This window comes from Mauremys reevesii, linkage group 8 (genome assembly GCF_016161935.1).
Source record: "Mauremys reevesii isolate NIE-2019 linkage group 8, ASM1616193v1, whole genome shotgun sequence".
Lineage (NCBI taxonomy): Eukaryota > Metazoa > Chordata > Testudines > Geoemydidae > Mauremys > Mauremys reevesii.
Window position 1 is genome coordinate 1,867,056 of NC_052630.1, and position 123,145 is coordinate 1,990,200.

The 123,145-nt window shown below is 48.7% G+C and overlaps 2 protein-coding genes and 1 long non-coding RNA gene across 6 annotated transcripts; 1 reads left to right on the top strand and 2 right to left on the bottom strand.

Annotated features, from left to right (window-relative positions):
* The first annotated feature begins 26,914 nt into the window (after nt 1-26,914).
* Nucleotides 26,915-84,331, top strand: SCGB3A2 (secretoglobin family 3A member 2). Of its 4 annotated transcripts, none has more exons than XR_005583395.1 (4): nt 26,915-27,060; nt 27,683-27,774; nt 61,933-62,084; nt 63,671-63,885. XR_005583395.1 is itself a non-coding variant. In XM_039483432.1 (4 exons), exons 2-4 carry the CDS (start codon nt 60,663-60,665, stop codon nt 63,701-63,703), a joined length of 240 nt encoding a protein of 79 aa, XP_039339366.1. In that variant the 5' UTR covers nt 51,469-51,545; nt 60,602-60,662; the 3' UTR covers nt 63,704-63,885. The 4 variants fall into 4 exon arrangements, 1 of the variants encoding a protein (XP_039339366.1); XM_039483432.1 differs by lacking the exons at nt 26,915-27,060; nt 27,683-27,774 and adding exons at nt 51,469-51,545; nt 60,602-60,717; XR_005583397.1 differs by lacking the exons at nt 61,933-62,084; nt 63,671-63,885 and adding an exon at nt 84,216-84,331.
* LOC120369775 (pancreatic secretory trypsin inhibitor-like) lies at nt 43,533-49,225 on the bottom strand. Its single transcript, XM_039483431.1, has 4 exons — nt 49,054-49,225; nt 47,657-47,697; nt 46,629-46,738; nt 43,533-43,707 (listed from the first exon to the last, which is right to left on the bottom strand). Exons 1-4 carry the CDS (start codon nt 49,106-49,108, stop codon nt 43,662-43,664), a joined length of 252 nt encoding a protein of 83 aa, XP_039339365.1. The 5' UTR covers nt 49,109-49,225; the 3' UTR covers nt 43,533-43,661.
* Nucleotides 84,332-94,695: 10,364 nt separating the features above from the next.
* LOC120369777 lies at nt 94,696-99,682 on the bottom strand. Its single transcript, XR_005583398.1, has 3 exons — nt 99,355-99,682; nt 98,648-98,813; nt 94,696-94,847 (listed from the first exon to the last, which is right to left on the bottom strand). It is a non-coding gene; the product is annotated as an uncharacterized LOC120369777 (long non-coding RNA).
* Between the last annotated feature and the right edge of the window lie 23,463 nt (nt 99,683-123,145).

Sequence of the window (123,145 nt, forward strand, 5' to 3'; positions counted from 1 at the left end):
CACTATTTTATATAGGGTCTGATTTTCAGCATAGCCATAACTGGACTCTCTTGTGCTCACAATTTTGCAGACATAGGCCAGGTGTTTAGACATGTAAATTACTTAAATTGCACCTACCCATTGTATTGACTGCTCAGTGGGTTGATCCTGCAGGATGATAAAAGTACCAACAAAGGATAATTCATATTATTGCACAGTGAAATCCCTTCTCTAGCAAGTGGTTGGTTGGCTTGGTAGCAGCACTGGCTTAGGTGTGCAATGCTTCCTCTTTGATGACTGAGATTGGCAGAAGAAGTTGGCAGTTTTGGGTAGACCAGAAGATCCATCCATATCTGTGTTATTAGATGTAACCATTTCCCGTCTTACTCATCTCAACCACTCGTAACCTCCACAAGTGTCTCATTTTGCCCAAGGTGACTTTTTCTCTGCTGGATGCTTAGCATAACTTTGGCTGAAAAAGGTAAAAAGTTTAACACACACACACTCACACACTTGGACTGAGTAAGATGGGAATTAGTGCCCCAATTATAGGCATAAACACAGCAAAGGGATTGAGGAGCTAAGATTCCAGCCAAAAGGGGATAAAGAAATAAAGAAAGCAGAGAGAAAGAAAGCCTGTGCCCGTGGGAAAGCACAGCGAACTCAGCTGTCCCCGTGACGTGAGATTGGCAAAGGCATGCTTCTCAAAGTTTGAGAAGTCCAGGAAAAGTTCCTGCCAGCTGGGAGGAGAAGGGGGCCTGCTAACTGGAGTGTGATTGCCAGCAAGAGCAGTGTGGGTAGTTTGGTTGCAGTGAGAGCGGAACAGGAAGGTCCTGGTGTCCATTAAATTCACCCAGCAGGGCAATGGCAGAGTCAGGGACAGAACCCAGGTCCTTCTGACAGCCAGTCCAGTGGCCTCTGCATCTGAATGCATTGCCCATCGGCTTTGCTTAAGCTCTGCTGCGCACTTGAAATGTACTAAAAATAAGCTAGACAATCTGGGTGTGTTTGGAATGAGTTTACAGGACAAGAGTAAACAGTGAAAGAGCATCAGCAAACATCTCCATGAAGAGTTCTTCCCCTTAACACAGCTTTTGGGAAGCCTTCCTTCCCAGCCTGACCGTTATTTGGAAAGCTCGGGGCTCCTTTTCTCTAGTTCCCTAGATACAGCAGAATCCATAGGCTGCTTGCCAGAGGCTAACTTTGCCAGCTGCATAGCAGCAGGAGGATGCAGAAAAGTCCATGTGATCGACTCCTCTTTATTAGATGGGCTCTGATGCCTTGCCTCCATCTTTAAAAACATGTGATGCAACTGCAGACCATCAACCCCTTATTTATGGCACAGGGGCTAGGGGAGAGCTGAGATGTTAAAAACAAGAAAATAGCTGTGGTGAATTGGCTATAAATGGAAATGAGCACAGGAAAACCACCGATAAGGTTCAACTTGCTGAATGCACATGTAGGAAGGAAGGATTTGCTTTTGGCTGGATCTGGGGTGGGGAGCAGATCTTCTGACCTGCTCTGGGACTGGTGTGGCCTTACGTGCCCTCGGGTGCTAGCTCCGTTACCTCCTCTGTTAGCTGCTGAGCTTAGCTAATCAACATTGAGCCCTGCCCCAGAGCGGGGTCTGCCTTTTCCTCCCCCCAGAGTATTACGCAGGTCAGGTGGCTGCGTGCTATAATTGCTCATAATGTGGAAAATAGCCCAAAGCGACCATTAGAAGAGTCTGCATAATATGCTTTTCTCAATCCCATTAGACACAGGTCCCTGGAGGCATCCTCTGGGATGAGGCACCATCCGTCGTTAGGGGTGGTGGAGGTGGCAAGCATTGTTGCCAGGGGGTGCAGCTTCATCAGCGGTAGCAACTGTGGGAGCAGTCGTGCAGACACACTAACCACCGTCTCACGGAGACCAGCTGTGTGCAGGGTGAGGCTCGTCCCTCTGGCGCACGGTCTATCCTAGTGCTCCCATTGGCCTCTGATGGAGCCACATGGGCTCAAGAGCCGCAGAGGGGCATTTTAAGCAATACACAAGTGTCAACACAGCCTCCGTGACTGGAATACTGACGCAGACAGGGGGCCTGATCCTGTGCTCATGTCTCCGGCCACATGCCCACTGAGTTCAGAGCAGGACACGGCCCTTAGTTCTGCTATCATGTATAAACAAGAGATTAGGTAGAAGTCCCGAGTGCTCAGGGAAGGACAGAGAAGACGGGATGGTTATTCTGGACGAAGAGGGAGTGTTCTGAGGTCAAGTTGGTTTAATGCTTCGCACTTCACACCCAGATCTGAGTGAGGTTTTCTCAGGGGCTTAGCTGCAAAAGTCCCATTTACTGTCATGTGGTGAGATCTTGTTAACTTTGAGGGTGGCGACTGTGAAGAGATCAGTGCAGTAGAATAGCTCTGACATGCACGCTGGGGAAGCAGAAGGCTCAGGGGACCAGGAACTTGGTAAAGATCCTTCCCTGCCCACCTTGCTGGTTCAAAACTGACCCAGGGTTACAGCTGTGTAGTGACCGGTGTGAAACTAACTGCTGTCCTCAGTCCAAGTTCCAGCGGCTTGTCAGCTGGTTTAGCACTGACTGGAACCTGGAGACTGAACTCTACGGAGTCCGTGGTGGTGAGGGCTAAGACCCATTGGCAGGAGAACACTAGCCTGTACTTGTTCTGTGCACGGAAGGCCACATTCAGCCTGGCACAGAGGTCTATGAACCACACGTGCCTTGGTGGAGACATCTTCATGGAAGCTGGAATTTAAGTGGTCCATAGGTCTTGTGCTAGACTCTGCCCCGCGAGCAGCCTGGCACTTTTTAAGGGCATCCAAATATTCCTTTCAATAGAGCAGAGCTGGGAGGACGCTGGATCAACAAAGAGCATTTGCCAAGAAAAGGGAGAAGGAGCGTGTGACGCAGGAGGGGGCGGGTGGATTGACCTGGGAATGTTTGCATGGGGGATGGGAGAGCAGGGGGTGACTTTACTTGATGGATGGTACCTGAGCCTGTAACCTGAGAGGAGGGGGGTTGGGCCAGGTTACACCTTTGCCCGGGAAACTGGACAAAGGGAGAGGAGGAGCCAGGGGGAGGGGAGTGAGTCGGCTGGATGGGGTTTGTCAGTTCTGGGCTGGCTGGCTGGGAAGAGGCAGGAACCCCAAGCCAGGGGTCTAAGCTCCTTGCCCCCAGAGGGACCCGGCTGGGGAGGTCCTGGATGTACCTATGAGCCCTGTTTGGGACTGTGTCCTGTCGTCTAATAAACCTTCTGTGTTACTGGCTGGCTGAGAGTCAGGGCGAATCGCAGGAAGAGGGGTGCAGGGCCCTGACCCCCCCACACTCCGTGACAGAGAGGAGGGCTTCTTAGAGGGCCGCTGAATTGTCGCTTTCTGATGCAGGACATCACCGGAGTGATGTTCAATGGGGAGCTGGGATGCATTCCGCCCGTCTCCCAAATATGGAAGTAAAATCAGGCTGGCTGGCTTTGAAGACACAAAGATGAATGCAAAACTTCCTTAGCTTAATAAGACCAATGACAGGATTAGGAAGTTCTATGCAGAAAAACAACATCTGTAATCACATTGTCCAGGCTGAACAACGACAAGGCCAATTCATCTTCATGCTTCAAGGCATAAACCGATCACTGTCTGAGGTCAGCAAGAAATTCTCCCTCCGAGTACAGTGCCTCACTGTGAGGCACATTACAGGGGGGTTGTGTTTTTCCTCCCAGGCACCTGGGACTGGCTGCTGCTGCTAGAGGCAGGATATTAGACTAGATAAACTGTCTTCTCTGGTCTGGCAGTGACAACAAGATGTATTGTTTAAGCTATGAATATTGCATGCACCAGTTGAAAGACAGGAGCTGTTGCAGTCCAAATACTGAACATACGAGGAGAACTTAACAAAGAACCTCCCAACACCTGCCTCGCCTTGGAGCAGCAATTCTGGTCTAGACACTGTTCTGTTCTATCCCAGTTCTTGTACCACACCCATCATGGCAGTATCTGAGCACCTTCCAGTCGTGCATCAGGCAACAGGACTGCTAGCAGCTGTCACTGCACTGAATCTGACAAGTCTCAAAGCCACAGCAGCCAGTGTCAGCACTGAACATCCCTCAGTCCTTCCTTCTGTGACACTGCAGGGCTCTGAAAGCAGCAGGGGCCTTCAGCGATAGGAGAAGCAGTGGCATGTAAAGGCTTCTCATTCTTAACTGAACCTCCTTGTGTCTGTGGGGTTATCAGGCCCTTCAGGGTCTTTCAACATCACATTCAGCCCACATGCTGGTATATGTTTTGCAGGCACACACAATAAATGTACCCAGTATGCACCTCGAGGGATTGCATTTAAACAGCTAGTTCTTTGCAGAGCCCCCCGGGAGCAGAAGAGGGGGACCTAGTCATTGCCCTAAAGGTCAGGTCTTGCTGGTTTTCCGGTGTGGTGGGGAGTGGCTTATGCAGAACAGCACCTGCATCATGCTGGCTTCCAGCGTCCAGAGCGGGCTCTCCAGGGCTGGGGTTCGAAGTCTGGGATTGCACCACCCAAACTGGGAGGGGGGTGCTGCTGGCAGCTGTTTGTGATTCTAGGGCGGGTCAATAGCGTGACACCCTTCCTCTTTCAGATAGAAATAGCAGACTATGGGACAATGAAACCAACAGATCTGCATCGATTGACACCAGCTGAGCATCTGGCTCCGCTATTCTTAGGTGTAAACGATGGATGAGCATGTCCAACCACCCAAGGTCCTGGAGATCCAGGAAGTGACTAACTGGGCTGCACTTCAGACCCCCTTTAACTTCTTTCAAAAGCTTCTGTGTTGACCATTTGCACGATTTGTAACGTCTTCCAAACGAAACGGAAAGACCAAAAGGCTGTTTGGGAACGGCCATTGAGGGGTGACGGAAGTCTCACATGCTCACCCCCGCCCATGGATCCACACACACATACAAAACTCCCTCCCCACACGCAGACACGCTAAGCCACAGTCTTTTTATATTCCACCGCGCCCTTTCTGGTTCTGGTAAGTGTTGTGAACATGCTGTGACAGCAAACGGGAGCCTCATTAGAGACGCAGCATGTGCAAGTCATACTGTGAAGGTCCCCTGTAGCCTGGAATAGATCATATCTCAAGCCATTTACAACTTCAAGGCTTTGAGTCACAGGCTATTAAAAACACAAGAGTGATTTCACTGAAAAAGCCTGCTCGGGAGGGAAGACGTATAAGTGATTCAAATAGCGAGCAAATGAACACCTGGGGCCAGACAGCTTCTGGCTTTAATTTGATCAGGGGGCTGTTGTGAACTCAGATGTCAACTGAGAGGAGATTCTGCATCATATCACACAGGCCCCAAACGCTGCCAGGCTCAGTGGGATTAAAATGCATGTCCATTATTAGAGCTGGTTGAAATTTAGCGCTTGGAAACAGCTCAAATTGAAGGTTTCCATGGAAAAATGTCATTTTTGATAGAATTTTCTGATTTTCCATCAGGAAAATGGAAACCAACAAATTCATTTTGAATTGACACTTTGAAAGATGTTTGGTTGCAAACAAACTAGAAATGATCATTCGGAATGAACATTCTGACTCAAAACCTCAGCACGTTCCGTTGCAATCGAAAACGTCGGCATTTTTCAGTTTAAAATTTCCGGCTTGAAACTTTTTGTTTGGTGAAAGTTTTCGATATTTCAACTTTCTTTCCTCAACTCCAGATGAAAACAAATGTTGAAATATCAGAATTTCCTGTGGGGTGGAGACTGTTTTCCAAATAGCTCTAATCCATACAAGCCCTGAGCTATAAGCAGCTAAAAGAGTCTCTCCTTTCTGCAAAGAGACATTTAAAGGGTTAAATAGAGTTAGGTGCTAAAGGATATGTAAGCGGTTTGTTATAACAGACATTCCTTCCCACTGCTACCAGTCTGCCAGGTGTTATTTAGAGCTCTGCGGGAGAGCTGACATTTTAAGTCTGTCACACCAGCATGACTGAGATCAGAATTTGGTCCTTTGAACAAGAACAACAGCTGCAGTTAATGCACACTAGGAAATGACAAAGGTTATCAAACCCTCCTGCTTCCTGGCAGAAGCTGATCACCAGCCCCTGGGGGGAGAGGGAATTGGTGGAGTGTAGCTCTTCACCATTATATCTTCCCTCAAAGCATATGGGACTGGCTCCTGTGAACAGGACCCCAGAGCACTGGGCTATTCCGGTGCAGCTGTTCTTACAGACTTGGCCAGTCGGATGCTCTGCTCAGTTGTTGAGTTACCTCCCAACCTTCCCAGTTCTGGTGCTTCGGAGACTTTCAGGCCATTCATTAACACAAAGTGGCAGAAAAGCCTGTTCTGCTGATCTGTGATATAATCATTGTCTGTTTCCCTACTGCAGCCTAGAGTGGAAGGGAAGGAGCTGGCTCAGAGGCTGAGAAGCTTTGCAAAAGACCTAGTGATCTGGAGACCAACTCATGGCCCCATTGGATTCAATGGGTGTTATGCCAATGTGGAAGGGCTCTCCCAGCTTCCAGAGTTCCCAGAGATCACCACTGAGAGCAATAGTAAGGATTCAATTAACTTCTTTTTGTTGCATTTTAACTTTAAACACCGCTGCCTAGCTCAGCCCCAGAGGTGGCTGCATTTCAGTGATGGGTGCAGTGATTATTGAACACAGTTTGCCAAGTGCTGTAGGATCACTTCAGGAGGGAGGATTATGCTGCTACCAATGTAAGTTATGTTGTCATTGGGAAGATAACACACAGAGTAGCCAACAACATGTGAAGCTCTTAGCTTGAGTAAGCACTATGCAGTGTGAGTAAGGACTGAAGAACTAGGCTCAGAGATGTGTTTACTGATCTTAGCCCTGCAGAGCCAGAACAGCAGCTGCGGAATGGATGGGCTGGATACCTGAGTCACCAGTAAAGCTCTGAATCCAGGATGTGAGCGTTGGTGATGAGGTAAGAAACAGAGAGAACCACTGGGTTTTTCAGGCCCTGGGCTGAGCTGGCAGCTGGAAAAACCCAACAGAGACTGTGAAACTAAGCACGTCTCAGAAGTCAGTAAAAGCAAATGGCTGCAGAACACTCAGGTAATACTGCAGCATTTGCACAGAGCTTGCTAGCTAAGGGTCTCCTGATAGACATGAATTAAGCTTCACAACACCCTTGCAGTAAGTACCATCATCTCCCATTGTGCAGGTGCGGAAACTGAGGCAGAACTTGCCCCAGGTCACACACGCTAAGTCAGTAATGAAACTCAGACTAGAACCCAGGAGTTCTGTTTTCAGTCTCCCACACTAACCTCCGGACCCCAATCCTTCCAAAGCTTTCAAAAGGATGCCACATGGATGCAGTGTACCCCAGTATTCATACCCTTCTTGACCTCACCCCGAGAGCTACCCTGAGGATTGTCAAGAACGTACTACCCTGTATGCCAGGCCTGGTCTGTTCATTTGGTCAGTCTGACTCCTGCATGCCATGCATGCTTAAGCAACCCGCTTCTTGCTTTCGAGACCTGTTTCTGGACCGGCTCTTGTTTATGGAATGCCACCTGGGGGGCATGGAATCCTATTGATTCCTAAGTCACTGCTTTAGCCTGTAATAAGAACCTCCCTGACCGATGAACTGCCTCAGTGCACGGAAAGGAGCGATGGCTGGTTGTTCCTCTGTCTGCAGAGGCAGGATCCCTGAGAGCGTTTGCTCCGAAGTGCTTCCTTAATGGGATGGGCTCTCCTCTGTGACCCCACAGGGCGGGGGTCACCTGGGAGCTGGGCTGATGGCCAGTGCATAGGCCTTGAATTCTATTTCAGCCCTGAGTCGGGTACCGAGTCGCTGCACAGCACAGCTGGATGGGAGGTTTTTGCTATGGCACTCGCAGGACCATGGCACATAGTCGTCCCCTGGGAAAACAGCCATTCCCCTGCTCAGAGCAAATGGTGACCTGGGAGGGGAGGACAGCGCCTGCCTAGGGAAAAGGCTTGTGTCCTCTCCCAGCTGGCTGGAAGCCAGAAAAAACTCTGGGGGGTGTTAGCGAGTCTCCGGGTTACCTTGCTCCTGTTTTGTGCCCTGAGGAAAGGGAGTGAGTCTGAACTGGAGTGTGGGGCTTGATTTTCCCCATCACAGCCCCGGCTTACACAGCCTGTTTGTGAAGGCAGCCGAGGGGTGGAGCCCACCCACTCAAACTAGAGAGTTGGCTCAGTTCATGGGATGGGAAGTCACTGCGTGGGCTGTGAACCCAAGTGGTTAGACCACAAAGGAGGAGGCAGGGTGGGGAGAAAAGGCTGCACAGCTCAGTGGGGACCTGAAAGTGAAACAAGGCTTCTAGAAATGTGGTTGTGAGCTGCAGGCAGCCGTGGGGTGTGTGTGTGAACATGTGATTTCTTTCCCCTGGTGTGTTAGCCCAGCTACCTCTCTCTGATCCTCTTCCTGCTTCCGCTTTCTAACCACCCGACTTTTCTTTCTCATCCCCTCCCCTGAAAGCCCATTAAACGGAGCTGCAATTAGTACAGATGCATTTGTTTGCAAAATCCCAGGCCAAATGAAAAGTCACCCCCCCTACAAGCAAAGAGCAGCTCTAACAGCCTGTGCCCTGCAGTGAGTTTGCTGGGACCTTTGTGGGGTAGAGGCCCCACCCCTCTGTGCTCTCTTTTATAGGGGCTGCAGCTGCACACATGGGGCCAGTCACAGTAATCAAGTGTGCTGAGCAGGCCCAGGTCTCGTTATCTCTGGTGGGAGCTGGGGGTGCTGCTAAAAATCAGACAAATATATTCTGTGGGCTGCAGCATTTCAGGGTTAGACTTGGCTTCACCTCATTAGAAAGTAGATCTGATTACTGTGGTTCAGGAACAGATCTTAGTATATATCTAATCAGCAATGCTAGTGTGCAGGTCGGTGCATTCAGGGCGGCCTCTCCTGCAAGCAGGTGTCGGTAGTTAGAGCAGGTTGTAGAAGAGTTAATGTCACAACAGCTAGTAATTACTGCAACCATCCCCCTGCAGAGATACTATACATTGCCCTGAGCTGGCTAAAGATGTTCGGAGTTTGCCAAGTGCTTTAGTGCCGTTTGGCATCCCACTGTTGCTGCTGGCTGGAAAGTGAGATTGCCTCTGTCACATGGGACACAGTAGTTACTCGCTGTGACCCAGATCCATGCGGTCTCTGCATGTTTCCCACACACTAGTTACTTCTCAATTCTGCTCCTAAATGACAAAGGTTTCTTTTCAGTCCCACCCATGACCAGGGTCTGGCCCCAGGCACAGCAGTGACTTACCCTTTGCTCAATAGATTTTTAAGGAACCCGAATGTTTGATGACAATAATGCTCAGCTTTGCTAAAAGCAACCCCAGGCACTGAAGGCATGGAGGGCTTGGCTGCATATACTTCCTGAGCCATGCAAATGCAGTAAGCACCACTCAAGCAATGCCATGATGGAACTAGGGTGACCAGACAGCAAATGTGAGTGGGACAGGGAGTGGAGGGGGGGGGCAATAGGAGCCTATATAAGAAAAAGACCCAAAAATTGGGACTGTCCCTATAAAATCAGGACATCTGGTCACCCTAGATGGAACAGACCAACAGTCCTTCTTACGTAGCCCTCTGACAGCAGCCAAAGCCGACTGCTTCACAGGAAGCATACTATACCCTGAGGAGGGAAATCTCTTTGACCCCCGACCCATCCTTGCTGTGGTCATCTAAGTTGGTGCTGCACCAGTGCTGCCTGCGTAGGGCCCAAACCCTTGCCTTATGTTAGCACTCACCGGCGATTGCTGGGGAGTATTGCTCTGCACCCACGGGACTGCCAGGGATGGGTACAAGCCTGCCCATGGCTAACGCCCCCACCCAGCCTAAGGGGAGGAGCCACTAGACCCAGGCATCAGAAGAATTCAGGGGGAAACAAATGATAAAACAGGGGTGGGATTGAGGGTCACAGGGTCATAAGCAAGGAGCCAGAGAGTGACACTGAGCAGAGAACCCCGGGCAGAGCCCACTGCTCCTCAAAGGTGTCCAGGGAGCCAGTGAATGTGACCCAGAGGAAGTCTGCCCAGAGAGGTGACCTAACAGAGAATTGGAAATAAGCCCCACAGTTGTAGGGCATGTCCCCATCCAGCTTCCTCCTCCTGGCACATAGCTGCTGGAAGAAGCTGCCAACTAATATCCCTGGCGGGCCGGGGGACTGGGGTGGAATACAGCCTGGCCCACCGGTGCTCCTCACCCACCACTTGGTGTCAGGGCAGGACACGAGGGTGAGGAAGTGAAGAGTATGGAGCATGAGCACGTACAGCTGTTTCCTTCGCATGGTTCAGAGATGGACCAGCTGCAGGATGCACAGCCAGCCCGGGTGGCCGGGGGGGGGCTCACAGGGAAGAGGCCTGAGGGTGAGGTTGGAAGTTCATGGGTGAGGGGCGGCGGGAAGCACTGTCCGATAGGACCCACTTGAAGGGCCAAGAGGCGCGCAGTAAGGCTGCCTCCTGGAGTATGCACGGGGGACACGAGGGGTGGAGAGCCCCATGCACTGGCTGAGCACCAGGGGATCCACCCAGTCCAGGAGGTCTCCAATCCTGGTGTTACCAACCTCCGGCACACGGAGCGGGACTCCGTCACCTGCACACTGAGCTGGGGGTTGTGCAGCAGGGGCTCCGCGAGGAGGTCCTCCCCCTTGCTGGCCGCTATGGACCTGGTGCCGAGCCCAGTTTCCAGGTCCGGAGGAGGTCCTGGTAGAAGACCGGCAGCTTGGAGAGGTCTTGCAGGAGACCCCTGGGATGGAGGTGAAAGAGCTGCCGGTTGCATCAGAGCCCTCAGAGGAAGGCGTGCGCCAGCGCACTCCATGCCGGACTACCTGCCCCATCAAGGAGTCTCTGCCTGGAGGCAGAGCAGGTCCTGTCCTGCCTGCCCTCCTCCAGAGGGAAGTATTGCACAGTGTGAGAATCAGCCCCAGGAACTGGGTGAGCACTTCCTAGGGCTGATTTCATCAACGGTCTGGTCCCCGTTGTGGGCTGCCTTCCAGCCCCTCTGGGCTGCTCCTGTGACTGAAAACCAGCCAGATTTCCCCACCCCCAAATTCCCTTGCCGAGGGGGCTGGCAGAACAGCCCTGCAGTCTCCTCCCCCGCAATCCACGGAGTGAGGGTGTGCTGGGCAGCAGGAGGCAGAGGTTGTGGTCAGAGTGCCCTGCACCCCCGCGTTCTGGGCAGGGTTAACACCTTTGAAATGCAAGAAAACCAGCACCCCCACTCCAAGGGGGCAAGCCCATTGCAACCCCAACCACAAGGCAACTCCCCAGCCGTCACCTAGAGTCTCTAGAGAGAGAACATAGATAGATCAGACTGATACCATCGCACGTCTCCTCGCTCTCGGGTGACTCACGTGGTGCGGTGCGGTGCGGTGCGCACGCCTGCTGGTGGGCAGCCAGCTGCTGTGCTTTCAACAGGTTCGAGCTGTTATCGCTAAACCTGCGGAAGCGGGAACACTGCTGCATCTTTAGCTGGACACAGAAACATTGACCATTCGCTAGCCCCGTGTATTGGGATAAGAATGCGAGGCAGGATACACGCACCGGGCTGGCAATGGTAAACACCACGCAGAGCTCGGGCTGCAGCTGGGGCTCTCCCCTCCCCCATCCCAGGCCCTTCCTTACTGCTATTTCCAGTTTGACTTTGGGAAGGGGAAACGGGGGATTAATGAGGCTGTGGGAGATTGTCATGAGTCCAGCTGCAGAGTCACATTTGCTGGATCAGGCTGATCAGAGCACAGGGAGCACAGATTCCGCTCTCCCCCGTGGCGTTCTGCACGGGGAACAGGCCTGGGTTGAAGGTTTGGGGGGCAGAACAGGGTCGAAATGAAACCGAAACATTAAGCAGCTGTTTGCTATTGCTGCGAGGTCCCCGCTGCCCTGCCCCCTGGAATTCTGGGAATTAGCAACCCAGGGCAAGGAAGGCCCACCCAACCCAGCACCGGAGATGTGGCCCTGGGCCAATGCAAGACATGCCTGGAAAAGGGGGCTTGAAACGGGGGAATAGAGTTTTACAAATAACTGTTTGGTGACCAGGGCAACCCAATGGCAGTTCTCCAGCCTTTGCCCCGGAGGAGGACAAGCTAAAGTCTCCAATCCAGCCACTGGGAATAAAAGACAGGTCTGAGCTGCAGTTTGGGTCCGAATCCTGAGGGGAACTTTCATAGGGTTGGCAGGGTTAGGGGCAGCCCGTTCTGAAGAGGAGGCCGGTTGCAAAGCTGAGATGCAGATTGGGATTGAAGCTTCTGTATATTTGACTCAGGGGTGTTGAGTCAGACACTTCTCTCCTCTAAGCCTTCAGGCACCGTTCTCATAATGCATCTAAACAAACGCCACAGAGAGCAGCTCAGCCTCCCGCTGGGGAGCTAGAAAATATTGGGAGAGCCTCTTCACCTCCCACCATCCCAACTCAAGGGAAATACCAATTTGGTATTGTGGTATTTGGTGGTATTATATCCTGTGTATTGGGAGGGTGTGGGAGGGTCTCTCCCAATATTTTCTAGCCCCCCAGGAACGGGTTCTCACCCGCTGCCTGGAGTTCCCCGAGCCGCTATTCCCATGCCATTCGAAGACAGGCGGGCGGGTGCGGTGGGAAGGGTTATGTTCAGAACCAGAGATTCACGTTACTTGTTTAGAAGGGTCAAATGACCCGACCCAAAGCACCCAGCAGGCAAAGTGTCTTCTGGGTAGAGGTGGCCTGTTGGGAGCCACGTTCCTCCAAGTGTCCGTGAAGGAACAGGCGACACCAGCAGCAGCTCAGCAGACCCCCCCCATACCTGGAGACCTCGCTAGTCTCTGGAAGATTCCCAGTTTGTTTCGTGCAGCTCCTTGCAGTGTCTTGAGCAGAGAGGGGCGTTTTCCTTGCCAGGCCAGGGAAGAGCACACCCAGCCGGGGGGTAGGCCTCACGGGCAAGCCTGTGATAGCTCAGTGAAGATCAAGGCAGGCTGGGGGGGAACTTGTTTAGTGAACTTGCAAGAAGATAATAATTTAGCCCAGGCCTGAGGCTGCTGTATCTGGCTTGGCTGCATTCTCAGTCTCTGCAAATGGTTCTTGTCTCCAAGGGTTAAATAGACTGAGAGAGTCAGCAGGACGTGCACAGTGTCCTGCCCGAGTTGGGGCAAATCTAAACTTCCTGCTGGAGTGTAACCCACCAGGCCCAGGGGCCGACATCGGTTCACTTGAAAAATTCCCTTGAAATTTAAATAATTGCAAATAACAAACCAATTTGTTAAGATCCAAGAGTGTACGGGGGCGAAGGGTGAAATTCATCTTGTAACTTGTCCACCGGGAGTGGTTCGCCCAGCGCTAGGGCGAACGCTGAGAGGGTTTTGCGTGACGAAAAGCGGCATTCAGATGTTGGCTTGTTTCAGATCGTTAAAGATCTAATTGTGCGTGTCCTAGCCGCTGGGGTGTTAACGCCAGCACCTCGCCGGATCCTTCTGTCCTCCCCACTGTTGTAAAACGAAAAGGTTCAAAACACATGAGTCAGGCCCCAAAATATCATGTGAGTGGCTTAGAAATCAGGAGACAGCTGGGCCTGGAGCCTTTGGGGGTCACATTTTCAAGCTTTTCTCTGCAACCAGCGAGGCTAGAAACTTACTTTAAAAAAAATGGAAGCTGAGCTTTTCACACTCACATGGCAGCAGGAGCTGAGGCCTCCGGCTCTGTAAAACGAGAGAGATGGCTCGGAATCCACTAGCCTATGGAAGCTAATGCCCCTCTTCATCTTTGCCTTTCACCCCAAAGCTCCGGCTTCCGTTGATTTGTTGGCCCTAGATAGCAATATCAACGTTCATGGACCTGAAGGTCCTTGCACAGAGTTCAATGGAACTGAATATAGATGGAAAACAATAGTCCCGACATGGAAAGAAAGGCCCTTTCCAAAGCAAACACTGAGCGGGAACGTGCACAGGGCTTTCTGCACTCTGTGTGCGGCGGTTCGGTAACCTGTGCATGTGCTATCGGGAAGGTCAAAGTCAGAGATATTAACAGTCCCCAGCAGGTTTTGGTTTTGGCTTCCCTGTTTCTAGGACTTCTAGCCAAGTTTGTTCCTAGGAGGCTAGTGTGGTGTTTGGTCAGCGACACGTCACTGAGCGATGTACAATTGGCTTTCACCACTAGCTATCCGGCCTCAGCGATGCTCCTAGGAAAGGAATCATAAGTTTAAAGTTTTAACTGAATTATTAGCATGTTTACATGCCTAAACTGCGTAACCAAGCTCACTGCTGTAACCCTCAGAGCCTGCCTCACCTTCCCCCCATCTAATCCATCATGTCCCAAAGTGACTGTGAGCTCATTAGGGCGTGTGCTTGTGTGTCTGTCCACTCTGTAATGTGCTATCAACATCATCATCATCATCCTCTCTTGTGGCAGAAGGTTACACAGTCTATGCTCAGCTCCTCTGAAAGTTCTGCCTCCTGCCCTGACAGCTCTCCCCCTGTTGCTCGGCAGTACTTTCACTGTCCCATTGGAATGGAGCTGATGGAGATTGTGATCTTGGAGGGGAAGGTGTTTCGCAGGCAGCTCCCACCATTCCCACAAAAGGCTTTGAAAACCGGAACAAGCCTTGAGCTGCACTATGTACAGTGCAGAGCCTGTGCAGTGAGCAGAACACCCGGGTGAGGTGCCCCCAGCAACCTGGGCTGTGAAGAGGTGGGATGCTGCAGCTGATGGTGCGTGTTCAGTCCTAAAGATTATGCATCGTAGTTATCAAGAAACGGTTCAATTTCTCTAGGGCTCTGTGCACCTCTGTGTCATGTGAGAGCACGGCCTGGACAGCGAAAGGTGCTGGCGTGGCAGGAGGGGCAGGGGAGAGCAATTCATTGCCTGAGTCTTACGTAATTCTGATAGTTCGATGTTTCTGAAATGCGCAGCCTCCTGTGCCTCCTTTGCCTGATGCATCTCAAGTGATCTGCACGGCACAACCACCTTCTTCCCACTGTCAGGCTCCCTGCAGTGACTCAAGAGCATGAGGACCAACCTCAGGGCAGACTTAGGCACTAGGGCACGTACTCCAAATTGGTTGTGAGTTCTACGCTTGGATTTCCCTGCCAAGTATCGAGTGTAAACTCCTCAGGCACTAGAACAGCCTTCACATGGAGTCACGGACTGTCCCCGGGGGTGCTCCGCTCTGTCTTGCCATCCGGCTGAGCCTGCCTTTGTGATGGATGGTCCCTTACACCACAATCACAGCAATATTCAGGTTGAGCCTAGTCCCAAAGGACCAGACACTTACCCCAGGTCAGTCCTACCTTAGAGTTCATTCTAAAGATGCTTGTAGCCAAGCCTGTAATAAACTATATAAAGATTTATTAACTAGGACAAGGAACAAGAGAGTTATTTACAGGGTTAAAGCAGGTGACCATAGATACACAAATGAGTTATAATCTTAAGTTTCAAAATGTAATACAAACAAGATCTCTATGTCCTTTAGGGCTAAGCCAGGTTTAACAGCTGGGGACTTCTTGCTCGTGCCTCGTAACCCTTGCCCTCCATCGTTCGAGCAGCATAGAGACACAGTTCCTTTTGGTTAGGGGTTTTTAGTCTCCTCCCCCCACGTGCTCTGAGCTGCAAACTCAGCTGTTGGGAGGAATCCACTTGCATGTCTCCTCTTCACAGGGGGAAGGGCAAGACAGGAAGTATCTTTTGTCCTCTTTATTGTCCCACAGTCGTCCATCTGGTGTTGATGGACCTTCCCTGTTGGGTGGGACATAGCATCTTCTGTTGAAGATCAGCACTTTGCACTAGCTAGTGTCTTTCTCCCATCTGATGATTTACACAATCATAGAATATCAGGGTTAGAAGGGACCTCAGGAGGTCATCTAGTCCCACCCTCTCTCAAAGCAGGACCAATCCCCAGACACATGTTTGCCCAAGATCCCTAAATGGCCCCCTCAGGGATTGAGCTCACAACCCGGGGTTTAACAGGCCAATGCTCAAACCACTGAGCTATCCCTCCCCACTTGCAGAGGCTCACAACACAAATGCCCAAATGTTACCTTACAATATGGGACACAGCTGTTAAAAGTGAGATTAATGCAACTCAGAGGCATTCAGTAAAGTGTAAACACCAAACACATTCTTACAATCCTAATACCTATTTTCACAACACTAACGCACAGGTGAGCCAGCCTGATTCCCCCCAGCTGTGTATTTGTCAGTGTCATTTGAGACATGGGAAACTTGGCATAAGCTGGCACCTGGTCTCCCACCTCTCCAGTCCAGGTAACCTTGGATATTCTGTCTTTCCCAAGAGCTCGGGAGGTTTTGCAATGTGCCACCAGTCTAAGGTGCTAAGGCTTTGACGTCTGATTGCGTTATTTAGTTTTCTTCCAAGCTAATATTTGCTCTAGTCCTCTTGAAATGTGAACAAGACCAGACTTGTTAGCCTCCTGGAATTATCCCTGTGAATAAGGGTTGCAGAAATGGACTGAGGATTATCACCTCTCAGTTTCCATGAAGCACTGAATACTGAGCACAGGGAAATAGCTTTATACAATTACATGAGGTTCACAGTGCAACACTTGTCCACCTTCAAATCCCTCCTCAAAACTCTCCTTTGCCATGACGCCCATAAAAAACTTGGCAATACTCAGGCTGCTGGGTGTGTTGAGAGCACAATCGACGACACTGTTTCCTTGTATTCCTCTGCCTGTCTGTATCCAGCTGTTGGCTCTTTTCTCCTTCAAAAGGCGGGAGTGGACTGAGATGGGTGTGACGGGTTTCCCCCAGGGATGCCACCTGGAACTGGGGTACCACTGAGCCCCCCTGACCCACCAGCCTGGGCTCCCTTTACACTGTACTGCTGTGACAAGCTCACTCCAGGCTCCAGCACCCACACAGGCAGGGACACACCCAGGGGCAGTTACATGCAGACGCTGTGATCAGCCCTGCCTGGGAAGGCTCCAGCTAGGGAACTTTCCCAGCTACTCAAGCAGCCCCGCCCCCCCCGAGTGTAAACCCCAAATTATACTGTCCAGCGCTGCACAGGGAACTGCACAGCGCAAGCTCAGAACATTCGCGCCCTCCCTCAGTGTGGAGAGGACTATGCCCCAGCTTTCGGCCCTGCGTTCTGACTCTAACACACTGCTTTTAGACAAAGCACAAACAAGTTTATTAACTACAAAAATAGATGTTAAGTGATGATCAGGGACAGCAAACGGATCCAGCAGATTACCTAGCAAATAAACAAAAATGCAAACTAAGCTTAATATACTAAAGAGATGGGACCTGAACAGCAGATCCCCACCCTAAGGGATGATACCAGCAGGCTGCCAAGATGCACTTGCTCACAGCTTAGCATCCCAGGTGTTCCATCCACAGGCTAAACATCCCTTTAGCCGGGGTCCAGTCCTTCCCCCACTCCAGTCTTTGTTCCTCAGGGGTTTCCAGGAGGCTCCTTGGCTGGGGAGTCAGTGCAGAACCTAGATGATGTCACTCCCCTGCCTTATGTAGCTTTTGCATATGGCGGGAACAGGGGCCCCATTTCAGATTTTTTGGGGAAGGGGGGTAACTTTAATCCTGATTCCAGGGGCTACTTAGGCACCTGAAAACTCCAGGGTTTTTTTTTGCAGATAACATAAATGAGCTGGCAGGGCACTGTATCTAATTCCTATACAAAAAAAGAGGATTAAATAAATATTAGACCCACTTAGCTCTAATACTAACATGTTCTCACATCTTATGTCAAGTCACTTAAGGGACACTGGTTAGGCTTAAAATTGTAATGTCTGTTCTTTATTACTAACCCTGGAATGCAACAACTGTAAAAAACCTAGATGACTTTCTATCACTTCTTTGCAGTTCATCAAGCTTGGACTAGATCATTTAACATTGGAAACATCGCACTAGGGCAGCGTTTCCCAGACTGTGTTCCGTGGACACTGGTGTTCCCCAGGATGTGACTAGATGTTCCGTGAAACACGCTTGCACTTGATTTTTGTACTGCTTTATACGCGCTTTCCAGTTAGAAATCGTTAGTTCAAGTTATTTTAAATTTGTATTGTTGCTTTGTTTTATAAAATAAAATATATTTGAGCATAAATAACACAAGTTTTTACTTGAAAACCAAACGACTACACAATAATATTATAAGTGATCTGTAATAGGCTAAAAAGTGTTCTGTGGCCAAAAAAGTTTGGGAAACGCTGTACTAGGGCAACTAGGCCCCGTGAGTTTATACTGCACCTGCCTGGGGCTCTAGGGATGTCACCCCCCTGCAAGAACAGACGAGAAACTAACCTTAAACAGGAGTGAAATGGACACTTTCAAGTCACTTTCACAGTATTGCCAATCCCAAATGTTAAAAAATCATGAATAAGGTTCACCAAAAATCATGAGGTTGGCTTTAAAATCATGAGATTATGTAAAAATAATAGATTTGGGGTTCTTTTTATTTGCCTTCTGCTGTTCAAGCCTTTAGGGTGCACTGGGGTCACATTTTGAAGCTTTCTCCACAGCCAGGAGGGCTAGAAACTTCATTTCTCTTTAAGAATGAAGGCTGAAATCATCACAGATCCACTTGACTCCAGGAGCTGGGGCTTTAAGGAAAACAATTATTGCGAGACTCACGACAAAATCATGAGAGTTGGTAACACTGCTTTTACTTCTGTTTAAAGGCTAGTTCCTTTCCAGAAGGCTCTTAAACACAACACTACAGCGACTGAATTGCAGCTGTCACAGGAGAATATTTAAAACCAAACACCAAGAAAATTCAATATTTTAAAGTTGAGAAAAAAACTGAGACTTCTGAGGTACCTCAGGGCCACTGCAGGCAGGAAAGGAAAATAAACAGGCACAGGAGCTCTGGGCAGCTCTTCCTCTAGAAAGAAAGTTGGAGGATCACATCTTCTAGTCCTTAATCAAGTAAAACTTCTATTGCCATTAGTGCCTCCACTCATAGATATTAACATGTGCTGAATAACTATACACTTCAGACGTACAGATCTGAGCCATCTTATCCAGGGCTACACGTTTTATACACGTTGGCTCAGGGGCTACGTTTTCTGGCATATTCTGAACGGTGCTGAGTACACAGCTGGTGCCCAGTGACTAATACGAATCATGACAATAATCGTCGACTTTATGGACTCTGTGGATGCAGTTTCTGTTCTTTGTTCTGGAATTGGCCTGGATACAGCTGAAACCGTAAGAATTTGAGGCACAAAACACATCTGATATTTATATGACACTTTCTGATTCCTTCCTTTTTTCAAACTCAGAACAAAAAAGACAAAGCAAAATGGTTTTCAGTTAAAATGTAAAATTGCACAGCAGCCATTGATCTATAACCCAGCATGGGGCAGAACCTGCCACCCCGGGGGAGCTAAGTCATCTCCTCGCATCTGACTCTCATCCTCCAGCCTTCCTGACTGCTGGGCTGCTTTTCATGCTGTCAACCCTGACCTCAATCCCAACCTCCTGGGACCGTTCGCTGGAGTCTCAGAGAATTGCCTGGCCATCTTGGTTTTGCTCCCATCTATCAGAGTCCTCTTTTTTTGCAGCATGCAGCAGAGAGAGTGGCTGGTCTGCCGGATAGGGAGCTAACCCTGAAAGACCTGGGTTCTACTCCCCCCACAATGGACTTTCTGTATGACCTGAGGGCAGTGCCTTAGGGACAGAGTTTCAAAGGTTTTTAGGCGCCCAGAAATGCAGCTAGGTATCTAGGGGGGTTACAAAGCACCTAACCTTCTAGGCACTTTTGAAAATCCCACTAGGTGGCAAATACCTTTGAAAATCTGGCCTGTAGTCTGTGTGTGCCTCAGTGTCCCATCTGCTCTACCTCACCGAGGGGCTGGGAGGAGAAATAAGTTAGACCCTGTGAGGAGCTTAGATATTATGGTTATGGGACCACATAAGTACCACAGGGAGAGTGGGAACTTCTCTATACCACTGCTATCTCTGCCTTCTGGCCTCTTCTTTTCACCTGTGCCCCCAAATCTCCCCCTTTTCTGAACGTAACCTTGGCTCAGAGGGCTTGGCTGGATTTTCTCTGAGTCCTCTGTGTTCTCTCTAAAACAGCCCCTCCTCCCTCCACAGAGGGGTTTCTCTTTTAAAGGTTAAACTTCCATATCCTTAATTTAATCACCAGCACTTTCTTATCTTAATCAGCCTTCCTCTGTTTGTAAACAAAATACTGACTCTCTGTCCCGGGGCACCTCTTCCCTGCAGAACGTACATTTCACACTAATGCTGTGCGTAGTTAAGAGCATAGGCGCCGACTCTGTGGGTGCTTTGGGGCTGGAGCACCCACCGGCAGCCAAGCTCCCCTCACCCTTGCCCCACCTCCTCCTCCTCCCGAGTGCACTACATCCTCGCTCCTCTGCCTGCCTCCCAGTGCTTCCGACCCGGCCGCCACCGAACAGCTGTTTGGCAGCATTAGCATGGTCCAGGGTGGGGGGAGGATAGGAGTGGGAACGTGGTGAGAACTCAGGGGAGGAGGTGGGGAAGAGGCAGGGCCAGGGCGGGGATTTGGGGAAGGGGTTGGAATAGGGGCAGTGAGGGGGCGGAGTTGGGGCGGGGACTATGGGGAAGGGGTTGGAATGGGGCGGAGCCTCATGGAAGGGATGGAGTGGGGGCTGGGCCGATGTCAGAGGGGGGTCGAGCACCTACGGGACGGAGAGGAAGTCGGGGCCTATGGTTAAGAGCTTCACCTGGGAGCTTGTACACCTCCTGTATGAAACTTGGGGGGGAGGACTCCTGCCCCCTCTGCCCCCCTCAATTGGCACCCCTGGGCAGGAACCCTTTGTGGTTCACATACCCAGTCAGTGGAAAAATTCTGATATCCCCAGATGGAGTCCAGCACCAGGTGACCTGGTCACATGTCCCTGTAGCATCACAGCAGCCATTACTGGGAGGCTGTCTGTAGGGTCCTCAGGAAGGCTCCCCACGTGTGAGATAACCTTCGTCTGAGGCCTATTGGTTTCTCTAATGGCCTTTCCCCACCCAGCTTTTCAGAATGGAAGCATCTTGTCTAGCGGGCATTCCCCAGGTATACACACATTTGTAATACAGCTACATAGTCAATATTCCTAACTGCAGATACAAAAATGATACATGCGCACAAATAGGATGATCGTATTAAGTAACTCAAAACCTTTCCAATGATACCTCGAGTGGCCTATTTTGCATAAAATACTTCATGATTATGCCATACTCATATCATAATAATATCACTATAAAGAATATGGGGTGTAGTGTCACAAAGGGCTGGTCCATTGAGATTTAGAGGCACATCCCTTTGTTTGCTGGCAGTGTGGAGCCTAAATCTGGGCAGAAACGGGAGTTTCCATTTAATGAGAAATTCTGTGATTTCAGAATTTGTTTTCATTCTAGACTGGAACAAAATGACATTTCCAATTTGGAATGAAAACAAATTCTGAAATGTCCCCCAATACCAACTCTTGGGGGAAAAATCATTTTGGGTCAATCAAAATGCTTTGTTTTGATTTTGACTTTTAAAGTTTTTATATTCTATTCTAAGCTAGAACAGAATACAAAATAAATTTTGAAATGAAAAGTTGTTTCAAAATGAAAACGAGACAGAGCAGTTCAACATTATCACAATGCTTAGCTTCATTTTTTTTCAGTTTCATAGAAATTGACACGTTCCTGCTGAAAGTTTTGAGTTTGACACAATGGTATTTTTCAACAGAAAAGTCCCGCTGGAAAACTTTCGACCAGTTCTAGTGGAGTCCATCGATATTTGTGTACAAGATCGACCCAACATGCATCAGAAATTTGGGGACAGATGCTTTGAATCAACACAGTGCTACTGTCCCTTGGTAAAAAGACTCACTAAGTCCACAATCCTAACGAGATCTGCACATTACACAATTTTTATTTCATGGAATTTCACATGCATTTTTGCAGTTCCATGACCCCATTCCCCCTAAAATTTAAATGAAATTCTATTTTTTTCATTACAAATATAACATTTTTGCTTGGTTTTGCCACCTTTGTTCCCCGAATAGGCACCTTTTCATAGCTTCATGCTCACAAATGAGGCTATTTTGCTCACAGCTTGACATGGCATCACTGTGAAAATGTCCCTTTGGTGCTTAGAAGCTTGCACCTACTTTGGGAACATTTTCTTTGAAATTGACCCATTTTCAAATTTATTAATAAATGCAAAAAAACCACCACCAACAAAAAAAACCTTTGGATCTCAAGCAGTTTTGCATTTCAGCACAAATATTTGGTAGCTCTGTTTAAGAATACCATTCAGCCTGCCTCCAGAACTACTTCCTGTGGGGCCTAGGGAATTCCTGGGGAACTCTCATCCAAGTGAAAACCAGCTCAAGCTTGTGAAATCGCAAGCCCAGAAGTGTTCTGGGTTGCAAGGGCGGATCTAGACATTTCGCCACCCCAAGCACGGCGTCATGCCGCGGGGGGCGCTCTGCTGGTTGCTGGTCCCGCGGCTTCGGTGGACCTCCCACAGACGTGCCTGCGGAGGGTCCGCTGGTCCCACGGCTCCAAGCTCGAAGCCGCGGGACCAGCGGACCCTCTGCAGGCACGCCACCGAAGGCAGCCTGCCTGCCACCCTCCTGGCGACTGGCAGAGCGCCCCCCGTGGCATGCTGCCCCAAGCACGCGCTTGGCATGCTGGGGCCTGGAGCTGCCCCTGCTGGGTTGAAGGCTGCTTAACTTCTGGTTTCATTATTGCTCACATCACAGAATTTAGGCCCAAACCCAGTCAAAATGGGAAACTTTCTAAAATCAGTACGATGATGCCTCTGGTGCTTTGTGTGATGCTTGGAATAGCTTGGCATCTGGACGCAGAAGATAGAGACCGAAACCAATCAGGGGAAGCTGGCTGGATGAGTTCGAGCCAGTGCGTGCACATTATCATATTTAAAACCCTTTGGGCCCTCTCCTAGCCAGCTTCTATCACATCCCAACACATTCAAATGTTTTATTTTCACCCTTGCTTTCAGCAGGTCATGGTATCCGAAGTGGTGTCTGCGTGGCTTGGTGCCTGTCAAGACTGCCTGACTAGCTGCAGTAGAACCTAAGAATGGTCAGACTGGGTCAGACCTAGGGCTCATCTAGCTCAGTGTCCTGTCTGCCGACAGTGGCCAGTGCCAGGTACCCCAGAGGGAATGAACAGAACAGGAAATTATCAAGTGATCCATCCCCTGTCGCCCATTCCCAGCTTCTGGCAAACAGAGGCTCGGGACACCATCCCTGTACATCCTGGCTAATAGCTAACATCCTCCATGAACTTATCTAGTTCTTTTTTGAACCCCGTTATGGTCTTGGCCTTCACAATATCCTGTGGCAAGGAGTTCCACAGGTTGACGGTGCGTTGTGTGAAAAAATACTTTCTGTTGTTTGTTTTAAACCTGCTGCCTATTAATTTCATTTGGTGAAGTTTTATGAGGAGTAAATAACACTTCCTTATTTACTTTCTCCACACCAGTCATGATTTTACAGCTCTCAGTCATATCCCCCCGAATCATCTTTTCCAAGCTGAAAAGTCCCCGTCTTATTAACCTCTCCTCATATGGCAGCCGTTCCATACCTACCCCTAATCATTTTTGTTGCCCTTTTCTGAATCTTTTCTGATTCCAATATATCGTTTTTGAGGTGGGGCGACCACATCTGCACACAGTATTCAACTGGAACACAATGCTGTGCAATTGCTGTTAAACTGGGCACCTAAAGATGCTGCTCAGTGTATCGGCTCCAAGCCTAAACAGGTTTCCACTGTGTCTAATAACAGTTAGACGGCAGATGCTGTTGGTGTCACACCTCAAACTTGCACAACACAATTATCATTTTAAACAACCTTTCAGGAGGAATTTCTGCCAATATTGCAATGCCAAAAAGCTGGGCGCTCCAACTCATTAGTAGTAATTGATGAGACATTTGGAGAGAAATAGCGACGGGTATGGAACATGGCCATGAAACACCAGTAATTGAGATTTAAAAAACCCCAAAGACATCAAAGCAAGTAGCTGAGAGCTGGCTGGTCTGTTACCAAAGCATTGCTAACTGCCCATTTTGGGGAAGCTTTGATCTGCTTCCACAGCAAAGCACGCACTGCGTGGCCATCCAGCGTGAGACAATGGGGCTGTTTACCAATGGGACCTATTGCAGCTGGCAGATGCATCAAAGACAAGTGTCAAATATGGCCAGGGGGATGCCCTGACGGCAGCTGCAGCTGCTCAGAGCATATTCTTCTGCCGGGGTTTGCTGAGTTCACACTGTATTGTGCACGCCACGAAAGGGATATTTATCTGTCACCGTCTGCTCCAAGGAATGGAGCACTGCCAGTCAGCTCTCTCCACCTGCCTCAGAGCTTTGTAGCCGCACCAGCCCAGCATCAGTGGCAGGAAGAAAGGAATGAAGGATCAGCAGTGCCCCCCGCATTGCTGCCAGCGTCAAGGCAAGATGAGAACACCCCGTGGTCAGCAACAGGGGAAGCAACTGACAGAGCTAATAACATCATCTGGGGACCTGATCGCCAATTGTCCCCAGGAGCAGATCATCAACCAGTGCCGGTCCCGGACCTGACAAGGCCAGGGAAGTCTGAGACATCTGCACACTTCTTTTGCCATAGTCTTTTCAATAAACCCAGCCAGAAATGGGAGACTGGATGGATGGCAATAATTAGCCAGGCTGATTAGTAACGGTGATAAGTAACGTGTTTTCCAGGATAGTGGCTCGGGGTGTTCAGGGAAATTCCAGCCTCGCCCGCTGCCTGCTTTCCTGGCTGGGTGGTGAGATTGCATCTCCTGGAGGACAAGAGGACAGGACGGTTGCACAGGAAGGTCTTGACCCTGCAGGCAGCTCCACGCGGTCAGATCCTTATGGCCATGTGGGGCCCTGCTGAACTCAGCAGGAATCACTGCAAGTGCCAGGCCGCTCCTGGGTTGGATTTGATTGCAGGATGGAGTCAGTAGCTCAGCTGGAAGAAGAACCTAGGACACTCAGCCCTTGGAGTTAAGCACAAGACCAGGGGTTCTCCATTTTTTCCATACTCTGATCCCATGTTACAAGAGAAGAAACTTGGGGATCTTCTCCCATCTAGCTGTAGGGCAATCGCAACCCCTCTGAAATCTGTCTGTGACTCCTCTGAGGGGGTAACCCACGCACTAGACTATGCAAAGACTGTGAGAGGGGCTGTTGGGCATTGATAATACTGCCAGGGATTTCTCTTTCCTGATAACAAAGCATAGTTTTATTCTTTATCTGGTCAAAAAAAACCCTCCATGCTAGCTGGCCGGAAGAGGTGTATGTGGACTGGACCAATGGGTTTAAAAAGCCACCTGGAGATTTGCTGGAGTTTTCCTGTCAAAAGAGTTCTTCAGTGCCAGACCAACGGTTAACTGCTAGGCAGACATATTGCAGGGAGCCCAAAGATCTATAGGTGGCTGAGGAATTTAATGTAAACTTTCCCACTGACTCTTTAAATCCAATCAAATTTACCAAAACGAGCTGGCTCTCAGGTTGGTTTCTGGTGGATTTTCTAGAGAAGAGTTTAGTTTCGATTTGCTTCCGGGGCTTCGATCATCTCAGGCTAAATCTAACAAACATCAGTCAAATGCCTGAAAAAATAGCCCCAAACCACCCAGCTGAGGGCTTGGGGAATAGACTGCTGGACCTTTCATGTCTAAGCACCTGGTTCAAATCCAGTCCAAATGGCTGGAGGCCAGACGTTATTGGTAACTTTCAGCCGGGCAGAGCTCTTCTGTGGACACAGTTTGGAGTCTAGGGCGAGTTCCCTTTAGAGGAGAAGTCTCAGGATCACAGCAGCTTTGAGTCTTGGTGTGAACGACTGAGCTGGGGCTGCCGAGATGAGGTCTCTGTGGATCGGCCGCGGGATAACGGGAAGCTTCCGCTGCTGTTGTTGCTTATGCGACACCTGTTCTCTGGCTAAACAGACCCCCTCCTCCTGTTGCGTAGCACCTTGCACAAGCATGACACACACCGCAATGACATCCCAGCTGTGCACACCCCGGGGATCTTCCCCATTGCCAAGGGAACAGGGCTGGTCTTTATCACTGACGTGGGGTTAAAGGAAAAGAAACCAGACGTTTCGGTGTCATTGATTTTCCTTTGGGCGGTGGGGGAAATGTTCAGATGTGTTTTACCTTGGTTAAGTCAGGCTGTTGTCAATAAAACTCCAATTAAACAAGCCCTGTATTTTCAGTCTAGTTTTGGATGGCCTGGCAGCCTAACTGCACCCAGTCGCTCGCCTCGCACTCTGCCTGGTGAAAGATGATGGGCTGGTACTTGCGTTGTTGCTTTCTTTCCTCCTCATTTTTTTATCGCTTGAATTATTTATTCACACACGTCCTAAAAATATAGATTCCAAGGCCAGAAGGGACAATCGTGGTTGTCTTGTCTGACCTCCTGTGTAACACAGGCCAGAGATCAGCCCCCAAATAATTGCTAGAGCCGAGCTTTTAGAAAAAAACACCCAGTCTTGATTTAAAATGGTCAGTGATGGAGAATCTGCCCGAACCCTTGGTAGGTTGTTCCGATGGCTAATTACCCTCTGTGTTAAAAATGTACACCTTGTTTCCACTCTGACTTTGTCTAGCTTCAACTTAGAGCCATTGGCTCATGTTAGGCCTTTCTCTGCTGGATTGAAAAGCCCCATTACTGAAAATTTGTTCCCCTTGTTGATACTTAACAGATACATTGACGTGTAAGTGGTGTTATATCCCATATTAGTTGCTTGCACCCAGTTAGCCAAGTGACCCAGATCGCTCTGAATCGGTGACCTGTTCTCGGCATTATTTACCAGTCCCCCAATTTTTGTGTCATTTTCAAACTTTATCAGTGACGATTTTATGTTTTCTTCCAGGTCATTGAGAAAACTACGCAATAGCGCAGTGCCCAGAGTCAAACCCTGCGGGGCCCCCTGGAACCAGGCTGGGCAATGATGAGTCCCTGGTTACAGCTGCATTGTGGGATAGAATCAGAATGAAAGTAAGAATGTTGGGAAGTTAGATGGCAGAAGTTCTGTTGGCAGAAGAGAGCATCAGAAATGAGTCTCTAGCATCGTATCTGTATTACAGCCCAGCGCTGAATTAAGGCAGGAACAAAGCTCGCTCGGACGGCCAAATGTGCTGCAGAATAATTTATGCCTCTACTCAAGTATGTATCTCTGCCTTCAGTTGGTCTCATTTATATTTATGGGAGGAAGCCCGAGGGCCCTGTTTGTACAGAAAGCCGAGGAGCAATGGCACACACACGCTGCCTGCCATACACCATCCCTGGGAGCCAGTGCGTTAGTGCTATGACTCATTCTACCAAGGGCGACGGACCAGTGACTGCAGAGGGCATTGCTGGCAGACTGGGATTAGAACTCGGGGTCCCTGAGTGCTAGGCCTGTCCTTAGAGCACTGGGCCGCACGCCTCTCTCATACAATGGTCCCATTCACATTTTTAAATGGACGTTTAGGTTTTCAGGCCCATGTGGAAATTCTTACCATAAAGCAAGCAGGAGACGCAGACGCTTCCCACGACTCATCACTCTCTGGGGCTTACGTCTCCTTCTCTTCTGGGGAACATGAAGGCTGGTTGCTCATTTTGGCAAGGATGTGACTATTGTTATAGGCAAAACATCCACCATTAATCAGTGTTATCTGTCACTGTTAGGCCAGTAATAAACCATAATTAAAAGTCCCCCTGTAATACGATGGCTTTGACCCTCTGACCTGGGTGGAAGAAGGTGGGTTTTAGCCCATAAAAGCTGACGCCCAAATACATTTGTTAGTCTCTAAGGTGCCACAAGGACTCCTCGTTGTGTCTACATTTGAATGGCCGAGCAGCGTACACTTGCTTCCCGAGGAAGAAGCAGGACACTAGGTAATGGGCATTTGCAAGGGGAAACTTTCATTTAAAAAGGTCTAATGGGCTAGGAGTCTGATAAACCAGATCTCTAACCTCCAATTCTCCCCTTGGGGCAGCACAAGGATTCTGCAGCTCACAGTAAAACATCTGGGGAAGTTTAGATCTCCAGAGTCCATGGGGTAGATAATCCCAACCCCACAGGTCTACTGGGAACCAATTTCCAGTGACTTGGGTGAGGCTGGTAATTATCTGGTAAAATTAGCTGGAGGTAAAACCAGTTTTACCAAGAGTAGGTGATTGTTACAACACTCTTACCTGATCTGCACTTACTAATTAGAGACCCGTGCAGATCATGCACCTGGGTTAACGTTGCTGTTGGGATCTCAGTTTTTGCCACGTTGGGGTTTTTAACTTTGTGTAACGTGTAATCTTTAACCTGTGTCACCTTTTAACCTATGTGACCTTTATAACGGATAAAATGCAAATTGTTGCATTTAGTTACACACCTACACCTATATACATACTTGCATATACACACGCACACAGAGTTGCATTTAACTATAAATTATATAATTATACTTTTTATATAGAGACACATACATACACACATTATATATGTGTGTACGCGCACACACACACACAATTAAATACAACTTCTTTTAAATAGTTCGAGGCAAGATAATGATTGTAATTAGGCTGCCAGGCACTACAAAAATAGCCTCCGAAAACACAGAACTCATTTAATTAGAGATTAATTGGGAATGGATTGATTTAAGAAACTATAATAAAAAATCTGAAAATATCCCACACCCCATGATGAAAATCAATGGCCTGGAAACGTCTGTGTTCATTTCATTCTGCACACGTATAGAGAGAGGCTAGAGCCAGGACCGATTCTAAGGACTCAAAGCCGATGCTTGTTCTCCTTTCTCCAAGTGAGGGAGGCTGGAGAAGTTGCTTATTAATAAGCTTGTTCAAAGAATCAGGCTTCATTAAGAGCCAGCCTGCTTCTTCCTTCTTGAACTCAGGTCTTCCCGAATAGCAGGCTCATTCTCTAGGACAAAGTGTGGCAAACCAGATAAATAAATAAAAACAGCAGTTCACAGCTTCACAAAAGTTAAGAAGGCCAAAATCCCTTGTTCAATGAAAGCTCATTTGTTCCCCTAATCGCCTGCTGAGTGCAATGCTAATGCTAATCTATATGTGGCTGCCAGCCGAGGCCATAAGCTCCCCTTAGCGCCGAGTTCCCATAGAACCACATTCTTTGGGTGACCCTTAGCCCAGTGCACTGGCTCCACTTTGACTCACTCACAGGGTGATTATATGAGAAACTGTCGAATATTTACAAAGGGCTTAATTCCCACTTCAGCCCAGAAGCCCCATAATGGAACGGACACAGAGGAGGAATCCTTAAACAAACAGATACCCGGGGAAGCAGGGCTGGCTGAGAAATAAAGCCTGAGATTTATTACTGACCCAGTCCTGATGTCGATATTTCAGCCACGGGAAAAGCATTCTTGGCCAACAAACCCAAACCCGAGCAAACTGACTCTTAAATAACTCACCAAATGTTCTTTAAAAAGGGATTTGTTCTTGCTGCTCAGCAAGCAAGCGAATGCTCAGAAAATTCTTTGGGACATTGAAATTGTGGTGTCCAATCAGACCAGTCATCCTTCAAGGCCAACTGTGAGTGGCCTTGCCAGGAGCTTCCCAGGAATTCTGCAAGAGAACCATCGGCTCTGCTGGGCTGCCAGGAAATGAAGAGCAATTAAGGAGCATGAGGACACTACGGAGAAGCTGATTCTCATGTGATATTTTTTTGAGTAAAAACCATCAGGCATCCTCAGGGACTGAGGTCTCAACACAGGAGGTGCTGAACTGGACCAAACTGAGAACCTAGAGAATGCAAGAAATCACCCGCCCCCGATGCTGAACATGCAGGAGTTCTGCTACCAAAAAAACGCAACATCTCCCTAAAACTAGTGACTATCACGGAGGACTGGTGGGTGGCAAAGAGAGGAACTATCTTACCAAAAGGCTGTCGGGTTTTCCTGGGGATTTCAGACCTGTGAGCTGCACTTCAGTGCCAGGTATATTGGCTGAAATGATCATAAAAACATAGAAAGACCGGGATGATCATGATGGGGGAAAACCAGCTCCGCTTCTGTCAAGCAAAATAGGGCCTCTCTGCAGAAGTTATGGGAGAAAATAGAGCACAAAGGAGACTCAAATGACATCATTTATTTGCACTTTCAAGGTGCCTTTGACCAAGTGCCTCCCAAGAGGCTGGCCTAAGGCAAGGGCAGGGTGCAGGGTGACGTTCAGGCATGGATTAGAAGTGATCCAAGACAGAAAACAAGGAGTTGGCGTAAATAGTCAAATTCTCAGCATGGCAAAAAGCAGTCAGTGGGGGTCTCCTAAGCTTCCTGGCTAGGACCCAGTTCAGGGCAGCACTTGAGCGTATGATTGAAATTAAGCACATGCTCAAGTGAACTGAGGGCCTAGGACCACCGTGATTAATGCATTTCTCAGTGGTCGTGAAAAAGACCTGAGTAGGGAAGTCACAACAGCGGAGTGTCAGGTCTATTCTGTCCGGGTGCCTGTGCAGCCCGCCTCACCCTCCGAGCCGAGGGCACGGAAAAGCACTAACACGTAGTGGTCCCCAGTGTTTGGAACACCTTCCCCAGGCTCCGGGGCAGTTCAGAAGTGTACCTAACCCAGGTCTCCTGGTGAACGGCCATTTTCAAGCCCCTTGTAGCTTCGCCGGTCCACTTACACTTGTTAAGAAGCTACGCACATCTTCTCTTGATGGCCGAGGAGCTTCATGTTTCTTTTAAAGCATTTATTTCAACTCACTTTAAGATTCAAAACCGAAATTCCTGCCCCAGCCTTGGCATCCGCTGACGAGACATTTTTCACACTCTAGCTGAATGTTTGCAAGATGTTCCTCAACACAGTCGTTTGCAGAAGGAAGGAAATTTTTGCACCACATGCCATTTCCAGTTACATTTTTTCTCCTACCTTTCTGTGGGCAGCATTTCTCTGAAAGCACATCTACATAATAGAGCAGCTAGGGCTTGTGCCAAGAAATTAGCCATTTACAGGAATGCGCTTGCTCCAGCTATAGGCAATGCCTAATTAGGCATGTTGCAGGAACACAAGTTTGCAGAGATATTTTTAGTCTTTTGCCAGATGTTCTCCTTGTTTCGGTAGCTACATCTTGGCTTAAATGAAGCAGTTGTTGTTGGTTTGTGATGCTACATTGTTCCAAACTGATTTATAATTAATTTCTCATTCCCATCCGCCAGATAACTCTGAGATGGTTAGATCCAGAGCTGGCGGGAAAATGCACAAAGCGATTCACAAATATTTTGACAAATACACCCAGCAAAATTGCTTCAGCATGTCCTCTGGGCACAGTTATATTATTTGTTCAAAAGCATTTTTCTCCACTCTTTGCCAATTTGCAGATCAGAGGTTCAGGCCAAGATTTTCTAAAGCCACTAGCCATTTTGCATGCCTCAGGTTTAGCTACCCAGCACCAGCTACTTTAAAGCAGCCTGATTTTCAGAAGTGTTGAGCACCTGCCCTCGGAAAAGGAGTCCCCTTTGAGGTGTTTCCAGTTGGCCGCCCACAATCACGAGTCACTCTGGGAAATCTTGGGCTCAGTTTAGAAAACCAGCCCCGACATCCAAACAGTGATCAGAGCCTTTCCTTTCTCGGGCGCTTTGGGCTGAGAGCAGCAAGAGGGGAGACTCCTTCCCCACACTCATGTAGTCTTCTGCCTCTGGTCAGCCTGGCGAGCCAGCTGCACATCTAGCTTTCTACAATGTACCCCTCGTTGTGGCAGCAGAATTCCTTACACACTATGAAGGGGAACGCACCTCTCACTCGCTGTCCCCTGGGGGCAGGAATGTGTGTGTGGGTACATCTACACTGCAATAAAACACCCGTGGTACAGCCGTGGCTGGACTGGGTCAGCGGACTTGGGCTCGCGGGGCTAAATATCACAGGATAGACATTCGGGCTCAGGCTGCAGCCAGACTGTGAGACCCTCCCGCTCGCTGAGTGTGACACATGGCCAGAAAGGGCTATGCATCCTGCAGGATAAATGACCTGAATTCACCCTTTAGGGACTGTGGCAAATTGCTGGCACTATTTTCATGGGTCTCGCGCTTTATCGTCTTTGAGGGGGTTCAGGGCACCATTTCTTGCCCCTGCAGTGGAATATTAACTGCCCCACTAGTGTCCTAGAGGAGGGGAGTGGAGAGGGAGGGACCTGGGCCCGCCCTCTACTCCAGGTCCCAGCCCAGGGGCCCTGAGGATAGTGGTGAACCACTTGAACTGACCGTTCCTTCCCCTGGGCTACTTCCCTCTCCTGCCCTTCAGCTTGTGGGGGGGCTTCCTGCCCTCCCTCTGCACAAGCCAGGTGCCCCTACCTAGGGTCTAGGACTTCTTAGCCCACCGCAGCACTTCTCCAAACTGTCCTCTGCTTCCCTTCAAACTGTCCTCTGCTCCAACACCAATTCCTCTCTGCTCCAACTCCTTCAAACTGTCCTCTGCTCCAACACCAATTCCTCTCTGCTCCAACTCCTTCAAACTGTCCTCTGCTCCAACACCAATTCCTCTCTGCTCCAACTCCTTCAAACTGTCCTCTGCTCCAACACCAATTCCTCTCTGCTCCAACTCCTTCAAACTGTCCTCTGCTCCAACACCAATTCCTCTCCGCTCCATCTCCTTCAAACTGTCCTCTGCTCCAACACCAATTCCTCTCTGCTCCAACTCCTTCAAACTGTCCTCTGCTCCAACACCCTCTCTGCTCCAACTCCTTCAAACTGTCCTCTGCTCCAACACCAAACTCCTTCAAACTGTCCTCTGCTCCAACACCAATTCCTCTCCGCTCCATCTCCTTCAAACTGTCCTCTGCTCCAACACCAATTCCTCTCTGCTCCAACTCCTTCAAACTGTCCTCTGCTCCAACACCAATTCCTCTCTGCTCCAACTCCTTCAAACTGTCCTCTGCTCCAACACCAATTCCTCTCTGCTCCAACTCCTTCAAACTGTCCTCTGCTCCAACACCAATTCCTCTCTGCTCTAACTCCTTCAAACTGTCCTCTGCTCCAACACCAATTCCTCTCTGCTCCAACTCCTTCAAACTGTCCTCTGCTCCAACACCAATTCCTCTCTGCTCTAACTCCTTCAAACTGTCTGATTGAAGCAGGGATTTTTATCATGTGACTGGCTTCAGGTGCTCTAATTGGCTTCAGGTGCTCTAATTAATCTATAGCAAACTTTCTTTCCCTTACAGGGAATAAAGCTCCCTGCTAACCCTCTCCTGCTGCCCTCTGGCCATGCTGTATCACAGGACATATTGGTAGATAATGTTTGTAGTTTTGTGTGTTTACATATATATTGTTCGAGGTTAACAATGTAACCAAACAGTTCCTGTCTATGCTGTATTCTGTTAATTCAGAGATCAAAAGGACATCTTAACTTTTAAATGAACTGTAAATATAGTGCTCTCACTGTATTGATTTCTCTTTGATGTATATAGCAAATCACCTGTGAATGGTGGAAAACAGGCAATTGCCTTATTTTAATTTGTGTAGCTAATTACTGGTGATTGGGCTACTTCAAAGTCTCCATGATTGCCTGTTGTTCACCTAAAGAACTCTAAGCTGTCAAGAGAAGTCCTGGGGCTGTTTAAAAAACCCTTGGGTCCTGATCCTTTTTATCTCACATCTGCTTGAAGCTTTCTGCAGGGGAAGCTTAAGTTGTAAGACTGAGATCTCCAGTCCCACCTGGATCACCCTGGGTATGAACATTGGACTGAATCTATGGACTAATTCTAAGAACTCTTTGTAACTCCAAAGCTCCCCATCTCTACTGTGAATCTGATCTCAGAACTGTCCTCTTGGCTTTATGGAAAGTGATCTTTTAACCAATACTCACTCTCTTTTCTTTTTAAATAAATTTTAGTTTAGTTAATAGGAAGTGGCTGTAAGCGTGTATTTGGGTAGAATCTGAAATATTCAGTAACTTGGGAGGTAATGTGTCCGATACTTTGGGATTGGTAGAACTTTCTTCAGTGATGAATAAGATTTTCAGTAATCCTCATCATATCCGATTTGGGTCTCTGGGTGGAAGCCCGAGGCTGGGTTGCTTTAAGGGATCTGTGTTTTGGCTTCTGGGTAACCAGTGAGGTATTGTAGAAGCTGGTTTGTGCTGGCTTGGGAAATCTAAGTATTACAATATCCACCAGCTTTGGGGCTTGCCTGCCCCATTCTTTGCAGTTCAACCTAATTGAGTGACCTCACTGTGGGTCCCCTGGGACCCCGGTCAAACCGGGTGTCAGAGCCTGGGCTCCTGGCCAAGCCTGAACGTCTACATTGCAATTTTTAGCCCCACAGCCCGAGCCCCACGAGCTCAAGTCAGCTGACCCTGGATCTGCGATTCGCTGCCAAGGTTATTTTATTGCAGCACAGATGTGTCCTTATCTGCCCCCATCACTACAGTGCCCGAGCGCCTCCCATGGACTGATCCTCACGACAGTGTCATGACCCCCTGCTTACTGGAGAGACCAAGTGACCCCAGATCCACAGACTCCTGGCCTAATGCCTCAATGACAATACCGTTCTTCCCTGGCCGAGGGTGCAGGGCATGCGTTTCATTCGGCAGGTGTGGAGTTCCTGGGCAGCCTGATCCCTCCTGGACGTTAGTTCGACAGCCCCGAGCCAGCTGGTCAGAAAGTTCTGTGTCGCTTGCACTCATGACGCTCACGCCCGACGCTGACAGTTCCATTTATATAACTCTAAATATATGTATCCTGCGCCTACGTGCCTGGTTGGATTTCTTCTTTGGGCCAATGCCTGCACTGCCTCCTGGAGCTAGCAGGAAAATCCTGGACCTGCAACTCACAGCTAATTAACTGCTTCAGAAAGAGGCATTTTTTTTAAAATGGAGCTGGATCATGCTAGAGTAACCAAAGCCAGGACAGATGTGCATGTGCACCACTGCCTAGCCAGGGAAATAGGCTAGTTCCAGTTGCTTCTTGGAAGTGATCCAGAAGCAGGACATAAGGGCAGAACATGTCACCACCTACATTGGCCAAAAGTCGGGAAGCACTTGAAACTCTGCAACAAGAGGCAGGAACTGTACATTCCATCACGCCTGGCAGGGGGCAGTGAAATATTTCTTGGGTTAACTAGTTCCTGTGCATTTGAGACCAATGAGGAGAGGAGAGGAGAAGCAATTCACACCTAGATGATGGCTCAACCGGAGGAGCTTGCGGCAAACTAGCTGGTAGAAAAATGTTCCCCTCAGTGTGTTTACTGCCATCCCTCTCACAGGGCCTGATCCAAATGGGGCTCCTACTGGAGTCAATGGCAATCCTGTGGATTTCAGCAGACTCTGGGTCAGACCTTTATGCCGCCTAGCTTCCATTTGCAGCCCTAGTGCACGCACTGACCCAAACTAGAATGCACATGCTTCCCGAGGGACGAATGCTCTCTTCTCCCTTCCCCGGGCTGGATGGTGCTTTAGGACCCACAGCCATTAGCGCTGGCTGAGAGTGATGTCTATGTTCGGGAAGTGCCTCTTGTAAACACCGCACCTCTGCCCAGTGTGGCTTTGGGATGCGTTAGTTTAATTTAGCAACAAAGCTGGATCATTTCAGCAGCACCGTAGCCCCAGCCTGGGGATAGAGGGGCTATATTCTATCGTGCTATGGCTGGCATTAAAAGAGCTCTTAGCTAGCTGCCTTGGGTCAGCAGCCCCTCTCTGGGGTTTTATATTGTGTCTTTCAGGGATGTGCCTAATTCTCTATTTGTGCTCTATTTTTCAAAGCAAATACTTCAGCTCTCACTCTCTCTTAAATGTCTGCAATCCGGCTCCGCTGCTCAGCCTTACAATAACAAACCATGATACAGGAAAGGATATCCAATTGTCAACTTCCCAGGAGTTCTGATCAACGGGGCGGGAAGGAAATGGTGCTTTTCAGCATGAAAAGTACCTGTGGCTGCTAAATGCTGATCCCAGAATGCTCAGTGTCCATGGTAATGTACAAAGCAGAACGAATCCAGCTTTGTTTTCAGGCACCATGTTGCGCTTACAAGTGCTGGCACTTCCCCAGACTCTTGTTTTGTCTTGCACGTTGCATGAGTCTGACACGGGAGAGATGGACATAAAACACAGGCAGAAATGTTGGCAGAGCTGATTTTCTGTCTGCCATGATGTCAGAGCAGCGAGGATGCGCCAGCCTCCCAGAGAAGGTTATTTCGTTTTTGGGCAGAGAAATGGAGTTGACAAAGATCCCCCAAGCCTTCACTGGAATCGGCTACGAACACACTCCTGAGCAGAGACATTAGCAAGGGCCAAGGTGCAGCCTGGCTCTCACACCGCTTCAGACAGCAGCCCTGCCCCATTCCCCGCCCAGACGGTCATTCTGTTCAATTGCTCTCTGACGCTGTGTGCGATCCAGACCTCCAACCCTTCCACACTGTGTGCTAACACCAGCCTCTGAAAAACCCACACCCTTTCCAATGCAAGGGAGCCGTCGACATTGTTCACAGACTGCAGACAACGGGCCACATTCATTTCTCATGTAACCCAAGAGTTGGCCACAGATTTTCTGTCTCTCCAACGATATGGATGCAAACCGGACACAGTTATAGTGGTATAATGGGGCTTATGTTGTGATCGTTTATTTGTTTGTTTATTTATTTGTTTATTTGCCAGGGATGCGTTTTGCACAGGATGTTTTCATCAGTGGCTGGATGAAGTGGAACTATTTGCAAATGCTTCCAAGCCTGCGTTCTTGCATTTCAAAGGGATGGTGCCTGGGAGACAATGGGTGTTGTAGGCTGCCAGTCCTGGGAGTTAAGTGGGTATTTCCATCTAAGGGCGGAGGGAAATTTCCATTGATTTAGCTATGCCAGGGCAAACCCCTAATACAAACACGGGCTGTTCTGCTGTCACTTACCAGGGCAAAAAGAACAGGAGCCCTGGTGGCACCTTAGAGACTAACACATTTATTTGGGCAGAAGCTTTCGTGGCTAAGCCCACTTCATTGGCTGTAAGTCACCAGGGCAAGTTATTGTGCTCTCTAGGCTGGCTCTAAGCTGGGTTAGGTGATATAGTGGTTCAGTTGCTGGGAGTCTGTCTACACTAGCACGCCCGCTCTGGACAGTACAGCTGGGACTGGACATGTGATGGCAACCAGAGGAGGAGGAAAGAGAAAATGCCCGGTGTATACACTGCCTGAGCGGGAAATGTATTTCGCACCTTTGCTGTGTGAGTTTGGCTGGACTTGCTGGCCTCACTTTCTACCAATTTTAACTTCAGACAAGTGGTGTGAAGTCCACAAAGTGAAATTCACTAAAGACAAGTGCAAAGTACTCCACGTAGGAAGGAAAAATCCAGTGCTGAAAGGAAGCTGGGCGTTACAGTGGATCACAAATTGAATATGAGTTTACAGTGTGATGCTATTGTGGAAAAACCCGGGGTATATCGTTCCGGGGTGTAGTGAGAGGAGGGTCGTCTGTAAGCCCTGGAAGGTAATTGTTCTGTGCTACTTGGTGCCGGTGAGGCCTCAGCTGGAGTTCCGTTTCTTTGCCTGCTTTCTAAGCTGGTTTTTATTAGAGCTGTTCAGAAAATGGAATTGACGTTCTACAGGAAATGCCGATGGTACAGAACTTTCTGTCATTCTGAGTTAGATCGAGAAGCTGAGAGTTCACATTTTTCCATGAAACGAAAACTGAAAAAATTTCAGTGCATGACCATTGAAAAGCTTTGTTTCCATAAAGTAAAAACGTTTCCTTTTGATAATGTCAAAACATTGTGCAGTCATATGTATTATTTGTACTATCAGATCTAATATCATTTGAAATCGACAGCCTATACAAGCCTAAAGGAAACGAATCGAAATGAGAAAGTGGAAACTATCTGTTCAGACTTTCCTGTAGAAAATTTAATCAAAATCGATGTGGTCCCACAAAACAGATTTTGACAAAACTCCACTTTCCGTCACCATTTTGTTTTGGACCAGCCCTGGTCTCGATTTAGTCTCTTGCAGCGAAAGGAGGGATAACCAGGGGCGGCTCTAGGATTTCCGCCGCCTCAAGCAGGGCGGCACGCTGGGGTCTGGAGCCGGCCCTGGGGATAACTCACATGAAGCAGAGCATGGGCCCGGGGGCTGGTCTGGGACGGCTGCAGAAATGTCTGGGGAAGGGCTTGTTTAGTTTCAAAGTTGGAAAACTAGAACCTTGCGCCAAGTGAAATGGCTGACGTGGATACAGCCCAGCCTGATGCCGGATGCCGGCCCAGGAGACAGACAGTTGCTCACTGTGGGCCAGAGTCTTCAGTCCTTGCTCAGGCTGAGTAGCAGTGCTAGGCACCCTGCACCCACAGTCCCTGCCTTGAAGAACCTTTAGCACAGACGATGTCTGGGAGAGAAGGGCTCTGATCTCCCCGTTTCACAGACCAGGCACTGAGGGAGTAACCGAGTTGCCCGAGGTGCTGGTGGCAGAGCCAGATGAATCCCACAGTTACACCCCATGACAATCTGTCCCCTTGCGTTACGGTTCCTTCCTTCTGGACGACCCATGCAGGGCTCCTCCATCGAGCCTTCGCCCTGAGTCCAGCCCTGCTGTGCCCTCAAAGCCAGAATGGCAATGCAGGCGGCCCTGGGGAGACTGGACAGAGGCACATACTCCCCCTTGTCCCTGTGTAGCTGCTGCAGAGCGAGGAACTGTCCAGCCTGCCGCGAGAGCGAGGGCGGCCCTGTCTCTGCAGCTAGTGCCCACGTCACACTGTGCTCCCCCCGCCACAGGGCACTTGGTCTGACTGTGCTGGAATGAATGAGCCGTTTTCACCCTGATTGGTTAAAACAGTGTAATCTGCGAATGATTCACATTTCCATATAGCGCCTCTTACCCAGTCACTCCGCCCACCCCTGAAATGCAGCAGCTGTTTAACGGCCCACGCAGCGAAGGGGAGTTCTGCGGCCAGAGGAAACCACAGGGAGAATTCAGTGCAGCTGCCTGCTGGTGCATCCTAGTCCTGGCAGCAGCACTGCACAGCCAGGGCTCACCTACGGCGCAAAACTCCCCGCCCCGGTGCAGATTGTCACCCCCTGCAGACAGGGTGGCTCTCTCCCCTTGCCCCAGAGGAACAAAGGGGGTGCAAAGGGCAGGAGAGAGTCAGCGCCCATCTGGGACGACACAGCGGAGTGGCTGGCTTTTGTGGAGGTAGCAGACCTGCAGAGGGGAGGGAGGGGTCTCTGCAGCCCCTCGCGCCCACCCTGCAGGCCCTGGAGCCAGCTCCAGCAACTCTTTCCTCTGAGCAGGGGGCAACAGGGCAAGCTGCCTGCTGCTCCTTCATCTGGCTGGCTGCTGCAGCCCCTGGAGGGGTGGCCTGGCCTCCTCGAGTCAGCTCTGGCCTTTCCTCCCTCGCGACCCTGTGCCCTGGTTCCCTCAGAAGCCAGCATCCGGCAGGAGTGAATCTAGCCCATCCTTGGCACCCTGATTTCTGGGTGAGGGAGGAAGCGCTGCTGCAACGAACCTCTCGTTTGCAATGCTCACATTCAGCTCTTCTGCAATCTGAGCCCTTCTGATCCCAGAGCAGGGTGCTGGGGCAGGCTCTGCCTTTCTCTGAGCAAGTTCTTTTCCTGGCAGAGTCCTGAATGAGGCAATGCAGCCCAACCGAGAGACCTCTGCCTGTCAACTCCTCCACCGTGCTTAATTACATCTCCGCGCTGACAGGGGCGCCGCAGCCCCCTTTGCGGCTCTTATTTAGCTGACTGGCTGAACAATCCGAAACGCTGTGGGAGGGGAGCAGTGGCAGAGAGTGACGGCTGAACAGTGTTCCCTCTCGCACTTTGACAAGCTCTGTTTCCCCACCTAATTGAGTCAGTTAAAATGCATTCATAGCTCCCCTGGACAATCATTTTGGGAAGTGCTACCCTTGGAACACCAGATGAAAGGCTGCAGCTCCTCAGACAAAAACAGAAGCCATTTGCCACCTTCCTTGAAGTACAATTTTGTTCTTTCCCCCCATTTAGTGTGTCAGATTGCTGGTGACGTGAACAGCATTCGAGTGACTTGGAGCAACTAACTGATGGCTCAGAAAAGCAAACCTGGCTCCTAGCAGAGTGCAGACATGGAAGCAATTACTAATGAGTTCCTATGAAAGGCCCCGAACCAGGGAAAACATTAGAAAGGGCTCCCCTTTGTCTAGCTCAGGCAGCCGTGGCACAGATGTACTTCAGTTAAGGACTGGATCAATGTGTCATTCACAAGGCTGAATTAGAGATGAAGGAAGCTGGTTTCTGGGGTAATTCTCCGGTGAGTGAAATTCACCCCCGCGTGGAAGGCCACCTGCACACCCTGTAAGTCGTATGAAGAGCTCCAAACAGAGTTTACGGGACCAATGGACCACTTACACACCCTCATTGGGGCTTAATCCAGACTGAGGAGGTGCACAGGTCTAGTGCTGGCTCTGCACAGGGGTGAAATCAAAGGCTTGCTGTGTGTTCCATCTACACTGCAACTCCAGAGTGCCCCACTTACGTTGGCACTTACCTCTTTTCCCACACTACGTGAATGCAGCTGGGACCTCGCAGCCTGGGCTCAGCTGGGTTGTGCTGAGCAAGAATCCATCATTCGCAGTGGATTGAAACCCTGAGTAGACGTAGCGCTGAGCATGCCTTTACTCTCCAGGGACCTGATGTTTGCCACACTGGCTCAGCCCCTTCATAAACAGTCAAATACTCTGGTTAGAGGTGGGTGATGCTGTCTGGACAGGACATCTGCTGACCAATGTTTAGCATGCCAGAGGCGGCATCGGTTTGCATTCTAGAGGACCGCACAGATCTCTATAGGTGGGAGCCGTCTCGTGTTGGTGCAAAGCCTTAGGTCTGGTCGACACTAATTAGCTCAACCCAGCTATGTCGTGAAGGGGTGTGAAAATTCCACCCCCTTGAGTGATGTTGTTAAGCCAACTCCTGGTGTAGACCGGGGTAGGTCAATAGAAGAATTTTTCCATCTACCTGGCTGCCCTGTCTCGGGAGGTGGATTACGTGCGCTGATGGAGAACCCCTCCCATCGGCGTAGCTGGTGTCTACACAGAAGTGCTGTCGTGTTTCAGGTGTACAGAAGCCCTTAGACGCTGGTCAGCAGTGCAATGAAGCTGCAGAGCAGTGAACTGTGAGAGGCATGGCTGCCTTTCCCATCGACTTCCTCATCATGCCCTGGACTGCGGGACCTACGCACTCAAAACCTTTCTTATCGTGCAGTAAGAATAAAAACTGCAGCAAACTGAGGGCTTTTGAGTGTCTTGCTCCCTTAACAACACCCCATTAGACATATAATAACCCCTTTTAGCCAAGGCTCTCAAAGCAATTTACAAGCCCCACCATTAACGAGCCCCTGTGAGGCTGCTATTGTCCTTACATCCATGTTATCGATGAGCAAACAGAGGTTATGTGACTTTCCTGCAGTCACACAACGACTCCGTGGCAGATCTGGGAGAAGAACCCAGGAGCTGTCACCCCACCCCACACCCTCTGCACCATCTGGACGTGTTTTGAGTTTGTCTTCAGAGCTTTCGTTGGGGTTTCAGAACCATTCTCTGGAACCAGCATTTTCCAAGGGAAATGTAGTTAGGGACAGAAGGAAATGAGTGCTGGCAGCACTGAAGCACACACGGGCTACTCAAGGAACAGAAGGTTTGTTTTGCAGCTAACTCCTGCCCAGCATACAAATGAAAAGCTAGTCAGGGCTTACACTAAAAAGGCAGGAGCAGCTCAGACCTCAGCTTTCGCCAGCTCCCAGCACAGATCAAGCCCCAAAGGTAGCAAAGCTTGTTCTAAAGTCGCACCTGGGTTTTGCCTGGTTCTAAAATTGCCAGGACTAATTAGCTGGTAAAATCTAAACTGCTCCGCCGGCTCCCCCACTAACTGGACGAGCACAAGTGAGCCCAGCAGCTTCAAAGCCTTTGCGAGCCCAGGACATTGGACTAGTCCGAATTAAAGACAGAAGCGTCGATTCTACCAGGTGCCTCAGTCAGCCAGTTTTCAAGGCGTCAGCGCAGCTTGGGACGCTAGCAACTCTTAATAGCAGCGAAAAATCATAATCCTTTTTCCTCTTGCCAGTCCCAGAGTGCAATTTCTCTCTGACCACAGGGCAATCTGTGGTACTTCTATGGCCTCTGTTACCACAAGCTCTGACCACCTTACAATCTTCAGTGCATTTTTCCACCCAATGCCTCTGTGAGATAGGGACGTGCTATGTTAATGGCACAGAGAGACTAAGTGACTTTGCCCAAGGTCACACAGTGACAGGGGCTCGATGGCAGGGAATTGAATTCAGATCTTGCGAGTTCTGGGCCAGTGCTCTAACCACATGGCATCCTGCCTCTTCATGCCACAGAGCCGGAGAATGCTGGGTAAATAATGGTTGGGGTCTGGCAGCTCCATTTCCCCCTGCATGTCAGACCTCTCTGGGCTCTCCCTATACGAGTGCAGCCCTCCTAAGCCCACTGATCCTGCGCCCAATAGGGCAGAACCTTGCCTCTGTGCTAGGCCCTGGCAGCTCCACTTTCCGTGTTCGGCTCCAAGCCTGCGGTCGGATCCCCGTGCCTGACGTCCGTGCGTGTGCACCAGTCTGTCCATGTGGGCACCAGGGCCTGCCCAGATGGCCCCAGCTGTGGCGCAGGGGCCTGCCTGTGTTTGCCAGCACCGCAGGCTTGGGAGGGGAAGCCAGGAATGTAATTAAGGGTTGTGGCTAATGACATTTTTTAAGCCGGGTGCAGCACAGAAGGAGGCAACCAGCGTCAGGGCACAGGCAGGAGGATGACGCCCGGCTCACCTGAGAAATGGAAATGAGGGCGGCTGAAAGTGGAGGCACCCTATTTCGATTGCACCAAGGCAATTGCAAGACACCCCGTGTTGATTTCCCCCAAATTTCTATTTAAATCACTGCAGTGCAAATCCTTGACTGCGCCCCCCTTTAAGTGCTAAAGTCTCCAGCTGCAGATCCTGGAATGTTGCCAGCCCCACAGAAAACAGGCGGTTTTTAAACACAACTTCAAACTCTGGTCGTCAAAATGTTGTGGTCCAACAGCAGCCCCTAGCGGCGGCACACAACCCAGCCCCTCTTTCAGAGCGTTCAGTGCCCGCCGTGCACTGGAGGCTCAAAGCGGAGGTGTCTGGATTGAAATGCTGCTCAGGGGGCTGGAATTCACCCATGGGCAGGGACCAGCCGAAGTCACCCAGTTCAGCGTCAGGGCTCAGTGGTGTCCCAGTGCCGGGGCGGCCGGTAGGGGTTACGAGGCAGGACAAAAGGGGGAACTTGTTTCTGCCGAGTTATGCTGAGGGCTGCAGAAGAACCAGCCACCCACTGAAGTTTGCAGGAGCTGCAGGTGAACAATCAGGCCATTAGCTCTTGGCTCAGGCAGGCACAGTGCAGAAGCTGATTCATTACCGAGGACGCCAGTCTTGCCTCTTCCCAGTAGAGCGCCCAGGTTAAAGTGCGTGGGCCTGATCCCAACACACCAACGCAAAATCAGGGGGCATATTCTGCACTTTTACTGGGGTCAGTGAGATCAGAATCGGCTCTTTTGAATGCGAGGCCAGTTATTTCTTCCCCAGTGAGTGGGGGGAGCTCCTCTAATAGTGTTGCTGACTCCTCGTTAGATTCCCCCGTACCCCAAACCAAAGGTCACACTCATGCCTTGCACCTGGAAAAAAGGAGCCGTGCAAGCGGCTGAGATGCGGTCAGGTTTATTGAACAGGGAAGCAGGACGGTGGAGTGGCAGCTGTGTGCATCTTCATCAGGAATTGTCACACGCCCACTTCTGCTCTTCTCTGCCCGGATTTGAGCAGAGGCCGAAAGTGCACGAGGCACTCAGCATATTCCTCTCCTCTTTATGCGAATATTAGTTTTCCTTCTCCTGAAAAGACAGGTTAAACATCTCAGGGCAGCTCGAAAGTCCCTGGCAGGGAAGAGTCTCGGACTCCAGGGAGAAACATCAGGTGAAAAATAATAATTAAAATGTAATTTTAAAATTACACACAGTCATAGGCTGATGCCATGTCTTCTCGGCAGGCAGTTCGGGGTGGGGAGGGGGTTACTACGGACATGAGTTAATTAATTCCTGTAAACCTCAGAGCTAATACTTTCTGACATCCCCTGTCAGAATAAATTACTTCATTGTTGCAAAGCAGACATCAGACACCTGCTGGTGATCAAGGACCTGCAACTCCTTCCTAGCTAAAGCTGAGCCAGCGCTGTGATGCTCTGGGCAGGGGTTTCCCATGCAAACCCGCCCCTCTTTGTCTCATTCACATTTGCACCTGCCCCACGTGACTCTTCATGGCTATTTTAATGCCACAAGCAGGGAAAATGCAAATATGCACATGTGAAAAAATAACAGCTTTGCTCAGCCGTGGGCCCAGCTGACTCCAAATTGGGTCCATTTTCTTTTGAAAGATTCATGTTCATCACCTTGGGAAGCCAGGGGTGTACAGAAATAGCAAAGGACAACAACAAACAGCCCCAAGCAGGTGTGAGTTTTTATGACTATTTTGCACCCCAATAACAGCAACATAACGAAATGACACCAGTGAGACACCAGTACAAGTGAGATCAGAACTGGGCCCTTTACCAGTGACTATTCCACTAACCAATTCCGCACCCTCAGCTATTCCTTACCCACACCTCAGTTCTGGCCTTCAGCATTCCTGCTATGCAGCTGCTGGACCCCCGTCTCACACACAGCTCTGCCAGCGCCCCACAGTCTTACCTTGCAGCCCCCCTGCTATTCTCGCCCTGGGCTCCCCTCCTCCCCCACTCACAGAGCTCTGCCAATGCCCCTCAGTCCTGACTCTCAGCTCCCTATTCCTGCAAACCCTGAGCCGTTACAGAGACCAAGGACAGGGTTCTTATCTCGCCCGTAATGCTGATACGGAGGCGTTCTGCATGGGCTTTGAGGTCTAGATCAACAGCCCTGACACACCGTGAGAGTGAAACCATACGGGGATTTGTTTGAACTTGTGCTCCTGTGGCTCCCACACTAACAGGACTGGTAACATCATTTATTTCCCTTTTGTAAAGACACACCCAGCCCATCTTTAGGGGTCCCTGCTGGCCGCACAAATTAATGGGCCTCTGAGAAAAATGCTGCAGGACCAGCGCCCTGTCACTGCAAAACGCAGGCCAGTGTCATTCTGGTTCCCATCAACAGCTCTAGCCTCCCTGAATCCAGTTCCTTCCACCAAGGATTCTCCCCACCTTCCCTCTCCAGCCCCATGTGCCCCTGCTTCCCTGTGAGCCTCACCCCAAGCCCCCTGAAGTCAGTGGACAGACTCATTCATCTCCGTGGGACCAGGCTGTCTGCTCCTCGGACCATCGCCTCCCATTTTCCGGCAGCTCTCTGCGGGGAGGGAGAACTCTGTTCTTGCGCCCACCCCTCCCCGTTTCCCCTGCTTCCTTTGCTCCTGACCCCTCCGTGTCACTTGACCCTCTTTGAATCTCACTTGAAAACCCTCCTCCTCTCTTCGCTCTGGAACCGGCTCTTGCCCCAGCCCTTAGTGATGCTGCGGATTCAGGATACTACACAAGCCTCTCCCCGACATGTATCATATCATCTGGCAGTCACCTGAGACCTACGGAAGTGGAGATGGGTGTTGACAAATAGACAAATCTGTGCTATAGCAAACCCTGTGACAGCTGGACACCGCGAACTAGGACAGCAGGGTCAGAGTAGCTGCTCACTGAATCTCAGAGGGATGTGGTGGGGTCCCCAGGACAGCTGGGTCGCTGATCCTGGTTCCCTAGCTAAGGCCTCATCCACTGGTGCATTCTTGAACCTATTTTGTACTCCCGTCTCCTTAGAAACCCCCCTCTTTGGCCTTCAGATATGAGGAAGTCACTGTAGAATGGACTACTGGGGATGGTCAAGGCCACCCAAGTCTTTTCCATCTCACTTTCCTATGGGACAAATTCTGACCTCAGTTCCACCAGTGGCAATCGGGAGGATCTTGGCTGGAGGCAGAAGATGGGCCCAGGAGTCCCTTCTTGTTGACTCACAGAAGTTAGTACTGGCGCTCTAGTTAGAGACGCTCGCTACCCCCGCCAACGCAGTGCGGGTTCTCACATGTCTGGTGGGCTAACGGCTGGGTTCAGTTTCCATTCCATCGATGGGATGCACATCACAAGAACTGTCTCCATCTCTATCTGCAGTGGCACCGGCACATACCACAGCAGGCCACGAGGGCTGCAGGCAGCTGGGGTCAGCTAAGTCTCGTTTTCTTTGCAGCCGATGTGTTGGAACATCTTGGCTTCACTCCCTTCACACACCGATCTACATGCTCTGATCCGGAATGGGATACCCACAATGCACAGATCCATTAAGGGCCAGCCCCAGAGCCCACTCAAACCAACGGAAGGTTTGCTGTTGACTGGGGTGGGCTTCGGATCAGGCCCTAATACACTTCCACTGGTCCAATGTCTATTGTATTCCCTCCTCCGTCTGTCTGTCTCTTGTCTCTTTGGGGCAGGGACTGTCTTGCTGCCTCGCGCGATGTGGTCCCAGGCCACCACCGGGACTCCTAGGTGCTACGATAATACTACAGCTAACAGGAAGCTTGGGACGAGCCGGTGAAGACGGCTCTAGTGTTACTCTAGGCCAGTGGAAGAAAGCATCAATAGGGAAAAGGGGAATGGCAAACATTTATCCCCCAAATTGCACCAAGCTGAAAGTCACGGCTTTCGGCATAAACAGGGGACTTAAAGCAGAGCTCCGCTGTAGAAGGCCCATGTGAAAACAGCAATCTTGGAAATATTTGCACTCAAAAGAGTCCAGATACTCACAGGTTCTGAGCACACAACTCACACTCATTGGGATACGTCTCACTGTTGGTGCCACATACAGGATCCAAGATTTTTGGGCAGGCCGGAAGCATATAACTGCCACAATCAGGCTGGGTGAGTAAAGGGGAGTATTAATGTACCTTACACAAGACATTGCTGAAGAGAGCTCCATGTTGAAGGTGATGCTTTACGCTGGTGGGGAACCACAGAACTGAAAATCTAATGGTCCTGCCGGAGGATGGATGGAAGCTGTATCATACCCTCAATTTCTTCTGCACTTCTCCCTTTGTTAGCAGTCCTGGCTTTCTAAGGCCTGGTCCACACTAAAAAGGGGGTTCGAATTAGGGTACGCAAATTCAGCTACGGGAATAGCGTAGCTGAATTCGAAGTACCCTAATTCGAACTACTCACCCGTCCAGACGCGGCGGGGTCGAACTCCGCGGCTCCCCCGTCGACTCCACCACCGCCGTTTGCAGTGGTGGAGTACCGGAGTCGACCGCGGCGCTTCCGGAGTTCGAACTATCGTGTCTAGATCAGACGCGATACTTCGAACTCCGAGAAGTCGAACTCACCGCGTCGACCCGCGCGGTGAGAATGGACCTGCCCTAAGAGCTCCACCTGGAGAGTTCAGAAGCAACGTGGGTAGCTGCCACTGTGCGGGTTCATTTTAACTTTCACTCTGACAACTGGGATCTTAGCTTGGCATTTCAGATGATTAATCAGCTCTTATCTACCACTTTTCATCAGCGATCTCACCGCACTTTGCAATGGGAGGTCAGCATCACTATTCTCATTTGACAGTAGGGAAACTGAGGCAGGGAGCGGGAAAGTGACTTGCCCCAGGTCACCCAGCAGGTCAGTGACAGAGCTGGGGCTAGGCCCCAGGTCTTCTGACTGCCACTCCAGTGCATTAGCCACTGGGCAATGCTGCCTCATTGCTCTTAGCAGGATTGGCTTCCCACGACATCGGGACAGACCGGCCTCGCCAAAGAAGGGTATGCAGTTACATGGCACAGAAGAGTCTTTACCTCTTTGCCTTCGTCAGAAGCACCATCCGCTTCGGCATTGCCTAAAACACATGGGGGGAAAAAGGAAACTCCTTAGATCAAAGAGGCTGCTGGCTTCTCCCAGCCTGTTCTTTGCACAGGTCCAACAGACGCTCTCCTGCTGCTTCCAGGCCCCCCGCCCCACTCCTGTGAGGAGCCTCATTCAGCTTTCCTCTCTGCTCCCCTTCCGTGCTACTGTTCTGGGCCAGCCTCCTCCCCCTTCAGCTTCCTTCCTTCTTGATCTCACTCCTCCCCCTGCTCCGCTCACCGGCCCTTTGCCAGCCGGCAGAGCCACCTCCACCCCGCTCCGCCTTTGTCCCCTGACCGAAAACCCACCGCGTTTGCAGCAGGCTGCTGACAGGGAGCAGCCCCGTGACCCTGACCCTCCTGGCAGTTCGCTCCAGCTCCACCTGGTGCTGCCAGGGAACAAAGGGAGCTTGGGTTGCCCAGAATCGGTTATTGGTCACAGCCGTAACGTGCAGTTTACGAGCCTGATTGTGCTCTCGCCTGCGCGGGTGGCGCTGCTGATCTCAGGAGGCTCAGCGAGAGCAGAATCAGGCCCCGTGATGACGAACGGCTGGCGGCCTCGGAAGCTGCTGTAAAGAGACACTGCGCAGCACTGCGTGCCCGATAGGGTGACCAGATGTCCCGATTTTGTAGGGACAGCCCCGATTTTTGGGGTCTTTTTCTTATATAGGCTCCTATTACTCCCCAATTTTCCACATTTGCTGTCTGGTCACCCTAGTGCCGGATTCTCCGCTGGTGTAAATCCACATTGGCTTCGTCGGAGCCACGTCGATTTACACCAGCGCTGAGTTCCCAGCTGGGTTGGGGCGGAGCCGGGGTATTCTGAAATCGGGTAGAGCGGAGGGCCCCTCAGGGACCCGTGCAGGGGTTCCAGTGAGCAGGCCCCGCAGAGAGCCATGCCAGCTCGGGGAGTTGAACTGCCCTGCACGCTGCGCTGGATGGAGCACCGAGTCGGCTGGGGGCTGGGAAATGGCAGTTTGATAGGCAGGGCTGGACTTTCACCTCTGTGGCTATCGGCCTCCCACGGCTCAGGGATTGTAATTCAACGCGGTGTTGCCCCGCTTCACTTTCAGGCATCCCCATGTCCCAGGAACAGACTGGCTCACATGCTCGCTGGCTGCAGGCGTCTCGCTCTAGCGCTGAACACAGAGCCTGACCCTCCAGCCGTCTGCTGCCGTCTCCGAGCAGGGGTCAGGGCTCTCTGCTCTCCCATGCTGAGCACTGAACAGGTCCCCGGGTTTCTCGCCCTGAGCTGTGCTGGGTCCCCACCACCCGGTGCCTGCTTGCCCGGCCTTGGCAGTCTGCATGTCGGACAGTTTAGAGGGAGCTGGAAAATGACCCGTCACACTCACCTGAGCAGCAGCAAAGCCCCACGCCGAGGAGCAGGAAGAGGCCAGTTGCCTTCATGGCTGTTTATTGCGGACGGAGTCAGAATCTGCCTGTGTCCAGGAGACCCTCTCTCAAGAAGCCCACGCAGGAGCTTTATATCTACCCACTCTACGGCTCTCCAGGCTCTGCCCACTTTGTGCTGTCCCCGCCCAGGCCACTACGGGGCTCGGCACCAGCCCAAGGTGTGGCCACAACATTCAAACTGCTAGGAGGACCCCGAGTCACGGCTGGAGCAGTCTAGTGCGTCAGGGCAAAGAGACGTCCAAAGTTAATGGGGAAACATTAACACCCTCTATCTTTTCCCTTCCTGGGGGCTTGATATTTGCTGCTACAGCTGATTAGGAACAAAACCTGAACATTTGTGATGAGCCCCCAAACCAGTTCCTTATCTGAGCAATAACTGCGTATGTGTCACCTGGATACTGACAAGGAAGTAATAAAAACGAGGCTGGTAAATTCCAGGCACAAGATGGGCCAAATCCAATCCAGGTGTAAACCCACGGCATTGGTGGAGTCATGTCAGGGCCGGGGCTGGCCCCTGGGGTTTATCTGCTACACGAAGACTCTGCACAAACAATGGTTTGATTGATAAGGGAAATTCCTGGGAAGCCTCCCCCTCTCGCTCACTGTACACCAGAGTCAGCACAAGTGGCTTGGGGATGAGGGCAGGGCAATAAATATGCAAAGTGCGGTTTGCTAAGGAAGTTAACAAGAACGTCTCCTCTTCTTTTATCAACACCTCGCCCAGGGATCCCATCTACTCAGGGCGGAGCTTAACTAGGCCCTGTCTGCTTTGGGACAGAGGGTCAAATTCTGTTTTCAGTCCCTGCAGTTAGGCATCTTCCACGAATGGAATCACTGGAAATCAAGGATCTCCCCAGCTAAGGCACCATTTCCCAAACACACTCCCCGACACCGCCCCTCCACAGCTCTCTGCCTCTGGCTGCCCACCTGCAACCATCCTCAGCAACTCGCCCCTCTGCTTCTAGGGCGCACCCTAGTTCGGCGGCAACCTCAGATTTCTTAAACATATGAAGAGACTTTTGAAATAGATGCAGGGATATCGAAAAGACCTCTGCAGCTTGCTGAGGTTGGTAGTGAGGTTCTGTGGATGAATGTGATTGGGAGGAGCTGGATGTGTGGGTGCTTAGAATCACGTGACTATTTTGTATTTATGAACTGGCGTACATTTTCTAATACTCTAGTGTCCGCTGGTTCCAGGAAGATTCCTGCCAGGAGCCTCATTTCTGAGACTGTTAGCAGAAAGGAAACACACAAAGCGGCACGAGCACATTGAAATCAGTCTATTTGAAAATTCAGATAGTATTTGTGGAAGATTTGCTGTGATATTTGCCCAGTTCTGGTCATAGTGCAACATTTCATGTTAACAGTGGCTGCACTTCTGCCTCTTTGCACAAGGGGGCACTATACAATCACATTGAGTGAATCATATTTTTTTACAATTATTCATAGATTCACAGATTCCAAGGCCTGAAGGAACCACTGTGATCATCGCATCTGGCCCCATGTGTAACCCAGGCCAGAGAACAGCCCTGGTATTATTCCCTTAGAACTAGAGGAGGTCTTGTAAAAACATTCCATAGTTGGCCTAACTGGGTGATAAGTTCTTCACGTCCAGAATGGTTTGGTGATGCCCTTGTCTGGATTTTTAGTTTTAATACCTGGGACAGACAGACAGATCTGTATCCAGCCTGGGAAAAAACACTGAGCAGTTAAAGAACAATTTCCCCCTCGTTGTAAACACAAACGAATCCCCCTGGAGCTGACAAGCTCCGTGGAGAGAATTCCATACGGAGCAAGTCCCTTGCTGCTGTCGTCTGGAGCAGCCCCCAGTGTGCCGGGCACCAGGCTGCCTCCCGCTCCTCCTCTTCCCTCCTTCCAGCCTTTTTCACAGCGCCTCCAAGAGCCGCCCGGAATATCCGAATGTTACAATTCCAGGAATGCATGAATCAGAAACTAAACCGGAGCTGAGGTTACGAGTGGCCATAGCAGTCACCAGCCTTATTCTATGCACCCGCCATCTCCAGCCTCCAGCCTCCATCGTCCTCAACACAAGGGCTTCGTGTGGACATCTGCATGGGGCTCGCTGCTGGATGGGGGCCGCAGAGGAAGTAAGTTTCCTAGGGAGGGGAGCGTGGCTTCACATCTCTCCGGATAGTCCTACACAAACCTATTGCACTGGCTACACATACATGTAACCACAGCAGTACTAGTTCCACTGTGTACTCATGTACCTAACGACAATACAGGCCGGCCAATAAGCATTTAACTGACCTCTGTGGACATTTCTTATTTTGGCCACCACAACACATTTCTGTTATTCCAGGCAAGCAACAGAAACACATTGGGTCAAATCACCAGTCTCAATCTGGAGACTCCATCGTAGGAAATGACTGGATTTACGTCAAATTGATGACATCGAGAAGGCTGAAGGGTTTGTTTTGTTTGTTTCCTTTGTTTCAGTCTTCACTAAAAAGGTTAAGGGAGACCAGATAATTATCACAATTGCTATTAACAGCAACGGGGAAAGAGCACAAGTCAGCTTAGGGAAAGATCAGGTTAAAGAATATTGAGCCAGGCTAGACATAGTCAAATCCTCAGGGCCTGACGAAATTCACCTTAGGGTCCTCCAGGAAGTGGCTGACGTAATCTTGGCTGTCAGTGATTTATCGCTGCAAGCTTCCGGAGGCTGGCTGAGGTCCCAGAGGACTGGGGAGGGGCAAATGTGGTACCTCCTTTAAAAAAGGGAACAAAGGGGACCTGGGGAAATATAGCCCAGTCAGCCTAACCGATACCTGGAAAGATACCGGAACAAATGAAACCATCGGTTTGCAAGCACCGGGAGCATAGCCCAGTAATGAGGAACAGCCAGCGTGGATTTGTCAGGAACAAGTCATGCCAAACCAACCTCATTCCCTCCTTTGACAGGGCTACTGGCCCAGTGGGTGGGGGAAGCTGTCAGCATGATGTATCTTGATTTTAGTCAGCCCACATGCCATGCCGTATCCTGGCCTGTGAAGTGTCCCTTTGAGCCTGGACGCAGGCTTGCAAGGGACTTCACCACTTTCTTGGCCACAATGGCCAGTCTCAGCTGGTGTCTTCTGAGGCAGGGCCCCCTGCCAGGTCATGTAACAGTTCACTCCCCTGCCAGGGCACTCAGAGTCCCAGCCGAGGTGCATGAAAGGTCCTTCCCCATCCTGGGGCACTTCTCCTTGCTCTTGTCAGAGCTCTGATGCCCCAGGCTTTTCCCGCTGGGGGTCCAAATACCACATCCCCTGGTCTTCTGCCCCTCCTCGGCTTCTCTTCTATTCCCTTCTCCTTGTAGGCCCTGGCTCAGGGCTCCCCCGCAGGAGCATATTCTGCTCCCTGGGGGTCTCTTTCTCCTGTTGCTGGTTCTAACTCAGGCCTGCCCCTGACAGGATCCTAATCTGCTCCCTGGGGGTGCCTCAGCCAGATGCTGTCAGTCTCTTCCCAGCGGGGGGGCTCCCCTTGGCTCCTGACTCTATTGAAGTCCTGCTCGCCCTGCTCCCCACCTCATCAGTGAGGATGAGGGATAGCCACTAAGCCATAGGCCCTCAGAGGGCCAGCCAGCCAGCCAGTGACACATGCTCACCAGCAAACTGGGGAGATGTGCTATACGGTGGGTGCACAACTGGTTGAAAGACCGAACTCAAAGAGGAGTTTGCTGTCCAGCTGGATGGGTGTAGCTAGTGGGGTCGTGCAGGGGGCTGTCCTGGGTCCAGTACTATTCACCATTTTCATTAATGACTTGGATAGTGGAATGGAGAGGATGCCTATGACATTTCCAGATGACACCAAGCTGGGAGGGGTTGCAAGCACTTTGGAGAACAGGAGTAGAATTCAAAATGCCCTTTGCAAATTGGAGAATTGGTCTGAAATAATAAGATGAAATTCAATAAAGACAAGTGCAAAGTATTTCCAGTAGGAAGGAAAAATCAAACACAGAACTAGAAAATGGGGAATAACTGGCTAGGCGCCAGTACTGCTAGAAAGGATCAGGGGGTTATAGCAGAACACATAATGAACATGAGTCATCAGTGTGACGCAGTTGTGAAAAAGGCTAATATCATTCTGGGGTGTATTAACAGGAGTGTGGTATGTAAGACACGGTAGGTAACTGTCCTGCTCTACTCAGCACTGGTGAGGCCTGAGATGGAGTCCTGTGTCCAGTTGTGGGCACCTGGCTTTAGGAAAGATGTGGACAAATTGGAGGACAGCAACAAAAATGATCAAAGGTTTAGAAAACCTGACCTAGGAGGAAAGGTTCAAAAGGTTAAAAAACGAGGTATGTTTAGTCTTGAGTAAAGAAGACTGAAGTGAAGAGACCCGGGAACAGTCTTCAAATTTGTTTCAGGCTGTTCTAAAGAGCTCAGTGATCAATGTTCTCCAAGTCACTGAAGGCAGGACAAGAAGCAATGGGCTTAACGTGAGGCATGGGAGATTGAGGTTAGATAGTTGGAAAAACTTTCTAACTCGAAGGGGAGTTAAGCTCTGTAATAGGCTTCCAAGGGAGTTTGTGGACTCCCTGTCATTGGAGGTTTTTAAGCACAGGCTGGACAATACCTGTCAGGGATGATCTAGGTTGACCTGGTCCTGCCTCAGCGCAGGGGGCTGGACCTGATCACCTCTTGAGGGCCCTTCCAGCCCTGCATTTCTATGATTCTATGGCCCTTTTGCAATGGAGAGCAGATATGCCCCACTGGGTTTGATAAGGGTTAATTAATGTTTCTGAAGCACTTTGATATCTCAGCCAGAAATCACTAGAGAAGAGCAGAGTAAAACATTACTAATAGGTGCTTATGAATACAAGGCAGTTTTAATTAATTGAACACAGAAGAGCAGATGCCAAAATCAATTAGCGAAAGTGTTTGTATTACAGTAGCTTGAGCCAAAATAGGAACAGTCAACTGTAGCAATATTGCCCTCAAAGGAAGATTCCACTCCAGACGCCATTGTTAATTTAACCTTGGACACACAGGTCTTTAAGGTAATGAGTATTTAAGTATTAACATAGAGTGTTTATCATGCAAATGAAATGAGACTCCAACAGAACAATGTAAACCCCGGATATTTACAGTACACTAGTTAAATGTCAGTGCAAACTAATTGGCTATGAGCAAGGATTCATTTCTGAGGCAGTGTCTCTGGAGACGCCAGGTACTTCAAATACAATTAGGCCTGAGTTAGAAGGGGAATTAGGAGTGATCCTTGTTTTTGACACGAAGAACTGAACTGGAACTAGCAGTGCTGGGGCTCCCGCACCCCCTGGCTTGAAGTGGTTCCCATTATATGCAGGGTTTACAGTTTGGTTCAATGGCTTTCAGCACCCCAACTACACAGATCGTTCCAGCCCCCCTGCTGAACATATGAGCTGCAGGTGTCCGTTTATTTTATTGTTGTAATTGATACAATGGCAGTTACGGCAAAAGCCTCTGGTTTGAAGTGCAGTCGGCCAAATTCTCTGCTGATGTAAACTGGTGCAGCTCTATTAAATGGAACTGAATTCAGTGGAGCTGCACCAATGGACACTGGCGGAGAACTTCATCCAGTATACGTAGCCTGGGGTGTTGACAAGTATGATCCTAGTCAGAATCCCCGTCCCAAGCCACAGCTCAGCACATTACACACAAATCGTCTAGTGCCTGGGGCCCTGTAGGCAAACAGACCTGGGCTCTAATGGACTGTGGTGAGCTGCTGGGCCAAGGACCTGCCCCTGAGGACACCCTGTTCTCCAGCCCCCCAGAGTTCCTACCTAGCCTGGCTAGCAAGAGCATCCTAGCTGTGAGAGCAGACAGGATGCTCTCACAGCTAGGATGCCAGTGGGCCTTTGATGCCAGTGGGAGTCGAGGATGCGCAGCAGCTTGAAAGCTTGGGACTTGAGGTATCCAGGGTGTGACAGTCACTCTCAGCATTCTGGGGGGCAGCGGTGACATGCTCCATCAGACTAGCACTGCGCATTAAGCAGGCAGCCGCAGTGTGCACCGTGGAAGGGTCTGAGTGGGCTTCAAGCGTAGGTTCAAATAGCGCTCCATGAAGTAATCCAGCCTGGGGCTCACAAAGGCCCAGAGGTCTGTGGCAAGGTCCAGATCAGAGAAGAACGGCCACAAACCTCTGGCCAAATGAAGAAGAAGAAATCTGCTTCTGGCTGTCCCCGGGAAGGCACGTGGAACTGGAATTATGCCACATGAGGCAGGCCAGTTTGCAAAATGGGGAGGAAAGTGTTCATCCCACAGCATGCGTCCGCCTGCTGGGTGCTGAAACACTCCATTGCCTAGTGGGCATGAGGAATGATGGTGGTGCAGCCGGGTGGAAATGCCTGTCCAGTTCCTCCTATGCCCAAATGCCCACCACAAGGAATTTGAATGATAACAGTCAGGGAGTGAAATTCATCCTGTGCAGAGAGCCCACACAAGCTCCATTCACCACTTAAGTCCCGATGAAGCATTAGTTTGCAGGGTTAAGGGTAAGCTAAACTATCAGGCTTATTAGCTCAAAGCCAGTTGCAGACTCAAACTTCCGGACATTGTCTAGCCTCTAGCGGGGGACAAGGAACCACACTGCATTAGCATGGGTGACACGTAGGCCATCTGCTGGTCTGTGCCCAGGAGGCAATTTAACCCATGTTCAGTAGGGTCCAGTTATGCCACCCTTACCCTCTGCAAGCTGCATCACTGAAATCACTGGGCCAAATCCCAAGCTAGTGTAAATCGGCACAATTCCTTTGACCTCAGTGGAGCGATGCCAATTGACATCAGCTGAGGATCTGGCCAAAGGACTTTTCTGTTTTGCTGTCTGTGGGAAATCTGTCATTTGACTGCTTCGCGTTCGGATGCCTGTCGCTTTCCATGCAGCGTGTCTGGCACGTGGGTAGCTCAGTGCCATATTAGCCTGGCATTTGTAAAAAGTGGAAAGAGAACAGGAGTACTTGTGGCACCTTAAAGACTAACAAATTTATTTTAGCATGAGCTTTCGTGAGCTGCAGCTCACTTCTTCTCACGAAAGCTCATGCTAAAATAAATGTGTTTGTCTTTAAGGTGCCACAAGTACTCCTGTTCTTTTTGTGGATACAGACTAACATGGCTGCTACTCTGAAACCTGTAAAAAGTGGGTGTCTCTGCTCTCCCGTGCAGTCCTGTCCAGGTAAGAGCACAGAGCATTCATTGTATAGGGTCGTCCTACCAGCAGATGCCATAGGAAATCCATATTCCATAGGAAAGACTGCATTGCTGGCACTCAATTTCAGCCGTTATTGCTCTTCGTGTACTCAGCAGATGAGAGGTGTTTTGGCCCCAGCCTTCTCCATCAGCTGCTTTGGATTCACTTGTTTTATCTCAACCACATTTACTCTAAAGACATAAAAACACAAAGAGGGGAACAAAGGGCGTGTGGCAGGAGTGGGAGTTTATCGTAGGAGCTGGCACCATTCCCCAGAGGGGACGCATCAGGGAAGGGAGTCTGTTTCCCTGGCTAATCCAAGTGCTAAAGACAGTGAAAGGGGGATTCTGGCTGCACCTGCTGGAACTTCAGGGAATCTCTACCCATCTGGAGCAAAACCCTGAGAAATGCCGGGGAACAAAACGTTGAATGCAGCGAGCACCAAGGGGGACCCTCACAGACCCTGCCTGGGGCTCTCGTGAAAGATGATTCTCCTTTGCACCAGGAACCAGGCAGAGCATGGCAGTTAGGGCTTCACTATGCACATTCTGCGACTCCACTGCTCCCTAGACAAAGACAACCACTCAGGGATGCGTTCTTATACACAGATACAAACAAGTTACACATCACTCTTGACGTATCAAGGTACAACCCCTCTGAGTGTTGGGGTGCTGCCTCTCACCTGGTACAGGCTGGTTCGAACTAACAAGTCTATCCACCATATTAGCCTTTTGACCCTGTCTTTAGGCTGAGGCAGCCTGTTCCTCAATATCTCTGTGGAATGTGTCGTACCAGACTGTTCTGGTGCCATCCTGGCCCGTGTTTATCCTATTAGTGCTTGATACCCTTTAGCTATGTGTATACATCCAATTAGCAGCCTTCTTCTTGCCAGCTCCTGTGAGCAGGGCCTGCCTCTGGCTCACGGCCTCATTTTGCTTTATGTTAGCAAAGTCTTGACCATTACTTCAGTTCAGGCCTCAGGCCTCATACCAGGCCTCTGATACGAAGGGTCTATGTTTCAGGGCCTCATCTTACTACAGGCTACACATTAACATTAAATAGGGTTAAGCAGGGTCTGGGGCTTAGTTTACAGACAATTCAGGTTGTTTAGCACAATTGCAAACACACTAATAAATATTTTAAGCTTTTTATTAAAGATACCGAAAAGGAAAAACAGTTAAAGTATTTAAGGTGGTGGTTGGGATGGAGCCGGAGTTGCTGGGAGTGAGGGGGGACGTGTCCTCTGGGTCCCTCGATCTCTGACCTATTATGAACAGGACACCGCTCCGGATCGGGATCATGCAGGTCTTGTACTTTCCTCACAAAATTTCTCTTTTTAAGAACCCCAAAAGGGAGTGGGGGGTGAAATAGCCCATCCCCTCATTATTTTGTTTACCAGTTAGGCCTATTATTCAACATACCAGTTATGGGTTATTTTATTTTGGCTCTGCATGTCTTGTTTTTAATTTCAACAGAGTCCTTGAATCATATCATCTTGGCCTTTTTGCTCTCACTAATTCATTTTTTCTGTCTCCCTTTAGGCCCTTTTCCCATTAACCTTTGTTATTTTAGATTATTTTAACATCTTATGATCTTTTACATACTTTTAATAATTGAGCCCACAGTTTGGGTAAATTTATATGCCCAATAATCACAATTGTACTTACTTATATTTTAAGGTTTGCAAATTCTTTATGCCAAACTTGGCATTTACAAATCGGACTTGACTAAGTATGAGAAGAACTTTTAGATGTTAACGCAGCTTAAGAACTAACCATTTACTTTATTTGTCACTAAACCAAAACTTAAACTGCCGCTGTGATATGTTCTGATGTTTAGGAACAAACTAACTCTTACCACATCTAGCGATATGCTCGGGATGGTTAAAGAAGGAAAAATCTCCCCCCCCTTCTCCCCTGCGTACACAGTTAAGGCTGTAGGCAGTGCAGCTGTAGCCGTGTCCGTCCCAGGATATTAAGGTGGGTGAGGTAACATCTTTTATTGGACCAATTTCTGTTGGGGAGAGAGACGAGCTTTCGAGCCACACAGAGCTCTTCTGCGGGTCTGGGAAAGGAACTCCCAGCGTCCCAGCAAAATGCCAGGTGTTTAGCAGAAGCAGTTAGCTGTACGGTTACACAAGCCATGGCCATTGTATGCACTAGTGATTAAGCTTGTGTACCTGGAGAGTAGCCTGAGCCTGTGGTGTTCTTACCCAGGTGTGTTGCCTCTTTTAAAAAGAAGCAACAACATAACGCTCTTGGGAACCACTTCTACAGTTATGAGCCATTTGCAAGAGCCAAAGGTGGGAAAAATTTGCAGGCAGTTTTAGTCTCTAGCAGACCTTGCTCACCTGCACATTTGTGAGGACGACATGCCATTGTTGTAACTTAGGCCATCACAGGGATCTAACCTGCAACACTAGCATCATGCCGCTCATGTGCACAGAACAACCACCAAAATCCCTGGCATCATAAAGATCTTGGTGTTGCAACAGCCCTTGGTTTTGTTGATTTGAAATTCAATTCACAGCCAATGCAATACTAGCCCCGAATTAAGGTGGCATTTTATTAACAAGAGCGTTACTTGATGCTTCAATAACAGTCTGCTTTAACAACTGAACCTTCAACAACTCTGCCATGGTATCAGAGCTGGCAATACCTGTCCCAGATGGTTTTTGGGATTCAGCTGGAGTTGCTAGGGGTGGTGATATCATCCGGGTCCCCCTCTCTTTGGCCCATTCTAGTCAAGGCAGCTCTCAGGATCAGGGTGATGAAGACCTGGGGTCCCAGGAGATGGAGGGGTGGCAGCCATGACAGCGAAGCTCACTCCAGTAGCCTCGGCCTGTTCTTTCCATCTGTTGGTTTTTTTGTTCTTTCCTATTTTCCCCACAAAAGATCTTTTTAAGGATCCCAAAAGAGAGTGATGGGTGAAATAGCCCATCCCCTCGTTACTTTGTTGAGCAATTAGGCCTAATATCCAACTTACCAATTATGATTCATTAATTTCTGGCTCTGTATCTTCTGTATTAAACAAGCATAATGTCACCACAGTCTTTGAATCCTATCAACTCGACCATTTTGTTTCGATGAATTCACTTATTCTGTCTCCCTTTCGTACATTTTCCCATCAGCATTGGTGATTATAGGTTATTGTAACATCTTATGTATTTTACGTACATTTTCGAGTGGGGCTCACAATTTGGGTGCATTTGTAGGCTCTATTGTCACAACAGGTCTCCTCAGGAATTCCTTCTCTTAGCAACCCAGGACTGAACAAGCTATTTTGATGCATGGCAGATCTTGGCCATTTGTGACACCAAAAAGCAATTCTGAAGTACCAACATGGGATCTAACTCTTTGACAAACTTGTGCAGTGTGTGCAGAAAGTGAGCTCTCGTGCAGTACGTCTTCCTAACTGCACAGGGCACACTCAGTACATGGCAGTTTAAGAACAGACTGACATGGGAAGTCCATTTTCTTTCCATTTTAATAACACATCCAGATTGAAAGTATTATTGGTTCCCCCCAGGGAAGTGCAGGAGATTTGTGAGGTGGCAAAGAGGAATCATAGAATCTCAGGGTTGGAAGGGACCTCAGGAGGTATCTGATCCAACCCTACTGCATTATGAAAGTTCAGGACCAAGCCCAAGGCTAAATCATCCCAGCCAGGGCCTGTACAAGTGCCCAGCCTTAAAGAACCTCTAAGGAAGGAGATTCCACTCTTCAGTGGTAACCCATTCCAGTGCTTCACCACCCTTCTAGTGAGATAGCTTTTCCTAATATCCAACCTAGACCTCCCCCTCTGCAACTTGAGACCATTACTCCTTGTTCTGTCATCTTCTACCACTGAGAACAGTGTAGATCCATCCTCTTTGGAGACTCAGGTAGTTGAAAGCAGCTATCAAATCCCCCCTCATTCTTCTCTTCTGCAGACTAAACAATCCCAGTTCCCTCAGCCTCTCCTCATAAGTCATGTGCTCCAGCCCCCTAATCAGTTTTTGTTTGCCACAAACCTGATCTGAAACCCTACTGCATTATGAAATGTTCTGATGTGTGCTACAGCCAAAAGGCATAACGCTCTTCTCCCCCGGCCACATCTCCTATACGTGCTGCCCAGTTAAGAAGAACTTGGCAGGTATCACTCTTCAGTGTGGTCCATTGCCCTGCAAAGCAGGATACAAGGAGGGGGTTTTTATTTTTAACCTGACCGTTAGTTGTGCAAACGTGTCAGAGGAATTGCCACCGGAGATACTGGGAGGAGCACAGGCAGGGTCCCCAGTATATATACAGGCGCTGTTCATGTACCGCTCTACAGAAGAATTGATTAAGTATTGTCCAGTTTCCGACGTGACCCTGAACAGCCAGCCATCTCCACCATGAAGCTGATAGTCGTCTTCACGCTTGTCACCCTGGCGCTTTGCTGCTACTCAGGTAAGTGAGCTCTTGGCTGCAGAACACTTTGCGCCTGGAAGCTCTGCAACCGATGCTGCCTTGGTTGAAAACAACAATTCTTCCTGCTAGGGAAAAATTCACTTAGTACCTGATCCCCTTCCCTTTGATGTGACTGGAAAGACTCCTGAACCCAATGGGATGTGGATCAGTCCCTCAATCAGAACCTGTACGATAAATAAGGATGCTAATTACAAAGCAGCATTTAAAATAACTTGCAAATATTTCAAAATAATCAGCGATCTGAACAGGGCAGCCTTGTAATCTCTGTGGGCTGCCATCTTTATGGGAACTGCCGCAGTCACATCAGAGCTGCAGCTAGTGACTGAGGTTTTTTTGAACATGGCATAAGGGAGTTAAATCCCCAAATGCCGTTGGGGTTCGGCTCCTCTGAACATCTCCATAAATGTTTATACCTGAAACAAACAAACCTGTAGAACTTAATTAAAAATACTGTGTAAATCTGCTGCAGTCTGTGGCTCTGGGAGCAGCTTGGACCTCCCTGTCATGATACATGTCAACAGATCTACAGCCTGGCTTCTTCTTGAGTCATTATTTCATATGTAAATGAATCAGGCCCAATCCTGCTCACATGTGTGGTGGGGTTACTCCAGATTTACACAGGTGTAAGTAAGAGCCGGATCTGGTGCATTATGTTTAAAGTGAAAAACCATCCATCATTCAGTCCTGGTTTACAGTGAGCTAGGTGAGTGGAAATCATTTGATTTTGCAGAATAGTTAACCTGCCAAGGTTTGCGAAATTGAATACTTGGCAAAAGATTTTAATTAGCAGTTTTTGTCTAGACGACAAAGTTATAAAATTCTTACTGGAAGTCCTAACGTTAGGAAAAGATCACTTTAAAACGGAAATCACTTAAACTTTAATTTTTTGTTTCTTTCTCAAAACATGTTAGAATTTTAAATCACAGTGCGGCCGGGTGGTGGAGTGATCTGCTTGGTGAACGGGCCATGATGGTCCAACGTATCCTTACCCTGAGGGAAAGGTCCATGGCCTGGGAGCAGCTTGCTGCTTTCATCCATGTTAGTCAATAAGTTCTTTTATAACTTTGACCATTGCCCATGTAATGCTCTGCCCCCTCCTAACACTGAGAAACACCCCGAACGCTTTAGCAACAGGGACATTCAAAAGGTTCGTTCCTTCTCCTGTTGAGTTTGTTTGATGATTTTGTCTTGCAGCTTCTGCTCTCCTGGTTGACACTGTTGTGTCAAATACGGTGCCAACCCTGGTTTCCGTTCCTTTCGACGTCCTCAAGGACCTGATTGAAGGGGTACAGGGCTGTGTGAATGAGCTGACCCCCAAAGCGCTATCTGCCCTTACTAGGCTGCTGGTAAATCCACCTTCTTTTTCTCCCAGTCTAACATTAAGTTCAATATATCAACTTCCTACTAACCTGGATTTTCTATTAATTATTATTATTGTTAAATGGAAGTGCTACAGGGAAAAAACCAAACCAATCTAATACCAGTTTGAATATAAGGAGTGAATGGGGCCAAGAGTTAGGAAGCATCAAAGAAACACCAAACTCAGAAGGTTTTTCCAATAGCCAGGTGCCCCCGTTTAATTCGCACCATGGCATTTGAAAGAATACACAGACCGTATGTGTATTACCTCCTATGGTGAGGAGATTACCAGGTGTTTGAGTCTGAATTTATACCAGGCATGGATTTCAGGTCACTAATATGTTGCATGTGATGGTTTCTTTGGCCTGTATTTGAAAGAAAGATATATAAATCTAGATGATATTTTTCTTCTTAATAGCTTACTCTATTGATTTTTTTTTGTTGCTACCGAATGAGAATTCAACCAATTGGCCTTCCTATCTGAGCACCCTTGATCCCTATGTATCTTCTCTGTATATGGCATCTCCAGTTCAGGCAGAGTCACTGACAGGGGCTCCAGGAGAAGCCAGGAAGAGGAGCTAGGAGAGACCCTCATTGCTGAGCTCCAACAAGGGTTTTCTTCAGTACCTTTCAGCAACAAATTTCAATGAACAAAAATTGCTGTCAGTTTCTGCCCATTTTCGTAGCTGTGCTGCTGGGACAGGGCCAAACCTCTCCTGAGCTCACAGCCCATCATGCATCACTTCCTGCCTGGCCCACGGACTCGCTCCCCATTCGCATTTTCCTGGGTAATGTGCAGCTGGGGCCTGGGGGGGAAACATTAGAAACTGGGGAGATCCAGGCAACTACCGAGCCCAGAGAAGCAACGTGCCACCAATCCGCATGGCCCCTGTACCAGGGCACTGCTTCTCCCCAGCCTGCACAGAACACGCTGCCATGCCCACAGTGTCTCTGGGGTATTTGATTGTCCCATACGTAACAAAACCAAAGCAGAACAGCTCCTCAGCCCCCCTGGGTGACTGTCAGCAGGGGATTTCCCCCCTTTACCTTTCAGACTCTCACCTCTCAGTCCCCTGGGGACTCTGGCAGTCCTGCTGCCTGCAGCCTCCTGACTCTGACTGACCAGTCTCCCTGGCCCTTATAAGCCCTAATTGGGGTCCTTTGATGCAGCATAGGTGCCCTGGCCCTGCTCCCTGTTAAGGGGCTTGTGTCAGCCTGCGATAGCCCCATGGCCCAGATCCTGACAGACGTTGAATTCAAGCTCCTGCGACAGGACAAACTCTCTTCTTATCTCCCACCCATCGTGCCTTAATCCTGGCCTAGCCGCAGACTCAGTCCCTTAACTGCACGTTCCTGGCTAATGTTCAACTGAGGTGGAAACGTCACAAACTGGGGAGCTCCAGAGCACAAGGGAGCCCAGAGAAGCAGCGTGCAGCCAGTGCGAATGGCCCTGCTGCTCACAATATGGCAGCCGTTTACTGCAGCTCTAAGTTGTTTCTTTCCTGGTCTTGTGCAATGTAACCCCTGGCCAGGAGCTCAGCTCTGCAGTCACTGCTCTTGCTCTGTCTTTTAGGGTATTCTGGGTTCGGTACCCATCCTGGGGTAAGGATTCCTGCAGAGCCAGGCGAGGATCTCGGATGGATGAATACCGGACGCTCCCCTCTTCTTCCTCTCTGATTTCAGCTTTTCTCCTATCGCTGCATGCAGCCCAAGCTCCTGGTGCTCTCACCTCCTCCAGTGAAGGCTCAGAATTGCTCCAATCATTTGTTTCAATAAACTAACTGCAATGCACTTCCTGCTTCGTCTCCTTTGCTCAGAGTAGCACAGAGCATGCGGCTGGTTTGGGTCAGAGGAGTACTTTAAGGGAACAGCTGGAGTTTTTGCCGTTGTTGTGAGTTCCTGGCGTGCCCGGGGTTAGGTGGGTATAAAATGCCCAGTGATCTCATGGTGAAGTGGCCGGTATGGGTGTAACATTCATTCCTCCAACCCCATTTCCCCACAGAAAACTGACTCAGGCTGGCTCCCTGATGGAAATATAGTGCATCTCAATAGTTAACCCTTTAGCTACTGGACTACAACGTACGTGTGCTGGTCTGTGTTACAGGACTTAGGCTGATGGAGTGAGATTTTCTGTCCACAGTTTCTGCCCCAGAAAGAAATCTCTCTCACCCTTAAAGTCCAAACCACCCGGGATGGCTTCCCTGCTGGATTGTACCCACTGAGGGACAGATTGAGTCTCCCTCTTGGCTCCCTTCCCCGTCACCTGAAAGTCTCAGTGTTATCATGATCCAGCAGATAACACTCCTTAGTACAGAGAAATCAGTAACATTTCTGGTATCAGCGCATCTCAGAGGTACGGGAAAGGCCTTGACCACGAATGGAAGGGGAACCACAATTAAATACACCTACAGGAACCATGGAAGGGTCTCCGGGGGCCCATCATCTTCCAGCTCCCTGCCCATCACTCGCAGAATGTGCATAGTGAAGCCCTAACTGCCATGCTCTGCCTGGTTCCTGGTGCAAAGGAGAATCATCTTTCATGAGAGCCCCAGGCAGGGTCTGCGAGGGTCCCTCTTGGTGCTCGCTGCATTCAGGGTTTTGTTCCCTGGCGTTTCTCAGGGTTTTGCTCCAGATGGGTAGAGATTCCCTGAAGTTCCAGCAGGTGCAGCCAGAATCCCCCTTTCACTGTCTTTAGCACTTGGATGAGCCAAGGGAAACATCCTCCCTTCCCTGATGCGTCCCCTCTGGGGAATGGTGCCAGCTCCTATGTTAAACTCCCACTCCAGCCACACGCCCTTTGTTCCCCTCTTTGTGTTTTTATGTCTTTAGAGTAAATGTGGTTGAGACAAAACAAGTGAATCCAAAGCAGCTGATGGAGAAGTCTGGGGCCAAAAGGGTACAATCCCCCGCACATGGGAGTCGGACCACACAAACCAGACTGGTTTAATGTACCTAGTGTGTAGACGCCACCTTGCACTCAGCTAACAAATCACTCACTCACGTCTCTTCCTGCAAATGCACCTCAGGCCCCCTCCCGATGCATGTCACATTCGTCATGCAGAAACGGCTCCATGCGGTGCTTTCTCAGGCACAGAAAAGATTCACTTGCAGGCAGGAAGAAAGAGCTAGTGTCTCCTGGGAGATTTCCAAAGCTGCTGTGTAAATGGGAATCTCTCCTGGGTGTGCCGGCTGCAAGGCTATTGCAAGTTCTAGGGGTGGCGAATCTTTTCCCATCCCTCTGTCACCCCTCGATGCTTCCACACAGGATGAGTGGGGCTATTTGCTGCAAGCAGGGGCCCCAGGAGAGGGGACAGACAAGCTGCCATTCTGCCTGCCTTGGAGACGAAGGGAGAGCATCATGTGCTCACCTTGAAACCCTCGTCCTCTGGGGCTGGGACCAGCACCGGCTGGGATTGGCCTCCCCATGTCCCTGAGGTTATCGCAGATTAGAAGGCGAAAAAAAACACACTTGCGATGACATGTTTTCTGAGCCCATGCAGTCCTCCCGCACTGATAGGGCACAGCTTAATGCATGGAGGCATTCAGTGGCAGAGGACAGGAAAGAATTAAGTGTGTGCGAAGAGCGGAGGCAGGACGCGATGCTGAGGCTAATTGGGGAGCAAACGGACATGATGAAGCATCTTTTGGAGCTGCAGGAAAGCCAACAAGAGCACAGACCCCGCCTGCATCTACTGTATAACCGCCCCCCCACCTCCCCATGTTCCAGAGCCTCCTCACCCAGACGCCCAAGAACGTGGGGTGTGGGTGGGGGGAGGCTCTGGACTCCAGAGGATGGCCCAAGCCACAGAAGGCTGGCATTCAAAGAGTTTGATTTTTAGTGTGGCTACAATAAGCAATGTGGCCTTGTCCTTCCCTCCTCCCCCACCCCACCCGGACTAACTTAATCGTTATCTCATTTTTTTAAATCAATAAAGAAAGAATGCAGGGTTTCAAAACAATAGTTACTTTATTTCGAAGGGGGGAAGGTGATTGGTGTTATGGAGTGTGGGGGAGACCAGGCCTTGCACCCCCAGCTTCCTGCGATTCACCGTGACTCTCAGCCAGCCAGTAACACAGCAGGTTTATTTAGACGACTGGAACACAGTCCAAAGCAGGCCTTGCAGGTACAGACAACAGGACCCCCCTCAGTTAGGTCCATCTTGGGGGGGAGGGCAGGGAAGCCAGAGCCCCGTTGGGAGGCCAGAGGCCCATCTGGGCTCCCCTCCATTTTCCCAGCCAGCTCCAAACTGACTCACCCTCCAGCCCCTCCTCCTCCGGGCTTTCGTCCTTTCCCGGGCCAGGAGGTCACCTGACCTCTTTGTTCTCCAGCACCTTTCGCTATCTCCTTGCAGGAGGGAAGGGCCCCTGCCATTAGTTGCCAGGAGGCAGAGAGTTGGCCATGTATGCACACTGGCCTTTATCCCACCACCTAGAGACTTAAGAAATACATAGAGGAAACTGAGGCACCCCTACAATATTCAGAGGAAACATTAAGAACAGTCCCACTTTGTCACAGTTGGCTTACAGGGAATTAAAATCAACAAAGGGGACGGGTTTGCATCAAGGAGAAACACACACAACTGTCACACTGAAGCCTGGACAGTCACGAAACTGGTTTTCAAAGCCTCTCTCCTTGCTGTGCTCTTCTAATTGCCCTGGTGTCTGGCTGCTCAAAATCAGACGCCAGGCAATTTGCCTTAACCTCCCACCCTGCCATAAACGTCTCCCCCTTACTCTCACAGATATTACTGAGTACAAAGCAAGCAGCAGTAACGGTGGGAATGTTGGTTGCACTGAGGTCTGACCAACAGCGCCAGCGAGCTTTTAAACGTCCAAAGGCACATTCTGCCACCATTCTGCACTTGCTCAGCCTATAGTTGAACTGCTTCTTATTATTGTCCAGGTTTCATGAACGGATCCCCTGAGCTCATCGCTGGGGAGCAGGAGAGCAGAGTTGCAGCGGAAGTGGTGGACGAGGACGGGTACCAGTCCTACTGCACCATCTGCTGCGAAGGCAAGGAGCTGCTGCTGTGTAGCAATGCCAGCTGCTGCAAGTGCTTCTGTGTCGAATGCTTGGCGATCCGGGTAGGGCAAGGTACCTCGGCCAAGGCAAAAGAGCAAGAGCCCTGGAGCTGTTACATGTTACAGAAGTGCTATGGGGTGTTAAAGCGCTGACCGGACTGGAATGTACAGCTGCAAGACTTCTTCACCAGCGACAAAGGCAGGAATATGATGCACCTAAAATCTAAAAAGGCCCGCACGTTTCCCAGAGTCCCTACCCTTGATAACAGAGCGTCAATGTTTGCATTGGCTGCTTGGATCACAGCAGCCCCCGCAGTAGACTTGCCCCAACAGTAGTGGTGACGTTGAGCTGAGCGGGCTCCATGCTTGCTGTGGTATGGCGTCTGCACGGGTAACCCAGGGAAAAAGCTGCAAAATGATTGTCTGCCGTTGCTTTCGCTGAGGGGGGGTGGCTGACGACATGTACCCAAAACCACCGGTGACAATGTTTCTGCCCCAGTGGGCATTGGCAGTTTGACCCAGAATTCCAATGGGCGGCGGAGACTGTGGGGACTCTGGGATAGCTACCCACAGTGCACCGCTCTGTAAGTCGATGCTGGCCACAGTAGTGAGGACGCACTCCACCGACTTAATGTGCTTAGTGTGGACATATGCAATCGACTGTATAAAATCGATTTCTAAAAATCAACTTCTATAAAATCGTCCTAATTTCTTAGTGTAGACATACCGTGTGTGTGTGTGTGTGTGTGCGCGCATCTGAGTCTGGGGCTGGAGGAACCCAGCCCTGGGGAACCTGGGTCCTGCAGGATAGCTCAGTGGTTTGAGCACTGGCCTGCTAAACTCTGAGTTCAATCCTTGAGGGGGCCATTTGGGGATTGGTCCTGCTTTGAGCAGGGGGTTGGACTACATAATCTCTTGAGGTCCCTTCCAACCCTAATACTCTATGATTCTATGTAGCGCCATTGGGAGGGGACTTGCAGACAGGAGAAGCAGAGCTCTGTATGAGGACACAAGCAGCACGTTGATAGAAGTACAGAACTCCCTCCCCCCCCCCCAAAAGAGTAACCCCAATAAATGAGTGTGCCCCAAAGTAATGGGCAACACTGATTCTGGGAAGAATTTTAACAAAAGCTTCAGTCAGTCTTTACCCAGGACAGCTCTTAAACCAGTGATTAAACCCTTTGCCCATCTCTCTCGGGGCTCAGCTGCGCCCAGGATCCGTCCAGTCGCCGTGAGAGGGTATTGAACACTGCAATCGGACAGGCCAGAGCCAGGCCACGCTCTTGGCGTGCATCCAGGCTTGATTGCAATGTGTAGGCCTGTTGTATTAACTTAAGTGAGACAGACGGGCCAAACGTGTTAGCATAACCTCGTTACTGATTGTTGTCGGATGTCAGCGGTGTGGGGCTGTGCTCCAATGTTGATAACTGTCGGCCGCGTGCGTGTTCCCTCTGTGTGCTGCCCCGGCTCTGCACAGATCGCTGACACTGCAGACCCAAGAGAACCCCCAATGAGCACAGACTCCGATAATGTATGAAGGCACCCAGCCAGGGTTATTGTCAAATGAAGCACAGTAATAGTTCCCCATAGACTCTACAGGACATCCTACGAATATGTGCCCCCGAGAATGGACCGGCTCAGTCAGTTGTGGGACTGTCCACTGCTCCCTAGGCTAGACAAAGACATCCACTCAGGGATGCATTCTTATAGACAGGTACAAACAAGTTACACATCACTCCAGACGTGCCAAGGTACAACCCCTCTTCGTGTTGGGGTGCTGCCTCTCATCTGGTACAGGCTGGTTCGAACTAACAAGTCTATCCACCATATTAGCCTTTTGACCCTGTCTTTAGGCTGAGGTAGCCTGTTCCTCATTATCTCCGTGGAATGTGTCGTACCAGACTGTTCTGGTGCCATCCTGGCCCGTGTTTATCCTATTAGTGCTTGATACCCTTTAGCTATGTGTATACATCCAACTAGCAGCCTTCTTCTTGCCAGCTCCTGTGAGCAGGGCCTGCCTCTGGCTCACAGCTTCACTTCGCTTTATGTTAGCAAAGTCTTGACCATTACTTCAGTTCAGGCCTCAGGCCTCAATACGAAGGGTCTATGTTTCAGGGCCTCATCTTACTACAGGCTACACATTAACATTAAATAGGGTTAAGCAGGGTCTGGGGCTTAGTTTACAGACAATTCAGCTTGTTTAGCACAATCGCAAACACACTACTAGATATTTTAAGCTTTTTATTAAAGATACCGAAAAGGAAAAACAGTTAAAGTATTTAAGGTGGTGGTTGGGATGGAGCTGGAGTTGCTGGGGGTGAGGGGGGACGTGTCCTCTGGGTCCCTCGATCTCTGACCTGTTATGAACAGGACACCGCTCCGGATCGGGATCATGCAGGTCTTGTACTTTCCTCACAAAATTTCTCTTTTTAAGAACCCCAAAAGGGAGTGGGGGATGAAATAGCCCATCCCCTCATTATTTTGTTTACCAGTTAGGCCTATTATCCAACATACCAGTTATGGGTTATTTTATTTTGGCTCTGCATGTCTTGTTTTTAATTTCAACAGAGTCCTTGAATCATATCATCTTGGCCTTTTTGCTCTCACTAATTCATTTTTTCTGTCTCCCTTTAGGCCCTTTTCCCATTAACATTTGTTATTTTAGATTATTTTAACATCTTATGATCTTTTACATACTTTTAATAATTGAGCCCACAGTTTGGGTAAATTTATATGCCCAATAATCACAATTGTACTTACTTATATTTTAAGGTTTGCAAATTCTTTATGCCAAACTTGGCATTTACAAATCTGACTTGACTAAGTATGAGAAGAACTATAGTTAAACCTTTTAGATGTTAACGCAGCTTAAGAACTAACCATTTACTTTATTTGTCACTAAACCAAAACTTAAACTGCCGCTGTGATATGTTCTGATGTTTAGGAACAAACTAACTCTTACCACATCTAGCGATATGCTCGGGATGGTTAAAGAAGGAAAAATCTCCCCCCCCTTCTCCCCTGCATACACAGTTAAGGCTGTAGGCAGTGCAGCTGTAGCCGTGTCCGTCCCAGGATATTAAGGTGGGTGAGGTAACATCTTTTATTGGACCAATTTCTGTTGGGGAGAGAGACGAGCTTTCGAGCCACACAGAGCACTTCTGCGGGTCTGGGAAAGGAACTCCCAGCGTCCCAGCAAAATGCCAGGTGTTTAGCAGAAGCAGTTAGCTGTACGGTTACACAAGCCATGGCCATTGTATGCACTAGTGATTAAGCTTGTGTACCTGGAGAGTAGCCTGAGCCTGTGGTGTTCTTACCCAGGTGTGTTGCCTCTTTTAAAAAGAAGCAACAACATAACGTTCTTGGGAACCACTTCTGCAGTCATGAGCCATTTGCAAGAGCCAAAGGTGGGAAAAATTTGCAGGCAGTTTTAGTCTCTAGCAGACCTTGCTCACCTGCACATTTGTGAGGACGACATGCCATTGTTGTAACTTAGGCCATCACAGGGATCTAACCTGCAACACTAGCATCATGCTGCTCATGTGCACAGAACAACCACCAAAATCCCTGGCATCATAAAGATCTTGGTGTTGCAACAGCCCTTGGTTTTGTTGATTTGAAATTCAATTCACAGCCAATGCAATACTAGCCCCGAATTAAGGTGGCATTTTATTAACAAGAGCGTTACTTGATGCTTCAATAACAGTCTGCTTTAACAACTGAACCTTCAACAACTCTGCCATGGTATCAGAGCTGGCAATACCTGTCCCAGGTGGTTTTTGGGATTCAGCTGGAGTTGCTAGGGGTGGTGATATCATCCGGGTCCCCCTCTCTTTGGCCCATTCTGGTCAAGGCAGCTCTCAGGATCAGGGTGATGAAGACCTGGGGTCCCAGGAGATGGAGGGGTGGCAGCCATGACAGCGAAGCTCACTCCAGTAGCCTCGGCCTGTTCTTTCCATCTGTTGGTTTTTTTGTTCTTTCCTATTTTCCCCACAAAAGATCTTTTTAAGGATCCCAAAAGAGAGTGATGGGTGAAATAGCCCATCCCCTCGTTACTTTGTTGAGCAATTAGGCCTAATATCCAACTTACCAATTATGATTCATTAATTTCTGGCTCTGTATCTTCTGTATTAAACAAGCATAATGTCACCACAGTCTTTGAATCCTATCAACTCGACCATTTTGTTTCGACGAATTCACTTATTCTGTCTCCCTTTCGTACATTTTCCCATCAGCATTGGTGATTATAGGTTATTGTAACATCTTATGTATTTTACGTACATTTTCGAGTGGGGCTCACAATTTGTAGGGTCTATTGTCACAACAGGTCTCCTCAGGAATTCCTTCTCTTAGCAACCCAGGACTGAACAAGCTATTTTGATGCATGGCAGATCTTGGCCATTTGTGACACCAAAAAGCAATTCTGAAGTACCAACATGGGATCTAACTCTTTGACAAACTTGTGCAGTGTGTGCAGAAAGTGAGCTCTTGTGCAGTACGTCTTCCTAACTGCACAGGGCACACTCAGAGCACATGGCAGTTTTAAGAACAGACTGACATGGGAAGTCCATTTTCTTTCCATTTTAATAACACATCCAGATTGAAAGTATTATTGGTTCCCCCCAGGGAAGTGAAGGAGATTTGTGAGGTGGCAAAGAGGAGCTTTTGTTTGCCACAAACCTGATCTGAAACCCTACTGCATTATGAAATGTTCTGACGTGTGCTACAGCCAAAAGGCATAACGCTCTTCTCCCCCGGCCACGTCTCCTGTACACGTGCCCAGCCGTTAGAAGAACTTGGCAGGTATCACTCTTCAGTGGTTTCCATTGCCCTGCAAAGCAGGATACAAGGGGAGGGGTATTTGCATTTTTAACCTGACCGTTAGTTGTGCAAACGTGTCAGAGGAATTGCCACCAGAGGTACTGGGAGGAGCACAGGCAGGGTCCCCAGGATATATACGGGCGCTGTTCATGTACCGCTCTACAGGAGAATTGATTAAGTATTGTCCAGTTTCCGACGTGACCCTGAACAGCCAGCCATCTCCACCATGAAGCTGACAGTCGTCTTCACGCTTGTCACCCTGGCGCTTTGCTGCTACTCAGGTAAGTGAGCTCTTGGCTGCAGAACACTGTGCGCCTGGAAGCTCTGCAACCGATGCTGCCTTGGTTGAAAACAGCAATTCTTCCTGCTAGGGAAAAATTCACCCAGTGCCTGATCCCCTTCCCTTTGATGTGACTGGTGAGACTCCTGAACCCAATGGGATTTGGATCAGTCCCTCAATCGGAACCTGTACGATAAATAAGGATGTTAGTTATAAAGCAGCATTTAAAATAACTTGCAAATGTTTCAGTATAGTCAGTGATCTGAACAGAGCAGCCTTGTAATCTCTGCGGGCTTCCACCTTTATGGTAACTGCAGCAGTTGCATCAGAGCTGCGGCTAGACATTGAGTTTTTTTTGAACATGGCATAAGGGAGTTAAATCCCCAAATGCCGTTGGGGTTCGGCTCCTCTGAACATGTCTATAAGTGTATATATCTTAAACAAACAAACCTGCAGAACTTGAATAAAATACTGTGTAAATCTGCTGCAGTCTGTGTCTCTGGGAGCAGCTTAGACCTTTCTGTCATGATCCATCTACAGATCTACAGCCTGGCTTCTTCTTGAGTCATTATTTCATATGTAAATAGATCAGGCCCAATCCTGCTCACATGTGTGGTGGGGTTACTCCAGATTTACACAGGTGTTAGTAAGAGCCGGATCTGGTGCATTATGTTTAAAGTGAAAAACCATCCATCATTCAGTCCTGGTTTAAACTGAGCTAGGTGAGTAGAAATCATTTGATTTTGCAGAATAGTTTACCTGCCAAGGTTTGCGAAATTGAATACTTGGCAAAAGATTTTAATTAGCAGTTTGTGTCTAGACGACAAAGTTATAAAATTCTTACTGAAAGTCCTAACGTTAGGAAAAGATCACTTTAAAACAGTTCGTGGTCAAGGCCTTTCCCCGAACGCTTTAGCAACAAGGACATTCAAAACGTTCGTTCCTTCTCCTGTTGAGTTTGTTTGATGATTTTGTCTTGCAGCTTCTGCTCTCCTGGTTGACACTGTTGTGTCAAATCTGGTGCCAAATGTGGTTTCCATTCCTTTCGACGTCCTCAAGGACCTGACTGGAGGGGTACAGGGCTGTGTGAATCAGCTGACCCCCAAAGCGGTATCTGCCCTTACTAGGGTGCTGGTAAATCCACCTTCTTTTTCTCCCAGTCTAACATTAAGTTCAATATATCAACTTCCTACTAACCTGGATTTTCTATTAATTATTATTATTGTTAAATGGAAGTGCTACAGGGAAAAAACCAAACCAATCTAATACCAGTTTGAATATAAGGAGTGAATGGGGCCAAGAGTTAGGAAGCATCAAAGAAACACCAAACTCAGAAGGTTTTTCCAATAGCCAGGTGCCCCTGTTTAATTCGCACCATGGCATTTGAAAGAATACACAGACCATATGTGTATTACCTCCTATGGTGAGGAGATTACCAGGTGTTTGAGTCTGAATTTATACCAGGCATGGATTTCAGGTCACTAATATGTTGCATGTGATGGTTTCTTTGGCCTGTATTTGAAAGAAAGATATATAAATCTAGATGATATTTTTCTTCTTAATAGCTTCCTCTATTGATTTTTTTTTTGCTACCGAATGAGAATTAGACGAATTGGCCTCCCTATCTGAGCACCCTTGATCCCTATGTATCTTCTCTGTATATGGCATCTCCAGTTCAGGCAGAGAGTCACTGACAGGGGCTCCAGGAGAAGCCAGGAAGAGGAGCTAGGAGAGACCCTCATTGCTGAGCTCCAACAAGGGTTTTCTTCAGTACCTTTCAGCAACAAATTTCAATGAACAAAAATTGCTGTCAATTTCTGCCTATTTTCGTAGCTGTGCTGCTGGGACAGGGCCAAACCTCTCCTGAGCTCACAGCCCATCACGCATCACTCCCTGCCTGGCTCACGGACTCGCTCCCCATTCACATTTTCCTGGGTAATGTGCAGCTGGGGGGAAAACATTAGAAACTGGGGAGATCCACACAACAACGGAGAGCAGAGAAGCAACGTGCCACCAATCCGCATGGCCCCTGTACCAGGGCACTGCTTCTCCCCAGCCTGCACAGGACACGCTGCCATGCCCACAGTGTCTCTGGGGTATTTGATTGTCCCATACGTAACCTAACCAAAGCAGAACAGCTCCTCAGCCCCCCTGGGTGACTGTCACCAGGGGATTTCCCCCCTTTACCTTTCAGACTCTCACCTCTCAGTCCCCTGGGGACTCTGGCAGTCCTGCTGCCTGCAGCCTCCTGACTCTGACTGACCAGTCTCCCTGGCCCTTATAAGCCCTAATTGGGGTCCTCTGATGCAGCACAGGTGCCCTGGCCCTGCTGCCTGTTAAGGGGCCTGTGTCAGCCTGCGATAGCCCCATGGCCCAGATCCTGACAGACGTTGAATTCAAGCTCCTGCGACAGGACAAACTCTCTTCTTATCTCCCACCCATCGTGCCTTAATCCTGGCCTAGCCGCAGACTCAGTCCCTTAACTGCACGTTCCTGGCTAATGTTCAACTGAGGTGGAAACGTCACAAACTGGGGAGCTCCAGAGCACAAGGGAGCGCAGAGAAGCAGCGTGCAGCCAGTGCGAGTGGCCCTGCTGCTCACAATATGGCAGCCGTTTACTGCAGCTCTAAGTTGTTTCTTTCCTGGTCTTGTGCAATGTAACCCCTGGCCAGGAGCTCAGCTCTGCAGTCACTGCTCTTGCTCTGTCTTTTAGGGTATTCTGGGTTCACTACCCATCCTGGGGTAAGGATTCCTGCAGAGCCAGGCGAGGATCTCGGATGGATGAATACCGGACGCTCCCCTCTTCTTCCTCTCTGATTTCAGCTTTTCTCCTATCGCTGCATGCAGCCCAAGCTCCTGGTGCTCTCACCCCCTCCCGTGAGGGCTCAGAATCGCTCCAATCATTTGTTTCAATAAACTAACTGCAATGCACTTCCTGCTTCGTCTGCTTTGCTCAGAGTAGCACAGAGCATGCGGCTGGTTTGGGTCAGAGGAGTACTTTAAGGGAACAGCTGGAGTTTTTGCCGTTGTTGTGAGTTCCTGGCATGCCCGGGGTTAGGTGGGTATAAAATGCCCAGTGATCTCATGGTGAAGTGGCCGGTATGGGTGTAACATTCATTCCTCCAACCCCATTTCCCCACAGAAAACTGACTCAGGCTGGCTCCCTGATGGAAATATAGTGCATCTCAATAGTTAACCCTTTAGCTACTGGACTACAACATAAGTGTGCTGGTGTGTGTTAGAGGACTTAGGCTGATGGAGTGAGATTTTCTGTCCACAGTTTCTGCCCCAGAAAGAAATCTCTCTCACCCTGATATTCCAAACCACCTGGGATGGCTTCCCTGCTGGATTGTACCCACTGAGGGACAGATTGAGTCTCCCTCTTGGCTCCCTTCCCCGTCACCTGAAAGTCTCAGTGTTATCACGATCCAGCAGATAACGCTCTTTAGACACAGATAAATTAGTAACGTCTCAGAGGTATGGGAAAGGCCTTGACCACGAATGGAAGGGGAACCACAATTAAATACACCTCCAGAAACCATGGAAGGGTCTCCGGGGGCCCATCATCTTCCAGCTCCCTGCCTATCACTCACAGAATGTGCATAGTGAAGCCCTAACTGCCATGCTCTGCCTGGTTCCTGGTGCAAAGGAGAATCATCTTTCATGAGAGCCCCAGGCAGGGTCTGCGAGGGTCCCTCTTGGTGCTCGCTGCATTCAGGGTTTTGTTCCCCAGCGTTTCTCAGGGTTTTGCTCCAGATGGGTAGAGATTCCCTGAAGTTCCAGCAGGTGCAGCCAGAATCCCCCTTTCACTGTCTTTAGCACTTGGATGAGCCAAGGGAAACATCCTCCCTTCCCTGATCCGTCCCCTCTGGGGAATGGTGCCAGCTCCTACGATAAACTCCCACTCCTGCCACACGCCCTTTGTTCCCCTCTTTGTGTTTTTATGTCTTTAGAGTAAATGTGGTTGAGATAAAACAAGTGAATCCAAAGCAGCTGATGGAGAAGGCTGGGGCCAAAAGGGTACAATCCCCCGCACATGGGAGTCGGACCACACAAACCACACTGGTTTAATGTACCTAGTGTGTAGACGCCACCTTGCACTCAGCTGGCAAATCACTCACTCACGTCTCTTCCTGCAAATGCACCTCAGGCCCCCTCCCGATGCAGGTCACATTCGTCATGCAGAAAGGGATCCACGTGGTGCTTTCTCAGGCACAGAAAAGATTCACTTAGAGCAGCGGTTCTCAAACTTTTGTACTGATGACCCCTTTCACATAGCAAACCTCTGATTGTGACCCCCCTAATAAAGTAAAAACACTTTTTTATATATTTAACACCATTATAAATGCTGGAGGCAAAGCGGGGTTTGGGGTGGAGGCTGACAGCTCGCAACTTCCCATGTAAGAACCTAACAACCTCCTGGGGGTCCTCACCCCCAGTTTGAGAATCCCTGACTTAGAGGCAAGATGAAAGAGCCTGGAAACATTTGTACATCTCGAACTGAGATCAGGAGAAAGGTTGATGTGTAAACGGAACTCTCTCCTGGGTGTGCCGGCTGCAAGGCTATTGCAAGTGCTAGGGGTGGCGCTTCTTTCCCCATCCCTCTGTCCCCCCCATGTTAGCACAGGACGAGTGGGGCTGGTTGGTGCCAGCAGGTGGCCCAGGAGAGGAGACAGACACGCTGCCATCCCGCCTGCCTGTGAGGCGAAGGGAGAGCATCATGTGCTCACCTTGAAACCCTTGTCCTCAGGGTGGTACCAGCACTGACAGGGACTGATCCCCCACTAATTTCAGATCCAGAATATAGTTGCATACCAGTGAAAGCCTGAGGGTTACACCTAGAATGCTCCTGTCCCTGCACTAGGGGTGGAGCAGTTTGGTGGCTGGACCAAGTGAGTAACAAAAATGTACTTCTGGGTCAAACAAATTTTGTGTGTGTGTGTGTGTGGGTGGGTCAAACATGACATGGTTCCTTGTGCTGCTGTGGGGGGACTTTCCCTTTTAAACTTATTTTGTTATATAAAAGTGAAGTAAATTTTGAAATGAAAAGTGATGGAGAATCCACCACGTCCCTTGGTACGATGCACCAGCAGCTAATTACCCTCCCTGTCCAATATTTGCACCTTATCACCAGTTAGAATGGGTCCAGGTTCAATTTCCAGCCACTGGATCTTGCTAAGCCAGACTCAGCAAGATTAAAGCGTTCTTCACTATCAGACATCTTCCCCCTGTCCTGGTACCCCACGCAATGAACATCCGGAGATTCCCACGAAGAAAAGCCTTGGGGCTCCAGGCTTTCCCACTGATAGCAAGGAAAGTACAAATTCTCAGACGCAGAAAGGGCCTGATTCCAGGAAGCATTTAAGCAAATGCTTCAGTCAGTCTTTATCCAGGAGAGCTCTGAAACAGGTGATTAAGTTCTTACTTGAGTCATGGGCCGAAGAGGGAATTATTCCAAGCTGGATGCGGAAATGCTTAGTCTTGCCAACAGCAGCCAAGGTCAATAGTGAATAAAATAGTTAGAGCTGGTCAGTCATCTTTGCATTTTACAAAATTAATTGAAAAGATGATGCAAATTTTCACATTTTAAAAAAACCCTGTTTGTGTCCGTATGATTGGTTGGTTGGTTTTGCTGATACTTACCTGGAGTTGAACATTTTCAAAAATTCCCTTATTGACAAAATGTTTTCCTGAAAAGTTAAAAAGATGGTAAAAACTGTCCTGTCTTTTTGACATACTCTAAATTTTCTAAAAAGAGTCTAAGAAGAGCCAGCTGTTAGAGGAGCTTCTCCCCTGTCATCTATTAACTTTACAATGAGTTAAGGACCATGGAGAGCGCACATGTTGCTGGGTCTGCTGCTGGCTTCAGAAAGCTGAGGTCAGAAAGTCTCCACCTCCATGCAGAGAATCTCTGGGAAAGACCAGGGGAGTTCCATATTAGACTCTCTCTCTGAGTTGTAACAACGCACTGAGGATGGAGAGGTGTCTCTCTGGCGAGGCGCATCTCCCCAGAAGGAGGTGGAGTCCCCTGCTAAACAGGTTGGTCATAACATTCAAAAAGGAAGTCAAACAAGTCTTCTGAAAGTTGAGCAAGGGGTTGAGTAAGTCATGGAGTGTGATCAAATGGCAAATGTGAGAAGGACAAATTAAACCAATCTTGGAAACAATTAGGACTAACCAACTGCACCTGAAGTGCAGCAGGGGAAGCCTTGAATGACTTACTATTAATCTGTCGGTTTTTTAACTCTTCCAGTGGAGAGATTTCCAGAAGGTCACTTCTTTCAAATGGGAGCCAGGTCAAAAGAGCCAGTACTTGTATTTAACAAACTCAGCAATGCCCATTCAGTAGTACTTTGTCGATGGAGCACAGCGATAAGCAAACAAGTTCTGGGAAAAACAAACTCTGCCTTAAAGTTCCTGGAGTCTGTGGCAAGTTTAGCTGATTTTGTTTTGATTTAAGCAGCATTCACATTTCCAACTTCTAGATGTCTGAGAAACCGACATGCCGAGGAACCACGAGAAAAAAAGTTCTCATTCTCTTTCCTGCCAGGATGAGAAAATTTCCATCCTCACAGTATTCCCAACCCATTTAGAAGAATGAAGAATTGGGAATAAGAATTTATGCATGTGAATACTCATCTGAATCCAACCTTACTTTTAAATAGATTGGGGCTTAAAAGTGGTGGAGATAAACATATGCAGTGGCTTATAATTGCAAAGTATTTTAACATTTCTTAACTGGGTTTTTTTCACACCTACTAGCATTTAGGACTTTATTTGTCGTGCATTGCTACTTCTTGTGTTAGTGGTACAAAAAACCGTTAAGCTAGCTCTATGGGCTACACTATTCGTACCTTAGTCCTCCAGCGCTATTCAGGGTCTCCCACATGCTGCATAAGTGCTGGCACTCAACGTTAGCCGTTATTGCTATTCATGTATTCCGCAGACACAAGGTAAATATAACACAGTGGTATTTCCTTGATGGCCAACTTCCATTCCAGCCAGAGGCGCCCTATCTCTGGGTTTTGCCAAGCTAACGCATGGCCGGTATCTTTTCATTCTAACTCCTGTGTAAGGGTAATTGTGACCGTGTGAAATGAATAGACCCTCGGGAGTGACGGAGTTTCCCAGTGGTGAGGGTGGCTCAGAACCACAGGCTCAGCTGGACGTCAGCAAGCGCCATGTGAGACAGTAATGACAAGGGAATTGATGTTGTAACAACACAGAGTGAATCCCCTTGCCCATCTCTCATGGGCTCAGCTGCTCCCAGGATCCGCCTAGTCGCAGTGTGAGGGTATTGAACACTGCAATTGGACAGGCCAGAGCCAGGCCACGCTCTTGGTCTGCATCCAGGCTTGGTTGGCATGTGTAGGCCTGTTGTATTAACTGACATGTAACCTAGCTCCTGTTTAACATTAAACCGTGTCCAGGGCTTGGTTTACAGAGAACTCAACTTGCTTAGCACTATGGCACACACACTACTAAATATTTTCAAGCTTTTTATTAAAGATACTGAAAAGGAAAAACAGTTAAAGCATTGAAGGTGGTGGTTGGGTTTCAGCCAGATTTCTTAAGGGTGGAAATGACCTCTGGGTTCCTCGCTCTCTGGCCTGTTGTGGTCACGACACCGCTCAGGATCAGGAAGATGAAGGCCCAGAATCCCAGGAAACAGAGGAGTGGCAGCCATGACAGCAAAGCTCACTCCTGTAGCCTCTGCCTGTTCTTTCCCTCTGTTCGTCTTTTTATTCTCTTGTACTTTCCCCACAATATTTAGTTTTTTAAGGACCCAAAAAGGAGTGATGGGTGAAATAGCCCACCCCCTCATTATTTTGTCTATCAATTAGGCCTAATATTTGACAAAGCACTTATAGTACATTATCTACCTGTCTTGTTTTTAATTTCAACATAGTTTTTAATTACAATATTTTTTCAGGATTAGTAAAGAACATGTCAGAGACCAATCTGAATGAATTCACATCACTGGGGCCGGATGCTATTCACCCCAGGGCACTGAAGGAATTAGCTGAAGAAATCTCGGAGCCACTGGGGATAATATTTACAAACTCCTGGATGCCAGGAGAGGTCCTGGAAGACTGGCGAAGGGGGAACATGGTGCCCATCTTTTAAAAAGAAGGAGCTGTTGAACTATAGACCAGTCAGCCTGACCTTGACACCTGAGTAGCTACTAGAGCAATGTATAAAACATTCAATTTGCAAGTACCTGGGGGATGAAGGAGTGATCACTAGTGTTGAAATGGATCTTTAATGGCCCACAGCTGGGCAGATAGTTACCAGTCCCAGTGAAAATTCAGGAACCGTATGCTTAATGCACAGTAGTTTATTTGAGAAAAATCACACAAGCAGTAAAGGTTGTAGAACACACATCTCCCTAATAAGCCTCACTTCCCCGAGCATAAACACAGCATCCTGACTGGCAAACAAAGCAGGTCTAGCTACCAGTCCTAGAGGGAGACTTCTTTTCCTCTCTTCTTCTCACCTCTCAGGTACTTGGTCTGTCAAACGTCCCTCGAAACAGGGTCTTGGTTACCCCGAGGCCTTCTGTCTCACACTACCACGGACCTCTTCAGATGTTAATTGAGGAACTAGCTAACTAATTTACTCTACTTAGCATTTATACCTTTTGCTCTTAAAAGAGTCACATGCCCCAAAAATGTGCCCTGTGGGAGTTCATTGCTGGGTTTTTATAATTAATATTCTGGAAGGGGGGCTACAAAGCAGACACAGGTCAAAGCTCAATCAACATTTACCCTGTTATCAACCATTCACTTGAGCTCTTAGCCTGATGCCATCCAGAGGGGTCATTTTGACCCGGGTCAGCCTGTACCAAGCCCACTGATCACATGTTTTTATGTTTTCTTTACTTTGTAGGTTGCCCCCTGGCTGATATATTCCAAAGTTCGATGTTGAAATATACCCGCAGATCGAGCCATTTCAGCACTTCCAGTAAATTCCCATACCAACTGTCATAAACATACAGCTAAGGGTAGCATAAAATCCCTCCTTACCCTGTAAAGGGTTAATCCCGCCTTTATCTGTAAAAGGTAAAGAAGCTCAAATAACCTGGTTGGCACATGACCAAAAGGACCAATAAGGGGAGAAGATACTTTCAGATCTAGGGGGGAAGGTTTTTGTTTTGTGTTCCTTTGTTCTCTCTCCGGGTCAGTGAGGAACCAGGGCAGGGAAAATCTCCCAAAGCCATATCTGAACTAAGCATCTAATATTACAGAAATAGTAAGTAATAGCAAGAAAGTGCGTTAGATTATCTTTTGTTGTAGCTTGTGAATTTTCCCTGTGCTAAGAGGGAGGGTTATCCCTGTTTTTGTAACTTTAAAGTTTTGCCTAGAGGGGAAATCCTCTGTGTTTTTAATCTGATTACCCTGTAAATTACCTTCCATCCTGATTTTACAGAGGTGCTTCTTTTACTTTTCTTTATAATAAAGTCTGTTTTTTAAGAACCTGATTGGGGTTATTAGTGTCCTAAAAACCCAAGGATCTGGTCTGTGCTCACCTTGGTTACCTATCTGGTTGGTAAATTATTCTCAACCCTCCCCAGGAAAGGGGGTGAAGGGGTTTGGGAGGATATTTTGGGGAAACAGGAACTCCAAGTGGTCCTTTTCCTGAATCTTTGTCTAACTCACTTGGTGGTGGCAGTGATACCGTCCAAGAGCAAGGAAGAATTTGTGCCTTGGGGAAGTTTTTATCCTAAGCTGGTAGAAATAAGCTTAGGGAGTCTTTCATGCGGGTCACCACATCTGTACCCTAGAGTTTAGAGTGGGGAGGGAACCTTGACACCAACTATCTAATGCTAAGAGAATCCGGCTCCCAGAATCCTCTAGCAAATCCAGACATACCTAGCCATACCAAATTCATGCTTACCACAGTTATTCATATTAGCCACAGTAATTCATAATAATTCAGTATCATCCCAACAACTAGCAGCCAGCATGGATGTACTAAGAACAAATCAGTTTGATTTCCATCTTTGACAGGGTAACTGGTTTGGTGGATGGAGGAATGTAGTATACCTGGACTTCAGCAAGACTTTTGAAACAGTTCCACCTGATATTCTGGAGAATATGTGGGCTCAACAGAATTACCATTTAGTGGATACATAATTGGTTAAAGAACCACAAATGAAGAACTATTCATGGAATGACGTCAGATTGGAGGGAGGTCTCAAAGTGGCGTTCCACAGGGATCTGTTCTGGGTCTGGTATTATTTAACATCTTTATTAATGACCTGAGTGTAGGAGTAGAGAGCATGCTGATCCAGTTTTCAGATGACAAAGCTTGGGGGGTTGCCAATACTTTGGATGATTGAGCTACAATTCAGAGGGATCTTGATAAATATGAGAACTGGGGTATAGACAACAAAAATGAAATGAAACAAAGACAAATGTAAAGTGCTACACTTAGGGGAGAAAAACCAAATGCACAAATACAGAATGGGGAGAAACTGGCCTGGCAGCAGCACTGCTGAGTAGGATTTGGGAGTTGTGGTGGATCCCAACCTCAGCGTGAACCAGCAAAAAAAAGCAAATGCAATTGTAGGTTGCATTAACATAGGCAGAGCATGCAAGTCACGGGAGGTGACAGTACCGCTCCACGTGGCGCTGGTCAGGCCTCAGCTGGAGAACTGTGTCCAGTTTTGGTCACCACTGTATAGAAAGGATGTAGAGAAACTGGAAAGGATCCAGATGCAAGTGACGAAGATGATCAAGGGGCTGGAATGCAGCCATCTGAGCAAAGGCTGAAGGAACTTGTCTGTGCAGTTTGGAAAAGAGGAGCTAAGGGGGGATATGACAGCAGGCTTCAGATACAATACAAAAGATGGAGAAAAGTTGTTCCCTTTTGCCACCAAGGGCAGGACAAGAGGCAATGGGATCAAACTACAGCAGAGCAGAGTTAGAGTCAATTTCAGGAAATTTTCCCTCACTGTAACAACGGCAGGACAAAAGCACAGACTGCCTAGGCAGGTCATGGAAGCTCCTTCATTGGAGGTTTTCAAAAGTGGGCTGGAGCCACCTGTCTTGGATGGTTTAGAGACAATAAATCCTGCATCGTGGCCGGCAGTGAGACTAGATGACCTTCGTGGTCCCTTCTAACCCTACGGTTCTATGATTCTTTGATAGTCCTTTAATCACATAATCTTGGCCTTTTTGTTTGGAATAATTCACTTATTCTGTCTCCCTCTCATACCTTTCCCCATCAGCACTGGGGATTATAGGTTATTGTAACATCTTATGAACTTTTACATACTTTGTGCAGTGGAGCTCACAATTTGGGTACATTTGTAGGCTCTATTGTCACAACAGGTCTCCTCAGGAATTCCTTCTCTTAGCAACCCAGGACTGAACAAGCTATTTTGATGCATGGCAGATTTTGGCCATTTGTGGCACCAAAATGCAATTCTGAAGTACCATCCTGGGATCCAACTCCTTGAGAAACTCATGTAGTGTGTGCAGAAAGTGAGCTTTCATGCAGTATGTCTCCCTGACTACTCAAGGAACACTCAGCGTACATAGCAGTATTAAGAACAGACTGGCCTGGAAAGTCCATTTTCTTTCCATTTTAATAACATATCCAGATTCAAAGTATTATTGGTTCCCCCCAGGGAAGTGAAGGAGATTTGTGAGGTGGCAAAGAGGAGTTTTTGTTTGCCACAAACCTGATCTGAAACCCTACTGCATTATGAAATGTTCTGACGTGTGCTACAGCCAAAAGGCATAACGCTCCTTTCCCCCGGACACATCTCCTGTACATGTGCCCAGCCGTTAGAAGAACTTGGCAGGTATCACTCTTCAGTGGTTTCCATTGCCCTGCAAAGCAGGATACAAGGGGAGGGGTATTTGCATTTTAAACCTGACCGTTAGTTGTGCAAACGTGTCAGAGGAATTGCCACCGGAGGTACTGGGAGGAGCACAGGCAGGGTCCCCAGTATATATACAGGCGCTGTTCATGTACCGCTCTACAGGAGAATTGACTAAGCTTCACCCAGTTTCCGACGTGACCCTGAACAGCCAGCCATCTCCACCATGAAGCTGACAGTCGTCTTCATGCTTGTCACCCTGGCGCTTTGCTGCTACTCAGGTAAGTGAGCTCTTGGCTGCAGAACACTGTGCGCCTGGAAGCTCTGCAACCGATGATGCCTTGGTTGAAAGATGCAATTCTTCCTGCTAGGGAAAAATTCACTCAGTTCCTGATCCCCTTCCCTTTGATGTGACTGGTGAGACTCCTGAACCCAATGGGATGTGGATCAGTCCCTCAATCAGAACCTGTACGATAAATAAGGATGCTAATTACAAAGCAGCATTTAAAATAACTTGCAAATATTTCAAAATAATCAGTGATCTGAACAGGGCAGCCTTGTAATCTCTGCGGGCTGCCATCTTTATGGGAACTGCCGCAGTCACATCAGAGCTGCAGCTAGTGACTGAGGTTTTTTTGAACATGGCATAAGGGAGTTAAATCCCCAAATGCCGTTGGGGTTCGGCTCCTCTGAGCACGTCAGGGGAAATCTACACTTTAAATGCTGCATTGGCGCAGCTGTGCCGGGGTAGCGCTTTAGTGAAGACCCTCTTTGCCAACGGGAGAGAGCTCTTCTGTCACCTTCCCAAGAGGCAGGAGCAGCTCTCCCATCAACCTAGCGCTGTCTACACAAGGGGCTAGATTGGCACGAATGCCTTGGATTTTCCACCCCCTTGAGTGACATAGTTGTACCGAGATAGGTCTGTCGTGTAGAGCAAACCTGAGCCTACATGTTTGTACCTTAAACAAACAAAAGGGCAGAACTTTCTTAAATAATACTGTGTAAATCTGCTGCAGTCTGTGGCTCTGGGAGCAGCTTGGACCTTCCTGTCATGATACGTGTCAACAGATCAACAGCCTGGCTTCTTCTTGAGTCATTATTTCATATGTAAATGGATCAGGCCCAATCCTGCTCACACGTGTGGTGGGGTTACTCCAGATTTACACAGGTGTTAGTAAAAGCCAGATCTGGTGCATTATATAACGTGAATAACCATCCATCATTCAATCATGGTTTACACTGAGCTAGAGGACTGGAAATTAATTGGTTTTGTAAAATAGTTTACCTATGAACTATTCAAGCCTCTATACAAAATATTAAGAGGTTTGCAAAATCAAACACTCGGCCAAAGATTTTAATGAGCAGTTTGTGTCTGATTGACAGAGTTGCAAAAATTCCTACTGAAAGTTTAAACTTGAGGAAAAGCTCACTTTGAAAAGGGAATCATTTCAACCTTCATTTTTTGTTTATTTCTCGGCCGGGTGGTGGAGTGATCTGCTTGGTGAATGGGCCGTGATGGTCCAACGTATCCTTACCCTGAGGGAAAGGTCCATGGCCTGGGAGCAGCTTGCTGCTTTCATCCATGTTAGTCAATAAGTTCTTTTATACCTTTGGCCATTGCCCATGTAATGCTCTGCCCCCTCCTAACACTGAGAAACACCCCGAACGCTTTAGCAACAAGGACATTCAAAACGTTTGTTCCTTCTCCTGTTGAGTTTGTTTATGATTTTGTCTTGCAGCTTCTGCTGACCTGGGGGTGGGTAGCAATCTTCTGCCAGACGTCGTGGCAATTCTTGTGCCGGACCCTGTGTCAGACGTCGTGGCAACTCTTGTGCCAGACCCTGTGTCAGACGTCGTGGCAACTCTTGTGCCAGACCCTGTGTCGGACGTCGTAGCAACTCTTGTGCCGGACCCTGTGTCGGACGTCGTGGCAACTCTTGTGCCGGACCCTGTGTCGGACGTCGTGGCAACTCTTGTGCCGGACCCTGTGTCAGACATCGTAGCAACTCTTGTGCCAGACCCTGTGTCAGACGTCGTAGCAACTCTTGTGCCAGACCCTGTGTCGGACGTCGTGGCAACTCTTGTGCCAGACCCTGTGTCAGACGTCGTGGCAACTCTTGTGCCGCACCCTGTGTCAGACGTCGTGGCAACTCTTGTGCCAGACCCTGTGTCAGACGTCGTAGCAACTCTTGTGCCAGACCCTGTGTCAGACGTCGTAGCAACTCTTGTGCCGGACCCTGTGTCAGACGTCGTGGCAACTCTTGTGCCGGACCCTGTGTCAGACGTCGTGGCAACTCTTGTGCCGGACCCTGTGTCAGACGTCGTGGCAACTCTTGTGCCGGACCCTGTGTCAGACGTCGTGGCAACTCTTGTGCCGGACCCTGTGTCAGACGTTGTGGCAACTCTTGTGCCAGACCCTGTGTCAGACGTTGTGGCAACTCTTGTGCCAACACTTAGGTCAGACCTTGTTTCTGTTCCTGTCAAGATCCTGAAAGACCTGCTTGAAGGGGTGAGGGGCTGTGTGAAGAAGCTCACCCCCAAAGCGCGATGTGCTCTTAAGAAACTGCAGGTAAATCCACCTTCTTTTTCTCCCAATCTAACACAAAGTTCGTTATGTCAACTTCCTACTAACCTGACTTTTCTATTAATTATTAATTAATCATTATTATCACATGAAAATTCAATAGAGTAAAAAGGACCCAAACTAATACCAGTTTGAATATCAGAAGTGAATGGGCCCACAAGTTAGGACACATAAAAGAAACACAAAACTCAGAAGGTTTTTCCAATATTCTGGTGCCCAGGTTTAATTTGCACTAAGCAATTAGAAAGAATACACAGACGAGACTTTGTCCTTTCTCAGGAGCTTGACTCAAATGGCTGATACAGACCATATGTGCGTTACCTCCTATGGCTAGCAGATTACAGCTGTATTTTATCCCCAGGCATGGATTGCAGGTCACTAAGATGTTGTATGTGATGGTTTCTGACCTGTATTTTCTTGCTCATTCCTTAATAGCTTGATTCTTTTTTGCAAACAAATGAGAATTAGACCAAATGGCTTCTCTGTCTGAGCACCCTAAAGCCCTGGGTCTCTTCTCTGTATATGGCATCTCCAGTTCAGGCAGAGTCACTGACAGAGGCTCCAGGAGAAGCCAGGAAGAGGAGCTAGGAGAGACCCTCATTGCTGAGCTCCAACAAGGGTTTTCTTCAGTACCTTTCAGCAACAAATTTCAATGAACAAAAATTGCTGTCAGTTTCTGCCCATTTTCGTAGCTGTGCTGCTGGGACAGGGCCAAACCTCTCCTGAGCTCACAGCCCATCACGCATCACTCCCTGCCTGGCCCACGGACTCGTTCCCCATTTGCATTTTCCTGGGTAACGTGCAGCTGGGGGGGGGGGAAACATTAGAAACTGGGGAGATCCACACAACAACTGAGCCCAGAGAAGCAACGTGCCACCAATCCGCATGGCCCCTGTACCAGGGCACTGCTTCTCCCCAGCCTGCACAGGACACGCTGCCATGCCCACAGTGTCTCTGGGGTATTTGATTGTCCCATACGTAACAAAACCAAAGCAGAACAGCTCCTCAGCCCCCCTGGGTGACTGTCAGCAGGGGATTTCCCCCCTTTACCTTTCAGACTCTCACCTCTCAGTCCCCTGGGGACTCTGGCAGTCCTGCTGCCTGCAGCCTCCTGACTCTGACTGACCAGTCTCACTGGCCCTTATAAGCCCTAATTGGGGTCCTCTGATGCAGCACAGGTGCCCTGGCCCTGATCCTGACAGACATTAAATTCAAGCTCCTGCGACAGGACAAACTCTCTTCTTATCTCCCACCCATCGTGCCTTAATCCTGGCCTAGCTGCAGACTCAGTCCCTTAACTGCACGTTCCTGGCTAATGTACAACTGAGGTGGAAACGTCACAAACTGGGGAGCTCCAGAGCACAAGGGAGCCCAGAGAAGCAGCGTGCAGCCAGTGCGAGTGGCCCTGCTGCTCACAATATGGCAGCCGTTTACTGCAGCTCTAAGTTGTTTCTTTCCTGGTCTTGTGCAATGTAACCCCTGGCCAGGAGCTCAGCTCTGCAGTCACTGCTCTTGCTCTGTCTTTTAGGGTATATTGAAGATCCAGAAAAATCTTCCCTGGAAAAAGCCGGGCAAGCGTCATGGATGGATGAATACCAGACACCTCCTTCGTCATCCTCATCTTTCTCATTAAATTCAGCTTTTCTCCTATCGCTGCATGCAGCCCAAGCTCCTGGTGCTGTCACCCCCTCCCGTGAGGGCTCAGAATCGCTCCAATCATTTATTTCAATAAACTAACTGCAATGCACTTCCTGCTTCGTCTGCTTTCCTCAGAGTAGCACAGAGCATGCGGCTGGTTTGGGTCAGAGGTGTATTATAGGGAACAGCTGGAATTTTTGCAGTTGTTGTGAGTTCCTGGCGTGCCCGGGGTTAGGTGGGTATAAAATGCCCAGTGATCTCATGGTGAAGTGGCCGGTATGGGTGTAACATTCATTCCTCCAACCCCATTTCCCCACAGAAAACTGACTCAAGTTCTCACCATGATGGAAATATGATGCATATCAATAATTAACCCTTTAGCTACTAGACTATAACATAAATGTGCTGGTGTGTGTTACAGGACTTAGGGTGATGGAGTGAGGTTTTACCCCATCTCTGTCCACAGTTTCCGCCCCAGAAAGAAATCTCTCTCACCCTGATATGCCAAACCACCTGGGATGGCTTCCCTGCTGGATTGTGCCCACTGAGGGACAGATTGATTCTCCCTCTTGGCTCCCTTCCCCGTCACCTGAAAGTCTCAGTATGATCAAGATCCAGCAGATAACGCTCTTTAGACACAGATAAATTAGTAACGTCTCAGAGGTACGGGAAAGGCCTTGACCACGAATGGAAGGGGAAACCAGCATTAAATACACCTACAGGAACCATGGAAGGGTCTCCGGGGGCCCATCATCTTCCAGCTCCCTGCCCATCACTCGCAGAATGTGCATAGTGAAGCCCTAACTGCCATGCTCTGCCTGGCTCCTGGTGCAAAGGAGAATCATCTTTCATGAGAGCCCCAGGCAGGGTCTGTGAGGGTCCCTCTTGGTGCTCGCTGCATTCAGGGTTTTGTTCCCTGGCGTTTCTCAGGGTTTTGCTCCAGATGGGTAGAGATTCCCTGAAGTTCCAGCAGGTGCAGCCAGAATCCCCCTTTCACTGTCTTTAGCACTTGGATGAGCCAGGGAAACATCCTCCCTTCCCTGATCCGTCCCCTCTGGGGAATGGTGCCAGCTCCTACGATAAACTCCCACTCCTGCCACACGCCCTTTGTTCACCGCTTTGTGTTTTTATGTCTTTAGAGTAAATGTGGTTGAGATAAAACAAGTGAATCCAAAGCAGCTGATGGAGAAGGCTGGGGCCAAAAGGGTACAATCCCCCGCACATGGGTGTCGGATCACACACACCACACTGGTTTAATGTACCTAGTGTGTAGACGCCACCTTGCACTCAGCTGGCAAATCACTCACGCACGTCTCTTCCTGCAAATGCACCTCAGGCCCCCTCCCGATGCATGTCACATTCGTCATGCAGAAACGGCTCCATGCGGTGCTTTCTCAGGCACAGAAAAGATTCACTTGCAGGCAGGATGAAAGAGCCTGGAAACACTTGTATATCATGTGATGGCTGCAAGGCTATTGCAAGTGCTAGGGGTGGCGCTTCTTTCCCCATCCCTGTGTCACCCCTCGATGCTTCCACACAGGATGAGGGGGGCTAGTTGGTGCCAGCAGGGGCCCCAGGAGAGGGGACAGACAAGCTGCCATTCTGCCTGCCTTGGAGACGAAGGGAGAGCATCATGTGCTCACCTTGAAACCCTCGTTCTCGGGGTGGTAGCAGCACTGACAGGGGTTGATCTCCCACTAATTTTGGGTGCTCTGCTCCTCCATTACATTTCAGATCCAGGATATATTCGCATACCAGTGACAGGCTGATGTTACACCTATGGCCAGTGCCTGTGCCGAGTGCTTCGCCTGGAATGCTCCTGGCCCTGCACTAGGGGTGGAGCAGTTTGGTGGCTGGACCAAGTGAGTAACAAAAATGTACTTCTGGGTCAAACAAATTTTTTTGTGGGGGTCAAACATGAAATGGTTCTTTGTGCTTCTGTGGGGTTTTTTCCTTTTTAAACTTATTTTGTTATATAAAAGTGAAGTAAATTTTGAAATGAAAAGTGATGGAGAATCCACCACGTCCCTTGGTACGATGCACCAGCAACTAATTACCCTCCCTGTCCAATATTTGCACCTTATCGCCAGTTAGAATGGGTCCAGGTTCAATTTCCAGCCCCTGGATCTTGCTAAGCCAGACTCTGCAAGATTAAAGCATTCTCGACTATCAGACATCTTCCCCCTGTCCTGGTACCCCACGCAATGAACATCCAGAGATTCCCACGAAGAAAAGCCTTGGGGCTCCAGGCTTTCCCACTGATAGCAAGGGAAGTACAAATGCATTTCTCAGACGCAGAAAGGGCCTGATTCCAGGAAGCATTTAAGCAAATGCTTCAGTCAGTCTTTACCCAGGAGAGCTCTGAAACAAGGGGTTACGTCCTTTCCGGAATGACGGACCAAAGAGGGAATTACTCAGCACCCTATGAAGGAAATATTTAGCAGAGCCCAAGTCAATGGTGTATTAACTAGCCAGAGCTGGTCAGATATTTTTGCACTTTTCAAATTTTGATACAAAATTATTAATCATTTTCTCCTTTAAAAATATTTGCCTTTTGTCTCCCTGCTTGCAGCCGAACATTTTCAAACATTTCATATGGTCACAAAATGTTTTCATAAAAAGTGTAAAAAAATGTTTTGTGAAAAATGTCCTGCCTTTTTCTGGCAGTCTGAGAAGAGCCATCCGTTCGAGGGGCTTTTCCCACCTCACCGTTTACATGACCCCAGGTGGGTAATGGCAGTGCAGGGTTTGCACACTTGTGAAGAATTACTGATGAAAGGTTATTTAGGTTCACCAGCCTATTAATTACGTGGGTTTATTTATTTAAATTATTCATCAGCTGTAAAATCTGTTTGCTAATGGACCTAACCACCCTCCTGAATCAGGGCTGGGAACCCGAGACGTTTGTGCCAAGAGGAAGCTCTTGTGGCTTTGCAGACACTTAGCCCGAAGGCCTTTAGCAGCTACTTCACTTTTGCCATTTTCTCCTGGTGTATCGCCAGTCCCCAGTAGCACTGCGCTCGTGGCATGTGCTCTCACCAATCTCACAGAGCTTGGGAACAGCCTGCCAGCCACAAGATTTCACAAGAACGGGCCCACTTCATCTCTACCGTGACGCTGGGTTTTCAGACATTCTTCCCATTGGGTATGTGTCTGTGATAGATTCTGTGGGTCTCTGTTCCAACAGCTTGACCCGGGGAATGTTTCACGTGTCTGCACTGCAGCAGGAGAGTGCAGCATGGAGATCAATAGCCTCCCTAAAACAGAGCGGAATGACCCTTTAAAGTTTAGCCCCGACCCAGAGATCCAGATGGGAAACAAGGGAGATGTGGCTCTTTGATCTGACCACTAGTGGGTCAAGGGACGTCAGACTAAGCGCCTGAGAATACGCTGGGAGGGGAAGATGCAGGTTCCTCAGTAAAAATCCAGGAACAGTGCATCTGACACAGATCAGAGTGTTCAGAGTAGCAGCCGTGTTAGTCTGTATCCGCAAAAAGAACAGGAGTACTTGTGGCACCTTAAAGACTAACAAATTTATTTTAGCATGAGCTTTCGTGAGCTGCAGCTCACTTCTTCGGATGCATAGAATGGAACACACAGACAGGAGATATTTATACATACAGAGAACATGAACAGAGAACAAGGTGGAAGTATGCATCAGAGTGTGCTGAGCGCAGCAATTTAAATCTCAAGACTCAGGCAGGATACTCACACTTGCCTTCCTGTTTGTGACTTTGGTACTTTCCCGCTACTCTGGCCAGTAACTTGTATGTTGCAGAACAACTGGTATATTAAACTTCTGGGGGCCAAATTCTAACTTGGCTTAGGAAGGTGCAACTGCACCGAGGTTAATGAGGCTGATGGTCGATGGAGCAGCGTCCCCTTACAGCAGGGGTGAATTTGGCCCCCAACTATCACACAGTTGGCGGTTGATAGGAGCAGAGCAGATGCAGAGGTGAGGGACAGCTCATCTGACGCTGGGCTTACCTCCCTTAGCTCTCTCAGGAAGAGCCTTCTGAGCCGCCACAGACTAGTAACTGCAATAGTCTGGTGGGCCCAAAGGCCTGGTGGCAGCAGCTGTAACTCCAGCAGTGGGTGAGAGTATTCAGGCCAGGACTGAGAAGATTAGTAGATGCGCAGTTAATCCTGCTCAACTGTTCCAAGTTGGTGAGTTTGAGTCCCTATATTCCACCCCAGTGTAATTCCATTGCTTGCCTTGCCTCATCCCCCGGGTCTAGCCTTCCCACGGAGCTCCGGACCTGCATGGCTCAGGGGACGAGGCAGCTGTAACAGGCACTTTTCACTCGGGGGACAGTCAAACCTTGTTTTTTCTCTGTATGTAGCTGAACACTGTACAAATGGGTGGGAGGCAGAGTGATCTGCTGGTGAAGCAGCTGTTGTGATCCCCGGGTGGGAGAAACTTCTCTAAGCCACTGGTGAGTGTGTGTTGCAGGTCCCGCACTGTGTTGATCCCCGGAGGATATGAGGTGTTACAACCCCTACCTACAGAGCTATGGTTCTTTAGTTCAGGCTATGGCAACGCATGGCGTGTTGACCAACCAAGAGGATGGTCATTGCAGTTCCATGAGATGGGAACCTTTCCACACAGTCTCATCGCTGCTCTCCTCTAAGCTAGTTCTCCACACTCACACTAAACATTATAATCTCAGTGAGGAACGAGCTCTCATTCGTCACAGTAATTATTTACCTCCTGGTTTTGAGCCTTTTGGATGCATTTGGGTCACACTTTAAAGCTTTTCTCCACAACCATAGGGCTAGAAACTTACTTTTGTTTAAAATGAAAGCTGAGAGCCTCCCACGATCATGGGATTCCAGGAGCTGGGGCTTTAAGACACTGAAAGTGTAACAAATAATTCAATGCTGAATTATTTGTCCAAAGTGGAGAGTTACAGTCAGAAACAATGTTTTACAAGGCTTCTAGGGCCCTGATTCTGCAAACACCTACATATCCTTAACTGTCTTGCTTTGAATAGCCCCCACGGTTTCAATGGGGCTACATCAGTGGGGCCACTCATGGGAGTAAAGTGAAACACCTGTGTGTAGCCCTAGACCTACAGAGCACTTGCTTTTCCACAAGGCATGACCCTCTTCCAACTGGGTATAGTCCGGGACTGAAGGTGTTGGCTTGAAATAGTCCTTTAGAGGGACATGCTTGCTTCAAATAGTTCTGTAATTCCACTTTCCCATTACTTCAACTCTCCATCTCAAATGAATCACCGACAGATTAAAATAATTCCTTCACAATAGCCCAGGCGAGCAAATTCTTTTTGTTCAGCTGTGTTGGTGGGTGAAGAAAAACGTAACAGCAACATGCTGCTCCACTGAATTAATTACCCCGAAGCTGCTGAAAGTGCGTGCCATCTACAAAGGGAAATCGATGCAAACTGGGTTATTAGTATCATTAATTTATTAGAATCAGTATGAAGTTGTGGGGGAGAGGACACAGGAGAGAGAAAATATTGATTGGGATAATTTGCCTTCAGAATACGCAGTCTGTGTGCTTTATGGAAGAACGGAGAGAACAATCTCTCTAAATTAAAATACCCCTGGAAGCACAGAATACACTTGATTCATTGTGGGCCTCCTTTTTTGTGCTACATTATGCTGGAAATGCATCAAGCAGGGGTGGGTGGAGGCAGCTTGTACTGCTGATCATTCTGTACAGTATGCGTGCATCTACTTTGCTGATAAATTGCTGTTTGAGCTTCATGCCCTGCTGCTATTAACATCAAACTGAACAGCAGTGACATCCAGTGGCCAAGTGAGTCCTTGCAGTCTGCTTTAAACTTGCCGGGGTCCCTCCCACCCTAAAAAGCAGAAACGCTAAATAGGTGACTGCCGTTGGGCCAGGATGGCAGAGGGGCCTTTAGCTCGTGCACGGTGAACCTACCAATGTTCTAAGCAGGGCAGGGAAGTGTGTGCATGACCCCTCCTGCTCAAGGCTCTGCACGGGACCCTCTGTTCATCTCCAGACGTTGGTGACCACCATGACGCTGATGGTTTCAGATTCTTCTGCACTCTCATCCTCAGAGCCAGTCAGCCTCCTGCCGGTTAGACACAGGGACAGATCCTCAGCTGGGGAATCAGCAGAGCTCTGCTGAGTTCCATGGAGCTACTTCCAGTGACTAGTGGAGAATCTGGTCCACAGTCAGCGATCTCCATTTCTGCTCCATCGATAGTCAAGCCCTCTCATTTAGCCGCAGGAGCTCATTGACTAGCAGCGAGCTTTCTTACTGTATTCAGGGCTCTGGAAGCTACCTAGCGTATCCATTGCTTTCACTCAGGGTACTACTTCCTTGTACGGACAGTGAATTAAAAACCAAAGTCCAACTACTGATTAAAACTCCTAGTTAAAAGCTTAGGTACGGGCCCTGTTATTATTAATAAATACGAATAATGAAGTCAGAGTGCACCCCAGTGTTTATTTATTGGCCACGCAGCATAAGGGATAGCGCTAAGATCCGAAGCATCTCCCTTGTCTATCACTTGAGCTAGTTGAAGGATAAGTCGAGACGTCCGCACTTCCCAGGTCACTGACTTTAAGCCTCATTATTCTAAAAGGGAGAGAATTGTCACCCAATCAGCTATTATTGTTATCACTTGCATATGAGAACATAAACACTGAGCATTCGTCCAGCTGCCACAGCCCCTGTGGCACATATTAACACCAAATGTAACGGAAAGCCACATGGTCACCCAGGCTCCAGCTGAAACTGCACCTTCCCCCCTTCCCTCCAGACTGTCTACACGTGCGACAGATTCAGTTAGACTTGGCAGCAGACTTGGCCACGAGACTCTTCCTCAGGCATTTGCCATCCTGCTCTGCCACATGAGCAGCTGTCAAGAAAACCCTGCTGCATGGGACGGCGAAGGGGATCGGGTACCTTGCTCTGGATACTGCATTTGTGCTAGACGGGGGCATATCGGCCAGTTGTTCAGAGCTTTTGGAGATGATTAGAACCCTGTAGTGAGGGGGCGTGACGGACCGGGAGGGACCACCACGGACCCTTGCAAGCCCGCTGTTAAAAGTCTCTCAGCTGAGGAAAGGAAAACGAGTGACTCAATAAGGACCAGCCCAGGGAAAGGCAGGATGCTTCCCAGGCTCCATTTGTCAGGTCCAAAATTCTTTCCCATTCCTATTAATGGAAATTTGAGGACTAGACATGGAGGATGAATCCCCCTAGCTCCATTAGAAATCAACGGTAAAACTCCCCTGCACTTCGCTGGGCCGGGCTTTCGCCCCTAATGTGAACAGTCACTGGCACATGCTGCCATTCGCCTTCCCTCTGCTAATTTAGGGTGCGACCTTGTCACCCTGCTCCTCTGAGCAGCACCTTACTACACGAATAATCCCATACAGATTAAAAGAACAGGAGCCCTTGTGGCACCTTAGAGACTAACAAATTTATTTGAGCATAAGATTTTGTGGGCTAAAACCCACTTCATCGGATGCATGCAGTGGAAAATACAGCAGGAAGATATATCTACACAGAGAACATGAAACAATGGGGGTTGCCATACACACTCTAACAAGAGTAATCAATTAAGGTGGGCTACTATCAGCAGGAGAAAAAAAACTTTTGTAGTGATGATCAGGAGGGCCCATTTCCAACAGCTGACAAGAAGGTGTGAGTAACAGTAGGGGGGGAAATAAATTAACATGGGGAAATAGGTTTTACTTAGTGTAATGACCCATCCACTCTCAGTCTTAATTCAAGCCTAATTTAATGGTGTCAAGTTTGCAAATTAATTCCAGTTCAGCAGTTTCTCATTGGAGTCTGTTTTTGAAGCTTTTTTGTTGGAGTATTGTGACTTCAAGGTCTGTAATTGAGTGACCGGGGAGGTGGAAGTGTTCTCCGACTGGTTTTTGAATGTTATAATTTAGAGTTAGGGTTAGGGTTAGGGTTAACACAGACTAACACGGCTACCACTCTGAAACCTGTCCCCATACAGATTATCTCCCTTCCCTGTTAGCATTGCAGTTAGGCTGAGAGTTACATTGACCGTACCCGAAACTTCAAACTGCCCTTTTGCTCACCCACATTTCTGAGTCATTGGAGTCCTTCGTTTATTTCTATATCCACGATGATTTTAAAAGAAACTCTTCCCCCATTGGCATCTTATGGAGTTAGGGCTGGATCCTGGGCCATCAAAGTCACCAAAAGTTTGGCCAGTGACTCAGACTAGATAATATAATGGTCCCTTCTGGCCTAAAAACTATGACGAATCTATGAGTCAGGTTGCCTGTATTACACAGGCCAGAGAATTTAGCTCATTTCCCCTCTGTACTGAGCCCAATAACATGTCTTGATTGAACCCTATCTTCCAGGAAAGCATCCAGCCTTGATGTGAAGACTTCACTGTGAGCTGGAGAAAACTCTGCATTCAAACCTCAAAGACTGACATTACCAACCTACTGCTCTCTTCGAGCCCCTTGGCAATTCCACTAGCAAGGTTTAAATCAACCCTCGAGTTCATTGGAAGTCACAGCACTATCCCCGGGGCTGGTTTCACTGATGGCCACGTCGACAGCACAAAGCAAGTCAGTCAGCTTCGTCAGAGTGACTCCAACCGTCCATTGGGACGTGCTGAGACTCCAATGGGACCTTCTTTTCTTGTTCAAAAGAACTCCCCTCTGCAGAGCACCACCCAGTACAACCGGGATGGCAATGTGCTCAGTGCGAGCAATTTGAGACTTCCACTGAACTTCTCTAGCAAGGCCGTCGGCAATAGGCTCTCGGCAAAGCGCTCGGCTGTAGGATGCTCTAGACAATGCACTCTGTTGTACTCTTATTACAGGACATTTTTATCACTGAAAGTGAAATTGACCAGAGCCTTGTAGGTGGGCATCCGGCCAGCCAAAAATTCTGTTCCAATTTAGGATGAAAATGATTTAAAAGACATGAATTTTTGTGGGAAGAGATGTCTACGTTCTGGCTGGGTCTAGTCACAGCAGGTACCAGCACAGTCCACTTATTCCCACCCTTGTCAGAACTTATGGCCTTTATGGTGCAGGAGGTCAGGCTAGATCAGTGGTTTTAAACCTGTGGTCCGTGGAACCCTGGGGGTCTGCAAACTATGTCTAAGATTTCCAAAGGAGCCCGCACCTCCATTCGAAATTTTGTAGGGGTCTGCAAATGAAAAAAAGTTTAAAAGCCGCTGGACTAGATGATCACAATGGTCCATTCTGGTTTTAAAATCTATGACTCCATGAAATAACCATAGTGAATTTAAGAGGCAGGAAACAATCAAGAGGGAAGTAGCCAGCGGTGTAGAGGGAGCTCAAGTAGTGGAAATAAACTGTATCTGAAGGTCTCAACCGTCATGGGCCCGACTGCTACCCCATTTTGTTTCTGAACCCTTAAGCAGGAAAACTAAGCACAATGCAAACGGTTCTGAATGGGGCTGCAGATGGCGCAGCAGAAAAAGGAATTCATTTTATTACTCATTTACAATTAGGGAAGCATCTCCAGTGCTGTTACAACCAGCAGATGGCAGAGCAAGTCAGTAGGGGGCAGCCTCAGGAGGGAACAGTCTGCACAAAAAGCATTCAACCACCACTGCAACAATCTGCAAAGCCGATTGCTGAAAACAAGAACTGATCTGAACCGCTGTCCATTCCTCAAACTGCTTGCAGAGCTAGTGGAAACCTGGGAAAACAACTGCATAGAAAATTTCCAAATACCGATGCTGATTTTGCTTCACAGGGTTCAGAATGGACTATTTTCATTTTTGGGGAATTCCCCCCTAATCTTTTAGTGAGGCAAGGCGGGTGAGGTCATATCTTTTATTGAACCAGTTTCCGCTGCTGAAAGAGACAAGCTTTCAAGCTAGCCTGAGCTCCAAAGATGCTCGGTGTAGTTCAAAGCTCAGCTCGTTTCTTTCACCAACAGAAGTTGGTCCAATAAAAGATCTGACCTCACCCGCCTTGTCACTGTAATATAGTGAGACCAACATGGCTTCCACAACACAGCAAGCAAGCAAAATCTTTGAACGTTTTTATCAAAATAGTCATTGACCAAAAACCCTGGCTTCCCAGAAATGAAACAATTTTCAACAGCAATTTCGATAATGCTGGCTGTCACATTTACCAGGAAAAATGTCACCAAGAATCCAGTGACAATGAAAAATTTAGAAAAACTGTACAATAGTTCATGAAAAAATTCACATGATAAAAAAAGGCAATTTTGCAACTAAAAAATGTCACTCAGGGCTACGAACTGACCCAGAATCTACTGGAGGGGTCATGTCTGTATTGCTACGTTCCTCCTTCTGTCTAGTCTTACCCCTGAAGTCTCATTCTCTCTGTCCTCACTAGGCCCAGTCAAATTCTCCAGCTTTTTTCAGTTTATACCTGCTGTTCCAGTTTGATCTATGACTCTCCTCTTCCTCATCTCACTGATGCATCCCTGCAGCACCCAACTTTGAATGTCTGCGAGGACAAGTTTGTCTCCCATCTGCTCTGCTGGGTCTCAGGCTGTAGCACAGAGTGTGCAGTAATGCAGGTAAACAGGGAATACCTGAGAAAGAGCAATTCCTTGGTAGCGTGGAAGCTGACAAAGAGGATGGATATTGGGGTGGGAATATGATGAGTCTATCTGAGGCTGAAGGGCACCAGGGCTCAGCCTGGGGAACCAGAGATGTTTTCCACAATCAGCCGGTTCGTCCCTGTTCTAATACAGGTCTCATTCCTGACACTTGGTGTCAGGAACTGATTTGCTTTTAATCCAGTTGTGTTAAGTGTCTGTTTTTCATTTGTAATAAGGCATCACTTTATAGTTATCTGCTGCAGAGAGGCCCAATATCACCAAGAAAGGCAGGCCAACAGGATGTTTTATTGGTATAGGACATGGTAATAGAGATCCGGGATTCTTATCAATAAGTGGCAGAGAGGTTATTGATATAACGCCTGTTTGTTTAGCTACCACACCCTGGCTTCCTAGGGCACGCAGGTTCATATGTGACAGCATGCGCAGGGAAAAACCCAACGGCATCCTCATGTAGCAACCACCTTGTCCTCTACTGGGACTTCCATCTAGCTGGGGTCGAGGCAGTACTTACCTCCCATGTAACAGCCTGGGAAAGGCAGGGTGGTCTTGATCCCCGGACACCTCTTGGGGTCATAGAAGCATAGATTTTAAAGCCAGAAGGGACCTTTGGTTTGCTGTTTGACTGGCTGCTTTCTGGTGCCACTAGTGAAATAGTCTCAGATCTTCTCTTTTTCCTGATCCATAGCCCAGTGAAGCCAATGAAAGACTCCCAAGGACTTCAGTGGGCTTCGGTTCAGAACCTTTGGCACCAGAAATCTGGATTTTCCAGTCTGTAATATATGCCAGTTATGATGCACAATGAAAATTCCAGCATTAGAAGGCTCCTTGGCATGATAATTTTCTCTACGACTCTGTTTTGACCACCACTATCTAATAAGATACTAAACACAACTTGCCATGGTTTTCATTGGCCACAATGTCACAGTCAGCATTGTGTCATATAACTCTAGAGTTTCCAATACACTAGATACAATAAATAAATATAGCAAATGTGGAAAAGTCCAAACTCAGAGAACTGGTAGGTAAAGGTCCCACCAAAGAAAGTCTAATGGAAAAAGGTGTTCAGGAGAGCTGGCAGTTTCTTAATGAGACAATATTAAAGGTACAACAGCAAACTATACCAATGCAAAGGAAAGATAGAAAGAACGGTAAGAGGCCAATGTGGCTCCATCAGGAGCTCTTTAATGACCTGAAAATCAGAAAGGAATCCTACAAAAGGTGGAAACATGGCCGAATTGCTACGGAGGAGAACAAAAGAATAGCACAAGCCTGTAGGGACGAAGTCAGAAAGGCCAAGGAACAGAAATAAAAGCAATAAGAAAAGTTTCTATAAGCACATTAGAAGCAAGATTAAAAATGAAGGAAAATGTAGGTCCTCTACTTGGGAGGGAAGGAGAGCTAATAATGGATGACATCAAGAAGGCGGAGGTGTTTAAAAGGTTAATTGTGACCAGATATTTAGCACTATTAATATTACCATCCAGGGGGAAGGAAAGCAAATGAAAACAGAGAAGGAACAGGCGATGAAATATTTAGATATGTTAGATGTATTCAAGGCAGCAGGCCCTGACAAAATTCACCCTAGAGTACTTAAGGAACCAGCTGAAGCAATCTCAGAACCATTAACAATTATCTTTGAGAGCTCCTGGAGGACGGGTGAGGTCCCAGGGGACTGGAGAAGGAACACGTAGTACCTATCTTTAAAAAAGGGGAACAGTCGGCCTCACTTTGATATCTGGAAAGATACTGGTATAAACAGTTAGTTTATAAGCATGTAGAGGATAATAAGGCTCTATAATGGATAACCAACTTGGATTTGTCATGAACAAATCATGCCAAACCAACCTCATTTCCTTCTTTGACAGGGTTACTGGCTTAGTGGATGGGAGAAAGCAGTAGATGTTATATATCTTGATATTACTAAGGTTTTTGATACAGTCCCACATGACATTCTCATAAGCAAAGTCGGAAATGCGGTCTAGATGAAGTTAATATAAGGTGGGTGCTCAACTGGATTAAAGACCATACTCAAAGTGTAGTTATCAATGGTTCACTGTGACCCTCGGAGGCTGTATCAGGTGGGGCCCCATAGGGGCCTGTCCCGGGTCCAGTTCTGTTCAGTATTTTCATTAATGACTTGGATAAGGGAGTGGAGAGGATGCTTATGAAATCTGAGCAAGACACCAAGCTGAGAGAGGTTGCTAGTGCCTTGGAGGACAGGATCAGAATTCAAAACCACCTTGACAAATTGGAGAATTGGTCTGAAAGCAACATGCTGAAATTCAGTAAAGACAAGTCTTACTTCTTCCCTGGTTGCAGTCTCTGCACTTGGCTCCCATTTCCTGTCTCTCAAAGGTTTTCATTCTTCAGCACTATAGAGGCTTCTCTGCAGTAACATTTTTAATTTAAAAACCTTAGTTTTGGTGCAGAAAGGGTTATGGGGGACACGAAGCGTTTCCCACCAAGAGGACTTTCAGAGAGGAGAAAGGAGCAAGTTACATCTCAAAGGTGCTGCATGCCCCAGTGCTCCTAGGCAGGCGTGTCCAGCTGTGGTGGTGAAGTGTGTTAGTTCTCAGACAAGGTCTCCGGTGCTGGTATTAATGCACACGCCCATTATTTTCAACAACTTAGTCAGCCAGGAGACTCAGAGGAAGCTCTGGTTCCAGCGTGAATGTCAGGGTTATTAGAAAGACAAGGTGGGCGAGGTAATATCTTTTATTGGGGTGAGAGACAAGCTTTCGACCTTACACAGAGCTCTTCTTCAGGTCATTAGAAATCAGTGATTTTATTCTCTTTCTGCATTACCCTTCCCAGCATCAGTGATTTGAATTCAGCTCATTTGATCTACTCAGTCACACGCATCCACACTACAGCACGCAGCTACAGTCTCTGGGTTGGCTGCAGCATGCCAGGATACAGCAAAGGGATGTGATCATTCCCCTCTATTCGACATGGGTGAGGCCTCATCTGGAGCCCTGTGTCCAGTTTTGGGCCCCACACTACAAGAAAGATGTGGAAAAATTGGAGAGTCCAGAGGAGGGCAACAAAAATGATTAGGGGGCTGGGGCACATGGCTTATGAGGAGAGGCTGAGGGAACTGGGATTGTTTAGTCTGCAGAAGAGAAGAATGAGGGGGGATTTGATAGCTGCTTTCAACTACCTGAAAGAGGGTTCCAAAGAGGATGGATCTAGACTGTTCTCAGTGGTGGCAGATGACAGAACAAGGAGCAATGGTCTCAAGTTGCAGTGGGGGAGGTCTAGGTTGGATATTAGGAAAAGCTATCTCACTAGGAGAGTGGTGAAGAACTGGAATGGGTTACCTAGGGAGGTGGTGGAATCTCCTTCCTTAGAGGATTTTAGGGTCAGGCTTGACAAAGCCCTGGCTGGGATGATTTAGTTGGGGTTCGTCCTGCTTTGAGCAGGGGGTTGGACTAGAACCTCCTGAGGTCCCTTCCAACCCTGATATTCTATGAAAGGGCCTAGTGTTCTCTTGCTATTTATTGTCTAAAACAACAGACCTCAGGAATGCTGCATTAGGACCCTGAGATGATGCTGAGGTAGAACTTTGGCCCTGTTGAGGAGCGTCACCAGGTGACCCTGCTGAAGGACCTAAAGGCCTGAATCAGAAGCTTGGGCTTTGACAGGTTGGGGCAATGGGGTCTGTGTACATGGGAGCCAGGCCTACCACTAGCTACCACTGCATTGCTTCTGGTAGTGAGCCTCGCTGGGGCTTTCACCTTCCTTTGTCAGGGTATGTCTACAGTGCCCCACAGGCGAGCCACCCAAGTCCAGGCCCAGGAAGTGGGGCAGGCTACCGATCTCATGCAATCCTGTCTACCTGCACTAGCTGCAGTGTAGACATACTGTGGGGGAAGATCTCAAATTAAAACCTAGTGCCTGCTGACTAGAGTAGAGAGTGAGAAATGAGCCCTGTTGTGCACATCCGTCATTGTGAGAGCTATTCAGATACCGCGCTGGGTGCTGTACAAAACAATCCGTTCAATATTGACATTTATAATACGGCCTTCGGCAAGTCACTTAATCTCTGTGCCGCATCTGTAAAATGGGTACTAATAGTACTTCCTTTCTCCCGCCCTGTGTCTCTCGTCTGTGTCTGTACCCTCAGCGCTCCAGGGAGGTCAGGGTCTGTCTCTTCCCAGGTGTGTGACTCTGCATAGCCTCGCATAGTGGGGCCCTGATCTTGGATGGGGCCTGCAGGGACAACTGGAATGCCAATCCTGATTAATAATGCTGAGATAAATAGTGACAAAACATCATTTTTTCTGAAACCAGAGCACTATGAAGCGGCTAGTTAAAGTAGTTCTGCCAGCCAACCCTTCAGCCTTCCTTCTCCTTGCTGACTACAGAAGAGAACTGTAAGCTCTTTGGAACAGGGAGCATTGTGTTCGGTTTCTCAGGGCCTAGGACAATGGGTTTCTGGCCTGTGGGTAGAGCTCCTGGGCACCAATGGGGATGCAAATCACCCAAAAATTCAGCAGAGCAGCACGCTGCAGTTACAGTAGTGTAATGCCCAAGCAGTGGCCGTATCTGCCATAGCACCAGGAACCCAACTGCCTGCTCCACGAACAGAGAAACAGAGACATGCCTTGCCTGAGACGGAAGGAAAAGAAGAACTCCCTGCAATTTGGCAAATTAGTTTCTGTCCACATTAGCCTAAAAGAAAGAGAAAGTGAGAGAACGAACGCCTAGTAAACACAATGTAGAATCCAGCCGACATTAAGATTCTTTTGTTACAGCTTCCAAAGAATCTTCCAAAGCCCAGCTGGACACATTCAGCTCACAATTCCAAGTCGGTGAAATTACACAGGGGATGGAAGTGACTCAGGGTTCCTAACATCATGTAATATAAGAAATCTAGTGGCTTTTCAGGGCATTTTGTTTGGATCCTGCATCGGCAGCTGATTTGGGCTGGTGGGGTCCCTTCGGAGAATTCATGAAAAAGCCAGGAGGTCAGAGAATGTGATGTTGGTAATTCAGCAGGTGACACTGTTTGCCCTGAGTCAGTATTGAGCTTGTTCCCCAGGGCGGTGTTACAAGAGGTTGTGCTGCAGTCTTGCAGATGAGCAGAGGACTCGAAATGATTGAAGTTAGTTAAGACTGGAGCTGACTGGAGGAAGTTCAGAGGAAGCTAGCCAAGTCTGGTGAATGGGCAGCATGATGGCAGATGAGATTCAGTGCTGACCAATGCAAGGATAATGCACATTGGAAGGAGGCATCTGAACCACTTGTACATATTGCTGTATTCGGAGATGGCTGTAACCGCTCAAGAAAAGGAGTCAGGTGAATGACAACCTCTGTTCACGGTGCAGCAGAACCTGAAAGGTCAGGGTGGGCTGGGGAATAAAGCGGAAAGCATTCTAAAGCGCTTACAGAAACCAGTGGGTGCCCTGACCCGGGATAGCGTGCGCAGTACTGAACAGGCCCAGAGGAAGACCCAGCAGAAACAGAGAGAAACTGAGAAGCTGGGACACAAGGGAGGAGACAAAGGAGGCTGAATGCAATGGTTCAAAATGCAATGAAAAGAGAAGAATAAATGTATTTTTTGGAGCATGTGAAATAACATCATCACAGGGGGCAACAGGAAGTAAGACAGAAATCTATCTGAAAGCGCATGTTTGGGGGCTGTTTTAAGGGTCTGTCTCTGCACCAGTTCAGTCTGGGGGAGCTTTAACATTGATTTCAGTGGGAGCTTAATAGACGGGATGGAGGAGCTGAGGTGGATGCAAGTCGCAGCAGAACAAGTTCCGCACCTTGGGCTGAAACTCAGTCGGCCGCATGCTGGTGGAGTCCCCTGCAAGAGCCAGCTTAGCCTAGTGGATTGCACACAGGGCTGGGAGTCAGAAACTACTGCCTCTGCCACTGACTCACTCTGTGGCCTTGGGAAGTCACTTAACCTCTCTCTGTTTGTTTCTCCAGGAGTGAGCTGGAAATAACAACCCTCACCTACCAATGAAGCATGGCGAGAGGATTACGTTTGTAAATTGCTTTGAAGATTAAGAGCGCCCTAGAAGTGCTAAGCCTCATCATTAGTGCTTATGACAGGTGGGTGGTGTGACATGGGAAGGTAAAGCCCACACCGAGAATGCTTGTAAGCCCTATTTCCTCTGGCAGTCACAAAACAGCTGCTTCACTGGCTGGCTTGTATTCAGGGTTGCTAAAATGTAGGGGTCTGGCAGGCTCAGCAAGCAGAGACTGGGCGAATGGGACCTTTCTCCTGGCTGAACCAGTCCCGTTCCAGAACGGCGTCTGTTCAGCAGCCGACGGGAGGTGCCCCGGGTCTCAGAACCGCACAGCCTCAGCACGCAGCCCTGAGTCTCTGTGGAGAAGTGGGGAGGGCACGTTGTGAGGTTAAGGACGTTCAGGGAGAAAGAGCATGAAACGGCCATTTCAGAAGCAGACGCAATGCGGCGTTACGCAACGAGGGAACCTCTCTCGGGAGGAGTGTGAGAACCAGGGCACCCAGAACAAGTGTGTGTTCTGGGCTCTGCTGGAGCCATTGCAGCTGGGGGTGGTGAGAGCCAGGGCTGTAGTTAGGCTGGGTGTGTGTCCACCCACTTGAGGTTGCTCAACAAACTGAAGCAGAAAACAAGGTATCCCAGGCTGTCAGAACAGCCGTGCACCCATAGCAGACCAGGGCTGGCCTCTGGGGGGCTTGCAGATGCAGGGACTTGTGGGGCGGGGGGGAGCACTGCTTTATGGTCAGAGGAGGCTGTTGGAGCATCACAGAGACTGCACCTGGCTGTATCCCCACTCGGTGACCCTTCCAGGGCACCCACTGAAAGTTTCTGGCTCCCGGACGTCATCTCGTGGGTGGAGGAGACTCCCCCACCCGACTGGGGGTTTTAAGGCTGCCCAGCCCACTGCCTTACGCTCCCCAGCAGACCAATCTGCCTAACTGCCTGCAGCCGCGCTTTGCTTTCTCTCCGAGGACAAAGGCCAGTGGTTTCACCAGTGACCCTCCAGCCCCAGCTCCCCCCAAGCAAAGGCCCTTTAGTGTTAAGGGCAAAGTGTCACAGAAAGAACAGACCATGAACTGCCCATCACCCACCAGAGGAGACGGGTAGGCAACCTCCTTGCCAGCCCTTAAGGCTGTTGGGCATCGAGCAGAAGATCCTGCCCATTTGCTCACTGAATAGGAAAGTGCTGAATCTGTTTCAATACAGCCTCTTATACCCAAAGTCTTGCTGTGTCCCCCATACTCCTGAAAAGGGGTAGAACCCGTCCCTCCCACTGTTCCCCAGAGGTCACGCTTCAAAGGCTGGCTAAGTACAAAACCAGCTCTGGGATTTTTTCATGAATCACTCCCTAGTGATTCCAAGAACACACAAATACACAGCCCGGGATTGGTCCGCGGGGCTAGGGATGCACTGCAGTTCATGCTGTCTGGCCCCTCTCGGAATCAGGGCTGTTGACGGTTTTTGTGCTTTCAACACTAGCTGAAGTCAATGAGAAGAGAGAGCACCCAGCACCTCCAGAATCAGGCCACAAGACAAGTCTCAGGACACCTCCACAAGATGGTGCAAGTGTGGAGACAGTGGTCAGCATCTGTTTCTCATCCCGGTAGCCCCTTTTTGCATCTCCAGCCCTTATGGGAATTCCCTCCAATGCAAGGGCTCTGTAGGACCAGCATACACCTCTATGCCACCCTCCTCCTTGCAGTCCCTGGCCCAAGGGCAGTGGCTAGAGGAGTGGCCAGAAAACTCTGCACTCCAACAATTCTAGACTGCAGAGTAGCCCATAGCCTGCTTGGGTAGGGTTCCAGTAAGAGCTGCTGGTGGGTTTTCTATAGTAGCATTATGATACTTTCTATCTTCTTATCTATCCCTTGTGGTTAGATGTTTGGCTGTGGGTGTGTGTTTATCCTGCGTGCTGTCCCAGCTTTGCACGGACAGTTGGCACAGCAGATCTTGAGCGAACTGCTCAATGACCACAAGATTTGTTAAGGTACGAAGGCATTCAGCCAGGTTTATTGTCGGCAAAGCACGGTACTAGCAGCTGGCAGACTTTACGAGGATACTAAGACATGTATGCCCGTGACAATGGACGCAGTTTAGTCAGTGGCAGGACTTTTTACCCTCCCCCTAGGCTGGCCAAAGACACTCCCTCTCAGATACATTTTAATACCCTGATATAAACAAGTTACCTACTGTCATCCTGACTTTATCTTTTAGGAGGGGTTAGTGTGTTTTTGTTATTTTGGGGGAATGTTTTTGTACCATTTTTAATATTGGGATGTTTTGGTATGTGTTTGCGTAAGTACTTTGTACTTAGCACTTTTCAGGAATGTGTATTTTTGCATTATTAGCCCTGTTCTTGCCAGAGTCTGTGAGCAGGTCCTGCCTCATACCAGGCCTTTAATAAACAGGCTTATGTTTTGGGCTCTTCCTACTACATCCCTTTCCTAATGAGTCCCAACGTTCTGTGGTAACTGCTAATTTAGACCCTGTCATTTTGCATGTCTAGTTGGGATGATGTTTTCCAATGTGCATTACTTGGCACTTATCAAACCTGAATTTCATCTGCCATTTTGCTGCCCAGTCACCCAGTTTTGTGAGATCCCGTTGTGCCTCTTCTCGGTCTGCTTTAAACTTAACTGTCTTGATTCATTTTGTATCCTCTGCAAACTTCACCACTGCCCTGTTTACCCCTTTTTCAGATCCTTTATGACTATGTTGATTAGCATTGGTCCCAATACAGATTCTTGGGGGACACCGTTATTTCTCTCTCTCCATTCTGAAAACTGACCATTTATTCCTATCGTTTGTTTCCTATCTTTTAGCCAGGTTCTAACCCATGAAAGGACCGTCCCTATCCCGTGATGGCTTACTTTGCTTGAGAGCCTTTGGTGTGGGGGGACCCACCCAAGGGTGGAAGGAAGGAGATAATATGGCATTGGGCAGCAGGTCCATGTGTGCACCAGAGAGCACGAAGCAACATTCAGACCTGAAGCAAACAGACACAATGTCCACTGGAGCCAATCGGAGCTGCACCTGCTTCGGCGGGGGGTGAACATGTTCTGTGGTGTGTGTGTGTGTGTGTGTGTGTGTGTGTGTGTGTGTGTGTGTGTGTGTGTGTGTGCTGGAAACCCTTGTGCCGGCTGTTCCACATCGCTAGCCAGCGATGGCAGAAGCGTGTTGCTCAGAGTTGCCACCGGGCCCAGACTCGGACGCTGCAGCAGATTCACTGCAATTCCCTTCTGCACGTGCCTCCGCAGCCCCAGCCTGCTGGGGTCCTGCTCTTCCGCACCAGGAAGGGGCAGGCAAAGCAATGCCAGTGCCGGCCCCAGCAAAGAGAGAGGATTCTGATGGGAGGAAGGGAGCCGGGGAAGATGAAGGCAAGGTGCCCAGCTGCAGCCATGAGTTGAGTGCAGCAACAGGCAGCAGCCCCTGGACACAGATGAACGGTGCCACCCAGCTGCCTGCTGGAATGGGCTGGGTTGTTTCATTTGGCAAGAAGATCAAAGAAGCTGCGAGTGGGAGGAAGACGAGCATCCGTCCTGGGGCTCTGGCAGGAGGAGGAGGTGTCTCTGTCTGTGCGAGGGGGAAGGCGAGGCAGAGAGGAAGAGTCTGGAGGAGGAAGGTTCTCAAGTCTTCCACTTTCATTTGCTCCTGTCTGAAAAGCCCCAAAAGCTGGCCCTGGACAGGGCAATGCCAGCTGCCTGCGTGGAGCCTGCTGTCTTCAGCCAGTCACCTTTCCCCTGGCAGCGGGTGGCAGCAGCTGTCTTTGTTTGCAGGCAGTCCAATGCAAACATCCTCCCTCCACCCATCCCTGGATCCCAGCTGCAGAATGTCAGAGCGGGGGCGGGGTGGGGGGAACAACCCCCGGGAAGTACTTTTAGGAGGGTCAAACAGACTCATTATTGTGAATCCCAACTACCATCGGAGTGGTCAGCTCTGATTGTCCGAAGCGCTCGGGTTCCAGGTCCATGCACAGAGCTCCATGACCCCTGGGGCACAAGTGTCTCACGCCTACAGAGACGTCAGTTCCAAAGCTGTGATCCAACATCCCACTGGGGCAATGGACTCCCTTGGACTCCAGGGAGCTTTGGCTGAGGCTCTGTTACCATCTTACTCCCGCGCTTCCTTTCTGGAGGCAGCCTGTGCAGCCGGGGAGTCTTGTGTCTCCCGCCTTCTGTTTGCTTCTGGGTCTGGCAGGCATCACTCAGAGGTGGGTTTTAATGCAGGATCTGAAGGGAAGGAGGGCAGAGGCCTGACAGGTTAGTTCAGAGGCAGGTCCTGATGCATCAAGGGCAGCACGGAGATGTTTCAGAGCAGCAGCTGTGTTAGTCTGTATCCGCAGAAAGAACAGGAGTGCTTGTGGCACCTTAGCCTCCTGTTCTTTTTACAGAGATGTTTGTGGGCAAAATGAGTGTCCCAGACTGGCAGGTCTGTTGGAGCGGAGAGGGTGGACTGGAGGTGGCGGTGTGATGGGAGAGGAGAGCAGATGAGTCAGGAGGGGCAGAGCTGTGCAGGGGTCTTGGCAGCGAGGACAAGACACTTGAGTTTGAGGAGGCGGAAAAGGGAGCCAGTGGCAGGATTCATAGAGGGAGTGACGTGGCCAGAGTGACAGGCAAGGAGGATGGATCCTACCAGCTGCCTTTCAGTGCAGGGCATGGAAAAACCTGTGGGGAAAAAGGTTGGGCCTGGGGACTTTTGATTCATCTTCTAGTGATATTTTTTTAAAGAATCTGTTACTCTGTGATGTGACGCTTTTTAAAGCAACCTTCACTGATGTCTCCACGTACCCTGCCCAGCACCTGTGAGAAGAATCAGGCCTCCCAGCATTGAGTTTCAATCACTTCCTCTTCAGTCAAATTCCACTTCGTCCCTCGCTGACCAAAATTAACCAACCACCCAAAAAGCTGCTGGTGAAGTTCCCCAGACACTTTCGCTTGCTTTATTCTCTCCTTCCCGTTCTGTAGCAGCTCACTCCCCACCCTTGCAGCTCAGGCTGTTTCAGATTAGGCCTATTCCTATTATTTATGGTTTGGCCTAGGCTTTATGACTGGTGCGGTACTGGCTCATAACTGCAGGGCTGCCAGGCAGAGAGAAGAATCCACATACTCAGCCCACGTTCTCAGTCAGCATCGGCTGCCTTGTGTGGTGTGTTTGCATTAGCCACTGCTCAGGGTCCATTTGGGCCTCTCGTTTCTGTGTCAGTTTATAAGACAGGCAGAAATGGAGGGAGAACAGGATCCCCCAGGGAGGAGGGAGCAGCAGCTTCTGGATGAATTTGACAAACCCAACAATAGTCTCCGCCTTGCCAAGGACCTGGCCAGGAGCTATTTGTCAGGATTCCAAATCAGGATTTGTTTATCTGCCTCTGTCATCTGGCACAGAGCTGCAGCGGGTGGCACATGATCCGGGTGAGGCTCTGCTGAAAGATCAGGAATGCGGACAGCTGTGTGGCACTGCCTGGCTCTGGAGACGGAGCGGGAGAAGGAGCCTTTCATCTCAGGATCACGGGTTCCAATTTGACTCCAAAGTATGAGTCTATCGATTGCAAGCTCTGGAGTCTGGAAGGCAGTTCCCAGCCAAGTTCCAGGGATGGGAGTTTTCTTATCACTCAGACACACACACAAAACAACCCCCAGCTCCTTCAGCCCTGACTTGAACACCTCTGTTGGCAGGTTTAGCAAAGAGAACAATGATTGGAAGTGCAGCTGGCCCTGCAGCCTGTGTTGTGACAGCGGATCCTGCAGGAACGTTGACATGGGATTTAGGGAGGAAGGAGAAAACCTTTCACTGCCTGTTCTAGGGCATAAAGAGCTCCCCCGTCTCGTGCATGCACAATTAGGAGCTTTATACCAGCAGGACAGCGAGTGAGAAACCGATATGTCTAGGAATCCACCTGGGTAAATGGGCAAAGCACCTCCAATGCCTGCTGGGGGAGACGTTCATTCCAGAGAGGAGGCTTCTGTTTCCCTGCCAAGCTGCCAGAGGGCAGGGCTGGTGCTACGTGGTGTGGAGTTCAAAGGGATTGAGTGAGGCCTATTAAAGTGGTTTATGTGGAGCAATCAGTGTCATTAGGCTGCACAAGTTCTTCCATGTACCATTCCACCCCATGCTTGTTGTTGCAGTGAATAGGGCAGGAGTGTCCTGTCCTGGCCACCTGACAGCTACCAAAGGGGGAAACCCATCAACGCCGCCTCAGTCATTGGTTTGTATCCCTGAAACTAAGGAGTGATCATTCGCAAAGCTGCTCCCAATAAGGACAGCACAACAACTGGAGCCAGGAGATGCTTACGGCTTTTGTTGGGGTTAGCGTTGTTCAGGATATAGGAGGGGAAATGCTGCCCGGTGCATAAGTTGTGACATCCAAACAAAGACGTTCTTCTGTTTCCCTTAATGGGCAGATAATCCCAGGAGTCATTCATGCTGCTAATTCCTCCCACCTCCCATCTTGCTCCTGTTTTGAAAAGCTCCTAAAACCCAGCAGCAAACCCAGTCAAACTAGAGACCCGACTAGCCCAGGACTTGGGCCTTTGAATGCAGCGGGTCTGATTCAAATCACTGGATCCAGAGGCATCTTGCCATGTCCCCCTATGGAAACCCTGGCCTATTTCTAGTTCTGCTCCTGATCTGGCCCAAATCTTGTGAAACCAGATTGATTTCCTTGGGCTGACATCTTGTGAGAACAGCTCATGAGCTATCCATGGCTTGACAACCAAACTCACCCCCCAACATTAGCTTTAATGCAGCTTCAAATACAAATGTAAACCAGACCGTATTCTCCGCAGCCCGCCTCCAACAATTCCCCCGCCCCCCAAAAGCCTCTGTCTCTGCTCCTGGCATAGTATTGCTTTGTGCCTATACATGAGGATCTCTCCACCGGATGAACTTTAGTACCATACGCCCACTGGCGCTGTTACCATGTGCCTTCTGTCTGACGTCAATCTGAAATGACGTAAGAACATGTTCCTGTTCAAACCATTCAGTGTATCTGTCACCCATTCCCAGACCCTACTGACTTGCAAAATCAGCTTGACATATTCCAATTCACCCCATTAAGTCACATTATTCATAGTTACTAATGACGAATTCCTTCCTTTTTAGTTGGCTGACTATAATTACATTCCACCCGTCTGCACTCAGCATCAGTTCTGTCCGTGTTGGAGAAGGTTTTTCAGAATGTTAATGCCTCTAAATTTATTATCAAGTGAGACTGAACCCCCCTTTTAAGTTGAAGCCATCTTTGTAGGAAAAGTGCAGGTTCCTAAATTAAAGCCACACCATAGTTTCATTTTAAACCATTGTACCTCTTTACTGTGTCCTGTGTAACCCTAATATCTCTTGTGTCTGCTAGCATTCAGGAGTTGCATTCCAATCATGCTGGAGACCCTAACCCTGCATCAGATGTGGTACAACCACAGAGCAAGAGACGTTCCCTGCCAGTCTATATTGACAAGCTAATGGTGGCAGGAAGAGAAGCATCGTATCCCAGTTTACAGATGAGAAACTGGCCAAGGTCACATGGGAAGTCTATGGCAAAGCTGGGAATTAAGCCCAAATCTCCTGAATACCACCCCAGTGCTTTATCGACTAGCAGTCCTAACTTCTGTTCTGAATCGCCTGTTTCAGTTTCAGCCTTCAGTAAATTATACACTAGAATGTTTATTTTTCAGCACTGTTCTGTGTATGCAACACACTTTCATCTTTTTTCCTTTTGATGTGTAAGTATTTCTTTAAAGTTCACAAAAAATAGAAAGTATCGTACCTCAGTCAGGATCTGGTTGTACAACACAATCAAATGACACCACAGACATAGATACCAAAAAGTGACTAGTCCCTGCAACAAACACAACTGAGAAACGAAGGTCTGTAATGAAGTTTTCAATTCAAAAAGTCTGGACAGTAGAGGTGCTAATTTTAGAAGTACCAGGAACCCACAATACCCATACAGAAGCTTGTTAACATTTGTGCAGGTATTACGCAGATTAAAACATCATTCAGTGACATAATAAAAATACCCTAGAAAATCCAAGGGATAGTCTAATAAATTATTAAGCATCTCAGCAATTAGCCTCTGAGAGAACTTAATCCACACCCATTACTCATATTGGACCCAGTTCAAGAATGCACATAAGTACGTGCTTAAATCCATCCCAATTCAGGTAAACACTTAAGCACTCATTCTGAATAGGGATGCCAACCTGAGCTGGGGCTGTGTTGTGTTACCATCCCATTAGATAAAGACACTTACCATCCCATTAGATAAAGATCCAAAGGAAGCAGCTATCCCAGGAAAGATTGGAAAATGGTTCCCAGCAGATGTGCTGCTGATAAGGAACAAAGGATCCTTTGTATTGCTCTGTAATGTTATTAGGGTCCTTTGGCACACCATGTGTTTGTTTAAAAATTGTCACTGCAAATTGTTTGAGTGTCTTGGCTGGACACGTAATCCATTTGGGTGCTGGCTTGTTCCAGTGTAAATATCCTGGCCTCATTTATCTTGTTTTCATGAGCGTCTGGCTCTTTTCACAGGGCTGTTGATTCTTTGGGTTCTATAAACTGCCTCAGTGGAACCGTGTGAACACTTTCTGTTCCTTCAGCAAATCTCATCATCATGGAGTGGATTCAGCCACTCGCTAGGAGGCAGGAGAATTCATGTCACAGCAGCAGCAGAGTCATGCAAACCGGGTGACAATCAGCGCAGAATGCTTTTCCTATTTCACATAGTGGAATTAAGGAAGCAGAACGCTTCCCAGGCCTTTCAGCAAATAGCTCAGGTTTATGAATATTGCTTGTTAAATTTCCAAACCCAAAAGCATCCGAGGCACCTTGCAGGTGTGGTCCTGGCCCCGGGGAATTTGCAGTCTGATAACGCGATGTAGGGATCACACAACAGTAAGGTGGGGTGGCTGCTTACTCAGCAAGACCTAATGCACATCATAGTGCAGCAAAGGGTTTTTTAAATGACACATACTAAAAATAAATCAATACATTCAAGTCCTTCCGTTGACAAGTGCGCTGGCCGAGACGGGTTCCCAGGGCGGGACTGGAATGCGTAATAATGGCCTTGCTGAGGAGCGCAGGAAGGGTGTTCCATGGGTAGGTGTGGAAAACAGCCTGGAGCTGTGGTGAGAACAACCGGTGGCAGGGTCTTTAGCAGAGTGGGAATGCAGAGGGTGTGTGGAGAGACCCTGTTGCATAAGTAGTGAGGGGCAATTGGGACTTAACCTTCCAAATCATCAGTGGATCTCAAGGGCCTTAATTCACCCCACCCTGTAGCCTACATGAAATGAATTGGGGTCTGAATCCAGCTGCGTGTTTGACAGCCCAATTAAATGTCCCTGATTCATATTTAATCCAGTACTAATTAATGCTACCACATCATAAGCGTATGTCTGCCCTGCATCTCCGACAGCAGATGCCATGATGTCACCAGCCAACGCTATTAGTATGGCAAAGCTTGGTCCCTGAAGCCGGCACGAAAGGCAAATAGCCGAGGAACAGGCATGCCAGGGCATGAGACGCCAAGGTGGCACTGGAACACAGCAACACTGACTCCAGCCCTGACCGAATCTACAGCCAGACTCCGGGGAACGGCCCTTCCGGGGGTGGGGGCCTGTCTGCATGGGCAGCGGGTATCGAAGGCTGGGGAAGGCTGAGCCTCCACAAACAGCCTTGCTCCGCCCCCAGCCCCCTTCCTGCTTCCCGGCGCTGTGCTGTGGGGGGCTCTTCCCTCCATGGCTGGGGCCCCAGGATGGGGCTGGGGCTAATGGGCCCGGCCTGTGCTCCGGGGATGGGGATGTGGGTCCGCCCCACCCGGAGCTCCAGGCAAAGCCAGCGGATCCAAGCAGGGGCAGCGGAAGGGGGGAGAGAAGGTTACACAAATGTCCACATCACCATATTGACAATCACACTTGGCCCCCTCCTTGGCAAACCTGACAAAGAGGCAAGTGACAGGGCTGGGTGGGCCGTGGAGACTCCTTCCCCGTCCCGGTGCTGTGCCTGTGTGGTGGGTACGTAGGACTCGGGCTATCAGAGCTGTGAATCCCAGGCCTGCTCACAGGCAGACAGAGAGAGAGGAACATCGACAAATGAAACTTGGAGCTGACTTTTGGGATTCCATCGGGAGTATTGCATTCCAGAGGATGTCTACACGCCAATTAAAAACCCGCGCCTGGCCCGGGCCAGCTGACTCAAGCTGGCGGGGCTCAGGCTGAGGGGCTGTTTGATTGTGGTGTACGCATCTGTGGTTTGGGGACCCTGATGTAGGAGTGTATCAGAGCCCAGGCTCCAGCCCAAGCCCAAACGTCTACACTGCAATTAAACAGCCCCTTTGCCCAAGCCCCATGAGCCGGGTCAGCTGGCCCGGGAGAGCCGAGGGAGTCTAACGGCACTCTAGGCAAACCCTCAGTGACTCAGACACTGGGACAGAACCTCGTGGGCAGTGGATCTGTGCTAACTACTAGTCTGACCATTAAGGGACCCAGGGCATGGGGAGATTCACCACTTCCGGGAAACAGACGTTGCCTGTCAATGCCCCACCTTCATCCAACTGCACTGGATAAACCCTTTGAGCATGTTCTGCTGGATAACCAAACCTCCTGCTCCAGGGCACAAGATGATCCTTGCAAGAGTCAGGACGGACTTCCTCTTTGCACGACTGGCTAAGTGCACTGAGGTAGGTTTCATCGAGTGTCAGGAAAGTGCAACACCAACGGACTGATCTGGTGAGGCGAATCCTAGTTTCCTAGACCCAATAACTGAGCTGACAGTGGCTAATAGGGATTAGAATGATACTTAATCCACCAGATTTTCCATTCCCCTTCTAATAGAAGTTTAATGTCTTCAGTGTCTCAGGTGTCCATGTCACACCACTATAACCCTGCCATGCCGGGGACACCAAGACGTAAGCATCACATTGTGGGAAGACTGGCACAGGGAGGCTTTCAGGAGCACAGCGGGTTAAATGTAAAGATTAGGGCTGATTGAAAATGTCCGTCAAAACCTTTATTAAGGCCAAATTGGGCTTTCTACTAAATGAACAGTTCTGTGGAATGTACCTGCTTGCCTTGAAAATGTTCAGGTTCTCGTTGGAAAACTGGAGTTTTCAATTTGCAGCAGTTTTTGGCTTGAAATTTTTGGTTTTCAGTTGCCGAAAACCAAAAAAGTTGCAGTATTCTTTTTTTTTTCCTCCCATATATCGAAATTTTCCATGGAAACAAAACCACCCATTTCTGACCAGTTCTAGAAAAGCTACTTTCGAGTGCACACTTCCCTTCCCATAATTCCTATATCCTCCTCTTTCCTCCAGCTCTTCACCCCTTCTGCACAGAAATCCCCCAGCATCCCTTGCCCTCATTGGATGGTGTCAGGGTTGTTTCCCGACTCTGGCACTTTGAGCGCAGAAGGTGGGGGCCTCAAGGACTCTAAAAATTAATACTGGCCACTCCAGGCTTGTATTAAACTCCCAAGGTTACGGCTTTTCTCTGACCTTGGATTGGTAGATGCTGCCACCACCCAAGTGCAGAATCTCTTTGAGAGCCCAGGAAGGTGCACTTGGGAATTCCTTCCTGTGGGTACCCTCAAGCCCTTTCACACACACACCCCGGAAAAGAGCTGAGAAAGGGGAAAAAAAGGAAATCAGCTGTTGCCAGCAGCTAATTAAACAACATGTGCAGAAACCTCTTGACACAAAAATCCAATCCTGGTCTTAAAAAAGGTAAATTTTATTTAAAAAAAAGAAAGAGAAGAAAATACGTCTGGGAATTTAGGCTTTTGCTAGATTTAAAAAAACAACTCCTCCAAGGCTTAAGCATCAAGAATAGCTCCTTGAGGTCCAGCTTAGAGGTTACAAGCAAAACAAAAGCACCTGGGTTTAGCACAGAGGAGTCCACAAGCCATAAAGAAATAAAAGGGACAAACCTAATCGCATCTTCCTAGACATTTCCTGATCTACTTACACATCTGGGGTCTCAAATGAATAGTTTCTAGGTATGAGACTGATGATTTTTCATATGTGGCCCAAGCTTCTCACAACATAGCAGTTGGCGTGTCTGCCTCTCCCCGGAGAACAACAACAGCCAGACAAAAGGGGAGTCTTATTTCAATTTTAATAAGTTCTAGCCTTCCCATTGGCTCTTTTGGCCAGGTGCCCACCCACTTCCTTTTACCTATGCAGAGCAGTGAGACTCTTTAACCCTTTGCAGGTAGAGCAATTAGAGAACAGCTACTCAGAGGGATTTTATAGCTACTGGCTGGCTGGGTGTCCATAAAAGGGGGTGACCCCTGCCTCATTTATCATAGATGGTGAGTCTCTTCCCCAAATTCCCCAAGATGAATGGCCACCGACTGTTGAGGGTCCATCAGACGCACACTTGAAAGGTGATTACTCTCTAGTTTGCAGTGGGATATTCTAAAGTTCTGACAGTGCAATTAAGCAATCCCACAGGCCAGGCACGGTGGTACTAACGCCAAGAGCCATAGACAGCCAGACTCTGCATCTCTTGGCCTCCTCCTGTTAGTGCAGGTAATTTCCCTTCATCCTGCAGGGCTGGAGGGGTCCCACCTGGCATCACTTAGGTTTGGAATGTCTGGGGTCAACAAGCCACTTCTTGCTTTGGGGACCTAGTCAGGACTTGATTTTGGGGGCACTGTCTGGGAATAGGAGCAAAAAAAGCTGCTCAGTTTAAACTGACCAATTTCTGCTCCACAACAAACCTTTATGCATGAAAATGGATTTACTTGCACGCCACTGCAGATTGGATCCAGAGTGAAATGTTACTGTTCCCGTTGGCCAATGCAAATGTTTCCAAGCAATATCCTCCCTCTGGGTGGATTGAAATCGGCCATGTTGGCAGCACAGGGACAGTTTTCTCCCTGGGATGGGGGAGGGAACGCCTGCCTTTTATTTCCATGGGAAATTCAAAGCCACAGTGAGAAATTTTCTGCTTTGTCCTGAACCAGTCAAAATGGGATTTTACGTTGGGACACAGGGTTTGCATACAGCTTCAGGTGCACTAGCATGCAATATTTAGCTTCCAGCAGTGGCCTATGCCTGATGCTTGGTGGAAGGCATAAAATACCCCAATGCAGCTGTCTGGTTGTGTAATGCAGCACATGAAGATAAAATTCTTTTCTAAGCCTTGCAGGTGATCAGTTTATGCCCTGAATTATGAGATTTTGATGACTCCTCTCCAACCTGCAAACCAGCTTTTGCAAACACAGTCAGAGCTTTGGATTTGGTCACCCCCTTGGTCAGAGAGTCCTGTGATTCAGCGAGGGGCTGTGCTGATTTTGCCCCATGTGATCACTTTTCCTGCAGGGACATGTGCAAACCCAAGCCCCTTGCTCCAGTGTGACAGGTTTTAAGGGGGCAGATCATGCCTGTGCAGGTGTGGCCGTTAGAGCGGTAGGAAATTTCCCACAGAACTCATGGAGAACACCGCTGCTCTGGTACCCCGCGCTCTACTCTGGCTCCCCGTTGTCCAGGTCAAGGGCTGTGTTCTGATTTTCAAAGCCCCACAGGGCTTTGGTTGCAGCTTCGTGAGTGTCTCTCACTCTCTCTAACCACAGCCTCCTACACCAGCTACATTCTTCTGGAGCAAAAGTTCTTGCCCAACATGGGACACTGATGCCTGGGAGTATGAGCAGGTCCAAGATTATGTGCCTGGTGGAACGGGAATGACCCCTAACCAGTCGGCATCCACAGCTAAATGCAACTCACCTTTGTCCTCATTAGTACCCTCCTCCTCGGACTTTGTATTCAAGCCGGGGTCAGGGAAGGACGTCTTAGAGATTCATAGATTTTTAAGGCCAGTCGGGAGCATTGGGGACGTGCAGTCTGATCTCCTGCAGAGCACAGGCCAGAGAATTCCAGCCAGTGATTCCTCCATCAACCCTGTAGCTTCTGGCTGAGCTAGATAATCTCTTCTAGAAAGAGTCACCCAACCTTGAAGGGAGACAGAGCGTTGCTGGTTTGACGCTTGGGAGGCTCTTGGACACCATGGTGATGGACACCAACATAACAACCTGGATGAATAGGCCAAGATAGGTGTAACCCAGCTCTGGCTATCTGATCCATCTGTAAAATGTGGAGAACAATACTTAAGGGATTTGCAGGGATTTATTAGTGCTTTGAAGATGGGACGCGTGAAGCTTTATTACTATTATCATCCCAAATGAACCTGAACCCAGCCTTGCGAAATACCCCTATCACTGGTGCTCAGATCAACCCTGCAGAAAGCCCTGTTCAGAGTGCAGTCTGCAGCATGCCGCGGTGCCTGACGGAATGGGCATGTATTACAAAGGACACAGGTATGACAATAAGGTCCATGCTCTAGTTCAGGCACAAGACACTGATCATTGTTGTTCCCATTACTGTATTATTATTTAACTGGAGTATCAGAGCCCCAGTCATGGACCAGGACCCCCTTGTGATTGGCCCTGTAGAAACCCAGAACCAAACATGATCCCTGCCCCCAGAGACAACTGGTGGACAGAGACAGATGTGAGGAGCAAGGAAACAATGAGGCAATAATGGGCTTCCTGCAAGAATTGTTGGGTAGAAATTCTCTGGCCTGTGTTACGCAGGAGGCAGGGCCGGCTCCAGGCACCAGTGCAGCAAGCAGGTGCTTGGGGCAGCCAATGGAAAGGGGCGACATGTCCAGGTCTGCGGCGGCAATTCAGCGGCGGGTCCCTCAGTCCCTCTCTTCCTTTTTGAGCTGCCACCGATGTGCCGGCTCTGGCAGGAGGTCCGGCTAGATTATCACGGTGGACCATTCTGGCCTTAAAATCTGTGAAAGGATGAAAGAGAGTAGTGGGGGAGGGTGGAGATGAGGTGACAGAAGGACTGAGAGGAAAGAGAGGATGATGGTGTTGTTGAGAGTTTATAGCTAGTTTGGTCACTGTCTGTTTTATTGTTCCCTGAACTTCCCTCAGGTTGATACTATCTCTCTGGCAATGTGGTGTCCAGAAGAAAGAGTATTCTTCCGGGTGTGCGTGCACCAGACAGAGCTCACTAGAGAAGGCACTGTTAGCTTCTGGCTTTGAGACTTGATGGTTTTCATATACAGCCCAAAAGTACACTGGTGTTTTTATCAACAGCTACATCGCCCTGCCTCACCTAGGTCTCTCTCTCACCCAGCACGTGTGCATTCAGATTACTTCCCACACAAGTAGGAGCCTGCATGTCTCCATCCTGATTCTCACTTATTGATTTCAACCTCCTTTTCTAATCCCTCGAGTTCTCTTGGCACCAGGCCTCATTGGGGTGTGCGGCTCCACCCTGTTTAGCATCGGTCGTGTGCTGTTTACTTTGTCTTCCAGGCCATGAATGGTGAGGTTGAATACGACTGGAATTTCTAACACCATTCCTTGCATTTCTCATTCGACACCTCCCCCGAGTTGATACGTAGCTGTTTATCCTCGTCCTTTGCTTTCATAGTCTTTTAGCCAGTTTTTAATCCTCATGCCAGTGTTCAGCCCACACATCTATATGACATCATTTAATACATACTTCACAAGATACTGCCAAATCCGTTACTAAAATCCAGTGTACCCCTTGTGCAGCTGGGCTCTGCTCCAGCAATCAGCTCTAATTGGGCAGAGCCCCACTGAAGTCAATGGGGCTACATTGCATCTCATTGCAGGACTGTGACTGAATCTGGTGAAGTGGTCTATAAAAGCAATCAAGTGTTTCGGGCAATATTTACATTGTATAAACTCATGCTATCTATTCCTCATTGTTCTGCCAGGGGCTGATCTTGCTCCCATTGGAATTAGTGGTGAAGCGGGCCAGACCTTTACCCCCAACAGATGTTTAGGATTTTTCTTCTCTTCCATGATTTTATTTGGCAGTTAGAATTATGGGATGATGATTGCTGAGGTCACTTTTCTTTCCTTTTCTGAAACTTGGCATTACATATTCCTTTATTTCTAATAACAAAATATCCCTGAACAGCATATGACTGTCTCACATTTATATGTTGCTTGAAGTGATTCGGAAGCAGACTGGTGTACTGGATAGGACCCTGGAATGGGAAGAGGGGACTGGTTCTCCTGCTCAGCCAATAACCTTTAGTGTGACCTTAGGAAAGTCACTTTGCTTCTTTGTGTCTCAAATTCTCCACCTGCAAAATGGGTGGGAGATGTTACTCACCTTCACTTTGAGGCTACACATGAAAAGTGCTAGAGGGACCTGGCTCAAAGCCCAGGGAAGTCTTTCAATGGGGCTTTGGATCCAGCCAGAAAGAACATCAACAAATGTTTCTGACAATTGAGTCTTCAGTCTACAGATTGTTCCACAGCAATTTATTTTCAATATTCATATTGAAATTGAGCTGTGGTGGTTAGTTGTGCCTGGACACAGGTCATAGATAATTCCTTGCCTGTAAGTGGCATTTCATCCAGAGGGTCTCCAGGCCAGAAATAACTGGCTGTTCCTTTGCCCTCTTCCCTGCCACGCACAAAGTGGGACCCTTCCATAGAAGGCGATTCCTCATCTTTGCTTGGAACAGGTCAAGTTCACCAAAATTGCACCTAACGTGCTGCTTCTCCTTGCACTCAGGACTTCTCTGCCCTTCAACCGTTGAGCCTTTAATTACTGTGGTCTATTTGTTTCTTAGTTTGAGCCATCTCTTTCCTGATTTGGGGAAATGACATTGTCACCACAAATTCTTTTCTTCCACTGAGAACAAGACCAGCTCCCTGTTCCTTTCTGCAGGACTCATATTCTTGAGCTTAAGCATTGTCTTTCATGCCATTTTCTGTGCCCTCTCTAGGACCTTCTTTCTGCTAGACAGGCCCCAGCTTGGCACATAAGGGTCCTTAGGAGCCTGATGAGGTTTCGCCTCTCCTGCCTCATACAATGACAACATCCCTCTTACAAAGACACTACTCTTCTTTCTGAGGAGCAGTGCCCGTGTGGGATCTAACGAGTGCCATGAGCAGTGCTAATGTCCTCTCTTTTGAAGCATGTCCAAAGCCGTGGAGTGGCTGGAAGGAGTTAAGGATCCTGGATCCCTGTGAACTGCAGAGCGTTTTCCGTAGTGTTGCTGTTGTGTGAACTCTAGGAACTGTCTGAAAGGGCTTGACTGTGTTCAACCGGGCACCAAGTCCACCATTTTCAAACTTGGATGCCTAGAGCTAGCTAGGCACTTACATTCATTCCTAGGCCCCAGAATCAAAGCGGCCTGATTTGCAGAGGCTCTGAGAAGCCCCCAGCTCCTGCCGACATCACTGAAACCAGGTCATTAAAATAGAACCCCTAGCAGCTATTGCCTGCAAATATAGGATGCAAAATAATGTGGCGCCTAGATAAGCACTTTGATTTCACTAGCCACCCTGCAGAGTGTCCCATGGTGAGACTCCTCTGGTTGTGTTCAAAATTGACCTGATCCATCTGTAAATTCCTTATTTTGACAAAATCCAGGGCGTGACTCAAACATGTTCTGTCCCTATGGAAATTAATGGTGTTGATGGAATCATTAGAATTTGAAACTCCCCTCAGCAAACTGGTTTCACAGCTAATGATGGTTCTTGGGAAAGTTATATCACAATCAAGGCGGAGTATCTGGCCACCGATAAATATATGATCCCAACTCTCTCACTGGGATTTTACCAAGCAATACAGTAACAGACTAGACACAGGCCAACAGCCACTGTCCTTACCATGAAGACAGCAGGTACCTTTGTGTTCCTTGCTCTGGCATCTTTCTGCTGCTTCTCAGGTGAGTAACTTTTGCTGTAATCTGCTCAGGATCATATAAGTGACACTTCAAATCCTAGGAAGCTTTGACGAAGGATAGAGATTAAAATGTCATCGAGCTGGAGAAGTGGCTGGTTCTAAAGAGAACCAGAGCAGTATTAGGAAAAAGCTCCATCATTTTTGCGTTCTTAGCATTTGTAACAAAACTGGCTTTTTGATGAGTATTTGTGAAATTGGCACTATGGATGACTTTGCCATTGGTGACTGGTCTTTTCTCCGGTAAGTGAAAAGGATGGAATTCCCCCAGCGGTGTGAGAGCATCCACTTTCACTCATTGTGATGGGAAAAAATGTAATTCTTTGTTTGTGGAGACTGGACACTTTGCTGTCCAGATTACAAAAAAGAAAAGAAAAAAACAGTAATTGAATTTTTGCACATGTAAGTCAAGGCCAGAACCAAAAATGTAAACTGGTTTTGTGAATTCCTCAAAATGGGAATTTTTCACCAGCTCTGTTAGCACTGAATGTATTTTCCCAGGAACCTACTGGGGACACTGGAATGTTAAGTAAAAGGCTGATGCTGTGGGGTTACCTTTTCTACCATTTACTCATTACATTGTGAAAGGG

Bases quoted from the DNA above. Each gene is read 5' to 3' on its own strand.
- LOC120369775 (XM_039483431.1), bottom strand. From the start codon at position 49,108: ATGAAGGCAACTGGCCTCTTCCTGCTCCTCGGCGTGGGGCTTTGCTGC. The intron at 47,698-49,053 runs GTGAGTGTGACG...CATGTGTTTTAG, and splicing joins GGGGCTTTGCTGCTGCTCAG to GCAATGCCGAAGCGGATGGT. The intron at 43,708-46,628 runs GTGAGTATCTGG...CTGTCTTTTCAG, and splicing joins GAGTTGTGTGCTCAGAACCT to GAGAAGGAAAACTAATATTC.
- SCGB3A2 (XM_039483432.1), top strand. From the start codon at position 60,663: ATGAAGCTGATAGTCGTCTTCACGCTTGTCACCCTGGCGCTTTGCTGC. The intron at 60,718-61,932 runs GTAAGTGAGCTC...TTTGTCTTGCAG, and splicing joins GGCGCTTTGCTGCTACTCAG to CTTCTGCTCTCCTGGTTGAC. The intron at 62,085-63,670 runs GTAAATCCACCT...TCTGTCTTTTAG, and splicing joins CTGCCCTTACTAGGCTGCTG to GGTATTCTGGGTTCGGTACC.